General features: G+C 32.2%; 5 protein-coding genes across 6 annotated transcripts; 3 read left to right on the plus strand and 2 right to left on the minus strand.

The window, feature by feature from the left end:
• Positions 1-7,979: 7,979 nt before the first annotated feature.
• LOC139516454 (serine/threonine-protein phosphatase 2A 56 kDa regulatory subunit epsilon isoform-like) lies at positions 7,980-33,581 on the plus strand. The gene is made up of 12 exons (XM_071306590.1): positions 7,980-8,449; positions 11,285-11,481; positions 13,363-13,464; positions 18,457-18,549; positions 25,161-25,291; positions 26,667-26,726; positions 27,340-27,448; positions 28,371-28,424; positions 28,683-28,733; positions 29,019-29,138; positions 30,188-30,417; positions 30,925-33,581. Exons 1-12 carry the CDS (start codon positions 8,305-8,307, stop codon positions 31,010-31,012), a joined length of 1,380 nt encoding a protein of 459 aa, XP_071162691.1. The 5' UTR covers positions 7,980-8,304; the 3' UTR covers positions 31,013-33,581.
• An 887-nt stretch (positions 33,582-34,468) lies between these two features.
• Positions 34,469-49,488, plus strand: LOC139516458 (mitochondrial import receptor subunit TOM20 homolog). Its single transcript, XM_071306594.1, has 5 exons — positions 34,469-36,765; positions 45,753-45,808; positions 46,689-46,770; positions 48,454-48,596; positions 49,346-49,488. The coding sequence occupies exons 1-5, from the start codon at positions 36,642-36,644 to the stop codon at positions 49,403-49,405; spliced, it is 465 nt and encodes a 154-aa protein (XP_071162695.1). The 5' UTR covers positions 34,469-36,641; the 3' UTR covers positions 49,406-49,488.
• Positions 49,489-56,246: 6,758 nt separating this feature from the next.
• LOC139516457 (large ribosomal subunit protein mL37-like) lies at positions 56,247-70,224 on the minus strand. Its single transcript, XM_071306593.1, has 2 exons — positions 70,041-70,224; positions 56,247-57,433 (listed from the first exon to the last, which is right to left on the minus strand). The coding sequence occupies exons 1-2, from the start codon at positions 70,165-70,167 to the stop codon at positions 56,289-56,291; spliced, it is 1,272 nt and encodes a 423-aa protein (XP_071162694.1). The 5' UTR covers positions 70,168-70,224; the 3' UTR covers positions 56,247-56,288.
• Positions 70,225-74,041: 3,817 nt separating this feature from the next.
• Positions 74,042-119,015, plus strand: LOC139516456 (serine-rich adhesin for platelets-like). Of its 2 annotated transcripts, none has more exons than XM_071306592.1 (18): positions 74,042-74,154; positions 74,463-74,521; positions 75,915-76,076; positions 77,131-80,435; positions 81,062-81,294; positions 81,810-81,861; positions 82,512-85,051; positions 86,755-86,957; positions 87,411-87,609; positions 87,994-88,125; positions 88,537-88,653; positions 89,306-89,494; positions 89,992-90,054; positions 102,701-102,820; positions 103,062-103,136; positions 104,157-104,228; positions 105,223-105,366; positions 118,960-119,015. In XM_071306592.1, the coding sequence occupies exons 1-18, from the start codon at positions 74,077-74,079 to the stop codon at positions 118,996-118,998; spliced, it is 7,782 nt and encodes a 2,593-aa protein (XP_071162693.1). In that variant the 5' UTR covers positions 74,042-74,076; the 3' UTR covers positions 118,999-119,015. The 2 variants fall into 2 exon arrangements, with proteins under 2 accessions (XP_071162693.1, XP_071162692.1); XM_071306591.1 differs by lacking the exon at positions 118,960-119,015 and adding an exon at positions 105,991-107,050.
• A 13,423-nt stretch (positions 119,016-132,438) lies between these two features.
• On the minus strand, positions 132,439-134,124 carry LOC139515242 (probable E3 ubiquitin-protein ligase MID2). The gene has a single exon (XM_071304804.1). It carries the CDS (start codon positions 134,122-134,124, stop codon positions 132,439-132,441), a length of 1,686 nt encoding a protein of 561 aa, XP_071160905.1.
• Positions 134,125-144,179: the final 10,055 nt, after the last annotated feature.

Genomic DNA, 144,179 nt, shown 5'->3' on the forward strand with positions numbered 1-144,179 from the left:
CAATAATGTTGATGTATAAGACAGGCTGGACCATACGGGTTAACTTAATAATTGGATAGAAGTATCTGTTTGGTTATGTATTGAACAGTCAACCATTAATATTAATCAATATAAAAAGCGATAAAGACAATATTCAAAGGTCTGATAATGTTAAATTGATAATTAAACTTGAAAAATAGTTTGTCTTTCAAAAAGACCGAAAGGTTAAATGCATGAATCTCCATTTTAAGTCGCATTTTGTTACCGAAACCTCAATCACACGTTGTTTCTTATTTTTGTCTTCAAATAAAATTTCATTTTGAATGCATTATATTTGTCATTCTTTAATTTCGATGAAAAATCAATTCATGACACAAAATTAATTCTCGCACTAGACGAGACCAGAAGGTCAGGAACAGCTTTGTTATTGCTGTTCTTCGTCTCGAAGTCACAAATGCCCCGCAAAAAGGCATATCTCAATGAAGGTTAAGACAGTTCCTAGCACTGATTTGGTGCCAAGAAAATATTGAAATATTACAATCATTTACAATTCAAATTGGGACTTTGCTATTCATGTAATCCCTTCGAATTCCACAAAAGATCCAGATTACACATGTATCATATGATAAAAACATCATGGTGTTACACTCGCTTGTTATTTAAAGTTACATAATTGAAATGAAGTCCATTTCTGTATATAAAGTTTACAGTAGATTTATATCCACACGAACATCTGCAGATGTAAAGAAGTTTCAAAGAGGTACTAGACATTTGAATAATTGTTAAAACAATGGTTTCCATAACTTTGGACACAAATTAGCAATCATACCACACCGCCTTATTAGTCACCAGACCTACCGAGGAAGTCGAGAGGGGGGCTTATGTTTGCACTCTGTCCTTCTGTCTGTCTGTCAATCCGGCAAATCAGTTTTCCAGACTTTTTTCATAATGGCATATGGCTTGAAAAAAATGGTTTGGTATTTGGTGTATTTTTTTTATCATGACAATTTTCAGATCAAGTTCGAAGCCCTTTCCCTAGTTTTTTGTTTTTTGTTTTTATGAAATACTTATTAATTACTAGATTTCTGTTCAAAGGGAAATAACTATTTTTTAAACTTTCCCTGAAATACTTTATACATGAATTAATTATAGATTTCTGTTCAAAAGGAAATAACTATTTTTTTTAAAGATTTGTAAAAGACATTGTATTAAGATAAATGACATTTTGGATTTTTTTACTTTTCTTTAGTAAATTGTTTGAAGAATTAAGTGGTAGGTTTGTTTGTTATTTTATGTAGTTTACACCATGACAAGTTATCGGTCATGTTAGAATTTCGTTCCATTAAAATGAATGTTTGACCGGTAGTGGACTATGTTTTTGGAGAAGACGTTACTTTTTAAAGTTGTAAAACTTGCATAGGCGGATCCAGGGGGCCTGGAGGCCCGCCCCCCCCCCCCCTTTTCGTGGGAAAAAATTGGTTGATTATATAGGGAATCACTGAAGTGTGACTGGAGCGGGCCCCCCTTAGGTCAGTCAGCGCCCCCCTTTACAAAAAGTTCTGGATCCGCCACTGACTTGTGTCTGGTCCATGCATTTTTCACTTTGAACAATAAAATATGTTAAAACTATGAAATGCCATGCAATACTCAATGAATGATTGTTTTTATATTGATTAACCTTTTTCCTATAAAAAGAAAAGATACCAGAGATACACGTACTCATACATCACAATAAACTGACAACGCCATGACCCCCGCCATGGCTTAAATCGAAACAGACAAACAGACAAATAAAGTGAAAAAACACAACATACGTCATAGAAAACTAAAGACTAAGCAACACGAACCGCTCCAAAATCTGGGAGTATCGCAGGTGCTTTGAAAGGGTAAGCAGCTCATGATCCACATGTGGCACACGTCGTTTTGCTCTTATTAGTACAAAACCTGTAGCAAGTCTTATTCGATAGGTCACATTCGTGGAAGTGGGACGGGATTGTAGTTACGACATTGGGAACATATCTGCTATCATCTGTGAAGCAGATATATATATAGTCCATACTGTTATCTAAATTGACATGGCGTCCGTAAAATTTAAGAAAGGGATGATTCAAACTTCACCATCTAGAACTCTTGGTTTAAAAGCTTCTATTTAAACTACAACCCTATACCAAGGAAGCCGTGATATCATATACAATCCCGCGGGAATATCGTTTTAATTGTGAGATATATACTCCGTATGCAGGCGCTGCTGGAATTTTGCCGTAGAAATCGAAACTTGACAATTGGGAAGCTAAAATCATCTCTTTTGTCGAAAAAATTTTGTTTTCTATCGACCCTCGTTGTCAATTTCTAGATGTTAGTCAAGATATGAGGCAGATTTAACTGTATCTGTTGTATCCTTTATCTCATGCTCGATTTGATAGATGCATTCAAAAATGTCACCAACTTTTGAATAATATAGTGAGAGAACACCATCAATAAATCGGTATGTTATTCTAAAGGATACTGCAAACTTATTTTCTTATTTCCTAAGAAGTTCCTGTGTGAAGTCAGCCTCATTAGAATAAAGAAACAAATCGAAAAGAAGAGGGGCACAGTTGGTTCCCATGGAAATACCGATGGTTTGTTGAAAATCACGTCCTTCAAACGTAAGAAGAAGAAGGTTGCCCATTGCTAGCATGTCATCCTCGTGCCTGGTTCAGAGGAGTCAGTACTATTTAAAGTGACACAACTGCAAGAGGCATGATATGCCAAAGTGCACATATTACGAAAAGATAAAATATTACCAGTTTAATCAAAAATATCACTAATAGAAAGGTAATAAAACTTATACGATGTGTCCGGAACCCCACCATGCCAACATCGTGCCTAGTGCAGAAAGCCTGATTTAAATATTTATTTTTCAAGTTACATTTTGTCTTCATCAACTAACTCACAGACAGATATCAAGATATCAAGATTTTCTTCAGTAAGAAGCCATATCAGTTTTTGGTTATGAATCAAATGCGTAAAGTGGGCATAGTGAGTTAATAGTGGAATTTAAACAATTTCTCGTATCTTGAGATGATGTACACGAAAATAAAAAAATGTTTTTTCATCATAAACTTCATTTGAAGTGAACCTGAGACATATTCTGTCTTGTCGGAGAGTACCCTGATAGCGACCTTGTTCAATTCTTAGTCTGTGAGAAAAAAATACGCAATCGAGTGAAATTTCTCCTCTGCTCGGGTGATTGTAATAAAGTAAGATATCTTTCAGGACCAAAATGAACATTAAAAGTGCTATAGCTACAAAGCTTCCCATCAGCACAATTGTGCATTTAGTTTCTCCACTGTTGTGGATATGTTGTCAATCAAGAAACAAAGCATTTTGAAAATGTCAGTTTCTAACTTGCTATGTAAACGTGTTTTTTCTTTTCTTTTTGTGGAATACACATACCGCTGACAGATTATTACTTACAGATGGTGGTATTCTGCTTTTCTGCTGTCATATTCTATTGACTGCTCATCTTCCTTCATCTCTGAATCCCTGTCGCCCTCTGCCGGTGCTTTGATGTCTTCAGATGGTTCCAACCTTCACCAGATGTTTCGACCCTGTACCATTACATCTTCCGGTTGGCGGGTCAGTAGAGGTGACCAAACCTCTACTCATCAGCACTCGGCTTCCAGCTCAGATCATCTCGGCGATGCCATAACCAGCAAGATGAACGCTCTGCTTCTTCCCCTAGCTGTCTTACTGCTGTCTTTCTTGCCTTTCCAACTATTCCCATTGCCTGTAGCATCCTCCATACTAACTGTGCATGGAAAACCTCTGCAGCCTACTTCAACTGGGAACAGCCACGCTTTCCAACCTCTCTCTCTACATGTTGTCATCAGCTCTGTGTACTTTTCCTTTTCCCGCTGGTATGCCTCTTCACATCTCTCTTCCCAAGGAACTGTTAGTTCTATTGCAACTATCATCTTTGACGACTGTGACCAAACTACAATGTCTGGGCGTAGGGTTGTCTGTACGCATTCTGGAAACACAAGCTTCTTTCCAATGCTCTCATGTTCCATTTACTGCCCTTGTCCAAGATGAAGTGCTGTTGTGACTTTGTTGCATGCCCCGTATCTCCCTCTCTAACGAATCTGATCTGTTTTACCTCTGTTTTCTATGGTCTCTTCTACCTTCTCTCAATATCAAGGATCTCTGCTAGATTTTTAGAACCTTGTCGTGCCGCCATCGATACCTTCCCTGTGTCAGAGCAACCTTACAGCCTGAAAGTATATGTGCCACAGTACCTCTTCCACCACATAACTTGCAGCTTGGTTCTTCTATCAGTCCCCACTGGTGTAAGGTTGAAGGGGAAGGAAGTGTATCGTACACTGACCTAAGCATGAATGAAATTCTGAATGGTTCCATCCTCCATCATAACTCTGCCCATGTGATCTTTCTTCCTGGCAAGTTCCACTTCATCCATGCTCCTTGACGGCAAAGCTCTACTGATTTTGCCCTTCTTTGTTCTTCTTCTACTGTTCTAATTTCTGACTGTACCATTGGTGTTGCCTTTGACCACTGTTGGAAATGTGTCATTCCTAAGCCTTGTCTACCAGTACAGGTGTTGCCAACTATGTCTTTGTGGTTAAGAATACTTTCTGCTTGATCTACTGCAGTTCTTGTTGACCATTTCCGCCCAGTACGTGTCTGTATTACAGCCTTACTGATCTTGCTATCCTTCGAGTCTCTGAGAGTCCTAACAAGTCTGCTCTTTGATACCTTGTATTCCTCCAAAGTGGATGTTAAAGGTAGCTGTAGTTGTGATGATCTACTGTAAAGGCCTATGGCTGTAAAACTTGGCGGTACTCCTAGCCATCTTCTTAGGTGACTGTTCATCTTTCTTTCTATAGATTCGACTGTTGTTGCTGTCATTTCATAGATCATGAGAAGCCATATCAGTCTTGGTAACAGCCCATGTTGGTATATCCAAGCCTTAAATTTCCCAGGCAATCCACTCTTATCTACCTTCTTAAAGCCATTCTACAACTCCGCATAACATTGTAAGCTGTTTTTAAAAGAAAAAGTGACATAAAAATTTAGAAGTTCCCAGGGAGAGGGAATGAAAACCGTATGCCAAACAAAAGACAGCTAGTTTATAATCATGGCCGCCAAAAGAAAAGTACACGAAGACAAACAACAGTTCACAAATACAGTCCCTTACTAAAAAAAAGCAAAACAAATAATAGTCCACTAGAAAAACACTAAAACACAGAGCATAGGAAACTGTTTAATCCCAAAGAAGACACAGACCACAGAAAACAACATATTGAGTATATGATCCTACCAACAGAGAAAATAACTCGCCGTGCCTCCGGATGTATGAAGTTGAGACGTTCCTGTTCCATTCATATACAGCTACTTTTGCATAGGTACTATTTCTGTACTAAAAATCTGTAGTACTGGAAATTTACTTTTAATGTTCAGTACTATTTTGTTACTTTAAAATTATTGTTATATTTAGGTACCTGTATTTTACAGTACTTGATTTGTACTTGAAATTTAGGTACTACAGATTTTTGGTTACTACCGTTACATTTTCAGCATTTTGAAAGTTTTTTCTATTTCAAATCTCTTCAGTAAAATTATGATTGTCAAACATGGAATATTGTATTATTTCTGTACCAAAATATTTAGTACAAATCAAGTACTGTAAAATATAAGTACCTAAATATTACAATAATTTTAAAGTAAAGAAATAGTACTAAATATTAAAAGTAAATTTCCAGTACTACATTTTTTTAGTACAGAAATAGTACATATGCAAAAGTAGCTGTGTACCACCCATCGAGTTGCTCATTTTAATTACATATTATAGGGATTGGATTTCTCAGAAACAGCACATTTTTATAACTGGAACACTTTTGTTTTAGTTTTTCGACGCTATTAAGATATTTTTCAAATTTAACACTCTAAGGTATGAGCGAAATCTGGATTCAGAATATATATTTTTTTGTCATCTGCTTGACCACAATAATGTTTTTTTTTATCAAATCAGAATATATTTTTTTTGGTGAAAAAAAACACTCTCCCCCTTTGAAGTTAAATGGTCGTCCTCTCATGAAAAAATATATATAGCACCAATCTTATTCAAGCAACATTAATGACATATGTTCAAAAAGAAAGACAACTCGAGTTCCTCTTATGTACAATTACTAAGATATTCGTATGTATTCATCTTCGCTGGCCAAGGGAACGATCCGACCCAAGTCGCCTCCTCTTCACGTCTCGTAACACTTGGGTAGTGAAAATGTGTGTCTTAGGCTTAATCTTGTTTTGGCGTAATATAAAGTCTCTGAATAATTGTATAATTAAAACTATAGCACAAATTCCTATGTATACGAAACGTATAGGAATTTGTGTTATAGTTTTTCTTTTATATATATACAACTCGTCTTAACATCAACCCAACAATGTTAGATCTGTAAATTTGCTTTCTCAATTTTGTTGGTTCTTCCCTCGCCGGGATTCGAACCCATGCTACTGAGATATCGTGACACCAAATCGCCTGCACTGTAGCCGTCCCGCTAGACCACACGACCCGTGACCTGAAATGAAATGAAGCTTTCGGTGGCCGGGTGTTACCTTTCCACGTCAGTTTTAATCTAGCGTCGTACTACAGTACATGATATATAAGGCATGGAGATGTATAACTCTCTGTTGTTGTAATAAGTCATATAACCTATGTCATGTTTAACACATTTTTAGAATGGTGCAAGCGTCTTAACTGATGTTCGGTTTGACTTTTTTTATTGTATATTTTTCATTTGAATAAAGTCCCAGTTGGTGTCTTCATGTAAGGAAATGCCTCAGTGTATCAATTCACGGATATTATCATGGACAGTTGTTTTGCATTCGTTTGATGTCACGGTTTGAGGTTTTGATTCTGTCCATTTGATTATGGACTTCCCGTTTTGAATTTATTGTGCTTGGATTTCAGTATAAATTTTTTAGTTTACTTTTAGTATCACTAAAATGCCGTGTATTTTCTTGACATGATTCTTATATTTTAGTCCTTTACTGAAAATTTCCAACATAAACAATTCATGATGATTCATAGATGAATTTATAATATATTATTTAACATGTACTGAGTAGGCCATTACATCTTGGTCTATTATACTTATAATAGTCAGTGGCGGATCCATAAATTTTCATACGTAGGGGCCCACTGACTTCCTATGAGGGGGCCCGCTCCAGTCATGCTTCAGTGATTCCCTATATAATCAACCAATATTTTCACAGAAAAGGGGGGTCCGGGCCGCCCCTGAAAAACCCATTTAATCCGCCTCTGATAGTCCCATATTAAATCATATCATATTTAATTTGTGTCTACAAAACAGGCCAGCTGTATATTGAAAAAGGGGGGGGCAAAAGAGGGTCCGTTAACATGTTATTTAACAACACTGCCTTGATTTTGGCAAAAACTGTTAACAAAAAATGCAAACAGGGTTGAAAACAGTTAACAGCTTAAATTGATCTCAGATAACAGTTAACAATACCTTGAAAAAGGCCAAACCAGGTTAACACAAAAAGGCATTGCCCCCTCTATATTTACTACCAGAAGTCCATTAATTACTAGGGGTTGATATTAAAGCTGAGACTACTATAAAGCTGTTATCGTATTCAATTCAGTACTATATAATAGTACATGTACTAGGTCCTATTGAACATAATATCTCAGATCTACTATGATTTAATACTATGATCTCTACTATGTCTACTATATGATCTACTATGATCTACCAGTATCAGTCTGCCACTTCACATAAAACATAAATGAAAGTTATTCCATATTCCAACCGCATATAATTAGATTGATAAATTTAATTTCAATGTTTTACTATTATCGAACAATTTTAACCAGCAAAGACAATTAAAGACATCTACAGTACTGCACCAATACCAAAGTGGCAAAATCACTCTTTTAAATTTTCCCACTCAGCAGGTTATTCTCGTAATGTCTCATTTCAAGTATCACATGACGAGAGTTGAATAAACCTGCACAACTGAACTAGCAACCTATTTATTACCCGATATTTTATGTGTTTTCATTACTCTTTTGTTTATTAATGGATGGATTTTTCTTTGTTTATGTTTATACCGGCATATTTAATTATTGAAGACTTAAAGAAACTCATAGGAAGTGTGTGATATTTATATTGTGTGTAACCACGGATTTTGGCAAGAAATGCATTCGAAAGAAGCCATGATGTTCTGACAAAATTATTCTGTATTCCATTTCCGTTTGTGTTTAGAAAACTATTTTGTGTATATTGAGGCCAAAGAACCATGTCTTCAAGAGCTGTGGTAGATCGTATCGATCCTTTTACAAGTAAAGCCTCAATAAAGTCGAAAAAGCAAAAACGTTCACAAGGTTCATCTCATTACCGAACAAAAAATGCACCAGAATTGCAGGCTTTGCCGCATTTAAAAGGTAAGGAGCACGTCGAAACTATTGAAATTCAATGTCAGGATGTTAAATAAGTCACAACTATATCAAAGAATTACATTCAAATTCCAGTTAATGGTGGTAAATGAAGATATTATAGTGTTTACGATATTTGACCTTTTTTGGTCAAATGTGCTCATTGATATGCAGAACATCTTTGGCAGTTTGTTTGTTTCTGTTTGTATCATTAAAGATGTAAACCATATAATTTTCATGCTAATGTGTCAGTGAGATATTTTATTAGACCCATCATATTTGCATGCAATTTACATCTGTCAAGTTACATTGATATTGGATTATCTCCCATGTTATTCCAAAGATGAGGTGTGTCAGATGGAAATGTTTTGTTGTTTATTTTTGTTTTCTTTAAAGAACCAATATTTAGTAAAGGCAAGATGCCAACAATGTATTCTAACATAAATCCTAACTTAATCTTATTGCATATATATTATAAATATTCATCCCTCATTTCAAATTTCCATAATAGTAATACATTGTGTACTTCTGACAGGTTTAAATTTTGTATGTATGTGTTTGATTTACAGGGAGAAATGTTTCAGAATATTTTCTTTCTATTTGACCTGTTTGGTTGAATACAAATTTGATAATTGACGTTTTTTTTTAAATGTTGTAGTTACATAATAAGAAGATATTAGTAATTTAATAGAGTGACACATTCCATAAACACATCTTACTTGAGAGGGTACCAAAACATTGTTTGCTCTTGCATTTTGTTATTTAGGCTTTCGCTCTAATGTTTTATGGTACATTTTTACCTCAGTTGTCAGTCGACTAAATTTTGGTCAAGTTAGGACAAGATTTAATGTTTTGGTGCATTAGCCATTAAAAAAAATATGTGTGTCCTGCCTCCAGCCATAAACAAATCATCTGTGTGTTTTTTGTTGTATCAACAAAATCCAGAAAAATAATAGGTTTTCTGTGAGTTTATATTTCTTATCATCAGCTTTGAGAATGATTAATCAAGACAGATTTTCATGAGTTCAGGACTTGTAGATATAGGATGATGTGGTATGAGTGTCAATGAGACAACTCTTCTTGCAAGTAACAATTAATAAAAGTAAACCATTATATATAGATTCTAGAAGATCAAGCTACGGCCTTCAACACAGAGCTTTGGTTCACACCGAACAGCAAGCTATAAAGGGCCCAAAAAATTACAAGTTTAAAACCATTCAAGCGGGAAGACCTATGGTCTAATCTATATAAAAACAAAAAGAAGAGAAACACTTATGAACCACATAAACAGATGACAACCATTGCTTTAGCAAGAACATTTCATTATTATACACACTGTGCTGTACATAAAATGCTGGAAGTCTAAATTTGACAAAACTGTTGATCTCTAAGCAGAATTCTCAAGACTCTAGCAAGTCAGACTGGACTCTTCATTTTTCATGTTTTTCTAATTTGTGAGTTAAAAAATTTATAAACTAAATCTTTACAGCAGAGTCCAGTCATTATTTCAATGCTTATTAAATTGGGTTTTGATATTTTTCTCTACATTTCTCTTGACTCTCACTTCCAAAACATGCCAAGTATGGACAGCACTCTCCTTTGAAAGTCTGTAATGATATTTTTTCTATTAAATATGGCTTGTTGTTTGGCAGTTTACCTTAAAAATAGACAGAAGTCACATTTCACTGAATTTTATTTGCTTTGATCTTTGAAATAAACAGCAGAATAGGACTTATAAATATGTACATGTACATTTGTATGTGCACTCTCTGACATGACTTTGGTTCAATTATCATTGTTAATGAGAAAGAAAAAAATTACATAAAGAACTCTAAAAAAATTGTTTAAAACTCCATGAAATAAAAAATCCTCTCTATATTTATCAATTTCTCTAAGAGGAGGATAATATTGCAATGCAATTGCAGCAGAGTTATAAAAAAAGTGGTGGTCCGAAGGTTATGAGCACCAAAATTTCCAAAGGACCACCACAATTTTGGTAATTTACATTAGAAATTAATAAATGAGGACCAGCAGATTTCTTCAAGGACCAACAGCTGGAAAAGAAGGATTTTGAGAACTCTGTTGCAGAATACATGTACTTAGGACTTCTTGAACAATTTGCCAAGGATCAGAAGATCACTGCATTTAAGCATGATAAGATCTAAAGACAAAGAAAACGTCAATTGATTGCAGTAGAAATACAGTGATGAATAAGTTTCAAATCTCATTCTTGGTCAAGTTTTTGCACCAGTTAAAATAAAATAAAATTGAATGTAGATAAAACATAAAAAAAGGTTGATGAATGTACATGTACAAATGTACTGTACATGTATTCTAACCATGGTGAATCATTACAATGAATTTTCAAAAGAGTAAGCTTGAATACATGTATATTGGGGTTTCATGATCAGCATGATCAGGTACAATGTACTTTCTAAATTTTGTTAAATGCACAGAATGAATTTGAAAATTTTAGTTAACTTCTTAATGATTGGTTTTTTTTTTAATGAACATAGAAAATAAGGCTGTGTACGTAGAACCTCAGGAAATTCAGACATTAGCTGATCCTTGATTTACATTTTGTATATGCATGCAGCCTTCACACTTAACTTTATTTTGAGTCCACAAGCCAGATGCTCAATTTTTTGAAAATTTAGTTGGATTCTGTTGGCTTGCAATTGTAGATCAGAATTTTACAAGTCTTGAGAGCAATTTTACAAGCCAAAGCCGTAAGACTTGTGGTTAAGCGTGGCTAATGACCACGATGACACTTTTATATTTTTGTAGCTAATTTTTTTCATGGCTTTTAAATGATTTATTTTATATTTCTACATTTAATTTTAGATACACCTCATGGAGAACAGTCAGATTTATTTATCAAAAAACTTCAACAGTGTTGTGTCGTGTTCGATTTTATGGACCCAGTATCGGACTTAAAGAGTAAAGAGGTCAAAAGAGCATGTCTTAATGAGTTAGTAGACTATATAACAGCCACAAGAGGAGTATTGACGGAGCCATGCTATCCCGAGATTGTTCGAATGGTAAATTGAGTGATATGCATGTTTTAAAAAATTTATATGGGCATGTTTTTACAAGCTATATGTTCAAATGTACAGCTTCTTAGAAAAAGCAAAAATGGCAAAAATAAGGGGATGTAACAAATGATGGTTAAAAAAACACTGTACGTTAAGAATTATTAGAAATAAGAATGAATTCCTTTTCACACAAACAAAGGCATACAGTTTTGTGTACATTTGTAAACGTTGTTAGAAGACTTAAAAATATAGTTACAATGTACATGTAACACTTTCCAAACAACATTACACCACAACACAACATATCTACATGTAAAAGGAATAACACTGGATTAAACCCAACAAAATTTCAAAACAACAATAATCTGTAAGAATACAAAACATGTTCCCAAAAAGATTATATAAAAATGAAATAAGACATCATGATTATAACAACAAATAGGATTATTAACAACATTTTTATCAACAAATAAGGAGTACACATTTTTGTACACTTTCAAAAAATGATAAAAAAAAATATCAGAATGAGCAACATGAATGTTACAAGTAGTTCTCTTTAGAAAATAGAGAATTTAGCAAATGTTTAGCTACATACATTTTATCATACTTTGCAACACTTATCTCTCACAGCAGATAAATAATCATATTTAGGTCTGAATGGAAGTTTCAATAATGAGGAAATAAAAACATATCATTCCATGACAAACAGAACAAAAAAAAATATAACATGATGAAAAAGTGTTCACCCATTATATTTGTCCTTTAATTCACGAAATGATTAATCATTTAGATATTGAAAACAGTAAAGAGACAAAATAGTCCATCACAGTTGCATGTGATTTACCTTGAGCTTGTAGTAAAACGAATGACTTTAATTCTGACCAAGTTCATGTTTAATCAATAGTCTGATAGTAGTAATGAAATAGGATTATTTAGGTTTTTGTAAAATCAATGCTAATAGCAACCTGTTGTTTGCATATGAATTCAGTCAAGCATTCAACTGTTTGTCTTAATTTTGTAAACAAATCTTTTTATATATAAATAGAATTAACAATTTACATGTATACATTAATGACATTTAAATGCCGAAGGAATTTAAGAAGAAAAAACAACATACATTAGTACACATATTTGAAAAAATGTCTTCAGATTTCTTATGTTAATATAATGACAGAGTCTGAGGACCAAATTCGATATTGTTGATTTTCACTTATACTGTTCAAGAGTTATATTTAGTCCTCAATATATTGAGAAAAGGCACTTTATGTTTTGATGCAATAACTTTTAAACCCTTAAGCTTCTACCAGTGGTTTTCAAATTACAATACGTTGTTACTGAGGACAACATGGAGATCAAGTTCAATATTAACTATTTTCATTTTTACCGTTCAGGAGTTATGGTCCACCATACTCCTTTGAAAATTACACTTTTTGTCAATCTCACATAATTGTTTATAAACCACTTGACCAATGCTTTTAACATTTTGATATGTCATGTATGTTGTTGCTGATGAAAAATGAAACTCAAGATAAATATTGATGATTTAGACTTTTTGCTGTCGATGAGTTTTGGTACTTGATAAATTGAAAAATGCCATGTTGTGTTGTTTCCATACAATAACTTATGTACCATTTAACAATTGCTCTTAAATTTTTTGTATGCTGTTACATGTACTAATGACAAAATGGTAGTCGAGATTAAAATTGACAATTTACATTTTTGCCATTAAGAGTTATGGTTCTTGTTAGATTGGAAAATTGGCATAGAATGTGGCATGTAAAAAAAGCCTGAAAGCTCTTTCTAAATTCAGGAACTAAAGCTTTGCTGTTTTAATTTAACAGCTCATTCCTTGTTATGATATAAATTTTGTTTAATGATCATTTTCAGATTGCATGTAACATATTCAGAACGTTACCACCCAATGATAATCCGGATTTTGATCCAGAAGAAGATGATCCGACATTAGAGGCCTCTTGGCCACACCTACAGGTATGACTTAAGTCTTGTTTTGAAATTATCTTTAAGACATAAGCAATGATCAGTGCAAGTAAGTAGATGATCTGTAGCATCACTATGCATGTTGTGAAACATCTATGGGTGACTTGCATACAACAGACAGTTACCCTTTTTTGCTGGAAAGATTTGTTTTTCTTTTCAATTTGATGAGAGTGATAAAATTGTTAAATGGGGGCACAAAAATAAATGGTCCCAATCCACATTTGTTTGGTAAAGTGTTGACTTATGTGAAATTTAACTGGATTTTATGGTTTGCATCTATTAACTATGAATAGTATCGTATACGTTACATATCAAGAAGAACATTTCAAAAACAATTTACACTTGAAAAACCGGAGCTTGAAAAAGATCCACATTGACATTGTTTGATTTTCTTTTAATCGTTTTAATGCAACTGGCTGAAAAACAGATGATTTTTTTTTTGTCATTGTCAACTTGGAAAGAAACCTGGAAGAAAGATGATATTCTAATATTTGTTTACAGGACCAAGAAACTGTTTCATATACAATTTCCTTAAAGTTTAAATGATAATTAGATTTAGGAAATGTAGTAAAAATTAGTTCTGGCAATGCAATTTTTTTTAGAATTAATTAATTTGGGAAATATGACCTGATTTTCAATTAATTTTGACTGTGAATGTGTCTTTGAACCAGACCATTAGAAATGCCAAAAAAACTATGATTCGTTACTACTCAAAGAGGCTACCAGTAATATTTATACCCCACGCAACGAAGTTGCAGAGGGTATAATGTTTTTGACCCGTCCGTCCGTCCGTCAGTCCATCAGTCCTGTTTCTTGTCGTCGCAACTCCTCTTAAACCACACAACAGAATTTCTTGAAACCTTTTCAGATAATAAGGACATATTATGTAGTTGTGCATATCGACGGGAAATTGCGATTCAATTTTTTTCTAGGAGTTATGCCCCTTTGAACTTATTTACTTTAATGTATTACTGCAACAGTTTGTCATCGCAACTCCTCTCAAACCACACAACAGGATTTCACGAAACCTTTTCAGATAATAAGGACATACTATGTAGTTGTGCATATCGACGGGAAATTGCGATTCAAATTTTTTTCTAGGAGTTACGCCCCTTTGAACTTATTTACTTTAATGTACTACTACAACAGTTTGTCATCGCAACTCCTCTCAAACCACACAACAGAATTTCACGAAACCTTTTCAGATAATAAGGACATGCTATGTAGTTGTGCATATCGACGGGAAATTGCGATACAATTTTTTTTCTAGGAGTTATGCCCCTTTGAACTTATTTACTTTAATGTATTACTGCAACAGTTTGTCATCGCAACTCCTCTCAAACCACACAACAGAATTTCATGATACCTTTTCAGATAATAAGGACATACTATGTAGTTGTGCATATCGACGGGAAATTGCGATTCAATTTTTTTTCTAGGAGTTACGCCCCTTTGAACTTATTTACTTTAATGTATTACTGCAACAGTTTGTCATCGCAACTCCTCTCAAACCACACAACAGAATTTCACGAAACCTTTTCAGATAATAAGGACATACTATGTAGTTGTGCATATCGACGGGAAATTGCGATTCAATTTTTTTTCTAGGAGTTATGCCCCTTTGAACTTATTTACTTTAATGTACTTCTGCAACAGTTTGTCATCGCAACTCCTCTCAAATCACACAACAGAATTTCATGAAACTTTGTAGATAATAAGGACATACTATGTAGATGTGCATATCAACAGGAAATTACGGTTCAATTTTTTTCTAGGAGTTATGCCCTTTTGAACTTATTTGCTTCAATGTACTTCTGCAACAGTTTGTCATCTCAACTCCTCTGAAAACACACAACAGAATTTCATGAAATTTTGTAGATAATAAGGACATACTATGTATATTGACAGGAAATTATTATTCAATATTTTTTCTTATACTTATTTAATTTCTCCAATGACAATGTGGGGACGTGGGGTATGTGAGCGTGCTCACTAAGGTTCTTTAATTTCAAATGATCTGGGGACTTATTCACTAAAGTGACATCATTGGCCAGGACAAGACAAGATTTCATTAGCAGATCTATGTAACCTTCCATATGATAATGTAGTCTTATTTTTAAAAGACAGTTTCTGCCTTTATTTGTGTAGTGTGACAACATTTTTAGGTCATTGATTATATTATTATATGAGTAGCATGGGTTTCTGGCCTAACTTTTCTTTGGTAAGCTAAGATATATACCATTCTTTTATTTCTGACTGATTGATTATCTTGGTTTAGATCCTTGTTTTAATATGTCTTTTTTCATTCCTATTTTATTCTTATTTTATTCTTATCTCAAAATAGTTGAAGAAGGGTTTTTGTTTATATTTGATATTGACGGAATAATATTTATGATAAAAATAACTCTAAAAATGTCCAATGGTAATCCATCAATCAAATTAGAAATACTGGCAGTATGGTAATTTATAACTGTAAATCTTTGACAATAAACAAATCAGTTTTGATGAGCAAATGAATTGCAGCATAGATGAAGAAAAAGATAATACTAGTTTTTATGAAGAAAAAGATAATACTAGTTTTTATGAAGAAAAAGATAATACTAGTTTTTATGAAGAAAAAGATAATACTAGTTTTTATGAAGAAAAAGATAATTCATTGTACTAGTTTTTTGTCGAGCCTGCAACTTTTGTTGCAGAAAGCTCGACATAGGGATAGTGATCCGGCGGCAGCGGCGATGTTAGCTAACTTCTTAAAAGCTTTATATTTTAGAAGGTGGAACACTTGGATGCTTCATACTTTGTATATAGATGCCCACTTGAAAAAAAAGTTGAAATTTTTTGTAATGTTAAATTCTCTCTTATTATAAGTAATAGGATAACTATATTTGATATGTGCGTACCTTGCAAGGTCCTCATGTCTGTCAGATAGTTTTCACTTGACCTCGACCTCATTTCATGGATCAGTGAACAAGGTTAAGTTTTGGTGGTCAAGTCCATATCTCAGATACTATAAGCAATAGGGCTAGTATATTCAGTGTATGGAAGGACTGTAAGGTCTACATGTCCAACTGGCAGGTGTCATCTGACCTTGACCTCATTTTCATGGTTCGGTGGTTATAGTTAAATTTTTGTGTTTTGGTCTGTTTTTCTCATACTATATGCAATAGGTCTACTATATTTGTTGTATGAAACGATTTTAAGGTGTACATGTCTAACAGGCAGATGTCATGTGACCTTGACCTCATTTTCATGGTTCAGTGGTCAAAGTTAAGTTTTTGAGTTTTGGTCTTTTTATCTAATACTATATGCCATAGGTCAACTATATTTGGTGTATGAAAATATTTTATGATCTTTATGTCAGTCGCACAGGTTTTATTTGACCTTGACCTCATTTTCACGGTTCATTGCACAGTGCTAAGTTTTTGTGTTTTGGTCTATTTATCTTAAACTATAAGTAATAGGTCAACTATATATGTTGTATAGAAGCATTGTTAGCTGTACATGTCTGCCTGGCATGGTTCATCTGACCTTGACCTCATTTTCAAGGTTCATTGGTCTATGTTTAGTTATCTTGGTTAATGTTAAGTTTATGTGACAGTTGTTATAAAGCTTAGCTTTATACTTAGGACTATCAATATAATATCAATGATTAGTATAGAAGGCGAGACATTTCAGCGTGTGCACTCTTGTATGAAGAAAAAGATAATACTAGTTTTAAATAAAGTGTTTGTTCAATTCGGTTCTGGATGCAATAATCTACTATATGTTATTCCATTAGTCAGATGTATTTACTTCCAAGGTAATGTAGATCAGATGAAATTATTTGGGACAATTTTAAATCAAAAAAGTGTCAGATACATTTTAACAATTACTTGGCGTAATCATTGATGGGTTATATTTAGTCTATGGTAATATAAAAATGGAGAAATTTTGTATGATTGTTAATTAAACAACTATAGCTAGCCACTGATAAATGTTTATTTATTTTAAGTAACATCAATAAGTTTTAAAACCGTCATTGAATTATACAAAACATGGGCAGGGGCTTCGACATAATTATAAGATGTATATAAAAATAACGAGGTCCAATTTTTCAGTCGTCATGGGGAAAAACTGACAAATCAAAGAATTCCACTTTATACATAGCTAATATTGGACAATGGTGTTGATTAAAAATTACACCACTCAAGACCCTTTTGTTTTCCACATAATTAATATTGCTAATAATTAACAAGTTCCGGGTCGAAACGGATGCCTATAGTATATTCACCTGTTACCTATTACCTTCTCTGAACCTTCCACATCTGACAGGCGCACCACCAAATGGTGTATTTAGGATTTTGCTATATACACGGGTCATTATAATCACAGAGTTGACACATCTAAATTCAATCACTGTCACATTGTTCCCTATTATAGTATTTTAATCAGTATGACTTTCTAAGATGACAATACAAATACTAAAAAACTGGACTTAAGATAAGGCGTATAGGTACAGTTTTTAATTTGTTAGCCAGCATGACATAAAACAACGAATCAAAGAATTCAACTTTATAACTATTATAGGACAATGCTGTTGATTAAAAAATACTCCATTCCAGGCCCTTTTGTTTTCCAAATTATTAATATTACCAATAATTGATAAGTTCCAGGTCGACAGGTTCAACCAGAAAGATTTTGAAAGCAGAGAAAACTGTGCATCTTATAATCGGCATGACTTTATCAGATGACAATACCAACACTTAAATAAGGCTTACACATAGCAATATACTTGAATTCAGTCACAGACCCGGGATATCACGGGTGTGTTCTAGTTATATATATATATATATAAATGGATTTTTAGTAGTCAACATTGTACTTTTACATTGAAATCATCAGTTGCAGGTCTTAAAACAGGATTCTTAAAGAAAAACATTGCCTTTCCTGCTCATCTGTACTATGTCTATGATATTTACAAGCTTTCAATATTTATCTTTGCAGATTGTTTATGAATTTTTCCTGCGGTTTTTAGAATCTCCTGATTTCCAACCGAGTCTTGCTAAGAAATATATAGATCAAAAATTTGTTTTACAGGTAAGTGTGACAAGAATGGTATTTTATGCTCTTTCTCTTTTACAGTATTTATTTACCCTTGATAACAGATTACAAATAAACAAGCATGACAGTTGATCAACTGACTTACCCAACATTTATTAAAAGCTATAATGATTTATACACGACTTACAAAAACTTTCAAAATGAAAATGAAAAATAAAAAATGGTTCAGAGTAGGTTACTGCTGCATGTAAAGTAATCTAGACTTCTATCTTGTGGAAATGACCTTTGACGACAGCATGAATCTTTTATATGTTTGAATATACCGTATTCTAATATGACATGCTTCTTTTGCCTTGTAAACAACATCGTGAAATTATCACTATATCAACAGACAACTAAGCTGGTTGAGCTCGGCACTTGGGTATCATAGTTCTGTACCTATCTCTTTGCCAATTTCCTATCTACCAATATTATGACATATAACAAAAAAGTATTCAAAAGGTTATTTTGAATTTTTGAAAATGTAAAAAAAAAGATAATGTTATCTTAGAAAAACTATTATTTACAAAAAATATGCATATTTTAAGTATGTTCATCATGGATGTAATATTAACATTTTTCTCAGTCTTCACGACGAACTTTTAAATCTACAGGCCCAGAACTCAAGTTTTGTAATTTTTTAGTTAGATTCTGTTGGCCTGTAGATATGATTTTTACAGGCCCGAGAGCAATTTTACTAGCCTGGGCTGCCACTCAGCGTGAAGACTGTTTTCTTTCTTTAGTATTATTGTGTTCATTGTTTTGCATGCCTAAACATTTATGTAGGAAGGGTATGTCTGCTTACAGTTTTATAATGCTATCATGTCGTCGTGTCCGAAGACCCATTTAGTTTCCGGACAATTACTTTAGTTTTAGTGAATGGATCTCTATAAATTTTAACCAGAAGGTTCAATACCACTAAAGGAAGGTTGAGATCGATTTTGAGGGGTTATGGTCCCAATAGTTAAGTAATTAGGGTCCCAAAAGGGTCCCAAAATGAGCATTTTTGCAGTTTTCAAACAATAACTTGTGTTTAAGTGTATGAATCTCTCTGAAATTATTCCACAAGTTTCCATACAATAAAGGGATGGTTAGAATTGACTTTGGAGGTTAAAGTTCTTAATTTTTTGGGATTAGGGGTAAAAAAGGGGTGAAAACTAGGTCTTTCTGGTTAAAGGACAATTACGATTTAAAAGCAGTGTAAGGGAGGTAATTCAAAAACATTTAACATACAATGTCGGGTATGTTCAGATTTACCTCCCTTACACTTCTTGTAAATTATGTATAAAGGAATGTCAGGTTTTGGACTAATTGCCAAAAAAAGGGGGGTGGTAGTAGTTTTCAATTTTTTTTCTTCTAAATTTCTCAAATTACAAATTTTTTAAAAGTTTGAAGAAGAAATCTTTAATAGCACAATATTGCGCAATAGATTTGTAAGATCTTGACATTTGTTTTGTGTCAGAAACACATATTATGTCAAAAATTTGATCACAATTCAAATTTAGAGCTGTATCAAGCTTGAATGTTGTGTCCATACTTGCCCCAATTGTTCAGGGTTCGACATCTGCGGGTGTATAAAGCTGCACCCTGCGGAGCACCTGGTTTTTCATTTGAAAGTTTAAAAAACAAACATGTATCCATGCCAGTTTATCTAGTTAAAGGGATAATTCGCGAATTTTTACTTTTCAGCTAAATATGTCCATAATACCATAAAAAACATATTCACCAAGTTTTATCTGGATATGAACAGCAATAAAGGAGAAAATTAAGAATTAATAATTTTATTTCTTCGAACTTCCTGACTTATGTGACGTAGTTTAAGTCTTTAAGCATGCCGGGAGTGGAAATAATCTCATTTTAAATCTTAATCGTTAATCATCTTATAACGCTATTTAAAGCGCATAGACGACGTTTGGTGTAGCTATTAACCAACTAATAATTAAGATGGAACAGCGCTCAGCTTGAAAGGAGAATGTACGATTTATATTTTAATATTTTCTGAAATGATTATAGTGATACAAGTAAATCATATAAAATATTTTTTTATGATTTTTTTTCCGACGGATATTTTGAACTAACACGTAGAACTGGTAGTGTTTTAAACATGCATGTTTGTACTTTTTACCTTTTACGTCAGGCTAATAAATATGTGCTGCTAGTACATTTGTAGTGTGTAAATACGGCCCCGCAAATACAATGTGTATTGTACTTTGACACATAGTGACTACCTGTTGAATGCGTGGTTAAATTCAAGTTAATTAAGAGATTAGCATTTTGTATCTTTTGATCTTTACTCAGTGAAATTAAGCCGTCACGGTTCACTTTTCTAGGTGTGAACAACATTTCGTATGAATGATAAACGGGGGAATCTTAATATTTTCCATGAGCTCAGTTTAATTAAATACATTATTGACGCTGAATATTTTTTGTTAAAAAAAAAAGAAATACTGAATTAATTTAATTGAATAAATTTATGAATAATGATGTCCCTATAAACACGAGTAAATGAATTAAAAATTCTAAATATGAATCGGTGACCTTGAATTTTTGAAATAGATAGAAATTACCAATTGCAGTTATATAAGTGGGTCGTTCAAAGCGATCTTCTTCTTCTTTTTTTTTAAATATTCAGGAAGTAATGTCCTTATCAAAATAATTTAATTCTCACCTCGTACTAATTTTTCAGCTATTTGAACGAAAATATCAAAAATGTTAACAGAAAATTTTCAACTTTGTCTTACTGGAAGGGAGGGAGAGCTCCAGACGTACTTATTAACAGACAAAGCAGGCTTATGGCTTATCGTCAGTTTGTGTGCTGGGTCAGGAAAGGTCAACCACTTGGCAAGAAACACAGAATAATCCTACCGGCTTGTGTAGTAAACATAATTAGAAAAGAGTTTCCATCGTTGGATGGGGTATACGAATGATTCAAAGAATGTGAAAGTGACACTTCAGACTGAATAGTTCTAAAATCATTTAAACGATTTACCAATAGTTTTTCACCGAATGTTTCAGATTCATTTCATTATTTGTGTATTAATAAACCTATTTATGAATTATTTCACTTTGAGGTCTAATTTTATAGATTGCATGTTGTATTAACATGAAGGTTTGGTCTACCACAGTACCACGGAGCGTTGATATGATTTGACCCGAGATCCTCCCGAGATGTTGTTGGGGTTCTTGTTGTGCAACCTTAACCAGTTTTCAATGATGTGTTTTTTAACTCTTTGTTTGTCTTTCGATCGTTTATTGGTTATTTTTTGCTATGACGTTGTCAGTGTGTTTTTTAATACTGAATATAAAATTGTAAATGGAAATGGGGAATGTGTCAAAGAGACAACAACCCGACCAAATAAAAAACAACAGCAGAGGGTCACCAACAGGTCTTCAATGTAGCGAGAAATTCCGACAAACAAAGAGATAAAAAACACTATCCGTTTTGGTACCTTCTGCCTTTTTACAAACAAGACCATGAAACTGAATATTGGAAATGTATCATGCTACTACAAAAGAAAAAGCACTGATGGATTGTCCTAGAAGCATATTTTATGAGAATAATAATGGTCTATAAGCAGTTACATTTATTTCATGTTTGAAGCGGTGCATTTTTTAAAATTTAATTTGACTTTTACTAAGAAATGCATTGTAGCAAAGGGGAAGAGTAATTGTGGTCTAGTGTCAGATACTCGAAAATAATGGAATTTAACAGAAAAGGAAACAAAAAACGGACTTTGGCAAAAATGTAGAGGGCTTTTGATACCTTTTCTCCAGACATAAAATCTTTTACAATAAATCATCCTACAACAGCTTAAAAGCTTGAAATGCCAGCGATTTCGCGGGAGTGTTTTAGTGTTCTCAAAATCTTATATTGATAAAAATGACACTCCTTTAAATAATTGAATGTACATGTACATGAAGACAAACTATTACCGCACGTTCTAGAGACATGCCACGAACTAAGTATCATCTTCGTGTCATAATTGCGCATGCTTGTCTCTTCACATACAAGTAAACGCAAATTTTCTAATAGGCAAAATATTTCGTAAATGCGCCCGCTCATATCGGAAATAGGACAAGAAAGTATGAAAGATAGTCATCCGTATTCTCTCGGTTAAATTCTCTAGGATTTACTCCAAACAATGTTGTAAAATGATGCAGTATGTTTTTTCTTTCTTAAATTATTCATCACAACTCTAGACCGCATAACGTAAATTAAACATTTGCTAAGCAAATAAAACAAGCTGACAAAACATTATGTAAGCTATTGTGTATAAAAGCATTGGCGGATCCAGGGGGAGTGGTTCCGGGTGTTGGAACCCCCGTTTTTTTTTGCCGATCAATGCATTTGAAGTGGGACATATATTTGGAACCCCCCTTTTTTAATATAGCTGGATCCGCCCCCGAAAAGTAAAATTGAAATTTGAAGAAAAAACAAATCATTTTACATAGTACAGTACCATATAATCTTCTACACATGAATTTTGAAACAGAAGTCAAAATTAATAATTTACGGTCTTATTATTTCTGTCTTTGCACATGTCACAATTAATCAGCCTGTAGATATAAATTTTAAACTCTTAATTTCATGTTTGGACGGCTTTGTGTATTTCAATCAGGTTAGGGACATACATTGTTAACAGGATGTATAATACACCTGACAGCATTTTCGATGGCACTTTTACCTGTGCACACCTGGGTCAAACAGCTGGGAAGCGATGCATGTACCTGAATTGCGTAATGTCACCAATTTATTAGCCCACAGGAAGTCACTAGAATACCCGAATGTGACACTATTACATGACCTCTGGCAATAATTCAAAAGATCGACGGTTTTCATATTAGAAGTACCCGAAATGAATAAAATCTATTACATATAAAAGATTTTTTTTTGGCAATCATTTCGAAAAGTCAAAAGCCGCTACAGATACAAATATATTAATGTTTTTACAACTTCCAAATTAGTGTCCGCCCCATTAGATGTATTCCTATCTATTATCTTGTTATCATGAATTTAGAAAGAAAAAATACTCCTACTACGATTGACCATAAATCATTACAAACTTCGCTAGCCTAGCTGTCGACATTTTATATCCCGAAACTGCTCAGCCTTAACTTGTAGGACAACGCAACTGCGTTGACCTAGTAGACAGCTATAAAGCATAACAAGGGGGCGGTAAGATCTATTAAGTTTCCACACGAATCGGGGAAGACATATGCTCCCATCTACCTATCACCTCTTCAACCTTTTATATGGCACAATATGGAAAAGGAGGGGGGGGGGGTAAACAACAGCTGTAATTATACTACATGTAAATAAATAAAGTCTTATTTTTAAACCATTATTATATTAAACAAATGACCCTTTAAATGTTTTACGTAATTTTTTATGTATACTAGGTTTTTTTGCACCTAAAAAATATATACTTCATTGAACTTGTAAATTTACGACAGAAAGTCACAGAACAAAACGTCATAATTCAGTTTCGAGTTTATTTATCTTTAAACGAGAAAACGTAAATTAATTAATTCTTTTTTGGTTTGTTCTTGAAATATTATTTTTAAACCAAGTTTTAAACAGAATTTATTAAATAGATATCAATGACATCAAATAATTGTTATAAAATCAAAATACCAAAGTGGCTAGTGTAATAAATGTAATAAATAATATAATATTTGAAGATGTTTTTCCTATATATATTCAACATTTTTTTTTGTCTGTGACTTTTTATCCTTGTACTAAACTTCTACTTGTAAACAACAAAATCTGTTACTAATGCATGAATGCAGAAATACTGAACTATATTAATCTGACAATTTCCTTTCAACCAGGCTTGGAACGAAATAGCAATAAAAACATTCATTAGAAAAAAATCATAATTACTATCAAATTTCCATCGAAACAAGATGCTTCAAAATGGTCTGCACACACTTTCTTGAACTTGTTGTGAGTTGGTTGGTGTTATGTTGAGGTTAATCATCCACGTCTGGTACAACTCTTTTTTTTGCAGGATCTTGGAAAGTGTAAGCTTATGCCATGTGAACTTCGATTGAACATCCGTACGCTTGACAAGTCATTTTGATACGGAATATACGATATGCCATGCTTGTTTTTTGGTTTTGTGGTTTTCAGATATTTTATTCAAATATACTCATCACGTGACAATTTGTATCGGAGATGCCGTCAAAATGGCGATAAGTCGAGCAGTGATAGTGGGATTTTAATTTTTATTTTAATCACTCATCTAGAAGAATTGAACAATAATTTTAATGAATATATGATTATTTATATCAAATAAACATAATATAAAATTTTCATTTTTTTGCGAAGTTTCCCTTTAAACCAGGAAAGGAAGAATTACTTAATTATTGATGCTTATTTGCAGTGAACCAGTACTCTATTAGGATGTAGTCAATTGTATTTTAGGAATATAAACATTGATAAATGCTGCTTTTTTTGCATTCACATTTGGTTAGTGATGGACAACATTGAAATCAGCATCCTACAACTACAATTATATATTACATCATACAAGAGACAGATAATCAGTTAAAATGGGGTTGTCTTGTTGAAATCTAATTAATTAATAACTTCATTTTAATTTCAGTTGTTGGAGCTATTTGATAGTGAAGATCCTAGAGAGAGAGATTTCCTCAAAACTGTATTGCATAGAATTTACGGGAAATTTCTTGGATTAAGAGCTTTTATAAGAAAACAAATTAATAACATATTTCTCAGGTAATTTTGACCTTTATAGATATTGTCACGTTTTGAAAGTCAAACTTATTTACGTAATATATATACACAATCTAAAATTTAAAAGGTATATATAGAACAGGAAAAATTTAATGGTAGAAACAGCACCTGCTTAATGTCATGGTCAAAACCTAAGAACAGCTGACTGGAAGAATCATGGAAGGGAAAGCACCAATTTGAGGGTCATGGCATTTTGACTGTTTTAAAATTAAAAAAGCTGGTATAAAAATAAGGAAATATTAATACAATCCCAAAGGCTAAGTTTGTATATCATTTTAATGAAAAAGTTGTTGTTTTCTTTTAAGATGTGTTAATGAAGAAGTATTTATGATTAAATGTTGATATTTGAAATAAAATTCATTCTTAGTCATCATAATCTATGTAAATTTGGTTATGCATTTCTATTTGTGTTTGAAGACCGTACTTTGGCCTATAATGGTTTTTCTTTTACAAATTGTGACTTGGATGGAGAGTTGTCTCATTGGCACTCATTTCACATCTTTTTATATCAATTAAAATTCATAAACTTTATCAAATCCCTTTAAATCAGGAATAATTGTGAATATTTATTAATAAAAAACAAAGTCAAATGGATTTTAACTACAGCTTTTTCGTTCTGATATTATATTTTCTCATATTAATTAATTTCACATTTTTTGGGGAGATGATGATTTGCAATTTGATGAGTCAATATAAACATTATCAGAACGAAAGGATATTCCTTCATTTTACATGCATATAGTCATGATAATAATACACACCCTGTCAAATTGTTATCCTCATTAAACATTAGGGGAGGTGGGTTATCTATTGGTCAGAAACAAACAATTTCTGGATTAATAAATTTTGCTTTGAATAGAGTCATAGATATGAGGTTTTTACCTGGCAGTTATTTAAACTATGATAGTGCATCTCTTAAACAGACAACACATATATTAGATTATACAGGTAACATGCATACAGCATAAAAGAAAATCTTACAAGTTTGTCTCATGAAATGATTAAAGAAGACAGTAGATTTTTTATTTGAAATGGGTCCAAATCAAAAGCTTATAGGGGTTTACAATGAAAATACATACACTTTGATAGTCAATTAATTCCCAAATAGTTATTTCTGTTTTTTCACAGGCAAAGCTATTTTGGTTAAGGCTTAGATGATAGTTTATAGTTACCAATGATTCAATTTAAGCTTCAAGCATATAACATGTACAAAAGATTGATTGAAGTTCTGAAAAACAAGACAGTTTTAAGATGGTAGCTTAAGTTTTCTTTGGAACCTCCTCAGTAAAGTAGATGCATATATTTTTTGTTGTCATTGAACATTAGATTTCTTAATATAAGTTTGCTTTTCTTTCAGGTTTATATATGAAACAGAGCAATTTAATGGAGTTGGAGAGTTACTAGAAATTTTAGGCAGGTCAGTATATGCTAGAACTAATATTTCTTTTTAAGACATGAAGGCTTATTTTTTTAAGAATTGTCAAGCATCAAAACCTTATTTCTACGAATACTGAATTTTTAAAAACAATGTTCACTACCATTAGACCTTTTTGCTAATGTGGTTCTTTGTCTTTATAGAAAATGACTGTTATTTACCTAGACAATACTGCAAAACAATTTAAAGGGGTAGACCTTGGTTCAGGGAGATTACTCTTTAAATCAGTTATGCGTTTGTAAAAGCTTCGTCAATGAATTTTAAGCATTTACCTGAAACAGATTGGAAATAATCTATGTATCCAAGAAGCTTAAAACATATTTATGAAAATGGTTGACACAAACGTACTGATGATTTTAAGAGTTATTTCCCTTAACGTAGGTCTACCTCCTTAAGTGTAATGTCATTCATGCACTTATTGGCTGGTTACTATATATGTTTCAGTTTTATAAATCTAAACTGATGCTTCACCATGAAAGGCTGAGCACAAGCAGTTTTAAGTGAAAATTGTTTTATGTGATATAAGCTTAAACTAAATATGTGCTATGCTTAGATAGGAGGCATTTCTAATCATATTTGTATTATATATTTTCAGCATTATAAATGGGTTTGCTTTGCCACTGAAGACTGAACACAAGCAGTTTCTACTGAAAGTTTTAATACCATTACATAAAATTAAAACTCTAAACATGTATCATGCTCAGGTATGTGGAATAGATAAGTTTAATATTGTAGATTAAAAAATTGTTGGTGTTGCATATGAAACTGGTTACAAGTAACTGCTACAATACACCTATCTCTTATTTCTGGACTTTTAATTAAAAAATCATTGCGAATAATTGTGACAGGTTTGAAATCCCAATAATTTAAGCTCGAATTTTGATTTTTTTTATATGAATGAAGCAGGATTTTTCTCAGTGTTGCAAAAATAATAATGTCATTTTGGTCTAAAATGACAAAATTGGAATAATAAATGCACAAAATAATTGCTGAAATTACATTATACATTTTGATAAGTCTTCAAGGTTTCTCACAAAGAGTAAAGCTCAATACAGTGCTTGTGGTAGTCAGGAACTTGGGACAAATATGAGTTCTTGAACCCTGCTGAACACCGTCTGTGACACACAAAAAAACAGAAATTAAAGGGATGTTCCTATGAAGAAAAACTTGATCAAAGGAATATATGGACAATATAATTAAATACAAATACTAACACTTCTGATTTTAGTGTTGGATGAAATTATAAAAGCATTTATTTCTGACCTGCGAAAATTGCGTGCACAACTTGATAATTGCATTATTAGCACAGTAATACATGTACATGTATTTAGAAATTATTGTATTTATAATTGGTGATAAGAACACCTAATTGTTTTGTTATATCTGGGTAATTATCTATGTATAGTTATCTGCATATTTAGTAGAAAAATTCTTATGCTAATTTTTATTGTAAGTAGAGGCTGTTTTAAATTTTGAATTTTCCAAAAGAATGACTGGTGTTGTTTGCCTTTTTTTAATCAAATCTTACAAGTGTCTGGAAGTCTTGTTACAGACATGCAAAGCATATATCAGTCACCATTAATTCTTCCTTACCAAAATATCTTTACTTTTCTTTTATAATTTCAGCTTGCTTATTGTGTTGTGCAGTTTCTAGAAAAAGATGCTACTTTAACTGAGGAGGTTTGTCTTTTATTATAAAGTTGATTTATATTATAATTCTAGTTTCTTGAAATTTACTTTTAAAGATGCATTTTTTAACTGTCCAGCAAGAAAAGATTGTAAGTTCTAAAATTGTTTGAAAATATCTTGAAATTCAGGTTTAAGGTTTAAACTACTTGATAACTAGTCATCAGAAGGTCTATGAACATTAAGTATAATTTGGAAATTCTACTGAGCTCCTTGCAATCTTCATATACATTTATTCTGAATTTATTTTAGGTTATTAAAGGATTGTTGAAGTTCTGGCCAAAGACTTGTAGTCAGAAAGAGGTAAGTTTAAAAGAAAAAAAAATCAGGTTTTTAAGGCTTTAAAATTGATTTTCTTTTCAGATATATTCTGAATTTTAGCATGCACTATTTTGATACCAGATTTCGGCTTTTTTGTTATATATTTTCTGACTTTATTAATGATTATCATTTTTGGATTACCATCTTGTGTTAATTGTTCTTTGAATTTGATTTATATCATAGTTATTATTTTGGCCAAACTATTAAATTGAATTTTATCCTATTGTTGCATAAATGCTGATATTAAAATTAAATAATATATAACAGGTGATGTTTCTAAGTGAGATAGAAGAAATTTTAGATGTTATTGAGCCTACCCAGTTTCAAAAGGTTATGGAGCAACTGTTCAGACAGATAGCTAGATGTGTATCAAGTCCACACTTTCAGGTAAATTATTTTCTAATTCATAATTCATTTGAAAATATTCTCAAGCTTTTTAAATTGGTAGCTCCATTGAATTTATTGATTAGTAAAAGAAAAATATTATATGAGGAACATTAAGATTGCTGGGAAATGATATGTAAAGTCAGCTGTCCATTATTGGGAGAAGCACATATACTATTTTGTAGCAAGAGAGATCACTGTGTTTATTTTTCCAACTTTTATCTGCAGAACTTTTCTTAATGTTAATAAGTTACAAATCTTTAAATTTTGATACACTATAGTTATGCAAAAGGACCTGAAATCTAACTTATCTCTCATTTTTGTGGAACTTATAGAAAGTAAGATAACCAAAAAAATGGAACTCAAATGGAAATTCCAACCAGAAGGTCTATTTATAAAATGAATGGCAAAATCAAAAACACATCTAATAGATAGGGCCATAAAAAAGAATAGGTTTGTTTGCCCTAACCCTACCTACCCAGAAAAAAGCTGCCTACTCAAATTCTTTTATTGTCCTGATTTAAAGAAGTTTTTTTTTAATCAGATAGGCATGAAGACTAATTAAAATCTGATACTTCAATTTCTTTAAAAAACAAATTAAAATAAAATGCCTACCCACTGTCTTAACCTTGGGTAGAGTTTGGGCAAACCAAAATATTTTTAATTGTGGCCTAGAAAACAAATATCATATTCCTTACTTGGTACAGGCATTTATTTATGTAGAAAATGGTGGATTAAACCTGGTTTTATAACTAGTTAAACCTTTCACTTGTATGAAAGTAGCTTAGAATACCAGTATATTATCAACAATGTGTGAGCCAAACAATCATACATAAAAGTCAAAAATTTGAGTACAGCAGTCAACATTGTAATATAATCTTGATCACTACAAAAACAAATATAAACTGTTCCAACAAAGAAATGCAAAATTGCAAATAAATAGAAAAAATTCTGAATTTATACTGGAATTGGAATGAATGCTAGTTCGTCCCTTTTAACATAAACCAATGATTTCAAGTTTATTATAAACATGTGATAATTTTCTGTTTTAGGTCGCAGAAAGAGCATTGTATTATTGGAATAATGATTACATCATGACCCTGATAGAAGAAAACTCCAATGTAGTGCTTCCAATTATGTTCCCGGCATTATACAAAATTTCCAAAGAGCATTGGAACCAAACCATTGTAGCACTTGTCTATAATGTTCTCAAAACCTTTATGGAAATGAATAGTAAATTATTTGATGAGTTAACATCGAATTACAAATCTGAACGACAAAAGTAAGTTGATGAAAGTGTTAAAAATCAAAACTTTAAGACCCTGTAAGGCAAAACAGGTACTTGTTCAAGTTTTAGTGTGTAAAACTCTTTATCCGCTAAATTCAAAGAAAATGGAGAAAAACCTAAAATTACAAAAAAAATATTGAAATACAGTTTATTATGATCTGTCTAAGATCAGTTAGGCATTTTAAATTTGAATTATCATACAATACAAACTAGCAGTTTTATTACTGGAAAAGCATTGCACCGAGTTTTAAGTGACTGATAACCTAAATAGGTAATTAAGTCCGAAGGCTGCTTAAAAAAATTTGATCTTAAGGATTCTAAAATCTGTCATTAGTGGCAAATATGACTGCTTTCAGACACTTGGGCGAGACATTTTCATGTCTCAACAGTTTAACAATGTTATTCTTTTATACCAGTAGTTTCTTTAACTACAAAAAATGATGACTCTTTTTACAATGCAGTAAGATTTTATTTATTTCTAAACACCTACTTTTTTTCCAGAGAAAAGAAGAAAGAAAAAGATAGAGAGGAATTATGGAAGAAATTAGAGAAAATAGAAGTTAATAGTAAAGGAAAGAAGAAGTCTTAAAACCACATCAATTTAGGAGCTGTGTTATGAATTTTGGCAATCCAGACATCTGTGATGCAACCATTTTGCTAAATATATCATTGACTTGTTGAGAGAGTGAAGAATGAACGTCGTCAGCCTTTCCCTGGCTACATTATACCAATCAACAGCCAGTAGAGACAGGGCTAACCCTTTATAAACAAAAATATGTAATAAGTCTAGATGATTCTAGTGTTACCAGATTACATCAGATTATCTTTCCTCTCTGTATTTTAATAAAAACTAAATGTGTAGTACAGATTTGAAAGGATTTACAAAAACTTCTTTAGATATGACAATATAAATGATGCACTCTTCTGTTTTATCTGAAATTGTATATTTGTTGTATTAAATTGGGAAGGTTTTGTTGAAAATTAAGTGAAATGTTTATTTGCTGTTAACTTATTTTCCCTCTGCATTAATGATATGGGATTTATCGGTTATACTTTATAGGACAATATTTGTAATCTTGTAGTTAATCATTTCATATTGGTCCATTTAAAATATAACGGTGTATTAGGTTATAGTGATGTTAAAGCCATAAAAAGATATTGCTAGATGTTTCTTTATTTGGGTTTGTAAACAAATTTAAAAAAATATTTCAGGTGTAGAAATGATCAATTTTGACTTTGAAAATAAATATATTTAATTTAAATGGTATAAATATTAAAAAAATGTGGACAGATGTCGGAAATGTAAAGGGGGTAGGTGATTGTCTAGCAATATTTTATTATAGCCATAAGTTTTTTTTACTACATAGCACCATAACATTACATGGTGCTAATTGTTCATGTGTAGATATTAATAAATAATCTGGTGGCAATTCAATGTTAAATATCCCCTTCCAAGTAGAATGAAATTAGAACAAAAACTTAGGGCTCTGCTGGTCAGGGTCCACTCATAATTAGGATCCTTTTTATTTCTCCCAATGTATCAGCAATAGAGTGCTTGTTTATTTATAGTTTCTTAATAGTGCTTTAAAATGCAGAGACATGTCTGTACAGATTCAAAACTATGAACAAAAATATAAATATTTAGGTTAGATGTTTATATATAGTCATGTAATGTTCTGGCTGCGGTAAGGGATCACTTCTTGAATACTGTTAATGTATTGGATCATTTGTAAACACAGGACATAAAAACTTAAAAAGTCTCTTAAAACATTTGTGAAAAAGTTGATATATACAAGGTATTAAATGTGTGATATTGCTTTATTACAATGAATTGTGGGTAACTTCCATGCTTTTGAAAACAAATCATCTAAAACGATATACCTCCAATCTCTCATCAGATATTTCTTTTGTCAGTAGGTTTATAAAGTGCAATACTCCTGTGTTATACCCCATTGTTCTTGTGTGTTTATTTCTGTGGAGGAGTTGCTGTTCTTTGTGTTAACTTTCATATTCTCAATCTTCAAAGAGGAAAAAAAGATCCTTTTTCAGCTTTTCTAGGGAAAACTTTGAATCATAAATATGAAAATTGTCCTCGCTATTTTTATTGTAACTTTCTGATATACTGCCAAACTTGTATAGCTGGAAAATTGTTTTAACAAGAAGTTATGCTTGTGATTGTAAATATGGTTTGTTTTACTTGTTGTGAAGGGTTTATATATTTGTTCTTCAATGATTAAATGTTATTCATTATTATGAAATAGTCATCATCTTTGTATAATTTCTTGAATTCATTTTCCCTGTGCTTGCAACTTTTATTGATTTTTTTGTAAGATTTTATTTCTGACAAACAGGGTAAGCAAGATCTCTTTAATTTCATATTTGAAGTAGGTAGAAAGCCAGTTTCTCTAAAATGGAGAAAAGGAGGATTTTTTTTGTTATTTTTTAGTTTTGATAAAAAAAAAAGTTACCCATAATTCATGTGTAGTTATGACGTGTGGCGCCAAGCAAAATGGAGTGTAACGGATGTGGATGCTTTATTTAGGCGTTGTCTCTGTACATGCTTTGTTATTTATTGTGATAAGGGAAAGCCCCCTTGTTCTGTAGATACCTGATTGTATGATAGACGTGGCCTGTTATATAAAGTGTATGTTTTATGCAATAAAATTATTCATGTACATATAGAATGTGAATATTTTACATAGTGTACATAAACACATGACCTCGTCGTGTATATAATATCTGTAGGAGATTTGGAGAATCAACGAGAAATTCATTATTCTACAGGTCTTCTACAGTATATAGTAATTAGAATATTAGTAGACAGATATTGAAAATGATATTTAGATGCTCTTTGTCTCATAATTTTCTGTAACAATTGTTTAAGTGTTTGATGTTTCAGATAACATTCTAGTGTTTTTTGGAGAATCATTATATAAAAAAAAAAACTGTTTGAAAAAATACTAAAAATACGTCTTTCATTAGTAAAATTCACAAGAGATCATTTTCAGCATCTAGAAATTCTACAATGTTCATCAAAATGGCATTCCCAATTAAGAGATGGATAGATTTTGGCTTTTTTATTAGAATAGTTAGCATGTGCTGTAAAATCCCTATCAGATGTCCATTATTTTGTAACAATTAAAAAAAAATTGCTGCCATTTTATCGTTTATTTTATTCCAAATTATGTTCAATTAAAGTTCATTTATCATTACTTTGCAATAACTTTCAGAGAACCTGTGACTTGTAAAATAGAGGAAATTAATGTTCAAGATCAGAATAACTTTGGGATCCTGATGCTTTTGTCTCGCTGCAACGTATTACATGTATAGGAAACCTAGATTGGACGATCTTTGACAACATTTAGCTTTAGTCTGTTTAAGTGCATATTTGTGATTTCATGGCCTTTTATAGCTTGCTATGTAGAATGGGATATGCTCATTGTTGAAGGCTTTGCAGTGACCTGTAGTTGCTAACCGTAAAACTTCACTTGGTCTCTTTTACCGAGTTGTCTCATTGACAATCATACCACATCCTCTTGTCTTTAAATCAGAATAGAGGTCTTAGTTACCAGTGATCAGAAATGCCAAAACTTGCACATTCTGGTACTCTTCTATAGGAACTGCAGATGTCCTCTTCTTTATTATCTACCTATATTTGGTTTTGATTCATTTTACAAAATCCTTAGCTTTTTTCAATATACCGTTGGCACAGCTTATATTTGAATAATTCAGGGTTTGCTTCCATGTAAGATTGACGTTTTATTAGAAAATTAAGAATTGATTCAGTTTTCTAATATAAATTATAAAGAATAATTGAAAATCAGATCAAATTAGAATATAGATCCTGTGTAAATGCATTGCTTACAATGATCTGACAACACTTCATCCTACTTTTTGTTCTGATAAATTTATATCACCCTATAAATGTCTGTCTCAAAATTTAGAAGGTGTGTACAATAAGGACAAAACCTGAGGATCCTGAAAGATTGTTAAAACAGAAAGTAGAATGAGTAACTTAAAATCTTTGTAAGCAAAGCATGGACACAGATCGCAAGTAACTGAAACTTGCAGATACATTATGGCAACAAATTGAGAGTTTTATTGTTCTTATTACTTATATTATGAGTGACAAAATCTTGCTTAGCAGATCAGTAGAGGTTAAACTTGCTGGTGCTATGCTACAGTTCATGCAAACAAAGATAAAAGGAAATTGGGGCATATGTCAATGAAACAGAAACCAATAATGCCAAGGGAGAATACTGATGCAAAAAACAATAAATTTCATAAGAAAACCTGACTTTTTAGGAAAATACACAAGTTTTCAACTGCAGAGTTTGAATGCACATTCCCTTTAGTATCTTTGTACCAAATTCATGAAAAAATAATTTTAAGGCGGTCTGGAAAAATGTGCCTTTCCGTAAAAATGGGATCTGCTATTTTAACCAATGCACTTTAAAGACTGTCCCATCAAAAATTTCACCCTGAATATATGCATTACAGTAAGTCTATTTCAAAAGAAGTTGAATTACAACAACCTATCAATTTATAAAAATATTTCTTATAAATTCACATGATTTATATACCCCCTAGTACCAATAAAGAGATTCTTATTTTGCAGCAAAATAGTGTAGAGTATAATGCTTTGTTCTTCAGAGGTATAAGAAGTTGGATACTTGCTAAGTTGCTATCTTGAATATCCTATGTTTTAAAGTTTCCTTCTTGCAAATGTCCCCCATTTTCGTGGTTCACCAACTTATAATTGAGAAACGGACCGAACAATGAAAACCATGTTTCTGTTATCCATGAAATGAGGTCAAGGACTACAAATCAAGTAATCCTCTCGGAAGGATATTTATATTTTGCAATTATGAGGTGAGAAAAATATGGTTTATTGTCCACCTGATTTTTTAGGTATGAGTGATAAGACATCTATATTTGGTTTACAGAATTATTTCATCATTGCAATTGTCTGAAATATTTTCATCCCTGAATCTGCATGGCAAACTTAATGCAAACTTAATACATCTTGAAACCCTGCTTCTTAAACAAGACAGCATTCTGAGTATCTGATTTTTGATGACTTTGAAGGTATGAATCCTGATTTCAATTACAAATCTGTGAACAAATTGATTGAAATCCCATTATATCAAATAAGGAGTACACAATATTACATTTCAAACAGGTGTGTGACCACAGCATTTATTTTAAATTAATTTATCATGCAGAAAAAAATGTTAATTCAAGAAGAGGTATGCAGCTTATCAAACATGGAAGCAAACAAAGGTGAAACTCCTTTGAAAAAGAAAAAAACTCAACCTGACCACAGCTTCGTTTGATTTAGTAGTAAAATACATTTAAAAAAAAAACAAAAAAAACACAGCTTTTAAGATTAAATATTTTTTAGTTTGGTTCATACATTTTTGGAAAGATTAGAACTTGTTCTAAATCTTTACTATGCCACTTGCCTCCCTAATAACAGGACAGGTTAGCTACTGTTACTAAATGTATTCACACAGAAATATAGTTCCCTATGGTTCTCATGTATGTGCACATAATACACATATAAACTGAAAAAAATCTTGGTATATTTTTAAAAATTGTCGTAAAAAGATGATAAAATAAAGATGTCTAAAAGGTATGTATAAAACCTGAGACTATTAACAGAGCAGTTATTATAGTAAATTTGGTTAGAAATAACTTTAATTTTCAAGAATTAAACAAAACATCACAAGTAATAAGTGTCTAACAGAAATGTCTTTTTAAGGTTATTATACACAAGCGTTGAAGAGAATTGCAAGTTCCAGCTTTAAAAGTTTAAAAGAACCCTGGAATGTTCTCGGACATGTATTTGATTTATCTTAAATAAGGTTTAATCTTTTTATTAGTAGAAGTCCATTTCCCTGGAAATGCAGCATTCAATGTGGTCCATAAAATTAGTATTGGGCATCTTAAAGCTTTGCTCTTTTTTTTTTTTTTTTTTTTATGGCTAATGATTAATAGGTACAATTTAAATATGTAGACTTTTCGTCTTTTGTGGTAGAGGATTCATTTGATGTACTCCTTTACTGGAGTAAGTCCAGTATTACAGTTTAAACAAAAGTCTTTAGAACGTTTTAACACATGTACATTCAGATTATTATCCAAGCAAACAATAGACGTTGATTATTGTTATCTCCCTTTATGACAGTGTTAGGCAGCAAACTCGTGTGTTGGAAAAAATGCTGTCAAGATCATCAATAGGCATAGCTGCTGCTGCTGGAAGCTTATGTTTCTTAGGATATTGCATCTATTTTGATAGAAAGAGGAGAAGTGATCCCGATTTCAAAAGAAAACTGAAAGAAAGTAAGTTTGAGAGTACAAATATTTTATCTCAGTTACAACTTACAACTGTCAATGACAATGGGTACAAGTCAAATCGGCACCTGGTCAAATCGGCACCCATAGAAAAAGTCAAATCGGCACCTGGTTAAATCGGCACCTGGTCAAATCGGCACTCAGTATAGTCAAATCGGCATCCAAAAATATTTGATATTATATATGTATAAATAATTTTAAAATGTATAAATTCATGATCTATTTTGGGGTTAGGATTTTTTTATCATGCATTACATCATTAAAAAGCATCAAGCAGTTAGAAAACATAGGTTAATTATTTAATGTTTTCACAACATTCTATGACCGATGTTTTGGAAAGTTTTCTTTTCAATTAATTTTAATAACTTAAATCAAGTACATGGTTAATATGGTTGTGCTTCTAACTCAACAGTAGAATGTTAAAGGTATTTATTAATGTTTTATTTTTCAAAAACTTTATAAGAAACAAAGAAGCCCTTACACAACCTAATGTTTAACAATGAGACAAATAGAAGCAATAGTCAATAGAATGGAAAACTATGAGTCCCTTTCAATAATTCAAACTTTCATGCAAAATAATTAGCAATTCAAGGTGTTTTTTCAGGCGAGTTTAAACATGTTAAACAGCATTAAACCAACAATCCTGCAAAATGTTCAACTGTTAAAAAGTGCATAAAAAATATCCAGTACCGTACCTCATATATCATTGCAAGGATTTGTATAGTGAGAACTATACAAATCCTTGATCATTGTATATATAGACAATAATAGTGCCTTGACTTGACATATCAACGATATGAGGATGAGGCTTAGAAACTGGGAAATGCGAGGCTGTTAAAATATGTATATAAAACAAATCTAACATGGGTGCCGAATTGACTATATAAAGTGCCGATTTAACCAGGTGCCAATTTGACTAGGTGCCGATTTGACTATACTGAGTGCCAATTTGACCGGGTGCCGATTTAACCAGGTGCCGATTTGACTAGAATTCATGACAATGTGGTAATTACGTAAGAAAATAGGATGTATTTATTAATTTTTAACATACATGATTCATGTGTTAAGAAAGATGACGTGTGTCTTATTTAAAAGTTATGCATACTTTTTTTTCATGTTGAACTTGAGTAACTTGACAGAAATACAATGACATACAGTGTAACTGCCCATTCTGGCATTCAACACAATTTGTGACCTGAATTGGCAATAAGTAGTTCTTTTTGTTTAAAAGATTTTTTTTCTTGTAGAACATATCAATGAAAAGTCCAACAATTATTCATAAGATGAATAGATCTAGTCAAAAAATGCCATATCTTGTCCCCTAGGCTATCAAAAGTTCAAATGCATTGATCGTCAAAAAAAAGGTGGGTTCCAACCCCTGGAAGACCACTGGAACCCAGACAGATTATACAAAGAAGTTACATGCCCATAAATAAAGTGACAGTCAAAATCATGACTTAATTTAAGTCTACAAACATAATCTGACAAAGCACTTAGTACATAAAAAACTTTAAAAACATGAGTTCATAAACATGGGGTGATATCAGTTAATCTGGATTGGTAAGCAGATCCTGCGCTACATGGTAGTGATCTTTATACATGTTAATGGACTAGGATTGTTAGTTTTGCTGTCTTAGGATGGTGTTGCTTGTTCTCTCTTGGCACTCAGGCTTCTTCAACCAATAAAAATTAATTGTCAAAATGCAAGAAAAAGCACAAAAGTACCTGAAAGTTTGATATGCATTGTTGTACTGCAGCAGCAGTCTGTCAGGGGTTTCATTATCTTTCATGTTGACTGGTATTTTCCAAGATTCTAGGTGGTATTTTTCAATTTATTCCATGAATATCTATACTATTAAACGAGAAGACCTCATTTTGGGTGTCGCTTCTCTTCTTTCCACAATAAATTAATCAACACGCCTCTGTGTCCTATAGGTACAGTGCATAGTCGCATTTGTCATCCATTCATATGATTATTCAGATTGAGTTTTTTTAGGAGAAAAACGAGAAAAAGGCATCCGGATATTGTCCCGTTATTGGACATAACTTAAAGTCAGATTAGACTTCCGGTTTGCGTTTTTCTGTATACTTTGAACATACATATACTACGAGTTAAGTGTATTTTCAGAATTTTATCTGCTATCATTTTCAAGTTTACTATCCACGGCGGTCACAGAGTTTATTAAATAGAGAGGGTCTGTATACTTTATCAATGACCACCATGGATCGATTAGTAAACTTAGAATTGAAAGTAAATACACTTTATTTATATATTAATGAATGTTCATAATATACAGATAAGCGCTAAAATTATTCATGTGAACTTTTGATACCTTTTCTGAAATTTACAAAATTCATTGATTACAAAAAAAAAAAGAAGATGTGGTATGATTGCCATGTTGAGACAACTCTCCACAAGAGACCAAAATGAACGAGCAAAGCCCATACCGCATACTCAGCTTTAAAAGGCCCCGAAATGACACACTGAATTACAGGCTCCTTACTTAAATGTTCATAACATACTAAATGTATGTTCATATTGAAATGGATAGAAAACCAAAAATTGGGAACTTTGGAAATAAAGGTGGAGGGATAAAAAAAAATCCTGTCCCCAATAACCTATGACTTCGAAATTATCTGCCCTTGAGTATGAAGGTGTGAAAATTTGAGGAGACTAAAAAGAGAGAAATTTATATCCTCCAGTGTAATATGTTATGATATATTTTGAAAATTTATTAGACATTATGTGAAAAGTATATTATATTCGTTCGAACAGATTCATTTATGACCAAAGAGTGACTTTTGCTAGATTTTTCATTTATATCTGTTATATATTGGAGTTCACAACACACAAGATGGCTGACCAGGTAATTAAAGAAAAACAACAACAATCTAACATTGTCAGTTACTTTAAAAATACACCAAAGCATAGTGGCAAAAGAGACCAACCATCTAGTAGTCCTGATAATACATCCCCGTCAATGCAACAAGTAGACAAACTTGCCAGACTTGTCAACCTTGATACTTCACTCAGTGACTCTAGCTTGCCCAATTCTGATAGTACTGAGAATATCATATCATCTGTTGAAAAAGAAACGGTTTTTAAATTATCAGATGTTGTATGTGCTACTCTAAAAAATCAAGAGTTTATGGATTCCATCATCCCTCTTATCACAGAAAAGGTCATTGAAATGGTCAAACCCAAAATTGTCCAGATAGTTGATGAATGCATGCAGCCTCACTTGCTAAGTATTAAACACAACAAAGATGCTCTTATTCTAAAAGACGTAGAACTTAATAAATATAAAGAGGAAATGAAAATGTTAAAAAACAAATTAGACAAGGTCGAGGCCAGAATTGAGGAACAGGAACAATATTCGCGAAGAACAAGCTTGCGATTTCATAATGTTCCAGCTCCAACTGACGATAATGGTGACATAATTAAACCTATTAACACTGATGCACTTGTACTTGATATTTGTAATAAAAATCTCAAATTGAATTTGAACACAAGAGACATTGGCCGGTCCCATCCAATTGGTGAAATTAAAGATGGCAAAATTGCAATCATTGTACGCTTCCTGTCATACCGTCAGAGACAATTAGTCTTCAACAGCAAGCGTTATTTAAAAGGAAACAAAAGCAAAATTTTCATTGCAGAAAATCTCACCAAACACAGGTATGATCTGCTACATAGATTAAACACTTTGCGTGAAAAAGATACCATACACTCCTTTTGGACACATGACGGGTCCATACTAGTAAAAACAACAGAACATGCTCGTCCTAAAAAGATTAGTTCAAGGCAAGACATTTACAGACTTGGTGGGGAAGTCCTTGAAGGTGATGACCTGAATGAGGATTGACATTCCGTTACCATCATATTCTTATTTGTTTTGTCTGAATAAAGTTTACAAATTCACAAATTTACTCGGAACTGTATGATCTAGTTTAATACTATGTACAATATGTAATATGTCAATATACTATTTCAAGAAAGTGTCTAAATTAGTAAGCACTATCCGTATTTACTTAATTTTTAACAATAACTGTTGTATAATACACGTGTTTAGAAACACGTGGTAGTGTTTACATACACTAAAATAATACATCTTTGGCAATGTCAATAAGTTTAAATTCTACTCTATATCACATGAGTGATAATCAACGAAGTGTGTTTTAAAAAAAAATTTGTATCACGTGACAATCGTTACGGTTATTATGTCCAAGCTAAATTTATAGTATACCTTATCTTATTTGACAACAATATGCAAATCAGTTCATTTCAACTTTCGATATAATTCAGAGAGGCGCATTAAAATGGTCACTTAATTTGGATTATTTCATCAAAGTTCGTTATTACAGTATCATTAACACAAAATCTTTGTTAAAAATTCAGCTCTCTGATATTTGCAATACCAACATCGTATATTGACGATGTTGAAATATTGCTTTTTGTACATGTACATATTTTTCTTATTTTCTTTACTTTTTATTTTTCTGAAATTCATGAAGGGTCATTCGAATTATAATTGTCCATGCTATGTATCATGTTTTACTATGCAGTCCTATATTGTTATCCTTTTCTATTGTATTGTATTTGATAATGGGTAATGATATTGTATCGTACAGGATAACAATAGGACTGTTTTATCACAAGACTAGTTTGGGTTGTTTGAGAAAAACAGTTTACCGGTATTGTTTTTCCTTAAATGATATGCTGGCAGAATTAATAAAGATGATTTCAAGATTTAAACTTAGTATACGCAATTTATATAGAACTTGTAGTAATTTGATTGCTTTTTATATAGTGCTTTTATGTTTATTATTAATATGTGGTGACATTGAACCGAACCCGGGTCCTGAACGCACACACGAGTATTCCGAGAAAACATTGTCAATTTTCCATTGCAACATTAGAAGCCTTAGAAATAAACTGAACTATATTGCCGATATTATTGAGGATTATGATGTAGTATTTTTCACAGAAACACATTTAGACTCTAATATTACTGATAACGATATATCTATTATGGGGTTTGAGACACCAGTTAGAAAAGACAGAAATTCACATGGTGGTGGTATTATCATGTATTTTAAAAATTACGTTCACATAATCCGTCGACAAGATTTAGAGCATGATGAAATTGAGAGTATGTGGTTTGAGTTAAAGACCAAACTACGATCTATTTTGATTAATATAAATTATAGGTCGGAAAGGCAATCTACAGTTTATTTCTGGCAATACTTTGATCAAATGTTGAAAAACGCCCTTGATGAAAATAATTGTATAATTTGCTTAGGTGATCTGAATAAAAATTTTATGTCGGATCTACCGTCAAATATTAGAGATATTATTTTTATTAATGGCCTGATTAACATAATTGACAAAGCCACGCACTTTGACACACGAACAAGTAGCTCGTCACTACTTGACCCTATTTTAGTTACAGACTCTATACCAGTTTTAGATAAAGACACTATACCTATTGATAGAGGTATAAGTGACCATGATGGAACATATGTCACAATTGATTGTGGTTTTAGTAAAAGTCGAACATATATTAGATCTATATGGGATTATAAAAGAGGGGATTATGACTTGATGAAACAAAAAGTACTTAACACTAATTGGGAAAATTTGATTTCTGATGCAAGTGATGTTCATGTTGCTGCTACGAATTTCACTAACACTTTTATTAATATAGCATCTGCGTGTATCCCTACAAGGGACGTAACTATAAGATGTGATGATAAAGTTTGGTTTGATTCAAATTTGAGACGGGAAACGAGAAAACGGGACAGATTTCGAAAACTTTTTATGCGTTCACATAGTACATCTGCTGAACATAAATATAAGCAACAAAGGAACAAAGTTAATAATTTAAAAAAGCAAGCTAAAAAGCATTTTTACGTGACTATAAACGAGAATTTGGATGAACTTAAAGTTACAAACTGTAAACAGTATTGGAAGACCATCAATATGTTAATTAAAAGCGACAGACCAACTCATGATATTCCTCCGCTAAGAAACCCGGATCATAACTTTAACCTTGCGTATGAAGGAACAGAAAAGTCTGAGATTTTAAATAAATATTTTTGTTCTATTTCTAATATAGATGATGCTCATAAAGATTTACCGGAATTTGATGATCGCTGTCATGAGTTTCTTTCGCAGATAATTGTTAGTGAACAAGATGTACTTGATATTATTTCTACGCTTGATCCAAATAAAGCGGTAGGACCAGATATTGTTAGCAACAGAATGTTACTTGCTGTTAGAAATGAAATTTCAAAACCATTATGTTTACTTTTTAATAAATCACTTCATGAGAGAGTATTTCCCGATCAATGGAAAATTGCATATGTTATTCCATTATTCAAAAGTGGTGACAAATCACTACCTTCTAACTACAGGCCTGTCTCCTTATTGTCATGTGTGAGTAAATTATTAGAAAAAATTGTTTTCAAAAATATTTTTAACCATTTACATAAAAATAAACTGTTGTATAAGTATCAATCTGGATTTATTCCAGGATATTCCACTACGCACCAATTAATTGAACTTTACAACAAAATTTTATTGGCGCTAAATGATAAGCTAGTTACTAGCATTACATTTGCTGATATAAGTAAAGCTTTTGATACGGTTTGGATTAAGGCTTTACTATACAAACTTGAAAAATATGGTATAAAAGGAGACTTGCTGTGTTGGATAAAAAGCTACCTAAGTAGCCGATCTCAGAAAGTTGTCTTAAAAGATTCACTTTCAAAATTTGGAAAATTAAACGCCGGTGTGCCTCAGGGTTCGGTATTAGGACCGTTATTATTTTTGATATATATTAATGATATAGCTGATGGTTTTTCTGGATTTGGGAGGCTTTTTGCAGATGACACTTCAATAGGTCATACTGCTCCTAATGAATCCATTTTAAAAAATTTAATCAGTACAGATCTTGTTTACTTAAATGCGTGGTCAAACAGATGGCTAGTGAAGTTTAACCCAAATAAAACTGATATTGTGATATTCAGTATGAAATCTATACAAAGTAATTTTTCTTTTGATTTTGATGGCACTACATTAGAGCCAGTTCATACGCATAAACATCTTGGTGTCATATTTAGTAGTGATTGTAAATGGAGTAAGCATGTTGATAAGCTGATAGAAAAAACTTCCAAGCAGCTTAATGTTTTACGAAAATTAAAATTTAGACTTAAGAGGGAATATTTGGAAAAAATTTATATGACTTTTATTCGGCCAATTTTGGAGTATTCGTCAGAAGTATGGGATAACTGTGGACAAAAAAATTCTGATCGGTTGGAAAATATCCAACTCGAGGCTGCTCGAATAGTAACGGGATTAACAAGTTACGCTAGCCGGAACAGTATCTATTTAGAGACGGGTTGGGAAAAATTAAGCGTCAGACGGGAGGTTAAAAAATTATCTATGTTTTATAAGATTATAAATAACCAAGCGCCAGATTATTTACACGATTTGGTTCCGGATTTTGTATCAGATATTTGTAATTATAATTTGCGTAACAGTCAAAATATTACTATTCCCGTAAATCGTTTATCAGCTTATCAACAGTCTTATTTTCCGTCATCTATTGCACTGTGGAACTCTTTAGACTTAAGTATAAGACATATTCCTACATTTTCCTTTTTTAAATTAACCTTGCACAAACTATACTATAGAAATAATAAACGTCCGAGATTTGGTTCTTTAGGAGATCGTTTGTATTCTGTTTTACACACAAGGCTGCGTAACAGATGTAGCGCACTGCGTGCTGACTTGTTCAAAGCAAATTTGATACAAAATGCAAATTGTTCATGTGGTTTTATTAATGAAAATGTTGAACACTATCTATTATATTGTATTCATTTTTCAGCTCAGAGAAATCTGATGTTTAATGAAATTAATGTCTTTAGTGTTAATATTACTATCGATTTATTATTATTTGGCGATGATGCTTTACGTACTGAAGAAAATGATATTATTTGTTTATCTGTTCAAAGATATATAAAGAATACCAAACGTTTTTCTCTGCATTAACAACCTTAATTCTGTTAACACATGTGATTAAAGATATTTCTATATACATGTAATGACAATAATCGAATGATCTTGATGACTATTTACTGTTAAGTTTTGTTATCAATAACGATTCAATGGATTTTAACGAAAGAATGTAAGAATAAGTTTCAAATCTATACTTACCATTATGCAGCTGACATCCTTTTCGAAACTTGGATAATATATTAAGATCCCACACTTTATTATGAGAAAACACACACACTTATTTAAGTTATGTCCACAAGAACAAAATTTGCGCATAGGTAATTCCACTAACTATTCGGTGTGTTTGTGTGGTATTTATACTGTAAAAGGATGCACTCGATTAAAATCCATTGATTCGCTTCAAAAAGTTTCCTTTTGTTTTCATGTCTTTATTCTTAAATTATTTGTTAGTTAGAAATATTTCATATGTTCATTAATTAATGTGTATATTTTGTATTTGTTTTGGAGAAGACGTTTCTAAGTTGTAAAACTTGTGTCTGATCCTTTTGTCATTTTGAACAATAAAATATGTTTAAACTATGACTTAATTATTACTTTTGCTGAAATTCTCCAGTCATTCAGTATTTTACAAAATGCTTCCAACAACACTTTACATACTTTAAACTACACTCTGAATGCCCGCGATTTCGCGGGTGTGTTCTAGTCTTATATAAAAACTCCTACATTTAGGCGGTACTTGTCAATAGCATAGTAGGGTAAAAGTACAGGATACCGCCTCCTAATGAATGGCCTGGTCTGTTATCAAGACTAAAAAGGAAATCTTGATAGGAAAAGAAGCTCAGGAATATCATATCAACTGGCGTATCTCAAATATTGTTACATTGTTTGATAAATCATGAACCATTTTGCTTCTTGTCAAGACCATTAGTTAATCATTGACATATAATTTCAGAAAGAAGTCGAGCATCACAGAATAAAAAGCAAGGTGGTGGTAAAACCAATGTCCAGGTGAGCTAATTGATGTACATGTACATGTATTACATACAATGTACATTTTGTAGATTTAGAAAACATTTCAAGATCAATAGTCTTAACAATCAGGTAATGGTCATGTTGATCTACAACTTATACCAACTTCTCTGAAATTACTAAATAGAAATAAAGAAATGTGGTATTCTTGTCATTGAGACAACTATCTATTAATAATAATGAAAGGACAAAGACTAGTTACAGGCAACTGTATGTCCTTGAACAATGAGCACTCAACCCTTCCCTAACCTGGGACAGTTGTGTAATACCACAACATGAATACAAACTGAGCAAACCATTTGTAAAGAGCTTGACTAATTATAATGGTATAAATTAAGCATAAAAACAAATGACAAAAAGTCCCAATCTATATGCAATTAAAATATGCCTACACTGAACTAGTTCAAAGCCCAATTTCTAATAACTAAGATATTTGTAATTAAAATGTCAGTACACCTCTGACTAATTAAATGAAAGGAAGTCATGTGGAGTCTGAGAATCACGTGTCTATGTGCTAAGCCAAAATTTGATCAATACTGCAGAGATTTATTCCTGGTAAGTACTCATCTCCTACAACCTAGCTTCTAGATTTATTTTACTTACGGAAAGAATAACATTTACGGGTATACTTAGCATGATATGTGGATTCTTGTTTTATTTGGATGAGACCTGCTATACACCTGATATTTCATTTCAGAAAAGTATCAAATTTATTTGTACTCGAAAAGAGTGTTACACATCTCCATTTTCTTCATAATTTATATGTGTTTTCTAACTTTACAATGCATGTAATTTGTATGTTTTTTTTTATTGGGCATGTATCATTGTTCCTTTGTAATATGTTTTATTATATTTTCAGTTACCTGATTTAAGTAGTCCAGAGGCTATGCAGAAATTCTTTTTACAAGAAGTACAAATAGGAGAAGATCTGTTAGCACAAGGTATTATTGTTAATAATAATTTATATCTTTGAACCTTTTTAACAACACATTTTATTTGTGACATTGAATACATGACCTTCTGGAATTAGATACTGTTTGTCCATGGTTCCATCCATGGTCTAATAAAACCATAGTTTTGGGATGTATATTTTGACTGCTTCTTTGCCAAGCAACTGAAGCAAGTGGCATTTAGGAGTAAATGAGAGACTTGTTAGAACAGTTGACAGCCTGACAGGTATTTCGATAGACTGTCGGAAACTTTTGAGCAACTCAGCATTTAGAAATGATTAAAACAGAATGTTAAGCCTCGGTCACACCTTACCGGATAGCTCGAATGGAGAACTTTTTTTCAATTCGTTAGATGTCCGTTCTTATCCGTTAGACGTTCGTCCATATCTGTTGCATGTCCGTTAAGCATACATTTTATCCATTGACGTCCGTTCTGTCCGGTGGAAAATTTTGAGCATGTTCAAAACTTTGAACGGACGTCCAACAGATAAAAAGTCTGTTGAACGTCTGTTAGGCGTCCGTTTTGTACGGTACTCGTCCGTTTCGTTCTGTTTTGTATCCGTTGCGTGTCCGTTATACATCCTTTGGAGGTCTTGAATTCACCAACGGACTTCTACCGGATGTTTAACGGATAAAACGGACTTCTACCGAACGTATAACGGATAAAACGGATGATGAATGGATCTGAAACGGATAAATGCCATAATTTCGCGTCAGAAATGCCAATTATTGGTATGTCAGATTTCTTAAGGTTCATGAATTCTTATTATTCATAATCGATCTTAGAGTATAGGTAGGTCTTCACTGTCAATCAGTTCTTATTCAGGCCAGACACTGCCCTTTGGGCGGAATTTTTGAAGAACAGACCAAAACCAGTTACACAGAAACATTTTGAATATTTATTCGATTTAAATGTATTATTATTGTCTTTTTTGATTTTTCCATATATCTTGTTCATCCGTTTTATTCGGTACGCTTCCGTTAGGTGTCCGTTTTTTGCGGTACTCGTCCATTGGACATCCGTTCTGTCCGGTACGTGTCCGTTTCTTGTACGTTGTATATCTGGTGTGTGTCCGTTATGCTTCTGTTACACGTCCGTTTTATTCGGTTAGTACATCAACGGACTCCAAGCGGATAACAATTTTGTTAATTGACAACTTTTATTTTCATCCGTTAGGCGTCCGTTCGTGCTATCTGGTAAGGTGTGACTGAGGCTTTAAGCAGTCATCTTTTTATCAATTGTGAATCTTCAGTAATTTAACTAGGTCATGAAGGCAACTTGTGCAAAGTGGATTGAATAAAATGAAGAGCAGAAAATTTCGTCTGCCAATGGAAAAAAGCATAAACTTTGTTTGATGTTTTCAGAATTTTGTACCTTGCAAAAGGCCATTTAATAAGTAATGAAATTAGTATAAAGTAAAATTGTGTCTGTTTTTAGCAACTTATGTAATAAACATATTAAGATAAAAGCAAGATACCTAAAAGATGTTCCTTCAAGTTACAACAATTTAAATGCAGCTTTGTATGTAAATCTACAGAGGTTGTCAAACTGGCGGCCATGAAATAGCCCAAAAGCGGTGTTGAAAATGGCGTATAAACACAGAAAATCAAAATCAAATCTCCTTGTTTTCATGTTTACACACTTAATCACATACTATGTTTTACTGTTTACAGGAGAAATTGAAGAGGGAGTTGAACATCTGAGTGTTGCTGTAGCAGTGTGTGGACAACCTCAACATCTCCTACAAGTCTTACAACAAACATTACCACCACAAGTGTTCCAATTACTCATCCAGAAACTGCCAACAGTAAACCAGGTTAGTATAGATATATTATGACCAAAATATGAGTTAGTTGTATAAGTTTTATAAGGCAAACAGGAATAACCAACAGTAAACTAGGTCAGTATCTTCAAATATAAAATTTGAGATTACAATGCATAAATCAATAACAGACAGTAAAACAAGGTCCTTATCTTCAGACAAAAGTGTGAGTTAACTATGCAAATACAAATGGGCAGGTAGGTACCAACAGTAAACCAGGTCAGAATATTCAGACATATTGACGAAATCCCACACTGGCCACAGTGAACCTTGTAAAAATATATAACCCACAATAAACCATAAGAGTAGTAAAGTTTTTCTGGGAATTCTGTTGCTACCAACATATTTTTAAAATATTAATTACATATAGTTTATAGTAGGAGATAGCCACTGTAAATTATAACAGGTTATCTTGGAATAAAGAAGCTACTGACACTAAACCATTGTAGTACAGTACACACACAAATTTGTTTCTAAGCACACAGTATCTCACTTGAGTAAACCATGTCCATATAATGATGTTGATAAATAAAAGGAAACAGATTTTGATTGATTACTTGTATAGATTCATTATACATGATGTAAGGGACTGAAGGTTCCCAAAAATCATGCCTCTCATGGTACTTGTACAGAAAATCCATGAACACTATGACATGTCACAGTCATAACTTAAAATATTACCATTAAGATTAGAATTCCTGCTCCCTTGTAGATCAATGTTTAAGTCTTTAAATTTTTTTCAGCGGTTAAGTCTTAGTAAAGGACCTACAATAAAGAATTTAGAAGAAGATGATGTGGAGTAAGGCAGGACCAATTGATGTGATAGTATTCCTTTGTGTGATCAAAAACTCATGAATATTTTATATAAAATACAAAATAGAATGTATTGTATGGTGTTTTTAATTCATATCTATTGTAATGAAAAAGAAGACACTGATTTTTGTGTAGCTGGACTGCCAAAGTGAAACAACACACACATGGATCACTCTCAGGTGCATTCATGACTCACAAAATTTAATCAATCTTGCTAAGATTCTTGTTTCTGAATGAAGGAGGCCTGCTATTTTTATAAGACCGCAAACAAAAATTGCGTTCATATATTGGTATCACGTCCTTGTCGTCGTCAGCGTCACCTGAAGACACTTAGTTTCAGGGCAATAACTTTAGTTTAAGTGAATGGATCTCTATGAAATTTAAACGCAAGGTTTGAAACCACAAAAGGAAAATTAGGATTGATTTTTGGGGTTATGGTCCTAACAGTTTAGATCAAGGGGCCCAAAAGGGGTCAAAATAAGTATTTTTCTAGTTTTCAGACAATAATTTGTGTGTAAGTGTATGGATCTTTCTGAAATTGTTCTACAATGTTCCATACTGAAAAAGGAAGGTTGGGATTGATTTTGGCCCTAACTGGTTAGGAATTGGGGTCCAAAAACAATACTTTTTATACGACCGCAAAAATTTTAATTTTTCGTCGTATATTGCTATCACGTTGGCGTCTTGCGTCGTCGTCTTGTGTCGTCCGAATACTTTTAGTTTTCGCACAATAACTTTAGTAAAAGTGAATAGAAATCGATGAAATTTTGACACAAGGTTTATGACCACAAAAGGAAGGTTGGGATTGATTTTGGGAGTTTTGGTCCCAACATTTTAGGAATTAGGGGCCAAAAAGGGCCGAAATAAGCATTTTCTTGGTTTTCGCACTATAACTTTAGTTTAAGTGAATAGAAATCTATGAAATTTTGACACAAGGTTTATGACCACAAAAGGAAGGTTGGGATTGATTTTGGGAGTTTTGGTTCCAACAGTTTAGGAATTAGGGGCCAAAAAAAGGGCCCAAATAAGCATTATTCTTGGTTTTGGCACAATAACTTTAGTATAAGTAAATAGATATCAGTGAAATTTAAACACAAGGTTTATGACAACAAAAGGAAGGTTGGGCTTGATTTTGGGAGTTGAGGTCCCAACAGTTTAGGAATTAGGGGCCAAAAAGGGGCCCAAATAAGCATTATTCTTGGTTTTCGCACCATAACTTAAGTATAAGTAAATAGAAATCTATGAAATTTAAACACAAGGTTTATGACCATAAAAGGAAGGTTGGGTTTGATTTTGGAAGTTTTGGTCCCAACAGTTTAGGAATAAGGGGCCCAAAGGGTCCAAAATTGAACTTTGTTTGCTTTCATCAAAAATTGAATAAACGGGTTCTTTGATATGCTAAATCTAACTGTGTATGTAGATTCTTAATTTTTGGTCCCGTTTTCAAATTGGTCTACATTAAGGTCCAAAGGGTCCAAAATTAAACTTAGTTTGATTTTAACAAAAATTGAATCCTTGGGGTTCTATAATATGTTGAATCTAAAAATGTACTTAGATTTTTGATTATTGGCCCAGTTTTCAAGTTGGTCGAAATCGGGGTCCAAAATTAAACTTTGTTTGCTTTCATCAAAAATTGAATAAACGGGTTCTTTGATATGCTAAATCTAACTGTGTATGTAGATTCTTAATTTTTGGTCCTGTTTTCAAATTGGTCTACATTAAAGTCCAAAGGGTCCAAAATTAAACTAAATTTGATTTTAACAAAAATTGAATTCTTGGGCTTTTTTGATATGCTGAATCTAAACATGTACTTAGATTTTTGTTTATGGGCCCAGTTTTTAAGTTGGTTTAAATCAGGATCCAAAATTATTATATTAAGTATTGTGCAATAGCAAGAAGTTTTCAATTGCACAGTATTCAGCAATAGCAAGAAATCTTCAATTGCACAGTATTGTGCAATAGCAAGAAATTTTCAATTGCTCAGTATTGCGCAATAGCAAGAAATCTTCAATTGCACAGTATTGTGCAATAGCAAATATTTTCAATTGCACAGTATTGCGCAATATCCAGAAATATCTAATTGCATAATATTGTGCAATAGCAAGAAAATTTCAATTGAATTGAGTTATCTTTCTTTGTCCAGAATAGTAGTTGAGTCAACTTAAATCATTGTTTTATACAATATACAATGTATATATTCACTTTTACTACCAACTGATAAATTAAAACAATCTTTACCATTCAGTGATAACAAGCACCTTTTGTTACATTTTAATATTTTATGATGTATTTAAATGAGTAGTTATTGTTGAAATTTGAATTGAGATCAGTTTTGGAAAAAGGGAAAGGGGGATGTGAAAAAAAAGGGGGGGGGTTAAATTTTTCTAATTTCAGATTTCATAAATAAAAAGAAAATTTCTTCAAACATTTTTTTGAGAGGGTTAATATTCAACAGCATAGTGAATTGCTCAAAGGCAAAAAAAAAATTTTAAGTTCATTAGACCACATTCATTCTGTGTCAGAATCCTATGCTGTGTCAACTATTTAATCACAATCCAAATTTAGAGCTGTATCCAGCTTGAATGTTGTGTCCATACTTGCCCCAACCGTTCAGGGTTCAACCTCTGCGGTCGTATAAAGCTGCGCCCTGCAGAGCATCTGGTCTAATACTTTTTATAAATTGCTTATTTCTTGACCAATTTCAATGTGGTTTTATTCTTGAATTTCTGGGTTGTTTGATATGCCGAATCTAACCGTGTATTTAGATTTTTAATTTTGGGCCCTGTTCTCAAATTGGTCCACATTGAGGTCAAAAGGGTCCAAAATTAAACTTTGTTTGATTTTATCAAAAATTGAATTCTTGGGATTCTTTTATAGGCTGATTCAATCCATTTAGATTTTGGATATTGGACCATAATTGGTAAATTTGAATTTTTTAAGTTCATAAGACCACATTCATTCTGTGTCAAATATTTAATCACAATCCAAATTCAGAGATGTATCAAGCTTGAATGTTGTGTCCATACTGGCCCAAATTGTTCAGAGTTCGACCTCTGTGGTCATGTCAAGCTGTGCCCTATGGAGCATTTTATTGAATTTTAATCACACTGTTTGAGGGGGTTTCTCATACCTGAGCAATTTCTGTTTATTAATCTGCACTTCCTGGAAAGTGGCTTGACAGAATTTAATCAAATCTGCACACAGATTCTTCTATTGGTCATGGAGGTACTATTTTAGGTTTAGATTCTCAGTTACTTTTTGGGAGTTTTTCATAAGATTGCTTTACTGCTTTCTTATTTTGGGGGACAGAAGACACCACACATCTTCAATGGAAAACTTATATTTTTTAATTTCATGATAAAACATGGTAAATTCCAAACATTTTAGTAAAAAGGAATTTAAGGTTTTACATAGATGAGACAGTAACTCAATGACAAATAATAAATGACATCTAGAGGTCAACATAAAGTGACCAATTGTAGAAAGGTCTCAGTTTAATAAATCATGCCAAGGTCTAATGACATAAATAGTTTATTGACAACACTTCCAAAATCACATATGACTAAAATTAAGAATGGAAAAGGGGAAATTTGTCAAATAGACAACAACCTGACCAAAGAGCAGAAAACATATTTATTCAGCCATGACAGCTGCACAGAAACCTTTCTATTCCATTGGTTTTGCTAGAATAGGCCTTTCGTGGGGAAATTTGGTTGATTATATAGGGAATCACTGAAGCATGGCTGGAGCAGCCTCTTTAGGTCAGTCAGCCCCCCCCCCCCCCCCCCCCCCTCCTTATAAAAAGTTTGAATCCGCCACTGATGGATATCTTATCATTTTTTGTTGAGCCTGCAACTTTTGTTGAATAAAAGCTAAATAGGGGTAGTTATCTGGTGGCAGCAATATGTCCATTTTCCTTGACCTCATTTTCATGGTTCAGTGAACACGGGGGAAAAAGTTAAAGATTTTTATACCCCCGCTTTAAAAAAGGGGGGTATACTATTTTACCTCTGTCTGTCCTTCCGTCAGTCTGTCCGTCCCATGAATATTTTTCGTCGCATTTTTCTTAGGAACTATAATACAAGGATTTCTGAAATTTGGTTTCAGGGTTTATCTAAGTCAGCTATACCGTGTGATGCGTTTTCAGATTGATCACTTGACAACTTCCTGTTTACCAAACACTTGTATGATTTTACACATGATAGCCAAGTTGAAAATTTTCGCCACATTTTTCTCAGGAACTACAATACAAGGATTTCTGAAATTTGGTTTCAGGATTTATATAAGTCAGCTATACCGTGTGATGCGTTTTCAGATTCATCACTCGACAACTTCCTGTTTACCGCACACTTGCATATTTATACACTATTAATATTATCCACTTGCGGCTGGGGTATCATCAGTGAGCAGTAGCTCGCAGTTTCACTTGTTTGTATTGTTTATTTCTTTCTTATTACCGTATGAGTAATAGGATACCTATATTTAGTATGTGCGTACCTTGCAAGGCCCTCAGGCCAGACCTTTTCCATTTGACCTCGACCTTATTTCATTAATCAGTGAAGAAGGTTAAGTTTTGTTGGTCAAGTCCATATATCAAATACTTTACGCAATATGTCTTTTCTATTTGGTGTATGGAATGATTGTAAGGTGTAAATTTCCAACTGGCAGGTGTTATCTGACCTTTACCTCATTTCCATGGTTCAGTGGTCAAAGATAAGTTTTTGAGTTTTGGTCTTTTTTCTAATACTATATGCAATAGGTCAACTATATCTGGTGTATGGAAATATTTTATGATTACATATCAGTCTCAGTTTTATTTGTCATTGACCTCATTTTCAGGGTTTATTACAAGGTGTTTTGTGATTTGGTTGTTTTTTCTAGCAATAGGTTATATATTTGTTGTATTGAATGATTGTAAGGTGTATATGTCTTTCTGACCTTGACCTGTTTTCATGGTTCGTTGGTCAATGTTAAGTTTGAAACTATAAGCAATATGTCAACTAAATTTAGGGTATTGCATGATTGAAAGGTGTACATGTATTTCTTGTTGGGTTTATCTGACCTTGGCTTTGCCTCATTTTCTTGTATAATAGCTTACGGTCTACTTGAGTGGCAACCTTTGAAATAAGTCATTAACCCTCTCTGTATATTATAAAGGAACATATGTAAGAGTCATCTTAAACAAAAAATCCTGCCTTTCATTTAGCTTGACTCTATTACAGGACATACATTTTGTATCGATCGAGTATTCATTGCAGTCTTCCTGAACATGCAGAATGTGGCATTCACTGTTCTGAAGGCATCAGATTTAAAGTCCCAATTTCCGACTAGAAATATCTGTATATTTGTACATCACAGATAACCCTGCCACATTATTTATGTATGTGCCTGTCCCAAGTCAGGAGCCTGTAATTCAGTGGTTGTCGTTTGTTTATGTGTTACATATTTGTTTTTCTTTCATTTTTTTACATAAATAAGGCCGTTAGTTTTCTCGTTTGAATTGTTTTACATTGTCTTATCGGGGCCTATTATAGCTGATTTTGGGGTATGGGCTTTGCTCATTGTTGAAGGCCGTACAGTGACCTATAGTTGTTAATGTCTGTGTCATTTTGGTCTTTTGTGGATAGTTGTCTCATTGGCAATCATACCACATCTTCTTTTTATATCACAGAAACCCCATACAGACAAATGAGCCCTCCAGTTTATCAAGGGTTTAACTACCGATCATAAGAAGACAAATTAAAGTGACAATATTTTTTTCTCCATTTACCAGTGGGGGTTCTCTGCAAATAACAAAGGTAATATAATTTAGAATTATGGCTGAAAGGCCTTTGTTAATCTACTGCATCACTAGCCTGACTTTGTGAATATGAACCATGTATATGTGGTAAGTGAATTCAGCTCCAATCTTAATTATCTAAAATTGGCAGTTTTCTTTCACCAATGTTTGTGGTTATGTCTGGCTTCCTCAAATGGCTGCCATTATAGCTATAGCCAATAATGATAGATAAAAGTGGCTGTAAACAACATGAACAAATCAATCAATCACTCATGTGTTTCATTAGTTAAACTTTATGGTCCCAAATGAAGTAAAAAATTAACAGGCTTTCTGTCATCTTTGGACATTGCCTCCTTGAATTTTGTTGTGTCAGTAGAACTATAGTTGATAAAAATTAATATGTCTGTCAGATGACCTGAATGCCCCTGCTCATGCTTTAAATTGTTAAAAGGGGCATAACTCTAGAACTGTAAATGACTCGGTGCCCAAATTTGATTTTGAACCCTATCTGCAATTATTGATTCTTAGCATTGTTTAAGTTTCATAAAATTTGCATAAGGCAAACTTAAATTAGAGTGCGGAAACAAAATGGAACGGATGGAAGGACTGTCAATGCAAGGGTAATAACACTAAATTCTCATGTTGCTGGTGATTTTGACTAATAACATGAATAACAGATTGATTTTCAAGATGTACTGCAGTATTTCAGGGTGAATATTTACAAGTTGCAAACACTGAAAAATTCATTGCTGTAATGTACGATTATTAATTTAATCATCTTGTGAGTATTGTATTAATCCAAAAATATATAAACTTTTAGCTAACACAAAAAGTCATGGGACAGAAAATCACAAAATTAATCATGTTGATAAGATAAAAAGTCACAATAAGTATCTTTTGTATATGAGAGAAGTTCTTACTTTACTTTCATTTAATTGTTGGTACTCTGTAGAGTCTAAATTTTAATTCACAGTGTAGGTAATTGTTTTTAAAGTTGTGACTTTATGTCCGACATATATATATTTATATACATTGTACAAGTCAAGTTTCAATTAATTCAAACAAATACTTCTTTAATGCTATTCAAAAATATATTATAAATTTGCAGTTTCTGGTAAACCATTTAAAACTAGTGCTAACATCTTGTCCAATGGTGTAGATTCAAACTCTCCATAACGTTTTTTATGAAAATATTCGTCTTCTTTCCATGGCTGTGGCAGGATTTTCTTAAATATCTGGTTACCTGTATCAAACCAAACAAAGTTCTTGACTCCTCCTTCTGTATTTATGTCTAAAGTGTTTAACTGAAAGCATGTAAAGTTCAGAGTCGTTTGATCCATGTTGACACACTGAACGCTAACAGGTTCTGGCAACTTCACAACATCTTCTCCGAATCTTTCTCTGGCCCTAGCCGTGGCATATGCAAAGCAGAACATGAGAGATCTACACTGTCTGTCAACATTGTTCCAGTGATCACTGTTCTGCATGAACAATGTATGTGGTCTATTAAAGGCATATGGTAATTTAAAACCATTGCAGGTAGAATCATTATAGAAATGCTCTTTTATCAAATCAATTGTTGGCTCTACAGGATATAAATCTGGCAAAGGCATATCAATAGATTTGTCGATTATTTCTTGATTAGCAAATGGCTGTAAATCTTGATTTGATCCCAACATGTAGCTTGGTGATCCTCGTATCAAAATATTTTTATCGTTAAACATGTAATGTGTATTGATAAATGGTGAATGAATGAGTCGTCTCCCCTTAACAGCGTTGGGGAACTGTGCTGCTGTACTTTGACACATCCTCAAGAGATCTGTCAGGAATATGCCTATTGATTGACTTGGAGGGATACCATATTCTCTTGGAAATTTGAATTTCAGATTTTCTTTGTCAATTCTTCTAGGGAGTTTAACCTTTTTGCTTACCCAGTCCTGTGAATGAATTATATAACGCTTCAAAAGTTTTTCCTTGTTGGGTATTTCTATCTTGTTTACCAAGTCGGAAACATTTTGAGGTAACCCATCAAAATTCTGTGTCTTGGTCAGAACACAAACTTGGTCAATATTTTGCAAAAATTTGATGTTATAGCTATAACATGTAACTGGATTTTCTTTATACAGCGGATTCTCTGTAGGGCTAGGTTCCTCATAGAACCGTGGATCATTAGCTGGTGGCTTCCATTCTTTTTTTATATCAGTCCTGAATTCCTCTAATGGATCAACAATGTTGACACCTATAAAATAGAAGAAATTTTTGACCTTTAGTAATGTTACACTCTTAATTCAAAAAGTAGCATGTATTATATTGTCATGTTCATATCCTGTTCTTTTATACATTGAATTTCAATGTGTATTACAGATATGAATAGTATTTACATGTTAAAACTCAAGACTGTTACATTTTTATTTGAATATAAAAGTCTTTATATTATATGGAGTTCCTGAGAAAATTGTGACAAAAATATATGCTTTCTTCCAACAATTTGAAAAACTTAAATGTATATAGGAAAACAGTAGCATGAGTAAGTCATGTTGTGTCATATAGATTTTAAAAACACATATCGTCGCTGTTATGCAAAAACCTCGTATCTAAGGTTTTGATAATTTTACACCAGGCAGTAAAATCTGAAATCTTTTTTCGATTATTTAGAATTTAATATGTATGTTCCGCTGTATGCGAAAATATCTGATCTTCTAACCAATCAATTACCAAGACGAGCAAAAATTTCTGCACCTATATTGTATTTTCATTATTTTTAAGCTAATATATTAGCTTTGAGAACCTAAAATTGATAAAACTGTACCTGTAATAATGTCAGCTGCCGTGCAAAATTTTTTTCTTTTGAGATACGATATTTTTGCACAACAAAATGTCTCACCAATCCGACTACACTTTTTCGTCACATGTCAGAATTCGGGTTGATGATTGGTTAGAAGGTCAGATATTTTCGCATATAGTGGAACATACATATTTAATTCTAAATAATCGATAAACAGATTTCCGCAAAATGTTGAGATACGAGGTTTTTGCATAACAGCGACGATATATTTTACATTGTACAACTTATCAATGTCAATTTAGACAAATATTAAGTCATACTTCAAAGTAATTCTCGAGAACTAACAAAAATATTTGTAGGGCGAATGGATGGAAGGATTGAAACATGCCCAAGACTGCAATATGAGCACCACTTTTACAGTTGCAATTTAGGCAATTATAGAGTGAGGACATAACAAAGAAGGGAATGAAAGTGGTATCAAATTGTTTAAAAGAGACATGAATGCAAGTACATGTAACATATACATGTAGCATGTTTGAAGTAAGACAGAAGTCTGAAATGAATGCATATATATAACACCTTTTGCAATTACAGTCTGTCAATATGTGAATCTTCTTTAAAATGTTTTTTTCACCACAAGAAATAAAGCAAAATAACAGGGAATAAAATTGAGAATGGAAATATAGGGGAATATGTCCAAGAGACATAAACCCTTACCAAAGATATAATAACAGCCTATTAGTGTTAACCAGATGCTCCGCAGGGCGTAGCTTTATACGACCGCAGAGGTTGAACCCTAAACGGTTGGGGCAAGTATGGACACAACATTCAAGCTGGATTCAGCTCTAAATTTGGATTGTGATTAAATAGTTGACACAGCATAGGTTTCTGACACAGAATGAATGTGTTCTAATGAACTTAAAATTTTTGTTTTCTCTTAGAGCAATTCACTATGCTGTTGAATATTAATCCTCTCAAAAAAATGTTTGAAGAAATTTTCTTTTTTATTTATGAAATTTCAAATGAGAAAAATTGAACCCAATTTTTTTAATTACATCCCTCTCTCCCTTATTCCAAAACTAATCTCAATTAAAATTTCTAATGGAGTTAGAACAATAACTACTCATTTAAATACATCATAAAATATTAAGATGTAAAAAAACTGCTTGTTATCACTGAATGGTAAAGATTATTTTAATTTATCAGTTGGTTGTAAAAAGTGAATATACATTGAATATTGTATAAAACAAAGATTTAAGTTGATTCTGGACAAAGAAAGATAACTCCAATTAAAAAAAAATCTTGCTATTGCACAATATTTTGCAATTAGATATTTCTTGCTTACTATTCTGGACAAAGAAAGATAACTCTAATTAAAAAAAATTTTGCTATTTCACAATATTGTGCAATTAGATATTTCTTGCCATTGCGCAATACTGTGCAATTGAAAAGACTTGCTATTGCACAATACTTAATATAATAATTTTAGATCCTGATTTGGACCAACTTGAAAACTGGGCCCATAATAAAAAATCTAAGTACATTTTTGGATTCAGCATATCAAAGAACCCCAAGATTTCAATTTTTGTTAAAATCAGACTAAGTTTTATTTTGGACCCTTTGGACTTTAGTGTAGACCAATTTGAAAACAGGACCAAAAATGAAGAATCTACATACACAGTTAGATTTGGTATATCAAAGAACCCCATTTATTCAATTTTTGATGAAATCAAACAAAGTTTAATTTTGGACCCCGATTTGGACCAACTTGAAAACTGGGCCAATAATCAAGAATCTAAGTACATTTTTAGATTCAGCATATCAAAGAACCTAACTGATTCATTTTTTGTCAAAATCAAACTAAGTTTAATTTTGGACCCTTTGGACCTTAATGTAGACCAATTTGAAAACGGGACCAAAAGTTAACAATCTACATACACAGTTAGATTCGGCATATCAAAGAACCCCAATTATTCAATTTTGATGAAATCAAACAAAGTTTAATTTTGGACCCTTTGGGTCCCTTATTCTGTTGGGACCAAAACTCCCAAAATCAATACCAACCTTCCTTTTATGGTCATAAACCTTGTGTTTAAATATCATAGATCTCTATTTACTTATACTAACGTTATGGTGCGAAAACCAAGAAAAATGCTTATTTGGGTCCCTTTTTGGACCCTAATTCCTAAACTGTTGGGACCTAAACTCCCAAAATCAATACCAACCTTCCTTTTGTAGTCATTAACATTGTGTTTAAATTTCATTGATTTCTATTTACTTAAACTAAAGTTATTGTGCGAAAACCAAGAATAATGCTTATTTGGGCCCTTTTTTGGCCCCTAATTCCTAAACTGTTGAAACCAAAACTCCCAAAATCAATCCCAACCGTTCTTTTGTGGTCATAAACCTTGTGTTAAAATTTCATAGATTTCCATTCACTTTTACTAAAGTTAGAGTGCGAAAACTAAAAGTATTCGGACGACGACGACGACGCAGACGACGACGCCAACGTGCTTTTTCATTAAAATGTTATTTTGCCACAGGTATGACAGGTAATATTTAGCAAATATCAGTCTATCAGTGTTAAAAATGTACCATGTCATATTCATATTGCTGAAAATATAGAACAACATCTGTATTCATCTAGATCTGTTGTATATTAAAGTAAATACAAATCATTAAAATTGCAAATACAGTGTACTTAATCATGAATGTGTTAAAATTCATATCAAGGAAGGTACATTCTTTAAATTGTTACCAGTTTATACACATATAGATATGAAAATTAAGTATGAGTGCCAATGAGCATGATGAGACAACTTTCTATCCAAGTCACAATTTGTAAAAGTCAAAGTATGACCTTCAACACAGCTCTAGCCTACATGGCCTAGGTTCACAAAGGGCCCCAAAAGTGAATAGTGTAAAACCAAGCAAACAGGAAAAGGTAAAGGCTTTGATTTAAAGTAAAAAGGATTGGAATCTTGTGCTAAATGCTGATTTCATTTTTGTGTCTTCATCATTTGAACTCGGGTGCATATAGTTATACATGTATCATTGGCAGTCATATTGCATCTACTTATTTTTATATTTTAGTTGGGAGTGAGAAAATTTCAGCCATTAAACAGGCAAGCCTAATAATAAACAAGATGCATGAATAATTTCTTGTAGTAATTAGATAATCCTTAAAACCAATTGGCAATCCTTGGGTGAATCCGCTACTCTCCTTAGAACAGAGGCGTAGCATCCTAATTTATATTGGTACGGCAGAAAATCATGCCATCCCGCCTCGCAGAGGCGGTTATGTGGCAAGGGGTTCGGGGGCCGCTTAAGGCCCCCGAGAAAATTTTAATAATTAGTGCAAAATCCTGCATTCTGACAACCTCCAGACACTTAAATTTGGTTCTCCAAAACCCTAGTTTTATGGGCAACAATTTAAAATATGACTCTTTTTTTTTAAAATCAAAATATAAAAATTTATGATAAAAAGTGCAACTTGAATCCTGCATTTTGACAATTTCCTGTCGCTTAAATTTAGTTCCTAAAAAACTTGTTTTATGTGCAATTATTTTACTCTCTTGTGTTAAAATCAATTTCAAAATATAGAAAACAGGGGCGTAGCTAGAAAGAAACGATGTGGACGCAACTACCACCGAGCGGAGCGAGTCGAAAAATTTTTGGGACCCTATTATGCAGATTTTTTTTTTTTTGGGGGTTTCAGTCATAGGACGGTTAAAAGAGGAGCTATATGTAGATAAAAATTTATGAACGTAAAACTATTAATAAATCTTCTGAATATAGTAATACATAAACAACACATATTTGTGATACAAAATTTACTCAAAATTGTCCAAAATCTGCTATTCGGGTCTGGGCAGAAACAAACTTCTCTATTACTTTGTCAACATTCACACTGAAATCCCGATGAATATGCAGTAATGCTATGTAACTTTCATTGTTCATTGTTGATCGTACATTATTTTGTTTTCAATTACATACGTAGTACCGTGACTGATAGATCTCAGGGCCATCATGGCATGGTAGCAGTCGCGAGATGCTAGGTCAGTTTCATATGTCAGGGGCGTAGCAGCCGGTACGGCAGGTACGGCACTCGCCGTACCAATAATGTTCGTTGGTACGGCATGCCGTACCTAAAATTTATATATATAATATAAAAAAACAAGGGTTTTCAACAGTAATAAAGAAAAAAAAGATATTACAGAAAAAAAATAATGATAGAAAAGTCCATGTAGAAGTCATACCAACATACGGTATACATTCATAAGCAAAGTTCGAAAACTTGTATAAGTAGTATATATGCGATAACGAGTAATTGCCCTGTATTAATCAAAGTACGGAATTGTTTACTTACAACAGATTTTAATTGATCATGCATATGGTCATGAACAGTCATAGTACTATCAATAGCATGTTACTGCCTTCTACAATTGTTCTGGTTTAAACACAAATGGCATGGAAGAATCAAAGTTAGAACTCTCAAATGGAGAAACAAACGTTGTGCAGCAAGCATGGAATTTTGTGCGACTGGCATACAAGATTAAAGTTTAGCAAGCTATAAAAACCAGTTTTTGTCCAGAACTTTCTCCTTTAGAAAATACCTGTACCAAGTCAGGAATATGAAAGTTGTTATTCATTCGTTTGATGTGTTTGAGCTCTTGACCTTACCATTTGATAACAGTATTTTCGTTTTGAATGTTCCTGGGCGGGGTTCAGTTTTTTTGCTATTTTATTTTTTGCATTAAAAATATTATATTGAAAACAAGAATAAAAATATTGTCAGTTACTCTGTATGCATGCACCATAAAGTTTAAGTAATAATGACTAAAATATAAACGAGTTGTCCCAATTTTATTGCGTGCCGATCTATCCCATATGGCCGCTACAGAGACAAATAAACGATCTGCACATTGTTAAAATGCACATTCTGCTTGTAGGCACCAAGACGATCGGAATATAATCCAACTTCAACAACATCATACAGTAACACACTTTTACTGTTTTATTAATAGTCATGTGTTGGTAATATCTATTTGGCGTGGCTCGGTACTTATACATCCCGCCACCGTGGATATAAATCTAGCAGTCACATAGTAGACGTGCCAACCTTTGCATGATCCTAAGAAATAAAGTACATAATGATAGACCAGTCCTAGTCGCAGTGATTTTTTTTTATTTTAGTCACTGAAGCCCCAAGTCTGATCTTCGACGGTTTACAAATACGTTTAATGCTATTAGAAAATGCTATTCCATTATATTCCCTGAACTCTCAGCATCTAACTGTTATGTATTTTTTCCCGGTTACCAACCTTTCCCCCTGAAATACCTGGGTTTTTTTTTCTTTAAAAAATACCTTTACTCAAAACATATTATATAAAAAAAAAAAAAACCATGTACATATATATATGTCATATGCATATAATTACAGAAATACATTAATACTAAGGGATTCGAATCAGTATTTCCCTTAATATATTAATCGGTCTCCCTGTAAAAAAAAGGCAAATAACTGCATATAATTTTTTTCTTCTTCTGATCTTTCCTATATGATATGTACCGGGGTGGTGTGTGTCCAGGACTTTGTCAAGACTGTCTCACCCAACTACGATCCTAACCATGAAAATTTATACTATATATTCCAAATGGCTTTGAATCTACTAAAAATTGTTGAACTTGTTTAAACACAAGTAGATTTTCCTCTTATTAAAATTGAGAATGGAAATGAGGAATGTGTCAAAGAGACAACAACCCAAACATAGAAAAAAGCAACAGCAGAAGGTCACCAACAGGTCTTCAATGTAGCGAGAAATTCCCGTACACGGAGTCGTCCTTCAGCTGGCCCCTAAACAAATATATACTAGTTCAGTGATAATGAACGCCATACTAATTTCCAAATTGTACACAAGAAACTAAAATTAAAATAATACAAGACTAACAAAGGCCAGAGGCTCCTGACTTGGGCAAGCGCAAACATTCTGCGGGGTTAAACATGTTTGTGAGATATCAACCCTCCCCTTATACCTCTAGCCAATGTAGAAAAGTAAACGCATAACAATATGCACATTAAAATTCAGTTCAAGAGAAGTCCGAGTCTGAAGTGTAAACTTAAATGGACCAAATCTGATATCGTCCGGAAAATCATTTCAGGATCGAATGACTGACATAAGAAAAGATTTCTGATACAATGCTGTTCTACACTTTCTAAGTTGTGTGTCATTCGTTCGTCTTGTGTCATAGTTATGAATATTACACAGTTGTTAAGGGATAATATCGCTTAAATAATCAGGGGTCTTATTGTGAAACATTTCATGTTTTTTACGTCTTTCTGATAGTAACTCCCATCCTGTTTCGTTGTATAATTTGTTTATGGACGATAACTTAGTACCACCAGTAACTATCAATGCCGCTTCAAATTGCATATTTTCTAGTTTGACAATGAAAATAGATTTTTTTCGCAGTGTTATAGATTCGTCGTTTGTCTTACCCTTACTTGATATTATATGAGAAATTCTGAAGTTTATCCATCATGTTTATTTATTGGTCTTTGTAAACCGGGAATTTTGAAAATCTGTTCATTGGTCTGATCATAGTTCCCTTTACTTCCTGGATACGTTTAGCGAAGATTTGATAGTATAAAATTAGTTTAATAATTTCCTAAAACCGGTATGCATATACGGAATGATGCTCATTTTTTTTTTCTGTCAAAAAAATTCAAGTATTGTAGGAGCACGACAAGGCCTGGCAAGGTGTCCAACACAAAGTTAAAGTGCGTGTATTTATTTTAGTTAAGATGTTCAACGGCCTTCAACTTTTTCGATAAAGTTTAATTGCTGCCTTTTCGACACGATTCATGTTTCAAATTCTGTTTTCTATAGTTTGAAATTGAATTAAACACAAAAGAGTAAAATAATTGCCCATAAAACTAGTTTTTTTAGGAACGAAATTTAAGTGTCAGGAGATTGTCAGAATGCAGGATTCAAGTTTCTCTTTTTATCATAAATTTTTATGATTTTGATTTAAAAAAAAAAAGAGTCATATTTAAAATTGTTACCCATAAAACTAGGGTTTTAGAGAATCAAATTTAAGTGTCTGGAGGTCGTCAGAATGCAGGATTTTGCACTATTTATTAAAATTTTCGAACCCCTTGCCGCATAACCGCCTCTATGAGGCGGGATGCGTCGCTTCGCCATCATGATTTTCTGCCGTACCAATATAAATTAGGATGCTACGCCTCTGTATGTTTTAGACAGTATTGAGATTTGTTCGTTTGTGATATTTCCTACAACATGATGAAGCAGATACAGCACAAAGAAGCGATTTTCTGATAACTTGACGCGACTCCACTCTCCAGTTGCGTTATCATATGGTCTATGAACACAAAAAATAATGAGACTTTCCAATACTGTTTTGGCGTGGTTGCAGGGTGATTGGCTCCAGTAGTCTGTCAACCACATCGCCTCGGCATATTTTCAACGATATCGAAGTGATCTGATAATTCTAATGCCGATTGGTACATCTCATTCCAAACTGATGAACTGTACACTGTAAAATGTGCTCCAAAACTACATATCTTAGACTGAGTATTACAAATTCAAAAGTAAAAATCTTGTAAAAGATACAAGTAACCTTCCGATTTTGTCATAATCTCCAAAAAAAAATTATTTTGAAACCAAATGTCGTTATTTAATGAAGTTATTTATTTCATCAATTAAAAAAAGTGACAACATAGGTGTTTCCTTTAAAATTCAATTTATAAATTTTTATTTTGCCATTTCTTTTTTTGCATGCCGAATCAATGTGCATGCAACTTCGGAGCTACGAACTTTTTCTGAATGAACAGCTTCATCAACACTTGTAACAAGGTTGTAAAACTTATATCCGGGATAGACGGAAAAGACACCAACAGTCTCCGATTCCGATTGACCAACTCATCTCTCTCTCTTCTGCTTTTTTTTTTTTTTTTTTTTTTTTTTGTGAAAACGACGTGGATGCACGTGCTGTCGTGCCTCCGGGTAGCTACGCCCCTGGAAAACAGAATTTGAAACATGAATCGTGTCGAAAAGGCAGCAATTAAACTTTATCAAAAAAGTTGAAGGCCGTTGAACATCTTAGCTAAAATAAATACACGCACTTTAACTTTGTGTTGGACACCTTGCCAGGCCTTGGCATGCTCCTACAATATTTGAAAATTTTTGACAGAAAAAAAAGCGCCATTCCGAATATGCATACCGGTTGTAGGAAATTATTAAACTATCAAATCTTCGGTAAAAGTATTCAGGAAGTAAAGGGAACTATGAACAGACCAATGAGCAGATTTTCAAAATTTCTTTTACAAAGACCAATAAATAAACATGATGGATAACTTTCAGAATTTCTCATACAATATCAAGTAAGGGTAAGACAAACGACGAATCTATGACACTGCGAAAAAATCTATTTTCATTGTGAATATGGTTTCATCGCAATAACGATCAATAAGTTTATGACGACAATGTTAGAACTGCTAAAGCGATAATATAGTAGAAACGTAACAATGCCAACAACTTAGAACAAACAAAGTAAGAACATTTCCAGAGAGGGACATCCGAATTTACAAGTCATTTATAAAGGCATCGTGATTACAGATTAGTTTGTATAAATTGTATCACCATCACTGCTAGCGATCCGATGGATAAATCTGTTGTAGAGCTGTCACTCGTTCAGACGTATTTAAATATTCTAAACATCAGCCCAACAATGTAAGAGCTGTTAACGCAAATTTTTGTTTTTCCCTCACCAGAATTCGAACTGAGATATCGTGGTACCAAATTGCATTGCACTATGATCGGCGCGCTAGACCAGTCGACCACTTTGGCTCTTATCAAAAGTGATCAACTAGAAAATATGCAACTTGAAGCGGCTATGCTAGTTACTGGCGGTACTAAGCTATCACCCATAAACAAATTATACAATGAAACAGGATGGGAGTTACTATCAGAAAGACGTAAAAAACATGAAATGTTTCACAATAAGACCCCTGATTATTTATAATTAAGCGATATTATCCCTCACAACTGTTTAATATTCATAACTATGACACACAACATATAAAGTGTAGAACAGCATTGTATCAGAAATCTTTTCTTACGTCAGTCATTCGATCCTGAAATGCTTTTCTGGACGATATCAGATTTGGTCCCATCTAAGTTTACACTTAAACGTTACCTTAATCAAAATGTAAGTAAAATACCAAATTCTTATTTATATGGAGAAAGGAAAGGACAAATACTTCATGCCAGACTTCGGATGGATTGTAGTAATCTAAACGAACTTGTATTAAGAGAAATCTTGAAGAAATTAAAAACTGTGCTTGTGGTAGAATTGAAAGCAGTAAGCATTGTCTTCTCGAGTGTACTCCCTTGTCCGAAAACGTACAATAGAAACTTTTCTGTTCCCATTCAATATAAAACACTCCTATTTGGCAAAATAACCTCAGTCAAGAGGAAAATCTACTTGTGTTTAAACAAGTTCAACAATTTTTAGTAGATTCAAAGCCATTTGGAATATATAGTATTTCATGGTTAGGATCGTAATTGGGTGAGACAGTCCTGACAAAGTCCTGGACACACACCAACCCGGTACATATCATATAGGAAAGATCAGACAAAAAAATCAACTTTTTATTTGCAGTTATTTGCCTTTTTTTACAGGGAGACTGATTAATATATGAAGGGAAATACTGATTCGAATCCCTTAGTGTATTTCTGTAATTATATGCATATGACATGTATATATGTACATGTTTTTCATTTTGTTTTTTTTATATATGTTTTAAAGAAAGAAAAAAAACAGGTATTTCAGGGGGAAAGGTTGGTATAAACCGGGAAAAAAATACATAACAGTTAGATGCAGAGAGTTCAGGGAATATAATGGAATAGCATTTTACGTGTTTGTAAACCGTAGAAGATCAGACTTGGGGCTTCAGTGACTAAAATTTAAAAAAATCACTGTGACTAGGACTGGTCTATCATTATGTACTTTATTTCTAAGGATCATGCAAAGGTTGGCACATCTAATATGTGAATGCTAGATTTATATCCACAGCGAATCCACAGCGAATATTCGTAACACTTGCTTTTTGATTTCAGCGTCACGGAACGCTAAATACTTTTAGTTTTTTTTTCGATATCACACAGTAGATTGCTGATTTGTAGAGTGTAAAACTCAAAAATTATGAGAAATAATATACAACCAAGTGTCGCACGGAACTTTTGAACATTTAGTTTATTATGTATAAAATTCACACTTTAACTGTTAAATGAAGAAAAAAATCATTATTTTCCAATAAAAAATGTGTTAAATTACAAGTGAAAATCGCATTCAGTTTTTTTCGTATGTTTTGTTCAAAATGCAACATTCTTTGCAAACACTTCTTAAAAACTTGAAGGAAAACAAAAAGCCATATATACAACGCACATTAGCAAATATGAAAAACGCGATCACAAAAATTTACCATAGCACAAATGATATCACACATTCACAATGGCGGGATGTATAAGTACCGAGCCACGTCAAATAGATATTACCAAAACATGACTATTGATAAAACAGTAAAAATGTGTTACTGTATGTTAGTTGTTGAAGTTGGATTATATTCCGATCGTCTTGGTGTCTAGAAGCAGAATGTGCATTTTAACAATGTGCAGATGGTTCATTTGTCTTTGTAGCGGATAAATCGGCACGCAATAAAATTGGGACAACTCGTTTATATTTTAGTCATTATTACTTAAACTTTATGGTGCATGCAAAAACAAAGTAACTGACAATATTTTTGTTGCAAAAAATAAAATAGCAAAAATACCGAACCCCGCCCAGGAACATTCAAAACGAAAATACCGTTATCAAATGGTAAAGTCAAGAGCTCAAACACATCAAACGAATGAATAAAAACTTTCATATTCCTGACTTGGTACAGGTATTTTCTTAAGTAGAAAATGCTGGACTAAAACTGGTTTTATAGCTTGCTAAACTTTAATCTTGTATGCCAGTCGCACAAAATTCCATGCTTGCCGCATAACGTTTGTTTCTCCATTTGAGAGTTCTAACTTTGATTCTTCCATGCCATTTGTGTTTAAACCAGAACAATTGTAGAAGGCAGTAACATGCTATTGATAGTACTATGACTGTTCATGACCATATGCATGGTCAATTAAAATCTTTTGTAAGTAAAAAAAATCCTTACTTTGATTAATACAGGGCAATTATTCGTTATCGTATATACTACGTATACGAGTTTTCGAACTTTGCTTATGAATGTATACCGTATATTGCTATGCCTTCTACAGGGACCTTTCTATCATGATTTTTTTTCTGTAAAATCTTTATTTTCTTTATTTTCGTTGATAAAACTTATTTTTTTATATTTTTTATATAAATTTTAGGTACGGCATGCCGTACCAACGAACATTATTGGTACGGCAAGTGCCGTACCTGCCGTACGGGCTGCTACGCCCCTGTAGAAACTATATATGTTTTTATTATACTTTAAGCAAATTTCTTATATACTCTCTATTCATTTCATTGGACACGCTGCATTTGTTAATTTTTACTAACATTTTATAAACACCATCCACCCAAAGCAATAGGGGATAATATTAACGAGTTTCAATGCCTAAAATAAACATCCACTAATTCAGGGCTCACATTTATAGCATGCGACTAGGAGAAGTCCAAATAATTTTGACGTCTTGAAAGGCTTTTATACTTTTTTTCTTTGACGCCTTAAATCACTGCAAAGCAATAAGCATAATCGGCTTTTTAGAAGTCATAATTATTTGGACTATCCCAGGGTGACAAAGCTGTTTTTACGTCTCATACTTTGGCAAATTGCTATGTCCGACTTTGAAATTCTTAAACAGGTCTCATTGCATTGTTTTGACTAAGGATTTGTGTTTTCTTTGCTTTAACAGCACAGGCAACGGCAAAGAAGTCTGTGTTTTACATATGTGGTTGGACTAAATAATTTTATATCTATGAATATTTTTTTTTTTTTTTTTTTTTATGCTACCTAATTTTTCTATAGCTTCTGGCACTTGCAGGGGAGGATTTTTGTATTTTCCTCTAGTCTTCCAGACAGTCTTTAACCATTTAACTTTGTTAATTTTATAATAAAACAGTTCTTTAGTGAGCCTCATGGTTCCAAAAATTGTTTGTGTGCAAAGCTATGCACTGTCCCAAGGCTTTCCGGAAACCGGAAGTTTACATGAGCATATGAAAAACCATGAAAAGTATCGAATATAAAATCTAAAAGCTCACACTACAGAAAAAAAAAACAGAAGTAAATATGCATCTAGTTCCAGGCTCTGTTCAGTTCGGAGCATCTATGTTCTCTGTTTATGGAAGATGATTGTCTTCGTCTGCACATTTAAATGAGATGTTGTTTTGTAAAACTGTCATTGTCATAAATAATCGCTATGCATGTTTTATCCTGTTTACATTCCAAAATAAGATAAAAAGTTGTGTTATGTAGGGGTTTTAATCGAATAAATGAGACTTTCATGATCCATATCAATTTCAAACATTAATAATACCCCTAGAGTAATTATTGATCTGATGCATTTCCAACTAGTTGGGACTATTTAATTTCTAACCAACACTACAATTATAAATATCAAGACATTCATGTCTGTGGATTACAATCCTCTTTTCATAGACATATATAGACCTTAGATACAATAAACTTTATTACGCCAATCAGGTCACAAGTTGCTGAGAAGAATAATTATTTCTCTTGTGGAGAGTTGTCTCATTGGCAATCATACAAATGTACCACATCTTCTTTTTTTTATTGGTCGAAATAGCTGTCATTAACTGAGAGTACTCTTAGATCTGTACCTAATGTCTTTTTGTTGTATACATGTACGACATGTAAGACATACAATTATCCATCCACATTCACTCTGTTTTTGGAAAGATTAGAACTTGTTCTAAATCTTTACTTAGGCACTGGCCTCCCTAACAGCACGACAGGTTAGCTACTGTTACCAAATGCATTCACGCTGAAATATAGTTCCCTATTGTTCTCATCCATGTGCACATAATACACATGTATATAAACTGAAAAAATATGTATATTGGAGCAGTTCATTCAAGAATGTATGTCATTAAGGTGTATTGATGTACAGGTTTTTTTTTATAAACATTTGGATAGGGTTATTGGGTATTGATACAATACTAGTATGATTGACAACTGTCATTATCACTAAACAATCAGAGACAAGGTAGACCTTTAATTACATTGCCCCACCTCCTAAACTGTCAATCAAATTGACCACATTACTTATCAACCTCAGTCTTACATAATTATACAGATCCTGCAATATACAGACCCTGCAATATACAAATATTTGACCACATAATTGAATACAAAAATGTATATATATATTAGATGTTTGATATATAAGGATGATAGATTATTTATTGCCTATAACTTTTGATCTACATTACATATATAGTGATTCTGTAAATTATATTTGAAAGATAAATAATTAATGGATTAAAAAGATCTTTAAAAAAAAAAGAAATATGAATATAAATATGAATATATAAAAGGTATTCAAGTAAGGCCTATAATATACTTGATACATTTGCAATCATCATTTGTGATTAATCAACAATTTAGATTGGTTCACTTTTTTTTTTATCAGCATGATCAGGAATTGGTTTGAAACAGTTGTAAATTATTAGTTTATTCCCCATCAATCATTATGTCTATTTTAGTCATTTGAATTTTTATTAGGAGTGAATATATATTTTTGCAATCAAGAAAGAATCCACATTTCAATAATATGAGTTTTTTAATTTCTTTATGTTGAAACGGTACATTTTCAATGCCCTGTGTTGAAAAATACTTTTAAAATTGATCAAAGGGCACTGTACAACTTTTAATCTTCAATGTCATATAACCTCTTTTTCTACTTACAAAATGCCTCAAAACAACATTTTTAGATTATTTTTGTTGACACTTTAAAGTTCTTAGCTGTTGGTCTAGATTTTATGTCTTACATGTACAAAGATAGTTGGTTACATTTACTAGAAGAATTTTTGATTTGCACAGTATTGCCCAATAGCACAATATTGCAGAATACATTTGAAGGACAGTATTGTGCAAATGTGTAGTATTACACAATTTTTTGTTTTTTTGAAACATGTTCAGAACAGGCAACATTATTTGGATAAGACATAAACTGCAGTTTAAATAAAATTGTGCAAATTAAGAGACCCATATTATTTAATTTGAGCTCATTTTATCTTCATACTGGAAAAACATGTTTCTTTCTAAAAACCTGCTGTTAATGCAATTTTCAGTAATAGTGCTTTATTATTGTTCATTTTTTCCCTGCCATACCTTAATATGAAATTATTCAAATTACTCTTCTAATCTTTCACTTTGATTGTTAGATAAACTTTTATTTGTATCCATCTGAGTTACGCCTTTTTTCAACTGATTTTTATACGACTGTTTAAAACTTACATTCATATATAATGTTATCATGTTTGGGGTAGTGTTGTTGTCATTGTCGAAAGGCACATTTGCTTTCCGGATTTAGTTTTGGTTTAGTAAAAGTTGCCCCAAATGTTTTTGAAATGAGGGGCAAAAAGAGGACCACAAACCTTTTGTAGTTTCCAGACAACAACTTATGTTTTTATAAAGTTGATGGAACTCTCTGAAATTGTTAATTTTTTCCTAAAAAGAAAATAATCTTCAAAATTTCACAGTATTGCCCAATAGCACAATATTGCAGAATACATTTGAAGGACAGTATTGTGCAAATGTGTAGTATTACACAATTTTACGCAAAACACAGTATTGTACAATAGCACAGTATTGCACAAAAGCTCAGTATTGGGCAATAGCAAGAAATCTTCAATTGAATAGAAATATATCTTTTAGCCAATTCAATGGGATTAATTTAGTCTTTAATTTTTGGAGGTTCTAACTGTGTATTACTATTATAGATATTGGGCTCTATTTTTAAATTGGTCTATATGTACATCAAAGTCCAACAGGCCCAAAGTTAAACTATAATTGATATCATCAAAATCTGAATTCTTGCAGCTTTATGATATATATAATATGCATGTATACTTAATCTTATTTTCAAGGGCCTTTTATAGCTGACTATACGGTATGGGCTTTGCTTATGATGAAGACCGGCAGTGACCTATACCTGTTAATTTTAATGTCCTTTGGACTCTTGTAGAGAGTTGTCTCATATGGCAATCATACCCCATCTTCTTTTTATGCCCTTGCCATAGCGGTTTAACTCTTATCCGCCTGTACATGTTTGTATGTCTGTACTTTTGTTTGCCTCAGCCAAATTTTATGAAACATATACACAATGCTAATTACCTCAAAACACAGATCACTTTTGAATTTAGGTGGCGTCACTTTAACCATTGTTGAGTTATGCCCCTTTACAAATTGAAAAATTACTTAATTTTTTGTTTCAGTTCTCTAATTTAAGTTAGCCTCAACCAAATACTATGAAACATATACACAAAGCTAAATACCGCAAAACACAAATCTAGTTTCAATTTTGGTCGTGTCACTGTAACGGTTTTAGAGTTATGTCCCTTCACAAATTGAAAAATTGCTAAATTTTTAGTTTCCATTCTCTTACTTAAGTTAGCCTAAAACAAGTAAATGAAACTTATACACAATACTTATTCTCAAAAAACACAGACCAAGTTCAAATTTGGGAAGCTTCACTTTTACAGTTCTTCAGTTTTGTCCCTTTATAACTTTATATGATATGCAAGTTGGAACATCATTTGTGTCCCATGGAAAAATTCCCAATTCAAAAAAAAATTATATCACTTCAGGAAAATACTAAGAACCTATAACTATACAAGGTCATCAATTATTTTTTTCATTTATGCTATGAAATTTTGTTGAAGAATATACCTGGTCCAGTACTTTGAAATTTGTAATCTTTTTCATAACCTTGCATTGATTTCTTCATCAATGTAGTTTTTGATTATATGTAGAATTATATCATCATTTTCTGTTTTTTTATCTATAATTTTATTTTTAGAATAAGATGTCTGGAACAGAAAACACAGAAAGCACTGAAGAGCAGTCATGTGACATATGTAAAATTTCATATGTCACTGAAAAGGTTGGTGTTATTTGCAGTTTTGTCATTATGAACACATATTTGCATGCAAGTGCTTTTTGAATAGCAAAATATGCCTCATACATACATATACATATATATATATATATATATATACTCTTGTATGCTGTGACAGCCATGTTGCATAGCAGTACATGTATCAATTGTGAAATATGCACTGAAATAAAGTACTATAGAGTATTTGTCAATTAATACTGATATGATTCTGTAATTATTACATGATTTTCTATTGCGTTATGACAACTTTGCTTCATTTATTATTATTTTTTTAATCTACATTTTTCTTCTAGGAATTACAAGATCATGAATGGTCACTTATGCACCACATCAAAATTGAGCAAAGAAAAAAGTGAGTAATTATTTCAAATTTATCTGCCATAGATAAAACTTACAATTTGTTGTTATTTTATGGGGAAAATGAAGTACATATATACATGTACTGTACACATCAGAAAAGCAACTCTCACTATTCTTCCAGCGTCTTAAGGTTCAAAACCACCACTGCATGTTTGGTAGGCCTGTGTATTGGGAAATTTGAAACGCAATAATATCAAAACAGCAAAAATTCAAAAGAGATGTGACTTTTGTACATATATACCAAAAGAAATCTCATTTACAGCAATCATTTTAATTGTTTCATTGCATTCAATAGCAAATTTTCATTTTTGGCAACTCAAGCAAAGATTTAAGGAAAATCCACAGGAATTTATTAAAGAGATTTTCCTTATAACACTTGAATCTTTGATTACTCACGTATTTGTCAATATTGTACAAAAAAAAGAGTGGCTGACATCCAGCAAGTTCAAGAAGGTTCACTTGTAAAGGTCCATATTTGTACTTGTTTCAACTATTATCTTTATTTAAAAGTTGGTTTAAATGAAATCTAAGGGTTATAATTGCTAGGACTATATGCAGGAATCCCCTGTCTATTAAATACAGAATTGTTGAATATAATATAACAAAGGGGAGAAAGTGGATTTTATATAAAAATTCAAAAAGGTTAGCTATGAATCAAACCAATGGTACATAATCCTTAAGCAGGTGAAATTAAATGATGTATTTTTCTTATAATGAACTTATGCTATATAAAATTAAGAATGGAAATGGGGAATGTGTCAAAGAGACAACAACCCTACCATAGAACAGACAAAGGCCGAAGGCCAACAATGGGTCTTCACTGCATCGAGAAACTCCCAGATCTGGAGGCGTCCTTCAGCTGGCCCCTAACTAAACAAATATGTATACTAGCTCAGTGATAATGGACGTCATACCAAACTACAGCACATTTTATTCAATGATAATATAGTTGATGTTATATAGTTACTCAAATCCTCCATTGTAGAGTTATTGCAATGTAAATGCTATGTAAAATATATTTATATATGTGCATATCATGTATATCATGATTAATATCTGATACTGTTGGTTTTCTCAATCATTATTTCTTTCAATCTAAAATATACTTTATTACATGTTCTTAAAAAGGCAATTTTTTAAATATTAGCATATTCATTAATCAAAAAGTAAATGACTGGGTTAAACTAAAATGTTGAGACAAAGTTCACTTGAGATAATCCATTTTTAAGGGACACAACTCTGTAATATTTTTATTTTTAGGGAAAAAAGTAAGATAATCACTGAATCCTCGCTCATAATGTATATTGAGGTGTATAACCATATATAGTTAGAATATGTCTTATGCAATGAAAATGGGATACCTAATATGTGTGTTTTGTTTACAGGGGTGCAGTACACAAATGTTCCTTGTGTTTTACAATATCTCCTAACCTTATAGAATATGGCAAGCATTTGAATGGAGACAAACACAAACAAGCAATAGAGGAAAGCAGAGTACAGATTGAAACCTTAGATCCACAGGAAATACAATCCAGGTTACACTCTAGGTAAGAATTTACTGTATTTAAATCCACCAGATATTTAGTTGAGGTTCCCTCATGATTGTTATATATAAATCTGGATGTAATTCTGCATAAATGCTTGTCAAGGTACACACGCATTAAACATTTATTACTTCAGATTAAAGTTTTTTTTATTAGATTCCAATTTTCATTGATTTAGAAAATTTAACTTCATGGCCTGTTTTTGACAAATTCTTAATACACAAAAATACTGAACTACAGGGAAAATTAATAATAGAATGTCCCTTAACAAATAGCAAAATCAAAAGCTCAAACACATTAAACAAATAGAAAACAACTGTCATATTCCTGACTTGATACAGGCATTTCTTTATTAAGAAAATGGTGGACTAAACCAAGTATTTGTATAGTCTAACTATACAAATCCTTGACTAAACCTAGTTTTATAGCTATTCTCATTTGTATGACAGTCACATTAAGACCTATAGAAGCATTGTATACTTTTCAATGCTTTATTCATGGTTTACTTATGATACTCAAAAAGTTCTTAAAAAAATAATACTTCCACTTATAATATTGTTCTATTGTTAACAAAATGTTAAAAATGTGTACACATTTTACATGTTGTAATGAAAAAAGTTATTGTACAACACAGAATAAGGAAAGGATGAATACAAATTAATGGAGACTGGAATTTGAAATAAAATGATCCAAAATTTCAACGTAAAACATATAGTTTAAAACAATATATTAAATGTTATAATTGTTACAATTTCCAGATATGTATGAATAAATGCAGTTGTAAAGTATATGTGAATGATTGTTGTTTGCTTTTCGCCACATTAGCATAAAAAGGCTATGTATCGCTACGACAGCTAATTCGAATGATATGTGAATGGTCAGGGATAATGGTCAACAAATACCCTCCATCAAAACATTATGTATACATGTATCTATATCATATAATCATTCATATGCCAAGCTCCACATTGCTCTGATCCATAAAGTTTTGCACCCTTTTAAGATATATACCTTGAACTTCATGTAACATATTCACTATTCTTCTGATTTATTACAGTGAAAAAGATGAAGATCCTCATTCAGAAACAGACAGAATGGAAACCAGTTATGGCAGAGACCCAAGAGGACATCAGAGGTCATATTCCCAACCTGCAACTAGGGGTCAGTTCTTTGGAAACAGGAGACCTTACAGAAACAGACATGGTCAGTTCTATGACAAAGGTTATAATTACCAAGACAGTATGGAAAACCCTTATTGGCATAAAAGTGGAATGATGCAGATGTTTCCTTATCAATGGAGACAGCCATGGGATTCCACTTCTCCAGATCCTTGGGAACACCCCAATCAGACTCCTGAAGACATGGAATTCCAATATCAAGACAAAAATAGAAACAGAAGACCTAGCCATCAAGAGTCAAATGAACAATATTCTGGACGGGAAAGGTACAATAGATATGAATATGTACGACCAGAACGGGACCAGGATGTTGATAAACGTAGAATTGATGTAGATGAGAATAGAAAATCTGTGAGGTTTGAGGATGAATCCGAGGAAACGTCGGGATATTTGTCACAGCCCCAAGTGAGTCAGGATTTTATTACTTCAAAACGGAGGAAAAGAAGTAGCGACATTCCAGAAAAAGAGCAACCAGTTGGTGGGAGGACAACTAAAAATAGTAAAAGTCGATCGCAAGAGTCTCCCGTTGTTGAAGCTGATAGTACAACGGATATTGAAATGTCGACCAAAAGGTCATCAGTGGACAAAGACAGAAAACAGGAGGTTAAGAAAAAAACAGAGGCAAAAGTTAAGAAGAAAAAAGCAAGTAGTAGTAAAACTTCTCCAAGGTCAGATGAAGGTGATACAGTTTTGGAACGAGCAGAAAAGCTATGTAAAGAGCTTAGAGATAGAAGAGAAAAAGCAAAGAAAGATGTACAAAAAGGAAAGAAAGTAGAGAAAAATGAAGAAATAAATAAACAGTTGGCTAAGTTTGCTGAAATAAATAAAAGTTATGTCAAAGGTGTTCTTGATGATGCAGACTTAGATGTGCCTTTAAAAACATTTGATATGCGATCCAAAAAGAGCGATAAAATTTCATCCACTACTCCGAAAAAAGAAAAAATCTCAGCAAGTTCCAGCAGTCCTGCCAAGGAAATAACTCCTGTAAGTTCTACTACAAAAACGAAGAACAAGAAACCAGTTTCTAAGGTAGAGAGCCCTAGCAGGTCCACTGATAACAAAGTGAAGGATGTCAGTCCTTGTCCTAGGAAAATTATAGATATACATAGCATTGAAAGCCCTGATGAATCACAGACTGAAAAAAGTTCACAGAAAAAAACAACTAGTCAGCCAAAATCTAAAGCAGGCAAGACAAAAGTAACAAGCAAAACTAGAGATATTGATGAAATAAGAAAAGAGATTGAATTAGAAGTTCGTCAGTCCCAACAAGACAAAAGTAATAAATCTCTTTTAAATGAAAGCCTGACTCTACTAGAAAATGAAGAGGATGAGTCAGCTGTATCAGAGAAAAATGTAGGCTTCAGAGAGACTCAAGATTCAGCTGAACCATCTAAATTACGGTCTTCTGTTGAATCTACTAGCCGGGAATCCTTATTAAAAATGGTAAATTCACCAAGGTCTCGTAAAGAGAGACAGCAATTAGCTGAGTTTTTGAGAACATATGCTAAATCACAAAACCGCTTATCATTACCTAGATTTAACTTGCAGATGTCAGGCTTGTATGATAACCTTGAACATTATGGCGAATTCGGTTTGGAAGAGCTTTCGCCAGAAGTCCAACTTCAAATTGCAGAACTAATAGAGGCTGATATCAAGCCAGATATTGATGAGCTTGAACAAAATTTATTATTGTCTAATATCAAAATAGAAGGTGCAGATGATTTTCCTGGAATAGGCACACAGCTATCCGCCAGTGTTGATAAATTAGAACTATTGGATAAATCTCTGAATGAGCGAGAAAAATCATCAGCAGGCTTTTCAGATGTTGAGAGTATGAATGAGTTGAACAGACTGAAATCAAAGATTTTATCTAGTAGTGAAATTAAAAAGGAACCTGATGTTGCGGTGAAAAGTCCTAAAAGATCAAGTGGTCCACAATCACCACAGTATAGCCAAGAAGAAAGAGAGTTCATAGAAAAATTCTGTAGTCCTGGAAGTCCAGCTAAGGATGTCAGTAGTCCACAGAAGCTTTTGGGAAGACCTGATATTTCAAGGGAATCAAGGGTCAGTAGTCCACAGAAAGATGTTGGAAAAACAGATATTTCAAAGGATTCTCAGGTTGGTAGTCCACAGACACATGCTAGCAAGGCTGATATCCAGAGAGATTCTGTGGCTAGAAGTCCACAGAAACATGCCCACAGAGCTGATATCCTAAAGGATTCTCAATTCAGTAGTCCACAGACCCATGATCACAATTCTGATGTTCTTAGGGATTCTCCTGTCAGAAGTCCACATACTCACAGAGCAGATATTCCTAGGAAATCACAGGACGATTCTTTCCGACACCGAATTAAAACAGAGATGCCTTTTATCACTGATGCACAAGATACTTTTGTATCTGATGATTATGTAGATCAAAGAGAAAAAATCAACCAGACAAAATCCAGTGATATATTAGGGCCTATTAAAACTAGTATTAGCAATTTCCGTAGTAGGTCTAATTCTATGTCAAGTTTACATACAACTAAAGACTTTAATTTTAGTGATAGTCTGCGGTCAAATCCAGAAAGTAACACCAAGTTAGAACCAGTGACATCAATTGACCCATTAGAATTATGGCGTAAAGAACAAGCAAGGGAGACAACTTCGGAAAAACCTGAAAAACTGGACAATTTACAATTAAAATCTGATGAATATAAGCATATGAAATCCACAGTTACAAATTTCAGTCCCAGCAGGAGACAGGATAGGGAACAAACTGCAGTATCTCCAAACAAACTAACAGATGATGGACTGGCAAGTTACAGAGGAAGTCTGGAGAGCAATGTTATCTCTTCAATGTCTCAGAATAAAACTAATCAACCGGAACCATCTATTACTGTGACTGGCAGTCTTCCATGGAATAATAGGGGACTATTACCGCACACTCCAATAAAATCAGATATGACACAGCCTGGGACTTCATGGTTTGATGCTGTTTCATCAGGTCAGCAAAAGTATCATACACAATCAGGTCATGAATCTGTTGGTGAAAAGATATTAGTGGCTCCCTCTGTTTCTACTTGGCTTAGTAGTGGGATACCAAAGACTGAACCATTGTGCGCTGTAGGGACTGTAGCATTAACCAGCACTACAACAGTAACAACCTGGTCTACCTCATCTGGATATTTGACTCAACCTCAAGGTATGTTCATTAAATGTGATTGTTGATTTTTAGTTGTGAGGTCACATAGATACGACTTGGCTGTAATAGCAAAATTTTGTAGTCTCCATAGTTCTCAAGATCAATATTTTATCAATATCAGGTCACCCTTGAAATTCTTTGTTTGATGTTGCCTACCCATGCCTTTACGACAAGAAAATGATGAAAGTGCAAACAATTTTTTTTTTTAATTAACAGGTAGGCTGCTTTTCATGTGGCTATGAAGGGACTGCAAACAATTTAAGTCTTATTGTTGGGCTCTGTATATCTTGTTATCTATAGATAAAAAATACATAGTTTGAAAAATATGTTGATGATGTCAAACTCTAACAATCACTTTCTGAAAATATGACACAGGCCGTTTAGGAAAAGTATTTTGTAATATGAAAACTATGGATGTTGAGCAATAAACAATCAATCATTGATCAAGGTCATCAAACCCCTAACCTTTTGCACTGTAGATGAACTTGCTACCATGAAACTAGTAGTATATATGTGATGTATACACAATTAATATTTAGAATGCAGCCAAAAATATAAAGTCTAAGACATGTAAAAAGTGCACGACCTGTAAAAATATTAACAGTACTGTACTTCATTTATTACAGTGATGTCATCATCAGACATGAGTTTATCCACTCTTGGTCGGGACATCAGAATGAGGCGACCATCAGAGACTTCTACAGCAGAAAGTTTAGTTGATACTGTATATGATATTAGTATTAAGGAGGAAGATATACGCCAGGAGTTACAGGACGTAGATCAAAATATTACTAGGTTATGGAAACTAATAGAAGAATCGACAGAGGAGCTCAACAATTATAAAGAAAGGAAACAAAAAGTTTGTTATTAGATATTTCAAGTCTAGCATACTTTAAAAAGATAGTCAAACAAATTGAGTTTCCTAGCAGTATAAAAATGGGAAGACGTGGTATGATTGACAATGAGGCCAGCTCGGCTGGAGACAAAATGGCTTAGAAGTTCACAAATGTAGGTCATTGTACAGCCTTCAACTATGGGCAAACCCATATCACATAGCAAAATATGATAATAGGCCATGAATTGACAAATATAAAACAATTCAAACATGAAAATTAAAGGCCTGATTTATATACAGAGCAAGAAATGAAAAATATATTTGACATACAGCAACAAACTGTAACCAAATTCAAATTCACTTTGTTCTAATTTTGTAAAAAATGAAGCTGCACTTTAATACATGTACATGAGAAAAAATGCAACACCACAAATGTAACTAGTTAGTTTTCTACCAAAAGATATGCATGGATTACATATTTTTAGCTAAAAAAATTGTAACAAGTATACAGATATTATAGAATAAATTAACTATTTCAGCTGAAAAAGGATGAAGAAAACTTAAGATCAAGAAGAATCAATGTTCTACAAGGTAATTTATTTATGATTTAATTACATTTATTTAAGAAGTTTTGCTGCTGATATTCAAAATTATAGCATTTTCTTAAATTCGGTTCTTCTTTCAAAGTAGATTGCACACTAAGTTAAGATTTTTAGATACTAGATATTTGAAAAAGCTAGACACTTGATTGTTAGTATTTGCCTGTGTTCTATATGAAATGAAGGGGTAAAAGTTTTGGTTATTGAACAATATTTTTGAGATATAAATCAAGAGTTTACCAATCTTAAAGTACTGCAATTGGGGCAAAATTGATTTCCTTTTTATCATTCGAGCTATTTTATTAAACCTTCACCAAACTTTAATTTAAAATGCTGCCTAGAACAAACAACTCCCTCTTGGTTTTGTTTTTTGTATCATAAGAACAAAGTTCAAGTGAAAACACCTTTTAATTTTGAGAGCACTTGGTTGAAGTTAAAGCAACAAAAACAACAAAAAATAGTTCCAGATAAAAGACAAAGACGATTTTCTACTACAATTACAAATTGATTCCAACTCTTTTTGATTGATGGTGCTTCATTATTTTTGTTTGTAGTCATTTTGCATGTAAAGGAAACTTTTTGAAATAAAAGGAATTAATATGAATTTGATAAAAATGCAGAATTTTATACATATTGTTGCAGAAGCTCGTGATAAACAAAAAAGACCAGATTCAAGACATGATTCAGATATATCTGATCGACCTACTCCACCATTGTCAGCCACAGAGGATTCAGGAGTGACATCTGGTGGTAGAGTTGTACCTATGTCATCTGCAGAGAACTCATGGCTAGGACATAGTTCAAGGTCAGGGCCAGAATATCAGTTTGGAAATCCAATAGAACCACATATTTTGAAAGGATTGCAAGTTTTAAACTCAATTCAACAAAATAATGAAAAAGATAAAAATGAAATCCCTTCGTATGGACCAAGAGCCTTTGATTCTACATTATCATACAATCAACCTTCAGATCTGCCACCAATTTCAACTCACGCCTCACTTCAACATATTCCCTCACATTTGATGGAAGCCTCACATCAGCAGTTGAGATCTCTAAATGCCACTGATGTTAGACAGCAAATGTCATTAAATGTATCAACACAACAAATGCCATCTTATGCATCATCACAACAGATGTCACCAAATGTATCATTACAACACATGCCACTAAATATGTCATCACAATATATGCCACTAAATTTATCATCACAACACATGCCACCAAATGTATCCTCACAACACATGCCACCAAATGTATCCTCACAACACATGCCACCAAATGCATCATTACAATATATGCCACCAAATGTGTCATCACAACAGATGCCACAAAATATATCACCACAACAGATCCCACCAAATATTTCATCACAACAGATGCCACCAAATGTTTTAACTCAACAACACATGATGCTACCCCCTCGTAGTATTCAATCTGTTCAATCTTCTCAGTTTCAAGGAGCCTCAATCTCACCTGTCAGAATTGGGTCAAATGTTGGTATGCCTTCTGTTCAATTTTCGTCTCCTGATAGTCAAATGTCACCAGGACAACAGCAGAGAATTGACAAGTCAAAAGATATCACCCAGATAAAAGTTTCAGATATACTTTATGAAGGGGCTGATATGTCATCTGCTTCAAATATGCAGAAGATGTCAAAGTATGGTTCGTTGCAGGAACAAATCTCAGATACGGAAAAACAAACAAATTTCTCAACTAGCTCCTCTAAAACTATAAATGAAAGAGTGCTGGATCAACAAAGAATATTAAATTCATCTTATGATAAACAAGTTATTAATTCAGAGAAAAATTTGGAAAGGGATCAAGCTTATGGTGAGAAAATATTAAACAATCCAAGTTCTGAGCGACAATCTGAGGATGTCATAATGATGAGTGATGATCAGAAACATGGCGGTGATATTATAGTTATTAACGATTCACCTAAACGATCTGTGAAGAATGAATATTCTGAAAAACCACATATGAAAGCCTGGCTGGCAGCAGAAAAACCTGATTTTGAATATCATTCATCTCGATCAAAATCCCCTGAATGGGATGAATCTCAAAGTCATTCAAGGACATTGCCTTTAGGAACACAGTCCCCTGTTGCCTTAAAACACAGAAAAGATGACCATGATGCAGTGAAGAATCTGCAGTCTCCATTACGACCTACTCCAACCAAAGACCAAAAAGTTAGTAAAAGACAAGCTGAACAAATTGAAATAGAGGAAGAAAAAAAGGATATTGAGAGTAATCAGACAACTGACTTAAAATCATTTGGATTTGTAACTCTCAGCAATCTAATGAACACTGACCAGACAAAATCTCCTCAAAATACACCAGTTAATTCACCAAGAAGGGAAGAAGTGAAAAAAATAAATAAACATGAGGTTGAAATGTCTCCCAAAACTTTTTCTGGAAATGATGAATTAAGGAATACAAAATTAGGTGAGGAACCTAAAGTTGAAAGGCTATCCTCCAATATGGAGGAATATACAAGTTTGTCTAAAGGAAGTGATGTAGGTTCATTGAAGAATGATGGGAAGGGTAGTGATACTGAAAAATCTGATGTGATGAGACAAATATACGATAACAGAGAAAAAGTAAACATTCAATACATGGGAAGTCTCTCTCAAGGAGTGGATCAGGCAAAACTGCTGAAACAATTCAAATCTGGGAAAGGAAAAGATGATGGTATGTCTTTTTTAGTGGTTGACGGAGATCAAAACAAAGACATGTATAATAAATTGCAGTTACTGTTCAACAAACCACCGACTGGATCCAGTCGTTCAAATAAAGAAGACATACGAATGGAAACAGATGAGAAAAGTGATTCGGGAATTAAAGACCATGATTCCAATTTTGAAAGTATCGGGAGCAATAATTCTTTAGGGGAGAAAATCAGACAATATTGTAAACAAAATAAACCTGACGTATCTGAACTTTTGATTACTGTATCGGATGGTGAACAGAGGGAAGGGGCTGATTGTTCTGTGGTTAGTCCTGGACCTGAGAAATTAGAGGAGAGAAGGTGTTCGTCTCCTTACAAGAAACGACTGAAAACAAAGAAAGAAAGAGACAGAGCTTCAATTCGTAAACAAAAGGAAGGCTGTATTTTAGAATCAAGCTCAGATTATAATTCTCAGGATGAAGAGGTTCCTCAAAAGCATGGGCACAGACCTAAGGTAAGGATTTTACACTAAGTTTGTATACTGAATTTAAGAGAGTCATATAATGATGTGGCTATTCTGTCCATAAGAAACTTACATCTAATGCATATCATACAACCAATGTATAAACACAAATATTAAGCATGTGTTGTAAAAATGTAACTACCGAGCGGAATAGTAGTCAAGGCTGCAAATTAACAAAGAGCTCTAAATAAAATAATTTATTATGCAGGAATATTAATTTCAATACTTTAAAGTCAACATATAATTCACACAATTTAAACCAAGTCAAAGAACCTGCATAATGTCAGTGTTTAGACAAAAATAACAAATAGCAATAAATATACATTTCAATAATAAAATGAAACAATTCCAAACTTAGGCCAGGGTTGGGCTAAAATGTTTCACGGCAAAACACCACCGTCAAATACAATGTGTAACGGAATTCACCGTCTTTTTACAAATTAATACCGGAAGATGTGTAAATAAATGCTAAAATAGCTAAAAGTCATATGAAACGAGTGAGTGGTGAAAAATAATGTTTTTCCAATTCTTGAACCAATGCATGTATATATCACAAACTAAGTCCTCTGTGCACGATTTTATCATTATTTACGCAAATATATCGTATAATCGTCAATTTTTTTTTCTCTCTGTCTGTTATGATTTAACAAATATGGCTGCTCATTAAATGCCGTGTTTTGAAGCCGAAGTTTACCGATTGTCACCTTATAGTAAATAAATAACAAAAAGCATGGGTATTGAGCACGTGTTTAACATGTACAATCAGATAATTGTTTATTTTAATGACAGATTCATGCGTATTGCGATCACCGGATTTTTACGAGGAGGGTTACGCTCAGGTCACTATGCATACAGAAAATATGTCGGCGAATTGCTTCCTGGAAGCAAGCAATTAAAAATAAGTAAACTTCTTCTAAATGTGGACAAATTAAAGAATTTTCCTCAGAAAAAAGTATATGTACAAAAGTTTTATAATGAAAACTATCCATTTAGTTATAAAAAACAGATGCATATTTTTTTTTAATTTGAGGTTTCATATGACTTTAACTTTACTTCTTATATAAATTCACAATGCCAAACGTGAAATAAATAGGTTAGGAGAACGAAAAGCATCCGTTCTCTGGGACAGTTAAATTTCCACTTCCCAAGTTGTTTACGTTCGCAACCAAGATCTCATTATCACGGGCTATTTCCCGTAATTACTTACTGTTATACCTTTACACAAATTGGGCAAACAGAAATTATACGGAAGGAATATGATATTTCACGTGTTCAAAAAGGTTTCGTAACTGAAATAATGTTCCCTTTTCTGGTGAGGAAGTTCCTTTAAACAGCTGGTTGAATGTGTACTAAGGTGTATTTCAAAACTATTCACTTCTATATGGAATTTATGCATAATATTTCCACAAAATAAAGGAAGAAGTTTTACACAAAATATAAATGAATCTTTAGACTCACTTGTCAAATACCTTGATTTTTCTGCATCTTGTATAGAAATAAGGAGATGGGTTTTGATTGCCAATTAGACAACTATTTACCAAAATTCAAATGCAATGGATGTATGCTTTTGTGTTAGTGTTGTTTGGCTTTCTTATTCAGATTTATTTGTTCTATGGAATATGATCAAAGATAAAAACAGTTATATTTATATTAAAACCAATGAAAAGATGAAACAGTTTTTTCAATCATTTAAGAGTGGTCAGAAATCCAGAAGTTCTGATGTAGAAATTATATCTGACAACAAAGATGATAGCCTGTCCTTTGACAAGAAGTCAGAAGATCTAAGATCACATGATAAAGGGTCAGAAGTCATTCCACACAGGTTACTAGAAGAAGTACAGTTGGAAACAGAATCAGATGACAGTCGAGCACAATTTAAAGACAAATTTTCTGAAAGGTATACACAAATTTTACTATACAAATTTATAATGCAAGATTGTCTTTTTTGACATGTTATATTATTGATAATTTTGCACATTAGTGACTCGACTTTATATTATTTTATTCATTTTTCCATAGAATGAAATTGTTTTTAAGGGATTGAAGGAATTTATTTTTTCAGCATTTTCAGTTGTAAAAACATTTGGGCTTGTTGTGATACTTCCTCCTCCTTACTTTTGATTGCTGAAGGGATAGCACAGCTAGTAGCAAATATTTCATGCATATTTTGGGCAAGAGAAAAATTTGTAAAAAAGGAGAGGATGCTGTAATAGGAAATTCTGTGGTATGAATAAATGCGGCTTTATATTTCTTAATTACATTGTACCATTTTTTTTTTATTTTGGCATAAGAAGACAATAAAATTGTTAAATAAATTGTACAATATTAAAACTTTTTTTTACCACTGTAGGTTCAAATTAAATCCTAATTTATTGGCATCACTGAAAGCAGCTGTAAGATCAAGTTTGTCAAAAGAGGATTGCAGAGAAACAAAGATTGATTATAGAAGATTTACTGGTCCACAACAACAGGTGTCTGGTATACAAATTGTCGGAGAAGAGATTTATGTGTCTTATCTTGGAAATTCTGTCAGAAAGTTCAATTTTAAGGTAAGTGGTATGAATGGCTCTCAGATATCCTGTAATGTTATTTGGTAGATCAGAAAAAAATACAACTGTTTGAATTAATAAATTTCATTATGGGAAAATCATGAAAATCGTTAAATGTGAAATGCTTCATAAATAAACCTTTGACATTAAATAAGAGAATACAAAACAGTCTAAAACAAAATAGCAATTGTGCATTTGTACAAATTGTACAAATGTGCATTGAGAGGTTATTTGTAAAAATTATATGCAAAATTATGATTGGTTCTGATTGCAATGGTTCATTGTACATGGACATTTGCTAGCAGTGCTTGTTTTCCTTTTTTTTTGTTATTTTTTTAATTTCATAAATACATGTATTAATTTATTGTATGTTTTATATTTCAGACTGGAGAATTATTACATGCTTTCGACTGCTCTCCACATCAGATCAGTTGTATGTTTGTCCTGAGAAATAATGATTCCCTACGACTGTACACAGGAGGCCCCTCACAACATTTATTAGGCTTCAATGCTAATGTGAGTTTGACATTGACTTTTATACAAAGTATAATATAAGAAAAACTGAGTTTATAATGAAACATTTTGCATGTTTTAATATGTCAATAAACAATGAAATGAATTTAACAAATATCTCTTTATGTACTTTTCTTTCTTCATGGAGTTCTAATTCTTCTGGAATTTTGCAATATATGTATATGAATCATGATAATCACAATTCTCAAATGCTAATACACAGCGTTTGTCAAAATCATCAACTCGAGTATCCATGATTTTTTTTATCTATCTGGTAAAATTGATTCCAATAAAAATAAATGTATATTTAAAATGCAATAGTATATTGATATACCCTGAAACATAAAGGAAGTTAGTTTATTAAGTTGCTTGATGTTTATAAGTTAATATATGAAAATTAATGCTTGTTTGTAGACTGGACAATTATTTCGAACAGAAAATTTGGAGGAAAAATTACAGTGTTTTCATCATAACTGGGGGAAGTTGTTTATTGGTACATATACAGGATCTATATTGGTCTGGAGTACAAAGGTCAGTTAATAGAAATGCAAATAATAAAAAAGAACTTTAAAACATTTTTTATCCCAAAATAAAAGAGAAAAAAAACCCATTACAATAACACTAAAAATAAACTTTGTTCAAGACAAAAATACATATCAATGAGGCAGCAACCAAAAAAAAACCTCATAAAATTTAGAGGTCATCATATAATTGCTAATGTAAAAAAGATATTGTTACTTTCACAGCATCGAAACTAAAAATTATCATTTTACTTACTATAATCAAACATCAGGGGTTGGGGGTAATGGCCATAATTTATTGAATTGGAAAGCACTTTTTCACCTAAACCCCCACTCAAACAATTAAATTATAAATTCAATGCATTATTTAGTAAAAAGTTGTTAAAACCTCACTACACCTACACAATGTATATCATTAATATTTTGTGTCTCCCCACCACCATACTATTGATAAATGAATAAAACTCAGTGCTCAGTACTGTCCATTTAAAAAATCTTTGAATTCATAATCTTGTCACCAAAACTAAAAGAATGTTGGTCTAAAGATTTATAGATGTGGTATGAGTGCCAATGAGACAACTCTCCATCCAAATCACAATTTGTAAAAAGTAAACCATTAAATAAATATCTTCTTATTCAAAAAGATTATTTGTATATTGTAGACTGATAGGAACATAGATGCATATGTTTGTTCTGATCGACCAATCAGTTGTATTTCCTCAGCAACAGAAGGGGCCCAGAAAGTTATTCTTGTAGCAGCATATGATTCCACTGTATTTGTTCTGAGTGCCACTTCTGGACTGTTGATACGTATTCTAGAGGGCCATACCAAAACAGTTTTCTCCTTACAGGTAAGTCATGCCAGCGTAGGGCGTTGCTAAAATGGTATTTAAGCTAAAAGTTTAAAGATATTTGATGTACACTTTATTATAACAGTTAAAAAAGAGCCTCTCACAAAGGTGGTGTGTGATGGGTATTTACAATTACGTTTACAAAACATTGTTAGTTCAAGTTTACTGTAAATTCAGAAATTATTGCGATGTTTTGATTGTTGTGAAAAATGCGACAGGGTTATAATAGCAACAATTCAAACTCTCATTTTGTAATATTTTATATTACTTAAACAGGATTTTTCTCAATTTTGCAAAATTAAAATCGTATTTTAGTTTAAAATGACAAAATTGTAATAATAAATGCACGCAATAATTTCTGAATTTACAGTAACTTGTGTAAGATGTTAAGAGTATTGCTATTTGGATTTCAACATTTGCATAATCAAAATTACAAAAAGGGGATACATATCTCTGTGATAGCAGTTTATTACACCTGTATATTTAATATTTGACAGGTTGATGGCAGTGTTGTGTTCAGTGGATCTGGAGATAAAACAGTCATGGAACATAATTTACAGGTAACGTTGTATATACTTTAATAGAAGCATACTTGTGGTATTAGTGTCAAGTTATGCTTGAGAGATAGTAACCTTTCATTGTTTATTGTCCCCCATAAGTAATTCTACAGGGGATATGGTAATGGTATCTGCTCATATAAAACAAGTCCATACTCGGAGACCGTTTACCAGAAAGCTATTCTCTTGACTTCTTTATTACAGTATTGTTACAGTAACACTTTGTGAATGCAACTTGTCTGACACCTTTTTACAGAAAGCACTCATATTTTTTGTCCCTCATGCTCCAGGCTGGAGGTGATAGTTATGGTCTCCATCCATTCATCATTCCTTCCATCTGTCTGTCTGTCATCAGTGTTCATCCAGGTAGAAAACATTTGTCAGACAATTATATGAGTATTAGTTTATGGATCTCAATGAAATTGTACCACTAGGTTCCATATCATAAAATGTGAGTTGGGGATTGATTTTTGAGGTTATGACCTTAACCAAAAGTTAAGGAATTGGCTGGTTGTCGTTTCTTTCTATTAATCATATTTGTATTACGTTTATTCTTTTTAATATAAATGTGGTTGTTAGTTTTCACATTTGAAATTTTTACATTTGTCTTTTTTGGGTTCTTTTATAGCGTTTTATGAAGTATGGGTTATGCTCATTGTTGAAGGCCATAGAGTGACCTCTAGTTGTTTACTTCTATTTCATTTGGTCTCTGGAGGCAAGTTGTCACTTTGGCAATTTTACTACATTTTTTTCAAACTAGCATTTTGTCAGCCTCAGGAATGGTTAAGTTCATATACATATAAAACTATGTCCAAGACCTTTTTCATGTTTGATGACTTTTGACACTTTTGATATTTGAGTTGTGTTCTTAAATACTTTTTTTAACAAACAGTAATGTATATTGGGATAGATTGACATCTAATTGGATTTCAGCTTAACTTGTTAAAAAGAAAAGCATGAAGGCCAAATGCACTATTTTGTAAACTATATCTAGTGGCTATAAAGGATGTAATTAGAAAACACACAGAAAACTTAAAAGGAAAATTTATTCTATGGTGTAACATGGTTAAAGTGATACAAATTTTGAGGAAAAATTAATTGAAGATTTTTATTATTTTTAACCTTTCATCCTTTAATCATTTCACAATATTTCTCTGATAAATATGATGTATTAGATAAGTTAATGTCAGATAACTTATATTTTTCAAATAGAGGACCCATTATGGGAAAAATCAGTACAATGATTAGGATAATTATTTATGATAATAATAACTATTGAAAAAAAGTAGATAAAATACAATATGTAATATAACACGTAAAATAACATTAGAAATGCAGAAATTAGGGTAAATGAAGTAATGAGGGTGAATTAAGTCATGAGGGTAAATTAAGGAATGGGGGTAAATTAAGGAATGAGGGTAAATTATGTAAAGAGGGTAAATTAAGAAATGAGGGTAAATTAGGTAAAGAGGGTAAATTATGTAATGAGGGTAAATTATGGAATGAGGGTAAATTAAGTAATGAGGTAAATTATGTAATGAAGGCAAATTAAGTAGGGAGGGTTATTTATGTTCTGAGGGCAAATTATGTAATATGGTAAATTATGTTATGAGGGTAAATTAAGTAATGAGGGACAAAGAAGTAATGAGGGTAAATTAAGTATTGAGGGTAAATTAAGTGATGAGGTTAATTGAAGTGATGAGGGTAAATTTAGGCAACAGCAGTTAACTGATGTTCAAATCTCATAAATCAAGAAATTGTAAATATTTGATTATTATGTTGACTATTGATAACTTAGATGTTCTATATTATGACAGCTATATTTATCAGTCAAGTTGATGTGTACATGTGTAGATTGATAAAAAAACAGTAAAGTAAAATAAAATTTGATAATCAGGATAAATGATATTAACAAGATTGTTAAATGAAAGTTAGATGTCCTTCACCACTTGCATCTAAAAACAAAGGACTGTATAAAAAGAATTCTAGTGCAAAATTAAGTTTTAACCAATGAAGAACTGAGGTTGAATACAGTTGGAAGGCAAACGCCTGAATCTGACAGATAGAGGTCAATTTGTCGACAAAAAAAGAACCCGTATGTAAAATGTTTACGCCCACAAACAGCGCCACCTATAATTTTTTCTGCGGCATCTTTGAGAACGATGTCCCATTCTGTAGTAAATTAAAACATTAAATTAACTAAAACATAGAAAAGTAAGTGTAAAACACAAATTGAAAGATATATTTGCAGATGACTGTTTATGCATGATACGCTGGCAATGTGCGCAATGTCCTTTAATCCAAGACTGAAAATTAGTTTGTTTCCTACGTCAAGATGGCGGATTTCAATGTTTACATTTTTTCACCTATTTATAATCTGACACAAATTCGTATCCAATCATTTATTAGCAATTTTATTATTGATCTTTGAAGATCATCCAATTAAATTTGCCGTTAGAAAGTGGCTACACGTTACCAGCCGTCGTTACAAAGTAGCCATGTGTTTTGTGGGGATACCTTGGGAATGTTGTGTATTCAAAAGTTACGGTAAAAATCAATGTTATCTTCCTTATATTTCCATGCATACACAATTTATAACAGCAAATCCATTCTTAACAGACCCCATAAGGTAAACCGACATATTTAACTGTCTGCTTGAGCAAAAATTCGTGTAAATAAGTCTGATGGATCGTTTTGAATTCAAGCACAGCAGACAAACACGTGGTAGATTGTTTGTTTGACAGTGTGTTTACCTGAATTGCACGTTGATGTTACTATATACTTACCAATAACCTTTATCGTGTTATACTTTCAAGAGTTATATAATACATCTTCCCCAAGAAATACGTCTAGGTAGGTGCAGGGACTTCCCTTACTTGGTCCTTAACTAGTGAGGGTGTAATGATACATTACAGCATTTTTTGCATTTGATATATTTCATGTACATGTACATTTTATGTACACAAAGAACAATAAAGTAAATGAACGTACATGGGTTTAATTCTCACCCTAGGTATACATTTTGACTCTCATAACAGGTTGGAACAAATAGAACAGATAGCAATTGACAATAATGTAATGCTAAAATGCTAATTGATGGGGTTAAATCATCAACATCATTTTTTCTAGTATACAGCAGCTCCTCTAATGATTAGTAAGGGCATACTTTACTAAAAGTCCAGTGGCTATAAGTCCTGTCTTTTTTGCCTCTGATATTTACTTATTTATATTATAATTTCTAATGTTCTCTTGTGCATGTAGTAAGGCAAAAGCTATTGTTACTCTTATTTTCCTCATTTGCCTTAAAACAATGGAATGTATTGATTGTTGATGTATGTAAAGTGACTTGTAATTTAACCACATTTCTTTATTTTAGTACTGACAGGTTAACTTTTAAAAGCATTTAAAGTAAGTGAGTTGATGACAAGCTTAGTCAATGATTGTAAATCCAGATAATATCATGAGTTTTTTTTATATAGTAAATAATGTTATTAAACTGGTTATCTCAAATAAAAGAACTAACATTCCACTTTGAATTTATTTCTGATATCAGAATAATAAATTTCTTTTTGTTGTCCTTTTTCAAAAAAATTCTGAACATACTGTATTTAAGTCAGTTTTGTTTTTGTCTGAGACTACTATAACATGGGAGGTGACCACAATCTCTATGTTATACAGTCTCAGGTTTTTGTAGTCCAATTGACTATGCATTTTAGAGCAGGTAAATGTGAATTTGGATTAAATTTGAAGTTGATTCAGTATATCTAATGACATAATACCACTATTTTATTTCAACAAAGCATTTTCAAATATATTTTATACTGGTCAGCTTTAGGTTATTATCCAATCAATAATTTAATTGAAAGGACAGTTGGTTGCAGGACTTTTGAATTCAAATATAAGAAAGAAGAAGAAATATAAAGCAAAACTTGAAATATTACATATAATAGGATTTATGATAACTGCAGGATATCAGATTGCAATACAGCTTTTGTTCAGTTATCTTTGTGTTGATTATTATGTTTTAAATCCCTTTCTGGTTCTTTGGATGTTCAGATTTTTTTCTCTTGATTAAGGCAAGCAACAGAACTTGTACAACTTATGTAGTTTTTTATCTCAGGGTGGATCCAGAAAATTTTAAACATAAGTGGTGGTATTCTCAACCAAGGATAAAAAGGAGGGTTCCAACTATATGCATGATCCCATTCAAATGCATTAATCTTCCATAAAAAGAGGAGGTTCCAATCACCAGACTCCCTGAGATCTGCAATTGTATCTTAAAGCAGCTATAATAAAACAAAAATTGTGCATGTACTTCTGGCCACTGCAGATTGATTTTATTTTCAATCTATGATCATCTATGGTAATGGTCACAATTTTGAAGACTATATTTCCTTTTTTTCAATATTTTTGTTTTAATGTAATCTTCTGCTTCTGCTTCTATTGTAACACAGGTTCTTCTGACAAATGACTGATAAACCCATCTTGTATCCTTCTATCTACCAAAAGGGTGTTTGAGAATATATATATAAACAATAAGTTCAAGTTTCAGAGAAAAAGTCAGTCTGTTATAAAATGTAGGTAATTGTCTTCTTTGGAAGTGTTCAAAAACCTGTAAGAACTTGAAAAAAATGTCATATTCAACCTTTCCATGACTATTTTAATGTTACAACAGTAGAGGAGCATGGAATATTGAAAGGTATTCAAGAACTCTTCGAAATAGATCTGCAATCATTAATTTTACTCAAATTTACTGTTGTGAACTTGCAATATCCTACGATGCGCGTACCGAGTTATCTCCCTTTGATCTCCGCTTCGCCACGAATAAACTGACACAATTGCGTATCCGGGGTTTTTGTGATCTGATATTGTTAAATTAGGAGCAAAAAACGGTTTTACTTCATATTTTATACCCCTCAACACGTTACCAAACCTATTTAAGGATTTATTAAGGATTTTCCGTGGACCTACGCAAATTTTCAGAAAAAAAGTTTCACTTCAGTCGTGAATTTATAACATTTTAACAATACTTTTTTATTATAATTATATAAAATAAGAAAGCTTATTCAATCTAGAATTGAACACTTTGGTTTTTATTAATGTACGAGTACAAATAAGACGATACGAGTCCAAAAACCACGAGACATGCACGTTTACCAAAAAATCGTAAACTCTGACCTTTTATCACGTGACCAATGTCTTGAACTTAGAAGCCATTAAATCGTTTGCCGTTCAACTGAATAATCCATACATTGGTTACAAAAATATGATCACCCAATGAAAAAGTTTGACTTAAAAATAAGACAAAAATGAATTCTACTTCTGCATTATGCTACATTTGTGTACTATCAGTTGTCCAATATTTTTTTTAAGAATACTTGACAGGCCTTGAAAGTAAAGTTTTTCACGTTTTATAATATGGTGTCATGTTTTCTGTTGAGGTTCTCCATGTAGTCTCATTACTAAAGAATTGGAAATTTCATAACTATGCAATGTAAGATGCAATTAAACTGCTATAAAGATAATTCTTCTTCTGTGTCTGATTTCCAACATCTTATTTGATTTTATCAGATATATTTTGCTCATAAAGTAACGTTTGGCAGGTTTCTTTTAGCTTAAAATGGTTTCTATGCATTGATAATCCACCATTTTTAGAATTTAATTATGAATAAAGTTTTAACTTGATATCAAGTTATATCTCAATTTTTGTATGTACCGGTTATTTAATTGTCCATGCTTCCCTCTTTCAAGGAAGTTCTTGATAGTAAAAACTTGATAATTTTGCTGAATATTGAGGTACTCTAATAATTGTTGGTAACAATTTTAGAATCCTGAAAATTCTACATTGCATAGAAATAGTTTATTCTCTTCTTTGCTTACTGTCCATAAACTTCCATGTACATCAATTGTACTAGGCCCTGGGTCTGTTAGTCCTAATAATGACAAATTTACTACTGTCAGTAATTTTCCCAGCTGAGTAAGGATATGGAAAGCAGGACGTCCATGTTCAGAAACAATAAAGTTGTTGTGCTCTGTACTGAAGACTTCAGCAGGCCTAAACGGATTGTCTTTCGAATTTAAGAAGGAGTTCCCTTGGTATTCCCATTGAAGAATTCCCTCTCTACTCATATATTTTACAGCTCCAATACCATCTCCAGTATTCATCAAAAAACTATCAAGGTAGCAGATATCCCCATCTTGGGTGGTTGTACAGTATAGAACAACTTCTTTTTTCATAAATTGTTTCTCATGATTGTGGAAAATGTGTATGATATTTCCATTAAAATCTAATACCATGATAAATGGTATGTCATTTTTGTCATTGACTAAGCTACAATCCATCCCAACTATAATTTCATTGTTAGAAACATCAAGTGAAAATGGCTTACAGGGAGAAAAATCCCTGAGAATTCTTGGTTGACTGCGACTAAAGGGGAAATGCCAAATTGCTGGAAAATTAGAAGTTGTATAGAGAATTCCAATATTAGAACATCTTGCTTGAATTAATTCAACTTCTAAAGGTAGTGAATTGATGATTTGGAAACTTTCTTTCACCTGCAATTGCTGTATTTCATGTACACCATCTGTTATCCAAATGTTGCCTTCCGGGTCGCTTGTGATACAGTGAATATATTCATCAATCATTTCACATTTTGCCTTTAGTTTAAATTGAATTTCCATTTCCATTGATTTAGAATTTGACTGAATTTCATAATTAGGAACATACTTTAGGGTGTTGATATTAAATGGTTTTTGACTTGCTGACTGCTCAAACAACTCTACTTTTGTTTGCAAGCTACTTACAGCCTCAAGAAACATTTCTGTCTTTTGTGAATTGTGTATTTTTTCCACTTGTTGAATGGCCTCTTTGATACCTTTATCATCTTTATAGATTTCTGATTCTTTTTTCTTTATAAGCTCAGTGTGTGTTTTGGTCTTTTCTTTAAGTTCTTTTTGTAACCTCAAACACTGTGACTGCACTTCCTTCGCAAGTTTTTCCTCTTCAAGTATCTGTTTTTCTATCTCATTAGACTTTGATTCCTCAATATTTGCCATTAAATGTAAATTTTCTATTAAATTTTCTGTCTTAGAACAAGCTCTATTTTGAAGGTTTTTCATTTCTACCACTTTCTGTTGACAAAATGTTTGTATTTCTTCCATAAGATGTTGTTGATGTGTTTTTGCTATACACATTGGACAAACAAGCAGTTGGCATGTTAAACAGTACATGCAGCACAGTTGTTGCTTATGGTCTTTACACTTGACTGGTTTGAAATCAGAATTCACATCCGTCTTTTTAGTATGAGAATGAATGTTCTTCAACGCTACTATGTCATGGAGATCCGCATTCTTAAACTTGGCATGTACTTTTTCTGTACATTTTTGGCACATGTATAGATCACAGTCCATACATTTCACTTTTATTTTTGTATTTGTTTCACATAATCCACAAGAAATAATGTCCTGGGACTTTTTGGCTGATCCAAAAAAGGCCATTTTTTTTCACTCTTATATTGCTGTTGTCATGCTTATAATTTATGAATATGAACTTAAATACATGATGTAGTTATTAAACAGATAATTTCTATACACTGTCCAAATAATCTGTTCAAACATGTAAGGACATTATATAATATATTATCTTACTTTGAACCTATTTATACAGATAACAAGTGTGCAGTATTGCAATGCATTTAATTTGATAATACATTGTACTTGAAACTTCTTGATTGTAAAAGTTTACATTTGACAAGATTAAGATAAAAAAATTCAGACTAACTGACCTTATTTCTGATGATAACCATTGAATTTTAAAAGCATTTTCAAATTGAGTTAGTTTTTGTTGGTGTATTTCTGAAAAAAAGGAAAGAGCCCTTGGGGAAAAATAATATTTTTACATTAAAGGGATAATTCGCGATTTTTCACTTTTCCTCTTATTATGTTCATAATACAATAAAAAACATATTCACCAAGTTTTATTTTGATATGAAATCTAATAAAGAAGAAAATTGGGAATAATTAATTTTATTTCTTGACACTTCCTGACTTATGTGACGTAGTTTAAGTCTTTGATGCATGCCGGGAGTGAAAATATCTCATTTAAGTCTTGTTCGTTAACCATCTAATAACCCGATTAAAAGCGCATCGACGACTTTTGGTGTAGTTATTAACCAACGAAAAGTAACTGATAGCCATGCAACTTTTAAAATTAGATCGTGTGGATATTTTAAAACGAATTTTAATAATAAAATTAATTCATACAATAGAACATTTTTATGATTTTTTTTCTGAAAATACTTTAAACAAACATATGATATTGACATGATCAATAGTGTATTAAAAATTCATGTTTGTATTCTGACCTTTTTGCTTCATTCCATCAAATACTTTCACTTGCTTGTACGGTGGAAATAAAATGTGTATTGTTTTGTGACACCTAAAGAATATGTTGAATGCGAAGGTTAACTCAAGGTAATTAAAAGATGACATTACGTAATTCTAATCCTTTGATCCTCATTCAGTGAAATCTAGGCGTCACGGTGTACTGGCATTGCAGGTGTGAACAACTTTTCGAGTCAGTCAAAGTTTTAGATACAGAAATGTAAAAAAAATAATTAGAATTAATTAACGGGAATAATAAGGTCGCACAATAACTGGATAGCTGTTGTATATTTTTATATTTTGCATAAGCATGATAAGATCACTTTTAAATGAATTATGACTTTTGATTAATTCAGTAACGATAAAATACTTAATTATTTTAATTGAAGTATAATTTCATAAATAAAAATAGCCTTCTAATCACGAGTTTATGAACTAAAAATTGTACTTTTTTAGATTAGGATCGTCAGCCTTAAATATTTCAAACAGACCATTAACAATTGCAATTATATAATTTAGTCCATCCAAAGTTATCTTTAATTACCTATTTAGGAATTAATGTTCTCATAAAAATATTTCAAATCTCACAACGCACGAATACTTCAGATATTTGAAAAAAGATGCTTTAAAAAATTGACAGAAAATTTAAGAATCTTTTTGGAATGGAATCGAAATTTACTAACATATTTGCTTTGTCATCTTTCCCTATTGTTTAATGTAATTTAAGTCTTGTTTCAACTGGCAAGAATACCACTAAAGCGGACAAGCAGTTTGTTCTTTAAATTGCTGTCATTGAATCATCAAGAAAGAAAATAAATCCTGAAATTGATTTGGAACTTTGATACAAATGTACTCTATAGTTTTCCTGGAAAATATTCACATCCCTTGTACGTCCAGTTGCGTACATATTACATGCATGTCGGAACAATTATGATGATGACGAATTTCTTCCTTTATTCGAGAACAATCTAATTGATATATAAATGTCCATTACTTCGATGAGCCAAAGAAAGTTATATATCGACCTGTATTTAAATCTCTTCTTCTTCTTCTTTTGGTATACAATAGTCTTTCGACATTTGATGATTACATACTGTTGGTGTACGTGGACTAGTCTATTAACAAAACTTTTACCCCAATTTACACAAAATGTATGTTTCTTTCTTATGTGCAATGTATACATGTATATTTTTGAATTTGTGCTATAGTTCCGTAACTTATTATCCAGGCGTATATACGAATGTAGGACAGAAAGTCACAGGACAAAAAGTCACAGGACAAAAAGTCACAGACAAAAAGTCACGGACAAAAAGTCACAGGACAAAAAGTCACAATTCATTTTTTCTGATTATTTTCTTTGAATAAAAACCGCTTATTTCTACAAAAATATTTTTGCATTTTTCTTGAACTATTGAATATAAACCAACTTTGTTAACAAAATTTATCAAAAAAATATCAAAGATGATCAAATAATTGTTAAAAAAACAAAATGTCAAAGTGGTTTGGCACTTAAATGGCTTCATGGTGCCAAGAAATGTATCTTTTGCCTGATTAAAATTAAATAAATCTTGGTTTTTCAAGTATAATGACACATTTCCTAAACTTTAATATGAATATATGTATTAAAAAGTAAATATTTCAAAATATTTCTCTTATATATATTCAAACAATTGTCACCAAATTATTTGTGACTTTTTGTCCTATCAAATTTGTGACTTTATGTCCTGTGACTTTCTGTCCGTTTACCTATACGAATGGTCGACAAGTGCGTACATTTTTTTAAATCAATATTTCTGGTATGGTCCAATCTGTCCTTCACCATTGACAACGAGTATAAATTACATTTTACCAAATTTACCCTTGGAAAAATTATGTATATAGATTTTTATTTCATCAAATCTGTTGTTCATTTTTAGGTATTATTTATATTTTTATAAATAATTTTCTTTACACCAGAAATGTTATTCATAAACAAGCGTATGAGTTAAGTAATGACTAGTATATTATATCATTTCGGACACGCAAGAGAGAGATGCATTTTATACACCTTATAGTTCAAAATGGAAAGTTTTAAGTTATCGGCCGTGTACACTGATCAATACCCTAAGAAGTGAAACGACGATGAAATTGCAAGCTCGACAGGAAATCGCTTGAATACCTGGACGTGTCACCTCACACCCCCTGCAATACCTTTGGGAGTAATACCTTTAGCCATGCGGGTGATCAGTGGAGCGAAGATCCTAATTTATTTGAATAAAGTTTATTACATAAAAGAATTATGAACTAATTAGATTTCCCAAAACAATTCAATTTTCACGGAACACTTTATATTTATGATTTGAATTTTTTACTTTTTAACTAATTCCAATATTATCATTATTGTTATAAATAACAGATTATGACGTTGATCATGGTTATCAAAAAAAAAGATAAGAAAATTTTCCGTATCAAGTTAACTAGTCTGATAAAACAACCGTACGGTTGACAAGATATCTCACGCAATTACGACTACATCGGGTTACTGTAGTTTTGGTCCTTAGACATATCGCGGGTGTAAATCGGGGAAGGTGACAAAATGGCCGACCGGAGGGAATTGATACTCTAAGTTTAAAATCGATGGTGATCTCTTATCTAGCAGAATAAAACTTTAATATCTATGAATTTGAGCATTTTTATACAGAATGAACATAATATCAATTTTTGATTTTTTTGCGAAGTTTCCCTTTAAGTTAGTTTTCCATGTATTGTAAAATTTCAAGATAGGGAAAGTAGGGTGACTATGAAACTCATTTCTTTTTACATAAAGTAAATTTTAAAGGCAGGTGAGGGTGACTAGGAACATTTTTTGTTTTTATATTTTCCAGTGTCGAGGGGGGGGGGGGGAGGTTCTGGGGGTTGTAACCCCCCCTTTTTTGGACGATCAATGCATTTGAATGGGGAAATGTAGTTGGAACCCCCCTTTGTCCTGGATTAGGAACCCTCTTTTTTAAAAGGACTGGATCTGTCCCTGTTTTCACACTATGAGTGGGAGCTTTTTTGCGTTCACCTAGTTTTTCCATTTGTTTGAACTAATACTGAACAGAAGGACTTTTGCATATTGAGTCAGCAGTTTTATAGGGATTAGTTATAATCTATGACCTAGTTTGTTGAATAAACTAAAACAAAAATTGTCACTTATTAGAGAAGTACTTCAAATAACTTCATATCTAGCCAGCAGCTTGGAAGTAATGTGTTGTAATGTGTAAGCACATTTGGAAACATCTTGCTCCTATTTCCTATATTCTGATACTTTGAATTACGAGAGGCATGTACTTAGCACAACAATGTGTGCATTCTAGCTTACATAAAAGTAAATTTCTTTGTCTTTGTCCAAAATGTTCATGGCAGGTATAGGGTGAATAAAAAACTTTTTTTTTTTTTTTACAAAATGTTAGTTTTCAGTTGTGTATTTGAAATATATAAGGCAGGAAGGGGACTTAAAAAACTGATTATTTTTACTTAAAGATAGTTTTTAATGGTATATTTTAAGGCCGTGTAGGTGACCAAGCTACAATATTTTTTTTTAGAGCTTAGGTTATCATATTAGCCCAATTGACATCAGCTATTTGATTTCATTTCTTGGTATAGATAAACGCAGGACAAACGCACTATGAACGACAACTGTATGCAGGATAATACCCATTTAATCATTAATAACCTAAACTGTACAACTTTTGTTCTTTTAATTCTCATAAAAAATATTTTTTATCGATAAAATTCAGATTTCCGGTATTGATATTTGATACCCTTTTAGTTCATTTTATATCCTCATAGTTGTCGTACATATTGGAAATAAAAATGTCATGCTGGGCTTGATTTTGATAAGAATTATTTTACAATTCAAGATTCGTTTATAGCATTTGTTTATGTTACTGTTTTCTTTAGGTGACATGTTTATGGCCTAATTAACACCTTTGATTGCCTTTAATCTGTTGATCACTTTATCTCTGGGTTAATTTGTGTGGTCAGTACGATATACATGGGTCAATGTTTACTTTGCAATTTCCTTCAATCCAGACAATTTATAACCTTCGTTTCTAATGGCTTCAATTTTTCATTTATTTTGTTTTAGAAAACTAAAATCCACGAATTTAAAAACCCATGAACATGTAAATGTTGCTCAAACCACAAAAATTGATCCCCACAAAGTAAAGTACTTTCACGCTAATTGGAAAATCTTGTCTTTTGTCTATTTACTATACCATTGAATATTTAACTTTTTTTTTAGACTGGAGATATGAGTTGGACATATACCCAGGCTGCAGGTATCATCACTACTGTTTGTGTTTATGAAGATCTCTTGTTTTCAGCATCATTTGACAAATTTATCAGATGTTATACTAGACAGGTAATACATTAGACATTCAAATAGTTGTTTAGGGTTTCATTTAAGAAAGATTAAGAAGGTTATCATTTTGGGGTCACCATGGCACTTTCTTAAGGAAAAAAATGTATTTCACCCTTGTCAGTTAGATAGCATAATAAAAGCAAAGCATTTATTTCAATTAAATCTGTATATGTATATGTTGCAACAAAGTCGGTTGTCAATATTTCCATTCTTATATGTATTTTCCATATTGTGTTTCCAGGACCACAAGTTGAAAGCATTATACTATGGAGCAGACAGAGGACTGGTTACACAGATGACAGTTATAGATGATAAGGTACCAGTACATTTTATTATGTTAGATATAAGTTGTTAAAGGTTATGAAATGATCTAAATATTCTTGTTTGTTAACATTTACATACAAGTTAGTACATAACACTATAAAGTAGGTTAGCAAAATAATTAAATGTAGCTCATTTGATTAATAGAATTTTGAAGAAAAAAAAATACTTATGGATATTAAATAACTTTAACAGAACCAATTTACCGCACCAGATTTCATTTTGACATTTAATGCCCCTTAATTGATGCTCATTCAAGTACTGAAGTAGTACTTACTGAGCTGATGATAATTTTGGAGACTAACATTGAACTAGCAGAGGTATTGACCCAGTCGAAATATGTGGCAAATTAGGAGATAACTGTATTGTATTTTAAGCTTTGCCTTCGTAAACTGTAGATTTTACTGTCGCAAATTGAGTTTACGTAGCGACGAGTATTGGAGCTAGGTAAATTGATATTTGCGACAGTTAAATCAAGTTTTTCGAAGGCCAAGCTTAAAATACAATACAGTTATCTCCATTCTAATGCAGCATATTAAAATGAATACCATTTAATAAATATTTTGGCTTTTAAAAGCAGAAATGAAAAAGTCTGTGAAACTGTTGCATTGTCTTTAGCATCTAAACGATGTCAAACATAAACACTTGACATATTTATACCTTTTGCACACTTCAGAATGGTTTCAATGATGCCAAAAAGACAATTTTGAGTCTAAAAATATGGCTTTCATGTTTATTTAGTGGCAAATTACATTAAAAAAAAAATCTGAATCCATATTGGTGGCTTCCTTAGTTACGGACTGGTTGAATGTGAAATTTTCCCCTTCAAAATATTTGTCAACGTCCAATGATTATTATCGTTACAAACGAATTGCATTAGAATGAAATTTAACCATCTTACAAGGTCAGATTTATTGCATGGTATGTTTTCCTGATCATTTAGAGGTGATATTCTAGTTGGATTTATTCATTGTGTGTAACATAATATATGTTGATCATAAATAATCTATTTTAGATTATAACTGGTAACAGAAATGGAATTGTTGAAGTAATTCCTGTCAACAGAGATAAAGAAACAATGTGCCAGGTAATTTAGTAAATTCATAAATTTAAAATGTATTATAGAAAACTTTGTACACCTATTTCTTTTGATCAGTAGTTATTTTTTGATATACATGTATAAGGTATGAGTGCTATTAAATTAGAATATGTTTTACGGGGGATTGTAAATACCTGTTTATGAGGGACAGTGTAAGAATAATGGTAGGCAATAAGCATTTTAGTCATAATACCCACACAGGTGCATGAGTCACAACCACTCACAGTCAAAAGGCAATTTTCCAAGGTACAGCATTGAACTGAACTAAATTATTAGGAAAAAATCACTATAGAAAGTCCTTGGGATTGTGTTGCAGTCATTGAAATAAAAAGAACCCTCAAGAGTAATGTTTGTTATAATCCTGGCATGCTTGGGGGGTTGGAGGGGTCCTGATCCTGAAATCCTGTGCTTAAAAACATGAAATCCTGAGGTCCCAAATTTAAAAAATTAAATCCTGACATCCTGAAAATCAAAAAAGAATTCCTGGATCCTGAAAGATCAATCCCAAATTCCCGAGCTTTAAAACACCCAATCCCAGTGTCCTGATAAAGGTCCTATCCCCCCTTATGCTTATATATCAATGAAATGGTATTTTTATTACAAAAAAGTATTAATCTGTTGATTCATTGAAATTTTTGGAATACCTTAATGCTAGAAATAATAAAAATTTTGTAGCTTTGATAGAGCAAACTATGATTATAAGAAGTCCGCCACCCTTGATTTTTTTCTCCAATCATTAGATTTGATGCATATAAAAAAAAATGAATCCATATATAGTACACACATTTAAATGTCCATAGACTAACTTTAATACCATCTTATTATTCAAGAAATTTGAATGTATAAATATGAAGATATAAAAATAAGAAGATGTGGTATGATTGCTTATGAAACAACTCTTCACAAGATGACACAAATCATACACCCTTTCTTCATTGAAGAGACAAAGGCTATTTGTTGAACTTATGGTATATCTTTACAGTTTGAAGGCTGTTGCCATGTTTTTGGAATCAAACCTCATTTATTGTCTCATGTGATGTCTGATCATGTGACACCTGACACTAAAATGTTCCGTTGTCTATGGAGAGGATGTAAAGATTGGTTATCAACAAAAGAGGGACCTCAGGTAAGATGGATAAATTACTTACCTCATTTATTGTGTCATGTGATTTCTGATCATGTGACACCTGACACTAAAATTGTCCATTGTTTATGGAGAGGATGTAAAGATTGGTTATCAAAAAAGAGGACCTGACATCAGGTAAACTAAATGCATGACTAAATTATTTGAATGAATGATTCCTTAACACTTTTAAAAATAACACATATAAAAAAAATGTCAATGAGACCATATGTATTTATGTATATAACAATTGAAATGTAGAAATGTTGTAATGATAGAAATTAAACCTCTATCTACTGAATAAAGGACCTTAATGGGTCCATCTACTGATCCCAATTTTGTCTTCTACAATGAGCAATGGTCCATGTATATTTTTGGCAAGTTATAAAGAGGTCTCCTGAATGGAAAATGCGAAAATATTCAAAATATATAGACCTAAGGCTAAATTAACCATTAGATTAATTTGGCTATTCTTTTCTGTCTTTTTGGTCATTTAGTTTGACACATATTCAGGTATATTTACATCCTTTACTGTTGTTTTATTTTATTTGAAATCATACTTACTTACCTATGAATCTGTTTAGATTACATAAATTAATTTGTAACTTTGATAAATATTTTTTTCAGGAAGCAGAAGAGCACATGAAACATCATATATTTACCTGATGCACATGTAAATGGTCCACTGTAACAGCATTGATAAAGTTCTGTGATGGTGCTTGTAGAATCACATCAATTTACCTGGGACTGATAGAAAGACATATATTATACATAGGGAATATTCTTTATAGGGAAAACAGTATTCACTCACTAGTCCTGTGTTTTGCTAGTCTTCATGTATAGAAATACAACTAATTCCATTATATAGGTAGATAAATGCATCACAATTTTCTTTTTTGATATTGTTCAAAGTAATCTTGTTCAATTTTGGAGAGGAGTTATTAAATAACAAGCAAAAAATTTATTGAATTGAACACTTAATAGATTAAATGATGTTTTAAACAGAAAAGTACATTGCCAGAGCAGTGCTGATCTAAGAAATTGACCTTTCTTCTGAGTAAAGGTATCATTCATGAAACACTTGCCACTGGACACTGAATAGGCAAGCAAGCAACAAACAATCAAACTTTTCACCTACCCAACTTATTTCTTTTTCGATTGATATTTTCAATTGATACTATACTCTGAACAATAGTTATGTAGATATATGAAAGAACTCCAGAGTTATATATGTAGCAACAGAGATAGAGAGAGGAAGAGCTTTTAAATGCAGGCTGTTTAATTTGTTATATAGACAAATTGAAGATAAAAAAACATAGTTTGTTAATAAGTCATTTGAGTGTGAAAAGAAATGCAATTAATTTTTAAATTGTATTAAGACAAAGCAAATATGGGAAGATGTGTTATCAATGAGATGTTTTGTCAAGATAGAGCAAAATAATAAATAGAAAAAAATACTTGAAATTATGAAATTACACAGGAAAAAGATTTAATGCTAGGAATAATGTTTATGATTTTTTTGTTATTGCCATACTGTAAAATATCACTTTTGTTTGTGTATATTGACACACTGTATATTTTGTTTATGACTTTATTTCACTTGTTTTATACACACATGCACACACACAATTTATATATATGTACAGTTAGGCATCACTGTGATATGTACAAATAAATTTAGTAATTATTTTTGTATCTTATATTATATGCCATTTGATAACCACACACTTTACAACATGACTTGAACAACAAGATCTGTTAAAATATGGTTTATTTTCTTAATTGGTGTATACCTTTATTTTGCACTCTAATTCATACAATGTTCTGTTTATTTGGGTATATGTTTCAACATGTAAACCTCTACATATTTTTTTGAAGTACTTGGTGGCAGTAACATATGTATGTTTAGTTTTAACATATTTATTTATAGTGGGTTGGGAAACAAGTTATTGCAACTTATATTGATCCCTTTCCACTTTGTGGGTATGCCTGTCAAATGTCAGGAGCCTGGAATCCAGTGGGGATGTTGGTTGTTATCTACAATAGTTTTTCATTTATTATTAGGGCCTTTGGTTTCTCTATTGAACTGTGTTATATTTTGTCACCCAAAAGTCATTTTAGATTACTTATAAGTTGAGGATTTGGCTTACTGTTACATGGTGGTTTTCCCTTTTAAATTGAAATCTCTTATACCAAGTTCTATGCTAATCTTAACATGAGTTCTGGAGGTATCATATTTTTCAATATTTGTATACTAAGCTGTACCAAGTTCTCAGAATTTGAAAGTGTTCCACTTCCATTAGATGCAGCAAAAACATATATATACATACATTATAACTTGATATTAAGTGAAAAGTAAAATAATCTAAAGATTTTTTTATTGTATAGAAAGCATGATATGTCTAATAGTATTATTGAATCATTCTTCTTATTGTTTATAATTTGATAATAATTGAAGATTTGAGATTGTGACATTGTGGTGACTGCTGTATACTTATTTTGACAATTTTAACTATTATGTCTGTTTTGTTCATGCACCGTTGTCAATATAATGAAATTTGATACAACTGTCATACAAGTGAGAAGTTTAGCGCTATAAAACCAGGTTCAATCCACCATTTTCTACATAAGAAAATGCCTGTACCAAGTTATGAATATGACAGTTGTTGTCCATTCGTTTGATGTGTTTTATCTTTTGATTATTCCATTTGATTAGAGACTTTTTATTTTGAATTTTCCTCAGAGTTCAGTATTTTTGTGATTTTACTTTTTACTTGTTCTTTCTATACACTCACAAATCCAAAATCTTGAATTATTATCAAATCATAAACAATAAGAAGAATAAATTTTCTGAATTAGCGTATAATTCAACTGAATTTGGGTGTGGATATCCACTTGTAATTTTTGTTGAACAATCTACCTGCAGAAGCATTGCGAAACTTACTAAGTTTTATAAGGTGAATTTCGATTAGCAGCAGTGCAATTTTAATTATAAACATGTCAAAGTTATACCTACTTTAAATCAATGACTCATTCTCTGGCTTGTATTTCCTATCATGTTTTCTTTGACAGAGGGTTGCTGCTCACAAGAACCCTATTAAACCAAGAATTCCAAATGGTGAAGTTGTAATAATCCCTTCGTCAATTTTACAGACACCATCACAAGTTTGAATAACCGTTACACAGATGAGTTAGAATATTTGCCTTATATCGTTTTTTTGGGGTTCGTGTTGCTTAGTCTTTAGTTACTATGTTGTGTCTTGTGTACTATTATTTTTCTGTTTGTCTTTTTGTTTTTTAGTCATGTCATTGTCAGTTTTTTTTCCATCTATGAGTTTGACTGTCCCTCTGGGAGCATTTAACCCTATTTTAAACTATTGTAAGTTATTATTTTGGACGAAATTCATGACAAAGACATCCACTAACTTGAGCTGGATGGTAAGTATAACTCTTTATTTCACAGCACTCACTTCATACTAACAACTTTTTCACTTGAGCAACTTGTTAAAATACTTTACCAGTTGATCAGATCGTGGAGAAGAATTCAAACTGCAATTTGGTAAACTGTTTTAGCCATTGATATTGTGATTCCACAAAGGTTATTGAATAAGCACAGTAAAAGGCTATCTTATTTGTTTTGCTGTGATGCGCCTTCGACGTCATAACATTTAAGTCATTTTTTTATCTGGACTCTGAGAGAGAATTATAGGTTGAACTTTTGAGACTCATTTTTCTCATGAAATCTACATTTGAACATGTGTTGTCGAAGGAACTACACTGCGATGATATAGATAACTTTTTAATCCTCTAATGGGATGTTCTTCACACACTCTTCCTGCTCGAATCTGATTGCTCAAATTGTTCAGTTTGAGTTGATCACAGATTATCCGATTTTGATAGTTAAACCGTCTCAAGGTATATGGTATAACAATTGGAATTTCAGAAAGATATGTGGAGTTAACAAGCAAGTAAAAACCATGAGGAAACGGTAAATGCATTCTTTAGACATATAGGACGTCCATCAATGAACTGTTATATTTCTCACTATAAAGACATCCACCAAATTTAGCAAATTATTCATAGGTTTTTTTAAATCGATTATTGCATAGCCCTGATCTAAAGAATGATAAAATTATCAGATTATCAGGCCGTTGTAAAATTCATTAGAATTATTGTTTGCATACCAATAGAAAATACAGCAACCAGGTTTTGATTGACAGTGGACATCACCACATGCTCTGTATTCATCGTTATTAGTAAACCCTATACTTCAAGAAGGTTATACGTTTTCAAGATGTGATTTTCACGTTAAACGCAAACTTATCAGCGTAAAGACTAAATAAAAAAAAAGTTAATGTAGAAAACTTATTTTACGAACCAAAACTTTTACATTATAAGCGATATTGGCTAGCTTTGATTGTTATTGTCCTTTCGTTGAATCATTCTTCATAATAATTAATAGTTATCAAAAGTACCAGGATTACAATTTAGTACGCCAGACGCGCGTTTCGTCAACATAAAACTCATCAGTGACGCTCATATCAAAATATTCATTAAGCCAAACAAGCACAAAGTTGAAGATCATTGAGGATCCAAAATTCTAAAAAATTGTGCCAAATACGGCTAAGGTAACATTAAATTGACAATTTGCACATTACTTAAAATATGTATGCAGCAAAGATTTTTTACTAATAATCTTCATTATTGAAATAGATTTATGTGAATTGATGATGCATGTAATAATTGGTGTGATATTCAGAAAAATATAAACGAATATACAGTTTGAATTCAATAAAAATACATGCACACCCTGCATCTGCTATAAATTTGATTGTTAGACAATTCAAACTGAAGATTTTTACCCGACGATATTAATTATAAATATGCACATATGAATGTCACTTCTATAAGAATAAAAAGTGATACATTCAATACCAGAGTTTTTCTGAAGCCATCAGCTACAATTTAGAAAAAAAGGTTTCATGTAAAAATAAAAGCGTTATTTTGAAAGAATATTTCGTTATAAACAGTTATTTTGGACGAAATCTGTTAAAACAAGCTCAACAACATCGCTGATGTAAAATTGACTTGCAAGAGAATACTTCGCCTTAATGTGAATCTGTATTCATGTGTTACTTTAATTCAACCCCTTATCTTGGGATAGCCGGATAACGCTTGTACTGTGTGTGTTAAGATATAAAAAGCAAAATAATGTCACATTGAAAGTGAAATACAGTTTGAAACGTTTAAAATTATTCTTAAACCTGTAACATGTAGTCAAACAGATCTAGCAAACCCATTTGCATGGGTTGTTTTCTATTGATATTTATATTCATGTCAATATCGAATTATAATATAATCAGAATTATTCGATTGACGAAAATCATCTCGATTGTCAATAGATGGCGTCTAGACAAAGAGTGCCCAATAAATTCTAAAATATAGGATCAAGTCCATGCATTGTCATGATAAATTGTTTATCTTCGATATTTTGTAATTTGGATAAACGTTAAGTATGTTATAAATCAAATATGAAAATTTGAGTCAAATCGGTGAACAAAAATTACACAGCTAATGTACTTAAATTTAATAACGTGTGGAATTTTGTTGAAAAGCATGGTTGTTGTCTATGATCTTTACATTTGACAGGTTTAAATTCAAATTTTGCACTAGTCTCATCAAGATGGGAATGAATGTCTTTTAAAGCTACAATGTCATGGAGATCAGCATTCTTAAACTTGGCATGTACCTTATCGCTACATTTTTGGCACATATAGAGATCACAGTCAATGCATTTCACTTTTATTTTTATGCCCCACCTACGATAGTAGAGGGGCATTATGTTTTCTGGTCTGTGCGTCCGTTCTTCCGTCTGTCTGTTCGTTCGTCTGTCAGTTCGTTCGTCCGTCCGTTCGTTCGTCTGTCTGTCCCGTTTCAGGTTAAAGTTTTTGGTCAAGGTACTTTTTGATGAAGTTGAAGTCCAATCAACTTGAAACTTAGTATACATGTGCCCTATGATATGATCTTTCTAATTTTAATGCCAAATTAGAGAATTTATTCCCATTTCACGGTCCACTAAACATAGAAAATGATAGTGCGAGTAGGGCATCCGTGTACTGTGGACACATTCTTGTTGTTTCTGTTTCACATAATTCACAAGCTAAAATATCATTGGACCTTTTGACTGATCCAGAATAAGCCATGGTTGTTTTCACTTATATATTCCTGTGTTCTTGTTTTAAAAGTTATGAATATCAACGCCTCTGTTTTAAATAGTTTTAAAACAAACATCTCCCATACACTGTTCAAATAATGATTGTGATCAAACATGCGACAAACATCATATATTATCTAATCTTGAACTCACTTATAAGGACATTATTGTAATATTGTATACATTTTAATGTGAAAATACTTGTTTCAGTTTATAAAAAGCAATATAAAGGGAAACACAAATTGACTGAATCCTAAGAGAATGTTTAAACGTTTTGAATTATTTTTTATTTGAAGATAACTTCCACTGATGTATTTTAAAAAAATCAAAGCATAGAGGGTGGCCAAGAAACTTCTTTTTTTTTTTTTTTACATTACTTTTAATTTCCACGTTTTTTAAATTTTCAAGGCAGGGAGGATATAGTGATTCAGAAATGAATTCTATTTTTAAGTCAAGCAAGTTTTCAGTGTGTTCCAAGTTGGTCAATGTAAGTAGGGTGAATAAAAAACTGAATGTTTAAAAAGTAAAATCACAAAAATACTGAACTTAGAGGAAAATAAATTCGGAAAGTCCATAATCACATGGCAAAATCAAATAACAAAACGCATCAAAAACGAATGGACAAGAACTGTCATATTCCTGACTAATTGGTACAGGCATTTTCAAATGTAGAAAATGGTGGATTAAACCTAGTTTTATAGCGCTAACCCTCTCACTTTGATGACAGTCTCATCAAATTCCGTTATATTTACATTGATGCGTTAACTTAACAGACACAATAAATAATATAGTCAAAATATGGGTACATCAGTCATCATTAACGTCTCCTTGGAGACGTTATTAAAAATTGAACGATGGACAGTATGTGGGCTGAATGTTTTTTACTACCTGATTGGAAGATATTACGAGACGTGAATAATTAAAATTCGTTGATTGGTTTAGACCATTCAAACCTAGTAAATGTCTTTCAATCCCGTAGAGTATCGGATTTGTCCTCTCTATTTTAGCAATCAGATTTTGCCTGGATATTAATCATGGATAATGATACACATGTAACTTTTATCCATAAATAGCCGAGTCTCCTGGAGTTTTGTAAACACACACAACGTTAAACGATAAACTACTTCATAACGTGTGACCTCACGTGTGTGGTAAAATTTGTTGATTGATATGCAAGGTTATTCTAAATGTATTAATCTAAAAAGCGTGAACACTTTCCATTTCCATCAGCTAAGAGACGGCTAGCCTTTTTTTGAAAAGCTATTACTTGTCGTATAACAATTTTAAAAGGAACAATTTAACAGAACACAAAAACATCTATCTACAAACACATTCATTGATTTGTGTGTCTGACGTCAGAAAATTTTATACGTCACATAGATTTGTCGATCAATGTGCATACAAACAATTTTAAAATTTACATAGGCAATGTTAGCATAAAGGGTTAAAAAATCAAAAGTATGTGAGAATGAATTTCAGAAATAGACTGAGATTGAAAATAGTCCAAAAGTTATATATAGAATTTATAAGAATCCACAAATAGTTAATTCCACTACGCGATTGAAAGATTTTGACGTTTATGGTTCAACGTATTTTGTAATTAATAATAGAAATATATCATAATGACATAAAATAGAACAATATCATACTGACGGGATCTTTTAAAGTACAGAGTCACGTTATAAGAACCAAAGAAATACAAAAAGTCGCATATACAAAACACGCCACCAAAAAAGGAAAGACAATACAAACACATTGACAGATGTATAAGTACCGAGCCACGTCAAACGGATATCACATAAAACCATTCAACAGTAAAAGTAATATTAATAATAGAACAAAGACAAATGAAAGAACTATAAAACACGTTGTTAAGATGATAAACAACATCAGTACGCAGAATCTATACATCAAGACCATCGTGTATTATTTGTGAAGTTGATTACGCAATATTTATCAACAAGGTCTTAGTACCTTCCGATGAACTTTTTTTAGAAAAAGGACGAGACGTTCTTTGACATACCCCTGGTTCATCAACTTTCTACTCGGACACTGGTGACGTTTTACAAAGTCTGTGTAGGAGCTGCAAGCTCTTGAATATCGAATAAGTTGGGAAATATATATATCCCATATGCAGGTGAATATGGTATATTGCTACTATAATATAAAGGTGGGGGAAATTTATAATTTCAAAATTAAAATCGTCTCGTTTGTCATAAATTCTGGTACTGAGATGACTGTGTAAGTCTAAAAATGAGGCTATTTTGCAATTCCATTGTCCATTCAGGAGTTTATTCTCAAGAGCTCATGTGCATTTTAACATGTTTTTTTCAACCAATAGCATTTATATGTACGTTTGTAAGGTCAGAATTTCAAATACTTGGTTACTAGATCAACAGATTATGGTCACGATTGTTTTATTAGAAATTATTCTAATGTATACTTCAATTATGTATCTACATTTCAACTGAACATTACATTATTTAAATAAATGTTGTCCAACTGTTGACAGTCTATTACATTAGAAAACACAAATTTGGTTATAATACAGTCTTTTATATTTTGGGATCTCTTGATAACCAAGTACAGCTCTATTTACTGTATATAAAATATCTATATATGTATCATACTACTCATAATCAAGGTATGCATTTTAATAGATTGATTTTTAACTTTTGGTATTTTAAAACCACTTTCAAGCACCGCTTTTGGGCTATTTTGTGGCGGCCATTTTTTATTGGTAGAGGAAGCCGGAGTGCACGGAGAAAACCACTGACCTTCGATAGGAAATCTGACAATCCTTGTCAATTAAGATTGGGGTTAAGTGCACACGCATGAGCGGGTTCGAAGTCACAACCTCAATGTTGACTGGCTAGTGATTACAGTAGTAACTACTAAGACCACTCATCCACCGAGCCTCCCCCCCATTGTATTTAAGTCATATGAAACGAGTGACTGATGAAGGGTCACGCTAAGGTCACTTGCCTACGGAAAATGTGTCGGCGAATTGCTTCCTGGAAGCAAGCAATTAAAAAAGAGTGAACTTCTTCTAAATGTGGACAAATTAAAGAATTTTCTTCAGAAAAAAGTATATGAACATAAATTTAAAATGAAAACTATCCATCTTGTTATAAAAAACCATATGCATAGATCTTTTTTAATTTGAGGTTTCATATGACTTTAAAGTTAATATCTTTATTTCCAGAATTTGCCGGAAATATTAATTGGAAACATGTACTGTTATCACCACCGTTTTGCTATACTATGCCATTGTATAATAAACTTCTTTTTAGAGATATGAGTTAGGCTTATACCCAGGCTGCAGGTATCATCACCATTGTTTGTGTGTATGAAGATCTCTTATTTTCTGCATCATTTGACAAATTTATCAGATATTATACTAGACAGGTAATAAAATAAGACATTTTTAAAAAATACTTAGGGTTTCATTCATAAAGATGACAAAGGTTATACTTTCTAGTCACAATTTCTTGAAAAAAAGCTGTATTCAATTAGACAGCAACAAAACACAATAAAAAAAACTGCATATGAATGTTTCAATGAAATCAGATGTCAATGTTTCCATTCTTAATTGTATTTTCTATGTCCTATTTCCAGAACCACAAGTTGAAAGCATTATACTATGGAGCAGACAGACTGGTTACACAGATTACAGTTATAAATGGTAAGGTACCAGTACATTTTATTATGCAAGATATAAGTTGTTAAAAGTAATGAAATTATCTAATGCTAATGATTGTTAACATTTACATACAATTTTAACTAGTACATGATACAATAGGTTAGCCAAATAGTTATATGTAGCTCATTTGATTGTAACATTGTAAAGAACAAAAAAAAAAAACCGATAATATACAATAACTTAGCGGTACCAATTTCACTGCATCAGATTATCATTTTGATATTTATATTGTCCCATCATTGATGCTCAGTCAAGTATCAAAAACTACTTGCTACTGGTATTCACCCAGTGGAAGTTTTTGCAAATTGATTTTAAGGATAAAAATATTACAAACTTTGTAACTTTGATTGGAGCATATTATTAAAGCAAGAAACTAGGTACTCTCATTTTTTTTGTTAATCATGAAATTTGATACATAGGAAAAAAATGAATCCATAGTACATGCATTTAAATTAATGTCCAGAGATAAACTTAAATACCTTCTTATCATTCAAGTGATTTTGATTTGTAAAAACTCCTTTCTACATTAAAGTGACAAGGTAGACTAGTTGATATGATATATTTTTACTGTTTGAAGGCAGTTGTCATGTTTTTGGAATCAAACCTCATCTATTATCTCACGTGATCATGGTAATGTCTAACCATGTGACACCTGACACTGAAATGTTCCGTTGTTTATTGAGTGGATGTAGAGATTGGTTATCAACAAAAGAAGGACATCAAGTAAAATAAATAGATTACTTAACCTCATTTATTGTATCATGTGATGTCTGACCATGTGACACCTGACACTAAATTGATCCGTTGTCTATGGAGAGGTTGTATAAAAGATTGGTTATCAACAAAAGAGGACCTGACATCAGGTAAAACATTTATTTGAAGGTCTGATTCCTAAACACTTAAATAACACGTATAAATAAAATGTCAATGAGACCATATGTATTTATGTCTATAAAAAATTAAATATAGAAATGTTGTAATGATAAAAATGAAACCTCAATCTACTGAATAAAAGACCTTAACGAGTCCATCATGATCTACTGAGCAATCGTCCACAAATATGTTTGGCAAGTTATAAAGAAGTTTGCTGAATGGAAAATGCGAAATTATTCTAAATATATATTGTCCTCAGGCTGAATTAGAATAATTTGGCTTTTCTTTTCTCTCTGTTTGGTCTGTTTGCTTGGTCATTTAGTTTTTCACATATTTAGGTATTAGTACATTCTTGGCTGTTGTTATTTTGAGTTTGAGAGGTCATGAAGATAGTTTATCCAGATAAACTCTTCTGTTACATAAAATTGGGAACTTCAACCGCCATCCCTTTCCCAATACAATCAGGCGACAGGAAAAAAATGAACAGACAAAATTGTAAACAACTAGACGACTATTAGAACTTATTAGCTTCATAAAAGCATTACAAATCTTGATGTATTCACCGAAGATTATTTACACACAGCTATTGAGATCACATTCTTTCATCCTTTGATTGATATTAATTTACCGTAGCTTATGGTATTTTTAAAATTTTATTTGCAATCAGAGTAACTTACCTATGAATCTGTTTAAATTACATACGAAGATGATTTAATTTGTAACTTTGTTTTTTCAGGAAGCAGAAGAGCACATGAAACATCATATATTTACCAGATCTACATCTTAATGATCGACCAAAACAGCATTGATAAAGTTCTGTGACTGTGATTGTAGAATCAAATCATTTCACCTGGTGCTGATAGAAAGAAATACTATATAAAGAGAATATTCCTTATAGGTAAAACAGTATTCATTCACTAGGCTTGTGTTTTCTAGTCTTCATGTATAGAGATCCAACTGATAGTCGATTATATAGGTAGATAAATTCAGCGCAAACGTTTTAGAAATCAATCATACCAATATCGTACAATGTTTGAAGTAAAGTTATCAAACAATTGACTAGGGATTTACTAAATTAAACAATTAGAATAGATTGTTAAACACAAAAGAATACACATAGATGATTACATATCTAAGATATTGACCTTTCTACTGAGTTAAGGTGTCCAAAATATGTATGAAACACTAGCCACTGGACACCGAATAGGCAAACAATCAACAAAACAACCAACCTGTACCCCTTTATAACTTTGGCCTTTTTTAATCGATCCTATACTCTGAAGCATTTATTATGTAAATAAATCAAAGAAGTTTATATATAGGTAATATATATATAGATTAACAACAGAGGTAGAGAGAAAAAGTGTTGTGTTTTAAATGCAGACTTTTAAATTTGTTGTATAGAGCAATTGGAGAAAAACCAAGAATTTGTTTATTTGTACTTCAGTGAGAAAAAAGGCGATACTCTACGGGATTGAAGGACATTTACTCGGTTTGGATTGTCCTAACCAATCAATAAACTTTGATTATTCACGTCTCGTAATATCTTCCAATCAGGTAGCAAGAAAAATTCACGCACTAACTGTCAATCGATCAATTTCTTATATCGACTCATAGGAGTCGATAATCATTTTGATATTTATTGTCCCATCATTGATGCTCATTCAAGTATCAAACACTACTTGCTACTGGTATTCACCCAGTGGAAGTTTGTTGCAAATTGATTTTAAGGATAAAAATATTACAAACTTTGTAACTTTGATTGGAGCATATTATAAAAGCAAGAAATTAGGTACTCTCAATTTCTTTTTTGTTAATCATGAAATTTAATACATAGGAAAAAAATGAATCCATAGTACATGAATTTAAATTAATGTCCAGAGATAAACTTTAATGCCGTCTTATCATTCAAGTGATTTTGATTTGTAAAAACTCCTTTCTACATTAAAGTGACAAGGTAGATTAGTTGAGATAGTACATTTTTACTGTTTGAAGGCAGTTGTCATGTTTTTGGAATCAAACCTCATCTATAACCTTACGTGATGTTTGACCATGTGACACCTGACACTGAAATGTTCCGTTGTTTATGGAGAGGATGGAGATTGGTTATCAACAAAGGAAGGACATCAAGTAAAATAAATAGATTATTTAACCTCATTTATTGTGTATTGTGATGTGTGACCATGTGACACCTGCCACTAAATTGTTCCGTTGTCTATGGAGAGGTTGTAAAGATTGGTTATCAACAAAAAAGGGCCTGACATCAGGTAAAACATTTATTTGAAGGACTGATTTCTACACTTAAATAACAGATATAAATAAAATGTCAATGAGACCATATGTATTTAAAGACCTTAACGAGTCTATCATGATCTACTGATCCCAATTTTACAATGAGCAATCGCCCACAAATATGTTTGGCAAGTTGTGAAGAGGTTTGCTGAATGGAAAGTGCGGAATTATTCTAAATACATAGTCCTCAGGCTGAATTGACCTTTATAATAATCTGGCTTTTCTTTTCTCTCTGTTTGGTCTGTTTGCTTGGTCATTTAGTTTTTCACATATTTAGGTATTAGTACATTCTTGGCTGTTGTTATTTTGAGTTTGAGAGGTCATGAAGATAGTTTATCCACCGAAGATTATTTACACACAGCTATTGAGATCACATTCTTTCATCCTTTGATTGATATTAATTTACCGTAGCTTATGGTATTTTTTAAATTTTATTTGCAATCAGAGTAACTTACCTATGAATCTGTTTAAATTACATACGAAGATGATTTAATTTGTAATTTTGTTTTTTCAGGAAGCAGAAGAGCACATGAAACATCATATATTTACCTGATCTACATCTTAATGATCGAATAAAACCAGCATTGATAAAGTTCTGTGACTGTGATTGTAGAATCAAATCATTTCACCTGGTGCTGATAGAAAGACATATTATACAAAGGGAATATTCCTTATAGGGAAAACAGTATTCATTCACTAGGCTTGTGTTTTCTAGTCTTCATGTATAGAAATCCAACTGATTATATAGGTAGATAAACTCAGCGCACACGTTTTAGAAATCAATCATTCTAATATCGTACAATGTTTGAAGTAAAGTTATCAAATAATTGAAAAAGGATTTACTGAATTAAACAATTAGAATAAATAGTAAAACACAAAAGAATACACATAGATGATAACAGATCTAAGATATTGACCTTTCTACTGAGTTAATGTATTCGGGTTTAGTTTTCTGTAATTAGTTAATACTTCAGTTTCTTTATGTATATCTCTTTCATATTCATTTGATAAAATTTACTGTTTGCAATAGCATGAATTGTTCTATATAATAAGAATGTTCTTATCCCGGGCATAAAAACAATGCCGTATTTGGCGAAACCTTTTCAACTTTTGATCTTCAGTGTTGTACAACTTTGTACTTTTTTCACTTTCGATCTTTTATATCTGGGCGTCACCTGTAAGTCTTGTGTGGACAAGGCGCGTTTTTGGCGTATTGAATTTTAAACCTGATGCTTTTTGTTATCTATTAATCATGTTTTTCTTTGTCTAATATGTTCTATTAATTTGTATTGTAGTCCTGTAATATTATGTTGTCATTTCAATGTTATATTTAACTTTGCCATTAAAGTGCGAGGTTTGGCATGCCACAAAACTAGGTTCAACCCACCACTTTTATTCCCCTTTAAAAGTGTCCTGTACCAAGTCAGGAAGATGGCTATTGTTATATTATTGTTCGTTTCTGTGTGTGTTGCATTTTAACGTTGAGTCGTTTGTGTTTTCTCTTATTTTTGAGAAATTGAGATAAGACGTGGCACGGTACTTGTCTATCCCAAATTCATGTATTTGGTTTTCATGTTATATTTGTTATTCTCGTGGTGTTTTGTCCGATGCTTGGTCCGTTTCTGTGTGTGTTACGTTTCGGTGTTATGTGGTTGTTCTCCTCTTATATTTAATGCGTTTCCCTCGGTTTTAGTTTGTTACCCCGATTTTGTTTTTTGTCCATGGATTTATGAGTTTTGAACAGCGGTATACTACTGTTGCCTTTATTTAAGGTGTCCTGAATATGTATGAAACACTAGCCACTGGACATTGAATAGGCAAACAATCAACAAAACAACCAACCTATTCCCCTTTATAACTTAGGTCTTTTATAAATCGATCCTATACTCTGAACCATTTATTATGCAAATAAATCAAAGAAGTTTATGTATAGGTAATATTTATATAAAGGTTTACAACAGAAGTAGAGAGAAGAAGTGTTGAGTTTTAAATGCAGACTTTTAAATTTGTTGTATAGACCAATTGGAGATAATAAAAAAAAAACCAACAATTTGTTTATTTGTATTTTAGTGAGAAAAAAGGCGCTAGTTTATTAATTGTATTGGGGGTTATCTAATATAGAAAGCGGTGACTTCCGTAAGGTGTTTTATCACAATAGAGCAAAAGGATAATTATACAAACTTATTTGAGATGATGAAATTACACTCTCATTTAAGTATATATTGAAGAAGAACAGGTTATACTGGTTATACTAGGAATAATGGTTATGATTTTTTGTAAGTGAAATACTGCAAAAATATTCCTTTTGTTTTTGTATATTGACACTGTATATTTTGTTTTTGACTTTATTTGACTTGTTTTACGCTCACACACTATTTATATATATGTACAGTAGGCATCACTATGATATATACAAATACATTTAGTATTTAGTAATTTAGGCTTATATATGCCATTTGATAAGCAGCACTTTGCAAAACAGGTTAAAAACAGTTTTGTTAAAAAGTGTTTATTTTCTGAGTTAGGGTTTACCTTTTTCGTACTCCCAATTTATACATTGTTCCATTTGTATGGGTAACTGCTTCAACATGTCTACCTTTAAATCTGTTTTGTGAAGTGCTTGTTCAAATAAACATGTATGCCTGTCAAATGTCAGGCACCTGTAATCCTGTGGGGATATTGGTTGTTGTCTTCAAAAGTTTTTCGTTAAGAATTTGGGCCCTTTGTTTTTGTTGAACTGTTTAATATTTTGTTATCAAAGAGTAAATTTTAGCTTACTAATAAAGTGAAGCTTTGACTCACTGTTATGAGTTGTGTTGCGACCTGTACCTGTTGGTTTTCCCATTTTTCCAAATCACTAACCAAGAGTCTGAAAGTCAATATCTGAATATAAGTTAAGTTACCAAGGCCTAATTTTCACAGACCACTGGTTCAGTTATGTATCAAGATCGGTAAAATCTAAGTCAACCTGCTGCAACCAACTTTCACTACTGTTTTACTTATAACAGTATGACTTTAGTAATTCAATTGTGACTATTACACATCATTGTCAATATAATTGAATTGTATGTGACTGTCATACAGGTGAGAGGTTTGCAAGTTATAAAACCAGGTTTAAACGAAAATTTTCTACATAAGAAAATGCCTGTACCAAGTCTGGTATTTGACAATTGTTATCCATTCGTTTGTTGTGTTTGAGATTTTGATTTTGCCGTATGATTAGTGACGTCTCATTTAGAATTTTCCTTAGAGTTCTGCTTTTTTGTTATTTTACTTTTCACTCACACATGTATGATAGTTATGTGTTACCACAGAAGAACAAGTGATCAGTACGCTGGAGTTTCTTATTGACAACATATTTGTTGAATTCGGAGGTACACTTTTTCAACAAATAATTAGCATTCCTATGGGAACGAACTGTGCACATCTTCTTCCCGACCTCTTGTTTTCCTATGAATGGGTGTTCCTTCAGACACTTGTCAAAAACAAGAGAATCAAAGAACCTATGTTGTTTAATTTTACATTCAGATACACTTATGAATTTCTTTCCATTAACAATCCAAACTCAATATTTTGTATCAACTTCACAAATAATACACGATGGTCTTGAAGTAAAGATTATGGGTTCTGATATTGTTATCATCTTAATATCCGGTTATAGTATTCTTTTATTTGTCTTTTTGATAGTACTCTTACTTTTTATTCTTTTTTTGGTGACGTGGCTCAGTCAGTGTGTTATTTTTGCTATGGTTAAATTGCTTATTCTTTTCTTTCATTTTTAATTTGCTTATAAGCTTTGTTTATATGCTTTTTTTGTGTTTCTTTGTTATATATTTGTTTGTTTTATCGTGATTAAAATTATAGCACAATGTTGACTGTTGTACCCTAATTTTGACATTTTTACTTATTTTGTCTGTTTGTTTTGTTCACACATCGTTGTCAATATAATGGAATATTATGCAACTGTCATACAAGTGAGAGGTTTAGCTAGCTATAAAACCAAGTGTAAACCATCATTTTCTACATAAGGAAATGCCTGTACCAAGTCAGGAATATGATAGTTGTTACCCATTCGTTTGATTTGTTTGAGCTTTTCAGTTTGCCGTATGATTAGTGACGTTTCGTTTTGAATTTTTCTCGTAGATAGGTATTATTGTGATTATATTTTTTTCAATCCTTTAATTGTTATGTTTCAAAATTTATTTAATGCATGTGTCCATTAACAAAACGGCACACAAGTTGTTACCAAAAATTTAACAGAGGTTTGTTTATTAGAGATCTTTTGCAAGACATATATATAATTTAATTTCAGATGTAACGCGTCTTAATAATTCTGATTGGCTGACGTTGTTTTGTTTAACAGCTTATAGACAAAAGTTTTTCACGTGACCGTGATGTCATCAACGTTTTTTCATGATTTACTCCGGTTTGAAATGGAATAAGGAATTAAATTATAAGGTTGACTATAATATTTTTTTCTGCCTTTTCGAAATACATAGCATAGAACTATTTGCAGACAAAAAACCAAAATGTAACATAAAAAGTTATCAAAGGTACCAATATTATAATTTCGTAAATTTTACAGACCTCATCACGAGTTGGTTAAACGTTATGGAATTACCATTTCACAGATGACATCGGATATGTTCCTTATGTCGTAACTAAAATCCCCATCCCTTTTCAAGAATGAGACCTACCGAATTAGACTATTTACGGGGTTTGTAATAACATGAACAACACGACGGGTGCCACATGTGGAACAGGGTCTGTTTACCCTTCCTGAGCACATGAGACCACCCCCAGTTTTTGGAGGGGTTCGTGTTGCTTAGTCTTTACTTTCTATGTTGTGTGTTGTTGGCTATTATTTGTCTGTTTTTTTTTCTTTCTTTTTTAGACATGGAGTTTATTTTCGATCTACGAGTGTGACTGTCCCTCTGGTATCTTTCGCCCCTCTTTTGTGACACAACACAACATAAAGCGCACTTTATAATAAACTTGTTACATGTTCAACAGTTATTTGGACTATTTTGCTGATAACTGGTATATTTATGTAATTTGGTTTCTAGTGGATAATTGTGTCTTTCTCATTGTAACCTGTTCATAGCTGTAGGAGGAGACGAAATATTTATGCACTGGCTACGGTTACATGGAAATGTAACAATAATTAAATAATTATTGTTACATATAAACTCATCATAGATACCAGGACTAAATTTTGTATATACGCCAGCCGCGCGTTTCGTCTACAAAAAAGTTTAAAAGGGCCAAATAAAGTACGAAGTTGAAGAGTTGGAGACTTATTGGCGGAATACAGGGTTGGGTAAGGAACCGGATAACATAAACTATCTACGGTTACATTGAGTTATTGTTGCATTAAAGAATGCCACTGTTTTAATTCAAAATTGTTTGGCAAATAGTAAAAAGGTTTGTTGCAAGAATATTGGCAAATATTATATGTAATGCAATATTTATTGAACCTTGAAACTTGTACAATAAAATATTCCACTTGAGACAATATCCATTTTGTCAGCAGCTGGTCATTAATGAGTTATAAGGAGAAAGTGCTTTTCAGATCTTTGAAATACCTACTTCTTGTTTTTCAATTCCTTGAATTACAGTATGGGATATGCTTAGCATGCAACTTCAAAAAGTAAAAGATAAACCAATTGATTACTTATCTACAATTAATCTTCAAATTATAAAACAAAAATAAGTAGATTGATATATTAAACATGTATCAATCTTCTTATTTAGTTCCTCATTTATATATAGATCATATTTTTCGAAAAACTAAGGATTTTTTTTTATCCCAGGCATAGATTACCCTAGCCGTATTTGGCACAACTTTTGGGAATTTTGGATCCTCAATGCTCTTCAACTTTGTACTTGTTTGGCTTTATAAGTATTTTGAAATGAGCGTCACTGGGTCGATGCCACTGCTGGTGGACGTTTCGTCCCCGATGGTATCACCAGCCCAGTAGTCAACATTTCGTTTGACATTAATACCAATAATGTGGTCATTTTTTTTTAAATTTCCTGTTAACAAAACTTTGAATTTTTCGAAAAACTAACGATTTTCTTATCCCAGGCATAGATTACCCTAGCCGTATTTGGCACAACTTTTTGGAATTTTGGATCCTCAATGCTCTTCAACTTTGTACTTGTTTGGCTTTATAAATATTTTGATATGAGCGTCACTGATGAGTCTTGTGTAGACGAAACGCGCGTCTGACGTACTAAATTATAATCCTGGTACCTTTGATAACTAATTATACAGCAGGGTGGGAGAGGGGAGTGGGCGGATATTTTGCTATGGTATAGAAATTTTGTTATAACTAATAAATCAATTTAAACATTTATATATATTTGATTCGTTTGAACTGTTCGGTAACTAATTGTACACATCCTCCTCCCAAAGAGGGTTTTCAGAGAAAATAGGGAAGTACTTATGAAATTAAACCTGTTTTCAAACACCTGATGAACCCATATTAAGTCACACAAAAAACGAAAATGAAAATGAAATGAATTACAATACTGGTATATAATTTGAATTAAATATAAATAACAGATGCCCTTGTAACATAATATTTATTTCTTGATGTTTAAATGTAATAATGACATTTCAAATTTGAAAACTTAAAGTTTAAACATATTTTATTTGCCAAAGTATCAAAAGGGTTTGGCCACACGTTATAAAAACATTAGAGACATCCTTTCCCAATATAAAGTACATTAGATAATGACGAAAAAAAAACCAAACGAAAATTAGAAATAAAAAGAAAAACATACAATATAATAAGGAATAATAATGAAACAACTGGACCGGAGTGAAAGGTTGTAAAGTAGAAATTTAGAATGTTAATTGATTGTTTTAAATCTTTGTGTTATTCTGATATAAGATTGTACGGACTCAAAAATGTCTTTGTTTTGTTGAAAAAAAAAGGTCACCGTCACCAGCTAATAGAAGCTCAATGGATATAGCATATCTTTGTAATTTTGAAAACAGTATTTTTTTTGTTTCGTGGTGAAAAGTGCACTCTAAAAAATAGTGTATACTATTCTCAACAGGGTGGCCACAGCTGCATGCGGGACTGGGTTTAATATTAACACGATTTAAATCTGAATTTAAAGAATTGCACATATTTCTCAAACGTATATGAATGATATCAAGTTTTCTATCCCAACAACTAAAATAGGAAGGTGGCTGTATCAATTTGGACTCCATCTTTCGTTTGAAAATATTTATATTTTTGGACGTACGTATGTCGGGGTTGAGGCTATTCCATTCAATAGTGGTGGATGGGAAAAAGGATTTTCTAGTTATGTCTAGTCCATAACCGAGTACTACATAACTATTACTGTTTCGCAAATCGTAGTTAGATACTTGACCAACAAACGGGGGCATTAAATCACAGAGATAATAAGGGGCAGTTCCATTATTTAAAGAATAGAACATATTGAGCTTTCTGGACTTTCTTCTGTCCACAAGCAATTGCCAGCCAGTTTCAAAATATATAGCTTCCCGACTAGCAAACACGGGCAACCCAGTTACTAACCTCCCTGCTTCAAACTGAACATGTTGTAAATTGTCGGCTTCTTGTTCAGTACAACAATCCCCTATCTCACATGCATATTCCATAACGGGTCTGATAAAAGTTAAATATATTCGAGCAAGATAATTTCTATTCAAAACATATTTCAATTTTTTAAGAACATTTAATCTTGTGCTTGCACACTTTAAAATGTTTTCTATATGTGTATGGAATTTACCATTGGAATAAAAAGTAATCCCTAAGTGTTTATGACAGGAGACAAATTGTACTGATTGGTTTTTAAATTCTATTTCAATATCATCTGGGGAAGTATGGCAGGAGAATATCATAGCCTTTGTCTTATTAGGGTTTAAATTAATAAGCCAATCTTTAGACCATACTGAATTTTGTTCTAAATCGCTATTTAAGACATCCTCTACAGTGTAAGGGTTATTGCTGGAATAAGAAAGAGATGTATCATCAGCAAACAACCGAGTTAGACTTGTCAAATTATCAGCTGTGTCATTTACATAAATAAGAAATAGTAGGGGACCTAATACAGAGCCTTGCGGAACTCCTACATTAGTATTATCAAATAGGCATTTGAAACAAAAACGCTTTATTTTCTATTTGAAATATAACTTTCAAACTATTTAAACAGATTTCCTTCAATACCATACGCCTTTAGTTTTATTAAGAGGCCACTATGCCATACCTTATCAAAAGCTTTCGAGATATCACATAATATAAGAGATGTTATACAGCGATCATCAAGTGACATGCATATCCTATAGTAAATCTCTATTAGCTGGTGAACTGTAGAATGACCTGGAATAAAACCTGATTGAAATTTGTATATTAACTTGTTTGCTATTAAATGATTACATACATTTTTAAACACAATTCTTTGAAAAACTTTACCCACTGCTGATAATAATGAGATTAGTCTATAATTGGAAATCAGTGATTTGTCTCCGGTTTTGAATAACGGCATGCCAATAGCTGTTTTCCATTGACTAGGAAACTCTGCCTTTTCAAATGACAAATTAAATAACAATAATAAGGGTACACTGACAGTATAACTTGGTTTTTTAACTTATGATGACTAATTAAGTCATTACCTGATATTTTCCCCAATTTTAAAGTCTGCAAAATATCAATGACTTGATTTGAGTTTATATAGAAAATATCAATTTTAGAATTTGACCTAGCCAGAAATTCTGGAGATCTATCATTATTTTCATTTATAGTAGATATGGAACAGAAATACTTATTCAAAAGACATGCTTATCGTAATTTTCAGTGACTAATTCGTCATTTTCATTTTTAAGTTGAGTGAAATGAGTAGAATTACCTGATGTCTTAACTAATTTTTTCATTAATGACCAATACGATTTAGAATTACCAGATACAACCTCTTCCAACAAACTATTTGCGTTTAAGTAAAATTGATCTTTTGTGTATCGTTTTAAATTATTCACATGTTTTCTTTGCTTTTTATACTTATTCAGATCTGGAATACTATTGGATCTACGAGCTTGTTTGTGTAGTCTGTCACGTTTACGCATTTCTCTACGTAGGTCAGAATCAAACCATATTTTATCATTTGGTCGTATAGTTACTTCTTTGTGTGTAATACAGTCATGAACATATTCAAGAAATTTATTTGTAAAATTTTTTCAATTTTGATCCATACTATTTTCAGCATTAATTATTGATTCCTAATCAAAAGTAGCAATGAGCTCGTTACATTTGTCGAAATCGGCATTTCGATAGTCCCAAATCATTCTTTTATAAGTAGTATTATTTTGTAACCTACGGAGATTATTCAAGACTATAATAGTTCCGTCATGATCACTATACGTACGATCTATTTGTATTACATGGGAATCGTAGACATCACATGAACCTGATACCAAAATAGGATCTAACAAGGACTGGCGTGTGGCACAAAATCTGGTTGGTTCGTTTATATTATTTTTAAGGCCATCTAGTCTCATAATGTCAAATATTTTATGTGAATGGTCAGTAAGAAAATCTACATTTACATCACCCGTTATTACAACATTTGGAGTATAGCTCATTGCATTTTTTTTTATAGATTCATGAAATTTATCCCAAAAAATATTTTTGTTTGAAGGTTGTCGATATGCAACACAAAGGAGTAAGTTGTTTGAAGGGAAGGTAATTTCAAGCCATAATGCTTCATTATCAAAATCCAAATCAGGTCTCGGTTTGGCTTGAATAAATTTACTAATATAAATTATAATTCCTTCTCCTAAGCTATTGCGGTCTTTTCTATAAGGATCTCTATTATAACCCTGAATAAGAATATCTTCATTTTTTATATTTTCGTGAAGATGCGTTTCGGTTAAACAAATCACATCAGCTTCATTACTAATGTTTTCAACATAGTCTACTTTATTACGTATACTTCTAATAGTAAGGTGAAAAATTGAGAAAAAAACACCGAAAGGACCAGGATTAACTTCTACATCATAACTTAGAATTATCAATAATAATATCACAAATGTTAACATTGGTTTCAATAGAAACAAATCAAGATATATAGAATAGCATATCGACGTCAAACATTTGCATTCCATAATAAGCAAGAACAGATCAAATAAATAAGTGTGTCTATTTCTTAAATACATCATTTTCCTACAGAATACTGAATTAAGTTTACAGTAGAAATGACCTATCGACGAGCGATAAGCTTGAATATCATTACCCATTGTCAAAAACAAACATAGTTATACAAGAATATGACAGGTCAAACAATACAAAAACTACATCTAAACAATATTTCGTCACTCCAGTAAAAACATAACAAAACATATGTACAATAGTTTAGATTGTGGAAATAAATGTACAGGCTGTGGATGAAAAAATAGTTGTTGAGTAAACTTTGATAAAAAATAATGAAAGCAAATAAATGCATGATACATCTGATTTTTTCCCAAATGTAATGAAAAAGAAAGGAAAAAAAAACCAACATATTTTTGTACGATTTTACATAGCGCGAAGAAAAATGAATAGAAAGAAATACTACATACTAAATATTTTAATTCTTTTAAATGAAGAGAATAAGAAAAATTGGTGTAACTTGGTAAAACTTACATATATGTTTCAGTGGTAGACAATGTTAACTAGTGCATGTTAAAATAATCATACTAGCTGCATTGAATTTTTATCCAAATTGATAAAGTTATTAAGACAAAAGTAATTGAAATGTAATTTATTACCATATGTTGATACTGTAATTGTAATGTAAAATTACATTTAAAAATCAATGTAATTGTATATAATATAAAAAAAATATATATGTTATTCAAATTTGAGCAATTATTTAGGCATGTAATTGATCCTAGGTAAGCTCCGTGACATTTTTCATGCTGTTTTACTAGACTTTTATATAGGGGGTCTCATTGGGGGGTTCCGATCCCGGATCCCGCTTACTGTTTTGTCAGATTCCCGTATCCCGCTTACACTATGTACGTAAGCAATTCTCATTTTTTTGTCATTTCCCGGGTCCCGCAAGACCTCATTTCCCGTTTTCACGCCACAATAATTTGACTTTCACGTGTCACGCTTACAAAAAATTGGCAATCCCGCGTCACGCTTAGACCCCAATGAGACCCACTATATATATATATATATAAAATGACTGAATAAATAGTCAACGATCAATCTTACAGGGCGATGGATCATGTAATATGATTCTGTACACTACAAAATATAATATATTACAAGTCAAAAAGGATACAACATCACCATTAAATAACTATAGAATGAACAAATATTAGATATTTCGGATAACAGATATCCTTCTTCAATAATAGCACGATGTCAAATGAATCATGTCAATATATTCAAACTGAGAAACTAAATTTATACAATTTAAGCGAACACCACAGACGCTGGTACAATTTTAAAACACGGCTGGTGTTTGGAAATTTTAAAATTGTGCCAGCGTCTGTGGTGTTCGCTTAAATTGTATAAATTTCAAGATTTTGATAGTTTCTCAGTTTGAATATATTGACATGATTCATTTTATAGTTATTTAATGGTGTTGTTGTACCCTTTTTGACTTGTTATATATATATATATATATTTATAAACGAGTCTAAATTGAAAACTACTTTCAAACCTATGATTGCGTTGGATAAAAACCGCAATTTTTATACGTGTGCATGTAAAACAAATTTCGTTGTAGAAGGGTCTAAAAACAGCACAAACAACATTTTCCAAAAGACGAAAAAGTGAAAAAGTATATTTAAACAAAACGCATTTGACTAACAGGTCGAACAACTGATATTCTTTAACCCTGCTGACTGCCATTGGCGATTGCCAAATAAAATTGATCACAAGATGTAACAATAGTTATCAAAAGTACCAGGATTATAATTTTATACGCCAGACGCGCGTTTCGTCTACATAAGACTCATCAGTGACGCTCAGATCAAAATAGTTAAAAAGCTAAATAAATACAAAGTTGAAGAGCATTGAGGATCCAAAATTCCAAAAAGTTGTGCCAAATACGGCTAAGGTAATCTACTCCTGGGGTAAGAAAATCGTTAGTTTTTCGAAAAATTCAAAGTTTTGTAAACAGAAAATTTATAAAAATGACCATATAATTGATATTCATGTCAACACCGAAGTGCTGACTACTGGGCTGGTGATACCCTCGGGGACGAAACGTCCACCAGCAGGGGCATTGACCCAGGGGTGTAAATAGTATCTTAATATAAATTTGATACTAAATAGAAAAAAAAATTAACGTGTGGCCACGATGTTATGCCGCAAACATCCGGTGTCAATATTTTTTTAGTACACCAGATCCGGATTTCAACAATAAATATCTCTTCAGTGATGTTAGGGATCGAAACGGTATTTGGAAGGCCATATAAAAAGTACCCTCATTTTTAGAAAAAAGTACCCTCATTTTTAGATAGACTCTTGAATTTTAAGAGTCAATATAGGATGAACGGATCATCTAAACCGGAGGGAAAATATGATACCAGCCCAAACGAAAAATATAAACGAGTCTAAATTGAAAACTACGTTCAAACCTATGGTATATATACTTGAGTCGTGTTCTTGAATACTTTCTGTCAAACAATCAAGATACTGGGAAATATAGCTGTACTAGCATGTAGGACACATGCACTATTTCATAGAATATTTATATTGGCTATATAGGTTTTAAACTGAAAATTAAGACAACAAACAAAACAATGACCAATGATTGACATAATTGATTTAAGAATAGTCCTTAGAAATTAAAAAAACAGCTTCAGTAGTGTGAGCATGCCTTCGAAATAACTTACAGTTCTTATGTTTTGAGCGTATGATTTAAAAGAGAAGATTTAAAATCAGTTAAACAAATCCTTTGAACATGTTCAAAATAAAACTCTCAATTGGATTTACATCAATACTTTCTTGTCAAACAAACATCAGGAACTATGCTGGAAAAACAAATTTGGAGGAAATAGAAATTTAAAAAATATGAAATTACAAATTCTAGAGCGGCGATTCTCACTAACTTAATTGGGGAAAAATTCTATAGTTTCATTGAATCTCTCTGATCAGGCATATTGCAGTTAAATGAGGTCAATTTTGTTTTCACTTAAGTAAGTCATCCCACGTTCTCAACAATTGTAATTCAGACAAAGGACAATTTTCTTTGCTATATAATAAAAAAATATCAATTGATTGAAACAAAATCAATATGATATCAATTTGTTAGAGATAATTCAGCCAGATGTTTTTTTTATATTAATCGTTATATAGTTAACAAGTTCATGTGTAGAATCATAAACATAATCATTAAAAGAAAAGAAAAATCTACTTTTTGTGGGACAAGCAGTGTTACATGATTGTTAAATGAAAGTCTGATGTCTTTCATACCCTGCTTCTAAAAATTAAGTTCTGAATTTAAAGAATCCAAGCGTATGTATGGACTTCATTTAAAAAAAAGGTGGAACAACAATAAAAAAAAACACACACCTTGATTATGAAACATATAGTCTACCATATATAAAAGTTTATAAAATAAATTAGAATTTTTCTTCCTGTATTATGCTACTTTCTATATATTAAAATGTCTTGAAAGAGATTCAGGGTAAATCACTCTCTGCTAAGGTAGGTTGATTTTTGACTAAAATTGCATATTTATACTTACTTGATTTTATCTGATATATGTTATTTATGATGACAGTTTTTTTTTTTTCATAAGAAGTAGTTTCCGTGTATTGATAATCCACTATTTTTAAAACTTAATTACGAATAAACCTTTTACTTGTTATTCTCCATATAGTATTGTCTATATAATGGTTGTTGTATTTTGAATTGTCCATGATTCCCTCGTTCAAGAGTGTTTAGGCGGTTAAAAAACTGGTAACTTCATCAAAAATATGAAGAAACTACTTAGTCTGACTTATTTGTTGATAACAATGTTAGAATCCCGAAAAATCCACAAGGCTGAGAAATATTTTGTTCATTCCTTTATCCTCACTTGATATCCACAAATTCCCATTCACATCAATTGTAGAAGGCCCAGGACTTGTCACTCCTACTAATGATAAATTTACAATTGTCAATAAATCTCCCAATTTGGTCAGGATATGGAAAGCAGGACGTCCATGTTCTGAAACAATAAAGTTATTGTGCTCTGTACTCAAGACTTCAGCTGGCCTAAAAGGATTGTCACTTGAATTGAGAAAGAGGTTTCCTTCATAATTCCATTCAAAACTTCCCTCCTGACTCATGAATACTACATCGCCAATACCATTTCCACTGTCCATAAATAAACTATCAATGTAACAGATATCTCCATCTTGGGTGTTTGAACAGTAAAGCACAACATCGTTTTTGATAAATTGTCTCTCATGATTTTCGTAAATCTGTATGATATCCCCATCTGCATCCAATCTTAACATGAATGGTATGTCTGTTTTGTCTTGCACAGAGCTACAGTCCATTCCCACAATAATTTCATTGTTACAAACATCAAGTGAAAATGGCTTACAGGGCGAAAGATCTTTGAGAGTTCTTGGTCGACTACCATTAAAGGGCAAATACCAAATTACTGGAGATTTAGTAGTTGTATAGAGAATTCCCATATTCGAACATCTTGTTTGAATTATGTCCACTTCTAAATGTAGTGTTTTAATTGTTTGCAAACTTTTTTTCACTTGTAATTGTTGTATTTTGTGTCCACCGTCCGTTATCCAAATGTTGCCGTCCTTGTCACTTGTGATACTGTATCTATATTCATGTATCATGTCAATTTTAAATTTTGCCTTTATTTCAAATTGAATTTCCATTTCAATTGATTCAGAATTGGACTGTATTTCATAATTAGGAACATACTGTAGTGTGTTGATATTAAATTGTTTTTGACTTGCTGACTGCTCAAACGACTCCATTTTTGTTTGCAGGCTATTTACATCCTCAAGAAACAATCCTGTGTTTTGTGAATTGTGTATATTTTCCACTTGTTGAATGGCCACTTTGATATCTCTTTCATCTTTTAAGATTTCTGATTCTTTCTCCTTTATAATTTCAGTGTGTCTTTTGGTCTTTTCTTTAAGTTCTTTATGTAACCTCATACACCGTGACTGTAATTCCCTAGCAAGTTCTTCCTCTTCAAGTATCTTTTGTTCTATTTCAGTAGACTTTGATTCCTCAATATTTGCAATTAAATGTAAATTTTCTATTAATTTTTCTGTCGTAGAATGAGCTCTATTTTTCAGTTTTTTCATTTCTCCAACTTTCTGCAAACAAATTGTTTGTATTTCTTCCAGGAGATGCTGTTGATGAGTTTTTGCTATGCACATTGGACAAACCAGCAGTCGACATGTTAAACAGTACATGCAGCACAGTTGTTGTCTATGGTCTTTACATTTGACTGGTTTGAATTCAGACTTTCCTTCAGTCTTACTCTTATGAGAATGAATATTCTCTAAAGCAACAATGTCATGCAGATGTGCATTCTTGAACTTAACATGTACCTTGTCTGTGCATTTAAGGCACATATACAGATCACAGTCCATACATTTTACTTTTATTTTTGTATTAGTCTCACATAATCCACAAACCAGAACATCTTGGGACCTTGGAAATGATGCAGAATATGCCATTTTTCATCTAAGTATTCATGGTCTTGTTTTTATATACAAATTTTCGTTTTATATCCTTTTCAAACAGGTAAATCTATTTCACTGTCCAAATAGTCATTGTGATCAAGCGTGTGACAAAAATCATAATACATTACCTTGTAGTTATTCAAAAAGGAAAAATTATACATTTTTTAAATACATCTTAAATGGTCATATTACAGCCTGAGATCGACTTGAAATCATCAAGCATATCTTTGACAAATAAAGGTAAGAAATAACTACCAACTGACATAACTTCTAAAAATACATTTAAAATTGCATCACTTTTAAATAATAGGGATTACCAGTATTCATATGAAAATTTTCATACTTGGGTACTAAAATAAGTTAAATTTGACTCTGAGTGATATTTAAAATTATCCCTTTATAGATACATGAATATTCATCCACCAAAATAGATTAGCTGTGTAGACTTATTTCAAAAGATTATCAAATTGGAATACCGTATTTGTCCCGAGTTTGATGGTGAACTAAAATATTTATAATGGCACTACAAGCGTCCATACCCATGTAAATACGAACAATCAAGCTCAGTGCCTGACAAAATCTCATGCAAAAGGGTCATCTATCACATGTTTCTAGTTTATAATTCTTTACGTCTTAATCAACTTGTGTGTAGTGTAGGAAAATAATGTTTTCAATAAGAACAGAATGAAATCCCTTTGTGATGATCTGCATACAGATTATCCAATTAGACATTTTTTCTGAATCTGACGATGTTTATTCAGCAATTGACAGTTTACATATTGTTAAGTTTTGAAATAACTTCGATTATTCATGTAATATATTTATTTTGTATTGTATATATTGTATATATTTGAAAAACCTGAAGAAAAACAATTAGTTTTTTTTTGGTATAGCCTAATTAATATTAATACTACAAGACCCCTTACACGTGTAGAGGTCAACAAAGGGTCCTCTTTTATGCAAGGAAGCTCAAAATTCATAACCTGTTCAAAAAGAAAATGATGCTGTCTTTATTTTTATGTCATCAGCTCAACTTTAGAGGAGATCTTATACAGCAAGTCTTGAAAAGAAACATAATTTATGTATTACTGAAAAATTATTACACCAGGGTTTTCGATATCACAAACTAGTCAAAACATTTACGAAATTTTATCATCGGTATAAGGACATCATTCGTAAATATAGCTCAACATGCAGACTTCTTATACGTTCAGATATTTCACATCCAATTTTTTATGGAAATATTTTTTATAAAGCACAAAAATGTCAGTATTCACCTCAGAAACAAAAACCTTTAAATAGACTTATCAAGAAGGGATATAGTTACGATACTGTTGTCAGGTCACTAAAGATTGCTTATTTTGGCGTTAATATTGATTCACATATAGGGTCTTTGCATCGGAACTAAACACATTTATTAAAAAAAAACAGTTGTTGGCATGACACGGGCTATGTTCTTCTCATATATGTTATGATAGTATGATACTAAACCCCTAACGGGAAGGATTGTGCCTGATATTCATATGATGAAATCATAATCTTTAAATCAGTTGAATTGAAGTCTGGAGCTGGCATGTCAGTTAACTGCTAGTAGTCTGTTGTTATTTATGTTTTATTGTCATTTTGTTTATTTTCTTTGGTTGCATCTTCTGACATCAGACTCGGACTTCTCTTGAATTGAATTTTAAATATGCGTATTGTTATGCATTTACTTTTCTACATTGGCTAGAGGTATAGGGGGAGGGTTGAGATCTCATAAACATGTTTAACCCCGCAGCATTTTTGCGCCTGTCCCAAGTCGGGAGCCTCTGGCCTTTGTTAGTCTTGTATTTTTTTAATTTTAGTTTCTTGTGTACAATTCGGAAATTAGTATGACGTTCATTATCACTGAACTAGTATATATTTGTTTAGGGGCCAGCTGAAGGACGCCTCCGGGTGCGGAAATATCTCGCTACATTGAAGACCTGTTGGTGACCTTCTGCTGTTGTTTTTTCTATGGTCGGGTTGTTGTCTCTTTGACACATTCCCCATTTCCATTCTCAATTTTATAGATATGATCTTGTGGTATCCTTACGAATATAGTTATCAAAGGTACCAGGATTATAATTTAGTACGCCAGACGCGCGTTTCGTCTAAAGAAGACTCATCAGTGACGCTCATATCAAAATATTTTTAAAGTCAAACAAGTACAAAGTTAAAGAGCATTAAGAATCCAAAATTCAAAAAAGTGTGGCAAATACGGCTAAGGTAATCTATGCCTGGGCTAATTATTAGGTTTTCGAAAAAAAATCAAAGTTTTGTATAAAAAGAAATTTATAAAAATACCCACATTATTGATATTCATGTCAACACCGAAGTGTTGACTACTGGGCTGGTGATACCATCGGGGACGAAACGTCCATCAGAAGTGGCATCGACCCAGTGGTGTAAATGAATTTCAGCACAGGAAAATAAAAGATAGAATTCTACCGCTTTTATGGTTTTAATTCCTCCTTTTACCTGCAGTTGTTGTTGTATTTGATTTCTCCCATCTGTGATCCAGACATTGACATCATTGTTGCTTGTGATACTGATTATATGAGACATGTCTAGTTCATAATTTGCTGGGTTTTTTTCAATTAGAATTTCTATTTCAATAGATTTTGAGCTCTTTGAATTTCATTGCTGTATTTTTGTATTCATTAATTTTGGACTTATTATCTCTTCAGTTGACTCCAGTTTTGTCTGCATACTACTAACAGCCTCAAGAAATCTTTCTGTGTTTTTTAATTTGTTCATTTTTGCTATTTCTTCCATTACTTTTTTGATTTCCCTTTCATCTAATAAGATTCTTGATTCTTTCATTAAAATAAGTTCAGCATGTCTTTCAGTCTTTTCTTGATGTTATTTAAGTATTCTCAAGCATTGACACTGAATTTCTCTAGCTAGCTTTTCCTCTTTTGATATCTTTTTTTCTATCTCGAATAACCTTGACTTTTCAAAATATGTGTACATTTGTAAGGTAAGAATTTCAAATACTTGATACAAGATCAACAGAGGATTGTCACAATAGTTTCATTGAAAATTATTCTAATGTATACTTTAATTATTTATCTACATTTCTACTGTTAAATTATTTAAATAAATTTTGTCCAAATGTAGAAACCACAAATTTGGATATAATACAGCCTTTTTTGTTCAGGATCCCTTGCTAACTCACCAGTAAAGCTATAATTACTGTATATACATGTCTAAATATGCACCAAACTACTCACGTTCAAGGTATGCAATGTACAAGATTATTTTTTATACGGCCGCAACAATTTTTTGCCGTCGTATATTAGCGTCACGACGTCGTCGTTGTCGTCATTCGAAGACATTTGGTTTCCAGACAATTACTTTAGTATACATGTAAGTGAATAGAAATCTATGAAATTTAAACACATGGTTTATAACCACAAAAGGAAGGTTGGGATTGATTTTTGGGGTTGTGCTCCTAACAGTTTAGGAATTAGGGGCCAAAATAAGGTCAGAATAAGCATTTTTCTAGATTCTAGACAATAACTTGTGGAACGGTGTTTGGGTCTCTCTGAAATTATACCACAATGTTCCATACCAGAAAGGGATGGTTATGGTTGGCTCTAGGGAAAAAAGGGGGTTATGGCTCAAACTATTTAAGAATTAGGGACACAAAAGGGGGAAAACAAGGGTGTCCTGGTTATTGGACAATTACGTTAAGTTTGGATTACCTCCCTTTTACTGCTGTTAAATTATTATATGGGTAATTATGGTTGCAAACTCCATTGAACATTTGACTTGAGATAATGACCATATTTTGAGGGAAAGAATTTTGGGGGAAAAGGAGGGGGAGGGTACAAAAAAAAACTGTTTGGAGGGGCAATTTCTTAAGATTTCAAAAATTAAAAAGAATTTCTTCAAATATTTTTTGTGTCCAAACAAAATACAATTATTCTGTGTCAAATATTTAATTACAATCCAAACTCAGACTTGTATCACGGGCAACTATTGTGTCCTTTTTTTCCACAACTGTTGGACCTCTGTGGTCATATCCAGCTGCTCGAGGAAGCAATTTATTGATTTTTGGTATTTAAACACCAATTTCAAGCACCGCTTTCGGGCTATTTCGTGGCGGTTATTTTTTATTGATGAAGAGAGCCAGAGTGCCCGATAAAACCCCTTAATATTCGAAAGGAAATCTGACAATCCTAGTTGAGTAAGATTGGAGTTGATTGGACTAGAGGGTTTCAAACTCACAAACTCAGTGTTTACTGGCTAGTGATTGCAGCAGTAACTACTTAGACCACTCCTCAACACCCTAGGTATTCGAGATAATATCTTTATTTGCCAAAACTATCAATTGGAATCATGTACTGGTGTCTTTATCGCCACTATTTTGCTATACTTTGCCATTGTATATTAAGCTTTTTTTTAGACTGGAATTATGAGTTGGACATATACCCAGGCTGCAGGAATAATCACTACTGGTTATGTGTATACATATCTCTTATTCTCAGCATAATTTGACAAATTTATCAGATGTTATACTAGACAGGTAATAAAATTAGACATTTAAATGCTTATTAAGGGTTTTATTAAAAAAAATAATAACCTAGGTTATATTTTCTGGTCACAATTTCTGGAAGAAGAAAAAAAATGTAATACATCCAAGTAAATAAGAAAGCAATAAAAACGTAATAAAATCATTAATTTAATTAAATCTGTATATGATTCTTTCAACAAAATCAAATGTCAATATTTTCATTCTCATCTGTATTTTCCATATCCTGTTTCCAGGACCACAAGTTAAAAGCATTGTATTATGGAGCAGGCAGAGGACTGGTCACACATATGACAGTTATAGATGATAAGGTACCAGTTCATTTTACTGACCTAGATGTAGGTTGTTAAATAAAGGCAACAGTAGTTTACCGCTGTTCAAAACTCGTAAATCTATAGACAAAAAACAAAGTTGGGGTAACAAACTAAAACTGAGGGAAACGCATCAAATATAAGAGGAGAACAACGACACAACATTAAAATGTAACATACACAGAAATAAAATAATGATATAATTCTTATATGATTTATATATTAGGGAATATATAGTTATCAAAGGTATCAGGATTATAATTTAGTACGCCAGACGCGCGTTTCGTCTACATAAGACTCATCAGTGACGCTCATATCAAAATATTTATAAAGCCAAACAAGTACAAAGTTGAAGAGCATTGAGGATCCAAAATTTCAAAAGGTTGTGCCAAATACGGCTAAGGTAATCTATGCCTGAGATAAGAAAATTAGGGAATACGTTGATATAATTGGTTGAGAGAACTTCCGGTAGTTAATCTTGACATTATTTATTTTTCGATAGACGACTTTGACTTACTTTTCGAAACCAAGGTAAACAAGATGACGGCGGTAATAACACGGAACTTACCAAATTTATTTTCACTGCACGTTAATCGTTAAATAAAATAATACACAAAACCATTCGTTTGAATGATACTAAGAGTTTTTGCAGTTTACTTTTTATCAGATAGCATATTTCATTGAGTATATATGTTTGCGTTAATCAACAAATATATTCATGCGCCAGGCCTATTCAAATAATAAAAAAATATTTAAAGAAATAATTTAAATGTGAAAGAGGTAACGAGTGTGGAAAATATATTCCCTATCTCCAATTTTAAAGAAGTATAAACATTAAACGCCTTTTTTAAAGGAACTTATTGGTGTATTAACTGGACCAAGGTACTCACTAACATTTTTTGTAAGTGAATTGGTCGAGTGTATTCACCAATAAAAGAGGGACGTACTACCAGAGGGACAGTATAATAAATCGAAAATAAGCTGACAACGCCATGGCTAAAAATGAAAAGGACAAACAGACAAACAATAGTACACACGACACAACATAGAAAACTAAAAAATAAACAACACGAACCCCACCAAAAACTAGGGGTGATCTCAGGGGCTCCGAAAGGGTGGGCAGACCCTGCTCCTCATGTGCCACCCGTCTTGTTATTTATTAGATAACAAATCCGGTAAAAAGCCTTATTCGGTAGGTTACATTCATGACGGGGATTGTAGTAACGACGTAAGGAACATTTCCGATATCATTTGGGAAACGGTTATTCCATAATGGTCAACCAACTCGTGAAGGCGTCCGTAAAATTTACGAAGAGATGATTTCAACTTCACCATTTGGAACTCTTGATTCAATAGCTTCATTGTGAGCAACAACCCTCTATCAAGAAAATCATGATAAGAAATGCAAGCACGGGAATATCGTATCAATTGGGAGATATATACACCGTATGCAGGTGCTGCTGGAATGTTTCTACCTAGAAATGGAGAGTTCACAATTGGAAAGCCGAAATCGTCTCTTTTGTCGTGATGTTTTGTTTTCAATCGATCCTCTTTGTCAATAAATTCCGTTAAAAAGGCGTTTTATCTATAGTTAATACTCTTGTTGTTAAGATTTATATACAAATTAGTACGTAATATATTAGGTTACCCAAATAATTAAATGTACCTTTTTTTATTAATATAATTTAAATAAAAAACTACTGATATAAAGTAACTTTAAAGGTACCAAATTTACTTATCCAGATTTCATTTTGACATTTAATGGACCTTCAGTGATACTCATTCAAGTACTGAAAAACTAATTACTGGGCTGCAGATATCAGCGAAGACTAACATTCAACCAGCAGAGGTATAACCCAGTGGTAGTATTGTTGCAAATGAAATTTTACCATCTTACAAAATCAGATCTGTTGCATGGAATGTTTTCCTGAGCATCTGGAGGTGATATCATAGTTGGTTATATTCATTGTGTGTAACATAATGTTTGTTGATTTTAAATCATCTATTTTAGATTAAAACTGGCAACAGAAATGGAATTGTAGAAGTAATTCCTATCAACAGAGATAAAGAAACAATGTGTCAGGTATAATAAAATTGGTGAAACATGCTGGACATTAATTGAAAAATTGTGTAATTTTTTCACAGTCTTATTTGTTGATTATTTGTCTTTTGTACTCTATGTATCTTAGAATATTGTTCTCTTCTGTTTATTGCGTGTCACATTTTTTAAAAACATGTTTGCTATAGCACAGAGTTGTCACCAGTTATTTCATTTAGCATCCTAGTAAAAAAGGAAATTTGAAATACCATCTTGTTTCTAAAATTTATAGCATCACATCAATGACACAATCCTTAAGGAAATCAAGACAGATAGCATTACATTAAGAAATGTAGCATCACATTACCATGATACTAAAAGGCCCTGGGGAGAATACTGTAGCATATAACTGCTGCTTTGCAAATAAAGAATTCATTCATTCAATACTGTTAATTGGATTGAAGCAAATTATAATAAGAAATTAGGTACTCTTGAAATTTCTCTAATCAATAAATTTGATGCATAAGAAAAAAATTAAACCATATTACATATATTTAAATAAATGTCCATAGATAAACTTTAATACCGTCTTATTCAACAATTTATGTTTATATAAACCTAAGCCCTTTCTGAATAAAAGTGACAAGGGCTATGAGTGATTGTATGGTATATTTTCACAGTTTGAAGGCTGTTGTCATGAGTTTGAAATCAAACCTCATCATATATGTAACACATCAACAAACAACAACAGCTAAATGACAGGCTCCTGACTTTGGACTGGCACATACATACAGAATGTGGGGGAGTTAAACATGTTAGCGGAATCCAGGAAAGCCCTTCTATTACTGTATATGATATTTTGACCATTCAACTTCACCATTGTCCTGAGACAATCATGTGACAGCAAAACAATTAAACAAACTAGAACTAAGCTGAATCAGACGACTTGAATGATTTATTAACTTCATACAAAAATTACGAACTTTGATGTATTCACCTAAGATTATTTTATTTGTTTTATTTGCAATTATAGTAACTTACCTATGAATCTGTTTAAATTCAATACGAAGATAATGTAATTTGTAACTTTGTTTTTTCAGGAAGCAGAAGAGAACATAAAACATCATATATTTACCTGATTGATCCATATCGTAATGCTCCACTGAAGCAGCATTGATAAAGTTCTGTGATTGTGATTCACATCATTTCACCTGGTGTTGATAGAAAGACATTTGACATGTAGGAAATATTCCTTATAGGGAAAACAGTATTTACTCACTAGTCTTGTGCTTTCCTAGTTATCATGTATAGAAATCCAACTGATAGTCCATTATATAGGTAGATAAATTCAGCACAAAGTTTTGAAGAATCAATCATACTAATATCGTACAATGTTTGAAGTAAAGTTATCAAATAATTGACAAAGGATCCGTATGCTAGAGTTTCTTATTGACAACACATTTGTTGAATTTGGGAGTAGACTTTTTCAACAAATAATTAGCAATCCTATGGGAACGAACTGTGCGCCTCTTCTTCCAGACCTCTTCTTGTTTTCATATGAACCGCAGTTCTATCAGACAATTGTAAAAAGCAAGAAGATCAAGGAACCTAGGTCGTTTTATTTCACATTCAGATACATTGATAAATTTCTTTCCACTTTTTTGATAGGGTTCCATTTTATATATATTCCCAAGGACTAAGCAACATACACGTCAACATGTACTGAAATTGTTATCATCTTTATATCGGGTTATAGTATTCTTTTATTTGTCTTCTTGATATTACTCATTACTTGATTTTTGTTGATATCCATTTGAAGTGGCTCAGACATTGTGTTATTTGTGCGACGGTTATTTTTTTCATTCTTTTCTATCATTTTTAATTTGCTTATGAGCTTTGTCTATATGCTTTTTTGTCTTTCTTTGTTATATATTTGTTTGTTTTTTATAGTGATTAAGATTATACAACAATGTTGACTGTTGTATACTAATTTTGACATTTATGCTTATTTTGTCTGTTTGATTTGTTCAAACAATTGAGAGGTTTAGCTAGCTATAAAAACCAAGTGTAATCCATCATTTTCTGCATATGGAAAAGCCAGTATCAAGTCAGGAAAATGACAGTTGTTATCCATTCGTTTGATGTGTTTGAGCTTTTGATATTGCCGTTTGATTAGTGACGTTTCATTTTGAGTTTTCCTCTTTTTTTCTGCTTATTTGAAATACATAGCATAGGACTATTTGAAGACACACACAAAATGTGGTGCACACTTTAAAAAATAACACGCTACGCGGGTTATTCAGAGCGCACCACATTTTGGATGTTGTTTCTTCATAGACAGAAAAAATATTAGTCATTCTTAAATAGATATATATATATTTATATATATATATAAACGAGTATAAATTGAAAACTACGTTCAAACCTATGATTGCGTTGGATAAAAACCGCAATATTTACACGTGTGCATATGTAAAACAAAGGAGTAGGTTCAGTAAGACCCCTTTTTGGCCCCAAAATATAGCAGTTTTACAAAATTGTTAAAATGTAAACCTTTAGTTATTTATTGGACAGTAGAATGCTTCTGCTACATAAATATGGGCTGTTTTTGACAATACAATGCACATATATCCGGTACTAGCACCATTAAGTCATGCTAAATTACTGAAATCCTCATAATTCTAGCATTTTAGTTAAATTTTAGACAGTTTTCGTGTAAAACGAAAGTGGCCGCTTTCGTGTTCATCCTTAATATTGAAATGTAAGTTGTATTTGATGATAATACATAACATATATAAAGGTTGAGGATGAACACGGATGCGGCCACTTTCATTTTTACCAAAAACTATCTGAAAAGTGACATTTTTCGGCATATTAGGTAGATTTTTCATATTTGAGCTTGAATCGGATCGTTTTTAATGACTAAATCTGTTAAAATCTTTCACATAAACTAATTAATTCAAATAAAATAGACACTTAAGTGTTTAAAAAGTGGTCAAAATCTTTCGTCAGATGAACCTGAAATTTGAGGCCAAAATCGGTCCTTACCGGACCTACTCCTTTCGTTGTAAAAGGGTCTAAATACAGCACCAACAACATTTTCCAAAAGACCAAAAAAGTGAAAAAGTATATTTCAACAAAA

Source organism: Mytilus edulis, chromosome 3, assembly GCF_963676685.1.
Source record: "Mytilus edulis chromosome 3, xbMytEdul2.2, whole genome shotgun sequence".
Classification (NCBI taxonomy): domain Eukaryota; kingdom Metazoa; phylum Mollusca; class Bivalvia; order Mytilida; family Mytilidae; genus Mytilus; species Mytilus edulis.

Coding starts and splice junctions, on each gene's coding strand:
- LOC139516454 (XM_071306590.1), top strand. CDS start 8,305: ATGTCTTCAAGAGCTGTGGTAGATCGTATCGATCCTTTTACAAGTAAA. Junction 26,727..27,339: donor TTACTAGAAATTTTAGGCAG/GTCAGTATATGC, acceptor ATATATTTTCAG/CATTATAAATGGGTTTGCTT. Junction 30,418..30,924: donor TACAAATCTGAACGACAAAA/GTAAGTTGATGA, acceptor CTTTTTTTCCAG/AGAAAAGAAGAAAGAAAAAG.
- LOC139516458 (XM_071306594.1), top strand. CDS start 36,642: ATGCTGTCAAGATCATCAATAGGCATAGCTGCTGCTGCTGGAAGCTTA. Junction 45,809..46,688: donor GTGGTAAAACCAATGTCCAG/GTGAGCTAATTG, acceptor TTATATTTTCAG/TTACCTGATTTAAGTAGTCC. Junction 46,771..48,453: donor AGAAGATCTGTTAGCACAAG/GTATTATTGTTA, acceptor TACTGTTTACAG/GAGAAATTGAAGAGGGAGTT.
- LOC139516457 (XM_071306593.1), bottom strand. CDS start 70,167: ATGAGGCTCACTAAAGAACTGTTTTATTATAAAATTAACAAAGTTAAA. Junction 57,434..70,040: donor AGAAGCTATAGAAAAATTAG/GTAGCATAAAAA, acceptor TCTATTTTATAG/GTGTCAACATTGTTGATCCA.
- LOC139516456 (XM_071306592.1), top strand. CDS start 74,077: ATGTCTGGAACAGAAAACACAGAAAGCACTGAAGAGCAGTCATGTGAC. Junction 85,052..86,754: donor AGCATGGGCACAGACCTAAG/GTAAGGATTTTA, acceptor CAATCATTTAAG/AGTGGTCAGAAATCCAGAAG. Junction 87,610..87,993: donor TCAGAAAGTTCAATTTTAAG/GTAAGTGGTATG, acceptor TTTATATTTCAG/ACTGGAGAATTATTACATGC.
- LOC139515242 (XM_071304804.1), bottom strand. CDS start 134,124: ATGGCATATTCTGCATCATTTCCAAGGTCCCAAGATGTTCTGGTTTGT.